At 43.5% G+C, this 127902-nt stretch overlaps 1 protein-coding gene across 1 annotated transcript; it reads left to right on the forward strand.

The window, feature by feature from the left end:
• The first annotated feature begins 38916 nt into the window (after window positions 1-38916).
• LOC141111750 (uncharacterized) lies at window positions 38917-120962 on the forward strand. Its single transcript, XM_073603887.1, has 5 exons — window positions 38917-39102; window positions 76375-77169; window positions 107291-107448; window positions 109445-109586; window positions 120711-120962. The coding sequence occupies exons 1-3, from the start codon at window positions 38917-38919 to the stop codon at window positions 107360-107362; spliced, it is 1053 nt and encodes a 350-aa protein (XP_073459988.1). The 3' UTR covers window positions 107363-107448; window positions 109445-109586; window positions 120711-120962.
• Window positions 120963-127902: the final 6940 nt, after the last annotated feature.

Genomic DNA, 127902 nt, shown 5'->3' on the forward strand with positions numbered 1-127902 from the left:
GCAGCAAAGCCAGCGCAAATAATTGCCGAAAATTGTACTTTGCCTTTTGCCTATACACTCCTTTCGAGCGCAGGGGCTACATCACTTTTTCTGCTTGATTATATTAGTCTGGTCTGTAGTCGAGAAAGAGAACAAAGGATCTGAGTATCGGCAACACCTACCATAACCTACCAAATCCTCACAACCTGTATAGCATTCTTTCTCAACTGTTTAAATAATAATTCTAGGTATGGATATTTTATACATATTTACATTAGTTGGACCAATGTAGCTATGTATAAACCATACCTGGCGAATGCCCTTGGAGACTGGAAATCACAGATGTAGACACTGCTACTCTAGTGATCTCCACTTGCTGCCAGGTCAAGGCTAAGCAACAGCCCTGCTACTTTATGATCAGAGGAGGTCAGCTGCTCGGCATAAGTGCCATTCAGAGTATGCTTTGCATTCTCTGAATTAATGCAAAGCGTTCTCTGATTGGATGGGTGTTCTCTGGAAAGCATTCCCTGGTTGGATGCCTCTCTCTACCTTATCCAATCAGATAGTTCTTTGCATTGATTCAGAACTTGCAAAGCATTCTCTGAATGGTGCCTGTGCCATGAGGCTGACCTCCTGTATTCAGAATGCATCAGGGCAGCTGCATGCTACAGGACCCTCCCCAAGATGTATGAATATGTGTCAACAAAAATGCCCCCCCCCCCAAAAAAATCGAGCACTAAACCAAGTGCTTACCCCCTAAGCATAAATTCTCCCTTCCTCCCAGTATAAATCCACCCCCCCCTGCTGAAATCCCCCCTCCTGGTGCAAATCTTTGCCCCCATCCCCACCCAAGCTCAAATCCTTTCTCTCTCAATATGCCCCCAGCACAACCCCCCCCTCCTGTATCAAAATGTATTGTAATTGTACTGTCTGACCTCATGTTGTTGGCACCGCCCACTTGGCACGGGCGCTATTCAGAGAATGCTATGCATTTTCTCAATGAATGCAAAATGTTCTCTGATTGGATGAGGCAGAGAGATGGGGAGGTAATGTCATACTCTCCACCTCATCCAATCAGGGGACACTGTGAATTCATTGAGATCGTGCAAAGCATTTTCAGAATGGTGTGCATGCTGATCGGCCAACCTCTTATCTGCAAAGCGTTTCCTGATTGGACGCCTCTCTACCTCGTCCAGTCACCACGATTTGCATTAATCCAGAATAATACGTTCTCTGAATGGTGCCCGTGCAATGTGGTCAACCTCCTATGTTCAGAATGCAAGAAGGGCAGCTGCTTGGTACAGGACCCGTAAGCTAGTGGAGATCACTGGAGTAGCGATGCCTATTCCACTGATTTCCAGCTTTCATAGGATCCCACAGTTACAGCATATATATAGTTACTATGGTCTAACTGGACCAATGTAACAATTTAACAAAATGCCATACCTGGAATTCTTTTTTAACCCCTTCATGCCAATGTAACACAAATATTTTTTCAGTTGGGACGCATATTTCTGCCTCTGTGCACTCCCAGCAGAGACCGGGGTCTCACCGTGACCCCGGGCCCCGTACTAACGATCGAGACCCGGAATTCCTATTTCCGGGTCACCTGATCACTGTGATAGCCTCTGATTGGCTATCACAGTGATCAGTCACTGTGAAGCCCGTCCTTGTGTTTTTTTTTTTTTTTGTAAATGGAGGAGAGAGATACATTGTATATTTATCTCTACTTGCAGAGAAAAAAAAAGTGTGTGTAAAAAAAATAAATAAAAATAAAATAATAATAAAAAAATAAATTAAACAAAAATACAAAAAAAAAAAAAACCTAGATCAATGTTTGATCTAGGTCAGTGCCAGGGTTAGTGTTTGGGTGAAGGTCAGGGTCAGTATTTTTTTTGGGACAGAATTTTTTTTTTTTAATTAGTATCAGTGTCAGTTAATATTAGTGTTGGTGTGTTTTAGGTAGGATAAAAAAAAGCAAAATGCGCACGATTGTTTCTGGGCTGTACTATAGGTACAAACAACAAATAACATACACATATGTGGTATTGCTGTGATTGCCAGGAGCAGGATCATTTATTTTGGGTTGTTCTTTGGTGGAAGATTATGACAGCAACAAGCAATAGTAACAAGAATGTACAGCTAAATTTAAAAAAAAAAATGTTTTTTTTATTATTTTGGGCCAGTTTTCCTTTCATAATAAAAAGAAAAATCAGGAGATTTCCATTACCATTTACTACCAGATGAAAGCCCAATTTGTCTTGAAAAATCATGGTATAATCCACCTGGATGCACAAAGTAGTTGTGATGATATGTACGGTTTTACTAACACATGTCAAAGTTGCAACATTTTACTATTTGCATTAACATTTGTTTTACCCTTAGGTGTGAAGGGGTTAACTTTCTCTATGTTTACTAAAACTAAAAAAAAAAAAAAAAAAAAAAAAAAAAGGTTTTAACCACTTGAGCCCCGGACCATTATGCTGCCTAAGGACCAGAGGTCTTTTTCCAATTTGGCACTGCGTCGCTTTAACTGCTAATTGCGCGGTCATGCAATGCTGTACCCAAACGAAATTTTCATCCTTTTCTTCCCACAAATAGAGCTTTCTTTTGATGGTATTTGATCACCTCTGCAGTTTTTATTTTTTGCGCTATAAACGGAAAAAGACCGAAAATTTTGAAAAAAAAAGATATTTTCTACTTTTTGTTATAAAAAAAATCCAATAAACTAAATTTTAGTCATACATTTAGGCCAAAATGTATTCGGCCACATGTCTTTGGTAAAAAAAATGTCAATAAGCATATATTTATTGGTTTGCGCAAAAGTTATAGCGTCTACAAACTAGGGTACATTTTCTGTAATTTACACAGCTTTTAGTTTATGACTGCCTATGTCATTTCTTGAGGTGCTAATATGGCAGGGCAGTACAAAACTCCCCCAAGTGACCCCATTTTGGAAAGTAGACACCCCAAGGAAATTGCTGAGAGGCATGTTGAACCCATTGAATATTTATTTTTTTTGTCCCAAGTGATTGAATAATGACAAAAAAAAAAAAAAATATTTACAAAAAGTTGTCACTAAATGATATATTGCTCACACAGGCCGTGGGCCTATGTGGAATTGCACCCCAAAATACATTCAGCTGCTTCTCCTGAGTATGGGGATACCACATGTGTGGGACTTTTTGGGAGCCTAGCCGCGTACGGGGCCCCGAAACCCAAGCACCGCCTTCAGGATTTCTAAGGGTGTAAATTTTTGATTTCACTCTTCACTGCCTATCACAGTTTCGGAGGCCATGGAATGCCCAGGTGGCACAAACCCCCCCCAAATGACCCCATTTTGGAAAGTAGACACCCCAAGCTATTTGCTGAGAGGCATGGTGAGTATTTTGCAGCTCTCATTTGTTTTTGAAAATGAAGAAAGCAAGAAAAAACTTTTTTTTTTTTCTTTTTTCAATTTTCAAAACTTTGTGACAAAAAGGAGGTCTGCAAAATACTCACTATACCTCTCAGCAAATAGCTTTGGGTGTCTACTTTCCAAAATGGGGTCATTTGGGGGGGTTTTGTGCCACCTGGGCTTTCCATGGCCTCCGAAACTGTGATAGGCAGTGAAGAGTGAAATCAAAAATTCACGCCCTTAGAAAGCCTGAAGGCGGTGCTTGGTTTTCGGGGTCCCGTACGCGGCTAGGCTCCCAAAAAGTCTCACACATGTGGTATCCCCGTACTCAGGAGAAGCAGCAGAATGTATTTTGGGGTGTAATTTCACATATTACCATGGCATGTTTGAGCAATATATCATTTAGTGACAACTTTGTGCAAAAAAAAAAAAATTTGTCTCTTTCCCTCAACTTGTGTCGCAATATAAAATATTCCATGGACTCGACATGCCTCTCAGCAAATAGCTTGGGGTGTCTCCAAAATGGGGTCATTTGGGGGGGTTTTGAACTGTCCTGGCATTTTATGCACAACATTTAGAAGCTTATGTCACACATCACCCACTCTTCTAACCACTTGAAGACAAAGCCCTTTCTGACACTTTTTGTTTACATGAAAAAGTTATTTTTTTTTTGCAAAAAAATTACTTTGAACCCCCAAACATTATATATTTTTTTAAAGAAAATGCCCTACAGATTAAAATGGTGGGTGTTTCATTTTTTTTTTTTAACACAGTATTTGCGCAGCGATTTTTCAAACGCATTTTTTGGGGAAAAAACACACTTTTTTAAATTTTAATGCACTAAAACACACTATATTGCCCAAATGTTTGATGAAATAAAAAAGATGATCTTAGGCCGAGTACATGGATACCAAACATGACATGCTTTAAAATTGCGCACAAACGTGCAGTGGCAACAAAATAAATACATTTTTAAAAGCCTTTAAAAGCCTTTACAGGTTACCACTTTAGATTTACAGAGGAGGTCTACTGCAAAAATTACTGCCCTCGATCTGACCTTTCGCGGCGATACCTCACATGCATGGTGCAATTGCTGTTTACGTTTGACGACAGACCGCCGCTTGCGTTCACCTTAGCGCGAGAGCAGGGGGCGACAGGGGTGCTTTTTTTTTTTTTTTTTTCTTTATTATTTTTTTGCTTTTTTATCTTATTTTTAAACTGTTCCTTTCATTTTTTTTTTTTTTTTAATCATTTTTATTGTTATCTCGGGGAATGTAAATATCCCCTATGATAGCAATAGGTAGTGACAGGTACTCTTTTTTGAAAAAATTGGGGTCTATTAGACCCTAGATCTCTCCTCTGCCCTCAAAGCATCTGATGACACCAAGATCGGTGTGATAAAATGCTTCCCCAATTTCCCAATGGCGCTATTTACATACGGCGAAATCTAAGTCATAAAATGCTCGTAGCTTCCGGTTTCTTAGGCCATAGAGATGTTTGGAGCCACTCTGGTCTCTGATCAGCTCTATGGTCAGCTGGCTGAATCACCGGCTGCATTCTCAGGTTCCCTGTTGAGACAGGAGAGCCAGAGAAAAACACGGAAGACGGTGGGGGGGGGGGGCATTCCCTCCCACGGCTTGTAAAAGCAGTCTAGAGGCTAATTAGCCACTAGGATTGCTTTTACATGAAAGCCGACCGCTGGCTGAAAAGAATGATACCAAGATGATACCTAAACCTGCAGGCATCATTCTGGTATAACCATTCAAAGTCGTGAATGGCGTACCTGAAGACAAAAAAATGGTTAACAATAAAGCACAGTAAACGGTAAAGTATAAAAAATTGCATACCTGAAAAGAAAACATGATAAAACATAATAACAATAAAACATTGCAGAATAGAATACAGTAAAAAAGAGCAGAACAATAGAGAGAGAATAGAGAGAGAGAGAACAATAAAACGACAACTATTTTTTTTTATTTTATATATTTTTTTTTTTTTTTACACTTTTTTTGTAACTAACTTTTATAACGGTAACCGGTTCCAGGTTCGGGTCTCTCAAAATGCGATGGCATCTTGGGAGACCCTGTGAAAGTGTGCCTAGTCTGTGCAATGCTGTACCCTACGCTAATACTCAACTAGTGAATGGTAGCGTTCAAAACATTCACCAATGCAAAGACCAGGATTGTCAGGACAGGAGGGACAATAATAGCGGGTGTCACGCCTATATTCGCGCTTGCTGCAGACACGACATCTTTTTTGGGGGGTTCGTTGGGTAGGGGTACTCGGGAGGACATAAAGAAAATGCCTCTCATGCAGCCGACTGCATTTGGTTGGGGATGTGAATGGGGGAAGTACGGGCGCTGCAGAAGCGGTGGGTTCCCAATTAGGATTGGCGAATGCAGCAGGAAGGGCACTATGGGCACGACGGGCCTGTGTTTGTCTTCTTGGTGGCAGCGGGACACTACTTGTGCTTGCCACCTCACCAGCTTGAACTGCACTTATGGGACTCGCCACGTCACCAAGTGTTACTGCAGTGCTGGTTTGACTACGACCGGGGTGTACTAGGCCGCTGGCGCTTGCCAGTTCAATAAAAAGCTACCAAAAAAACTGTTAGCGATCGCAGGGATCAGGCCTGACTCTGCGAATGCTGCAGTTAGGCGTTAAGTGTTTTGTAAGTGACAGTGATCGATCGATACTGCACTTGGGTGGGCTGGGCCGGGCGGAGGGGCAAAATGCAGGTGCTAGCAGGTATCTGGGCTGATCCCGCTAACACTGCGTTTTTGGGAACCCTAAACTGCTGGGGACGCCAGTATAGATCTGATCGGATCAGATATTGATCCGTTCAGATACTATACCACTAAGGGAGGTGTACGGTGCGTGCGTGGGTGTTAGCGGTACTGGCGCTAATCTGACGCTGCTTGGGGCTGGTGCTTGCCAGTTCACCAAAATACTACCAAAAAAACTGTTAGCAATCGCAGGGATCAGGCCTGACTCTGCGAATGCTGCAGTTATGCATTTAGTGTTTTGTAAGTGTCAGTGATCGATCGATACTGCACTTGGGTGGGCTGGGCTGGGCCGGGCGGAGGGGCAAAACGCAGGTGCTAGCAGGTATCTGGGCTGATCCCGCTAACACTGCGTTTTTGGGAACCCTAAACTGCTGGGGACGCTAGTATAGATCTGATCTAAACAAACTAACCAGCGTCACCCGTAACAGTTATACGGTGATCAGTGGTGAAAGGGTTAACTAGGGGGCCATCAAGGGGTTAAAACATTTATTCGGTAGTATATGGGGGTCCCTGTCGCTATAAAACGCTGACGGCGAACCTAAATATTTAGGTCTCTAACTAGCATCACCAGCGACACTAATACAGCGATCAGAAAAATGATCGCTTAGCGACACTGGTGACAGGGGGTGATCAAGGGGACCAATCGGACCCCCCACCCCCCACCCGCGGAAGGCAAATCACGTATATGTACGTGATTTTGCCTGTCCGTGCCACCTTGCCGACGTAAATCGGCGTGAGGCGGTCGTCAAGTGGTTAAATTAGATATTAAAAGCATTTTTGTGCATTGAAATTTCACTGCGCACTCCTTTTACTCTGATAAGGTCCCATACACACTATTAGATTTTCTGCAGATTTTTGTCTTCAGATTTACCAAAACCATGTAGTGCAAGGGCCTGCCTGATTGCATACAAATTGAAACTCTTTAAGGTTTGACCTCATATTATATGGTTTTGGTAAATCCGAAGACAAAAATCTGCAGAAAATCTAATACTGTGTATGGGTTCTTACGCACGGCGTCTTTCATTTACATAGAATAACAGAGTAATTCACTCACTGTTGAAATTTTGCAAGTACATGCAGGATATTCTGTAATTTAATTTCTGAAATTCAACTCTACCTCTGCAGACTTCGCTCTTACTAGTATTATAAAGGAAAGAAAAAGATCATATCTTTTAGGATCAAAATGACCTAATTTGTATATCTTAACTTTGATAATGCTTTGTTCTTGGAAATATCTATTGCCAAAGTCTACAGACTGAGCACAACAATAAAACGCATTAGATTAGAAAGCAGTTTGCACTAGTTACTACTGTACAAAGTTTTACACCTTGTAAAGTGAAAAGTTTCTTTAACCCCTTTTGATAGGCAGGAAGAAAAATACATCAGGCACCTGTTTTCTTTACTGCTTTAGGGACAGCAACAAAATGTAAGATGAGGAAAATGTACAAGGTAAATTTTTTTTTTCAAAAGAGAGTCAACATGTTCCCACCGTACAAGTGGAAATTATAATACACAAACACAGACCCTAGGAGGGGTAGTGTATGTAGCCTAGTGCAAAATAGAGTAAAAGCTAGTACAGTGCTCCTCTATCAGAGAATAGGGAAATGGGGGCAAAATGAGTCCTCGTGAAAATAAGCAGTCCCCCTCTCGTATAAGCTCTGGAGTCTTCTCGCCAGTACATGTAAGGCAAAGAAGGGCAGGAGAGAGCACCACTGTCTGAGCATAGTATACACTATATTGCCAAAAGTATTGGGAAGCCTGCCTTTACACGCACATGACGTTTAATGGCATCCTAGTCTTAGTCCGTAGGGATCAATATTGAGTTGGCCCACCCTTTGCAGCTATAACAGCTTCAACTCTTCTGGGAAGGCTGTCCACAAGGTTTAGGAGTGTGTCTATGGGAATGTTTGACCATTCTTCCAGAAGCGCATTTGTAAAGTCAGGTACTGCTGTGGATGAGAAGGCCTGGCTCGCAGTCTCCTCTCTAATTCATCCCAAAGGTGTTCTATCGGGTTGAAGTCAGGGCTCTGTGCAGGCCAGTCAAGTTCCTCCACCCCAAACTCGCTTATCCATGTCCTTATGGACCTTGCTTTGTGCACTGGTGCTCAGTCATGTTGGAACAAGAGGGGCCTATCCCCAAACTGTTCCCACAAAGTTGGGAGCATTAAATTGTGCAAAATGTCTTGGTATGCTGACGCTTTAAGAATTCCTTTCACTGAAACGAAGGGGCCAAGCCCAACCCCTAAAAAAACAACCCCACACCATAACCCCTCTCCAGTAAATGATTTGGAGGGGTGGCACAATACTTTTGGCAATATAGTGTGGATGAGTTAGTTTGGAGTGGAGGAACTTGACTAGCCTGTATAGAGTCCTGACCTCAACCCAATAGAACACCTTCGGGATTAATTAGAGCGGTGACTGCGATCCAGGCCTTCTTGTTCACATTAGTGACTCAGAAATGCACTTCTGGAAGAATAATCAAACATTTCCATAGACACACTCCTAAACCTTGTGGACAGCCTTTCCAGAAGACTTGAAGCTGTTATAGCTGCAAAGGGTGGGCCAACTCCCAAGTCTATGGACGAAGACTGGGATGCCAATAAAGTTCATGTGCGTGTAAATGCAGACGTCCCAATACTTTTGATAATATAGTGTATGTGAAGATACGGGGAAAAAAATGTCAGAAAGGTAAGTGTCACACTCACATGCACAAAGATGAACACAGCATGTGGGTATGCTTGATAAAAGGAACTCTGCCCCGAAACGCATAGCTCTGCCCCCATGTGTGACATCATCACAACCTCACTTCCGGTCGATATCACATTTCCTTGCTGTCCGCTGCTGCCTTCAATCTGACTGCACACTTTTCCTACCGTAACCAACCATCATTCACACATGGCAGTGTTTCCATTTGGAATACCAGCATTATTGTTGAGCAGCTGGCGAGTCATATGTAGATTTCAAGGAGAAAGGATATGAACTGAAGCATGCACAGTGATGTGCCTCTGTCCCTAAATGTCCTCCATGATCTGTCTCATCACCATTATGATTGTAACATTTATACTTTCTATGCCATAATTACTGTGCACCTAAGTATTTCCTATTTACTTTTGCGGGGTTCTCCCCTTTCCCACATCTCTTCATATATTTTTTATTAATAAACCCAGGGAGGGAGTGGGGGTTGTGCAAAAATAAAAAGTTTAGCCTTTCTCACTTGGTGGGGACACCGGGATCACCTTTTACAAACACCTCACATTATAGATGAGTTTGGTCTACGCGTGCTTTCACATATCACGGAACTGCACTTGATGTCCTGGTTTGTCCTCTGGCTGGCCCCCTTTCCCTCCCCTTTGAACTGTGTGGCCCATCCCCGCCACGGCCCCGGGTCAGACGGGTTTTTTTTGGCGCTTTCACTTCCCTCTTAGATACTGGTTGTATTTTTGATGCTGACATAAATCTTTTGCATCAAGCTCCTGATGAGTGGACAGGGATCCACGAAATGGATGAAACATTACTTAACCAATATAATATGAATTGTATTAGTATGAATCTCTTTGTGTCAGTTCTTTTTACATATGTCTGCATCAAATATGGAAATTGATTTGATATATTTGTGCCAATTATGGAATGTGCAATAAATTACCATTTTGATTTTCTCCAATGTGTATTTCAGTAAGTAACCTGCTTCATATAAAGTCCCATGACCACTGTTCTATGTTTGTACATAAGGATTTCAGCCATTGTTAATGTATCTAAAGTTAGCCATACATGGGACAATTTATTCTCTTTCATTTGCAGGCTGCTTAAGAGAAAATCAATCAGTTTCCCTATTCATGCTGCAGTAGCTGCCAGCTATTGTACTCATGCAGCTATGGCATCTGTAGCTGCTTAAATACAAGGGTGGCTCTAAACAGTGACTGCATCTATTAGGATGTGGACTCGGCTGGAATTTATTGCTATTTTGAGGACGCTTGACAGGTGGTGAGGCAGCATTGTGTCACCTCCTCATTGCTTGTTTTAACCCCTAAAAGTCCACACAACTGCATTACAACCGTATGCATTGCACTAGAGCTGGTCACATCCAGTGGGCAGCACTGTCCACCGAACTCGATAAGGGGGATAGTTTTTTCCATGCCATGATTCAAAGCATTGAAGCTGTGCCAGTATGGCTTTTGCAGCTTTAAGGTGGGTGGGGGAATTAAAATAAGGCTAAACCATCTGTTTTTACAACCCACCCCACCGCAATGTGTAAGCTAGGCCATAAACCTTTTGGTCCGATTATTACTTCAATCTGTGACCCTAGTAAGATTTCACCCTTACTTATGGGTGTAACATTGACATAACAAATATTATACAGCATTTAAACCCCTTTCACTGTGCTGAAAATGGTTTTATTTTTTTTCTATGTCCCCAACGGAAAGATTTTCTTTCATTTTCTGTCGCTTCTCCATTCTATCCACAACTAAACAAAGTAGGGTTCATTTACTTAAACTGGAGAGTGCAACATCTGGTGCAGCTGTGTATGGTAGCCAATCAGCTTCTAACTTAAGCTTGTTCAATTAAGCTTTGACAATAAAACCTGGAAACTGATTGGTTTCTATGCAGAGCTGCATCAGTTTCTGTACTTTCCAGTTTCGACCCCAGTGTGTTGGCTGGAGTTGGGGATTAAAGCATGCAATGTGTAATTACAAATTCTCCTTCTCCATAATAAACCTCCATTCTTTCCACAAACCAATATTTAAGATCATGCTGATAGTGAAGCTCCCTACACAGCAGAAAGTATATACAGTAGCTGCCTTAGGAAACCACAGCAAATGCAGGGACACAATGGAAGTAAATCTGCCCTGGTGAGATCTCTGAGCTGTAATGCAGCCTGCCTGATTTTAACTGCACTGCTGTTTGCTTTACAGGCCCATAGAAATGAATAGCACTGCACTAAAACCCATGTAGAGGGCATTTGCTGCATATGAATGCCATGCACCCAGCATACAGAGATTTTTGTTTTATTTTCTTTAGGCAGAAGCCTTAAAATATCCGAAGGGACAAGCACGAAATGTTTTTCTCGTACGATAACAGAACAAACAATTTTTGTGTAATTAGTATTGTATTTATATGAAAAATATGGAGTGACCAAGACCATGAATGCTCAATAATGAAAGAATACATACAATACAATACAATACAATACATTATATCTCTTTCGAAGTTGTATTCTGTCTTACGAGAATTTTCGTAACTTTAATAACCTAAGCGACTAGCATGCAGAAAAATAAAAGAACGAACGATCGTTCATCTGATATTCTCATCGTGTGTACTAGATTTAAGAAAAGTGAGTGGGAAACACCTTAATTAATTAGGTTTCAAACACTTTAAAAATGCATGCCTGTTAAAAGAAAAAATGCCATAAGACAAGTTATTAGCACACTAAATTAAAATGCAAAAAACTGAAAAATGCTTAGGAATTTCTTCACAGTACAGTTAGTCTCGGTTCACACTAGTGCAATTTCTGATGTGACTTGAGTGGCTTGGTCCTGCCTCTCTCTCTGCCTATTGGCTCACTGGCCAATGGCTCGCAATGCTTCCTCAGCCAATAAGGAGAGAGAGTCCCCAGAGAGTCCCCAGAGTGCTCAGATCATGCATACTAAGGTATTTGTGTATTCTCAATAAGAGTCAGCACAGGAAATAGTTGGTCAGAGGACATCCCAATGGCACCGCATCCCATATATATATACTACAAGACACGAAAGAACGCTGTCAAAAAAAGAGCTGGGGTTTTTAAGGTGCAGTAACTTGTGTCATAACATCAAATAAAATGTATATAGTTTATTGAATTCATATTAAAAATCTTTAAAGAAGATAGAGGATATAATCATTTCAGATTCAATGTCCACAATAACATTATTTACAAATGGCTGTCATGGTGTAACAATCCCAACATGTTTCGCCAATTTATAGGCTTCTTCAGAATCCTCTCACCACGCTTGAAGTAATGACGTCACGGCGTAGGACCAGCGGCGCGATGGTTGAGGGATGGCGTCACTTAGCGCCTGCGTAACACGGTGACATCATTACATCATTATTTCTAGCCAACTCCTGCCCTTAGTAGCCTTCCTGTGGCCAGTTAGATATTGCTCCCTTTCCGAGTTTGGGTTCCTCCCTGCTGAGTTGTGACTTAACTTTAATCTTTCTGTTGAGAAAATTTTGTGTCCTGATCTTTGGGGTTGATTTTCTTCTTATTTACAGTGAATTGGTGAGATGCCCTCCACCAAACTTTATGTATTATTATGTGTTGAAAATGTATGAAATATGTTTGTTTATTAGGTTTTAAATGTACAAATATTTATTAACCTGTTTGATTTATCTACCCAGGTGTGGTACCAAATATCTCACAAAGAAGCCTCAAAATTTGTAAAATTTGTTGGGATTGCTACACCATGACAACCATTTGTAAATAATGTTATTGTGGACATCGAATCCAAAATGATCAAATGTTTTTAATCATATCCTATATCTTCTTTAAAGAGGAGTTCCGCTCCCCCCACAAAAAATTAAAAGTCAGCAGCTACAAATACTGTAGCTGCTGACCTTTAATATTAGGACACTTATCTGTCCAGGGTTCCTGCAATGTCAGCACCCCTGACGATTTTTGGATCGGCTCTCGGGTGCTGCCGCCGCTACTCATGTTAAGGGAAACCAGCAGTGAAGCCTTTCGGATTCACAGCCGGTTCCCTTCTGCGCATACACAAAGTGCACTGCACTTTCTAACTGGCCCATCGGCTGAGGAAAGAGGATGGGGGACGAACTTCCAAAAGGACAGTGCCGCTGCGCAGTCTCCTGCAGTGGCGGCTGCTCCATTAGGGGCGCAAGGGCACCACCCCCCAAATCCATGAGTCTTAGGACTCTTGGCCAATCGGGTCTCAGGACCCACTTCCTGCCGTGAGGTGAAGCAACGGCCCCTGGGCAAGCTGGAACGAGGAGCAGCATAAGGATGATGGCACCGGAGGGGGGGAGGAAGCAGATAAGTAGAGGTTCCAATTTTGGGTGGAACTCTGCTCTAAAGATTTTTAATATGAATTCAATAAACTATATGAATTTTATTTGATGTTGTGGCACAAGTTACTAGCACAGAAAACATCCCAGCTTTTTTTTGGAGAGCGTTCCTTCCTGTCTATTCTTAACAAGATGTAAAATCACTTTAAACTAGCAAGCCCGCATTCTCCACTGTATCTATAACCATTGTGGAGAAATTAAAGCTGAAGTTTAGCTAATAATACATATGTTTTTCTCTACAGCTTTAGTTACATTACATCTTTCTAATGAAGTATGTGCCATAATGTGCCCATGTGCCACTGTGCCCATCATATACAGCCAACTGTGCCCATCATATGCAGCCAACTGTGCCCATCATATGCAGGCAACTGTGCCTCATCATATGCAGTCACTGTGACTATTCATTCGCTTTTCTAACACACCTGGGTGGACTGCGAGCGCAATGCTTTGCGCTCCGAGTTCACCTTTTTTGAAGCCTTTTAGAACCTATGGCTCTAATTAGGTGCTTCAAAAAAACAACCCCGGCGCTGGAATTCAGGTGTCCCCGGCGTCCGGATGCCTGAATAGGGGGGTGGCAGCAGCGGCCATGGATAGATTCATGCTATGCATGAATCTATCCATGAAACATAGAAGGGGGTGGCTGGAGAGAGGGGGCAGCGCCCATGCGCCCTTAATGGAGGCAACGCCACTGGTAATATTTATACAGTATATTATATTTAATCTGACTTTTTATGTTTTGTTGACTGGAAATTTTCTGTAACCTTATGTTTATTTTGCCCCCATTTTATGTTTTATCAGAATAGTTATTTGCCTTGAAGACACAGCTGGCGTATAAAGAGTTATCCGACTCCTAAAAGACATTTCTGATGGGCGGAAATGCGCTTCAACCTATATTTTATGTGTTTTTTCTCGCAAACACAGGACCACTTCCAGCACTTTAAACCTTTTTATTTGAAGCCATCTGACACTCCATAACAATTTATTACATTTCATATAAGTTAATAAATGGCCCTCACTATGATTTAATCTCATTTAAATTTTTATTTATTCTCCTCAAAGCTATTTCTGTTCATTGTGGATCCTGAAGATTACATTTATGGTAAAAAGAAAAAAAATAATTATGAACAAGGATTTGGCGATTTCCCTGCTGATGCCGCACTTACGAATTCCCCGGTAGAGAAGACATCTATTTCAATCAGTTGCGTTCTTTTATTTTTTCTTCCCTTTTAATTAAAAGCTCCTTTGGTGAGGGGAATAAATAGACAAGCCTTTTTAAATATTTATTGGTCACTGGCTTTCGAACCGTAAGCAAGAAACAATTGTCAATGCTCTTTGGGGTAGAACATGGTCTATCAAATAATACTATTTAATGGGATTGTCTGTGTGTTGTAAAAATCATTGTGCCATCTCCATCCCTAATATATCAGTAAATACTATTATTTTGACATCCTTCTTCAGGTTTCAACAAACCAGAATAAGGATCTTAAAGCGGGAGTCCGGCGATCAATCTTTTTTTTTTTTTTTTAGGTCATTGGGACACTTTGCTAATCCCAAAATAATACTCACAGTTTGGGTGTAATATTTCCGCCTCTGTCTGTTTTCGTACCGAAGAATGACTTAAAAAATGTGATGCTGGCTGTTTCCATCTTGCTTGTGGGCATGTGAAGCCCACAAGCATTGATTTCTTGGATGCGGTGAATGCTGTTCATTCACAGCTTGTTCACGCGCATGATCATTGTTTCCGCACTGAATCTTGGGAAGCCTGACACTAAGCTCCCAGGAGACAGTGCGGCGCCGGGGAAAGGCAATAAACACACCTACTCCCATGGGAGGAGAGACAGGAAGTTACACATTATAGTATGATATAAAGGTAATTACAGTGATAAAAAATGTTTTCGTGCAGCATTTCAACATCTATGCAATTAACTGAAGGGGGTAAGATTAAGTTAAAAATTTGAGTGGAACCCCGCTTTAAAGTTGAACTCCAGGTATAGATTTTATTGCATAATACTTCACCGCCACTACAGTGATCACTGTTGTCTTCCAGGTCCTGTTCAGCACCAGCGCCGTTCATGGAATGCCTTGCCCTTTTTTCAATGAATGTATCTGTAAAATGCTGGGTTGATGATGGCCGTACCATTAGTACAGTCCGTGAAGTTTACAGAATTTAGACAGAGAGCTAGCACTTTGAGCCAACCTTAACCCCTTGCCGTCTGTACACATATATGTGGCCTGACTAAAGTAGGTCTTTTTCGGGGATACATACATGTGTTTGTGCTGGGACCTGACTCTCACTGAGAGCCCCGAGTCTTGTATTAATGATCGGGAAGCGGGAGGCCGGGTTTCCAATCACCTGATTGCTGTGATAGCTGATTGGCTCTCACAGTGATCAGTCACTGTACAGTCTGCTCCATGGGTGAGTTCTCCTATGAATAGGGCAAAAGATACACTGTATCTTTTTCTCCTTGCCAGAGGAGAAAAATGTATACAAACAAAAGTGTGTGAAAAAATAAATAAATAATAATAATAAAAAATAAAGATAAAATAGCCAGATCAGGGTTTTATCTAGGTCAGTGTTGGGGATCAAGGTTAGGGTCAAAGGTCAGAGTCAGCGTATTTTAGGAAGGATTAAAAAACAAGATTTTTTTTTTTAAATTAGTAGCAGTGCTAGTTAGTATCAGTGTCAGGCCCTACTACAGGTACAAACAACAAATAACATACACATATGTGTTATCACTGCGATCGTCAGGACTCATGTCATGAAAATGTATTTTGGGTTGTTCTTGGTGGTAGGTTATGGTAATAGGAAGAAATATAAAGCTAAATTAAATATATATATAGATATATAGATATATATATCTATATATCTATATATAGATATATATATCTATATAGATATATAGATATATATATCTATATATATATATATATTGTTTTACTATTTTGAGCCAGGAGGTATTCATTACCATTTACCACCAAATGCCCAAAGCCCAATTTGTCCTAAAAAAAAACAAGGTATAATTCACCTGGATACACTAAGTACTTGTGATAAAATGTACAGTTTTACTAACACGTATCAAAGCTGCAAAACTGCTCAGGTGTTAGGATTTGTTTTACTTTCGTCATGAAGGTTGGAAGGTATGTCTTAGGTCCTTCTTGCACCTATCAGAAGGTTGGGAGGTATGGTCTTGGTCTGCCTTTCCCCTGCAAGCAGATTGGGAGGTATGCTTTTAGGGAGGGGGTTGCACCCCCATCAGAAGGTTAAAAGGTATGCTCTTGGTCTGTCTTTCCTTACCAGAAGGGTAGGAGGTATGTTTTTGGTGAGCAGGTAGCATACCCCCTATCAGAAGGTTGTTAGGTATGCTTTTGGTCTATCTTCCTCTACAAGAAGGTTGGGAGGCATGCTTTTTGGGAGGGGGTAGCATACTCCCTATCAGAAGGTTGGGAGGTATGCTCATGGTCTGTCTTTCCCTTATAAGAAGGTTGGGAGGCATGCTTTTGGTCCATCTTTCCCATACTAGAAGTTTGAGATATGCTTTTGGGGAGGGGATAGCATACTCCCCTATCAGAAGGTCGGGAGGTATGCTTTTAGTATGTCTTTCCCCTACTATAAGGTTGGGAGGTATGCTTGGGGTCTGTCTTTTCCATAGTAGAAGGTTGAAAGGTATGCTGGTGGTTTGTCTTTCCCATACTAGAAGATTGGGAGGTATGTTCTTGGGGAGGGGGTAGCATACCCCCTATCAGAAAGGTGGGAGGTATGCTCTTGGTCATCACATCAACCTAGGTTGAGTCTTATAATGGAATCCTATTCTATGATGGGCAGCTTTGTGTGGCTACCTTTGCTTCCTTGGGCTGCGGTCATACTTCAGTCTTATGGAATTCAGCCATGTGAAATGTGAATGAGTGGTGCAATGAAAGCCTCTTTTCCGCTTTGCTGAAGAGAAATGATATGTTTGAGGCAATATTGCAATATATATCTGCACTAGTTTATGTGACCGAAAGCTCTTGCACTGACTTTTTTTTATATCTGGCTCATTCCCAATTTTGCTTTGTAGTGTTCACTGAGCAGAATAATCTGTAACGAAGCTGTGATAAACTCTCTGCTGGACCTTTAATCTGTGTATGGCCTCAGTCTGCTGGAAATGTGGAGACAGGAGGAATCATGCTGTGAGTGACTACAACTAGTGAATGGAAAGTTGAAAAGATCATAGTGGTAATACCATAAAGGAACAGGATGATGTAATAGAATTGTCTCCTGCTTTTCACCTATTCATTTACAACCATATAAAGGTTCTCGCTGTGATGAGATAAAGCAAAGTCCAGCTTAGCCTGTAACAACATATAGGGAGATGTGTTCTGGGTACAAAGGTCATTGTGGTACGCTCCAGTAATAACATGTTCAACCGCATTTGGTTTACTGCATGCAATCCCTTCTAGAGCCATGTAGGACAGCTTGGCCCCAAACTGAACTGTTCTAGCTGTGTTATAATTGGAATTCTGCAATCTTTATTACACCTGTTATCATAAACCATTAACATAACTGACTACAGTTTAAAATAATTTAGATAAAGCTAAGCCACGTTCTCCATGTTCAATAATGGTAAGAGTGTCCAGCCTCCTTAGGTATTTTTTATAAATTGGCATCTGCATTCATGTTAGGTTAAAGTGACCCTGTCACTACAAGGTCAAAATAAAACTGAAGCTTTCCTATAGAAAGAAATGCTGAATACCTACCTTTCTGGTAGCTGTGGATCCCCCTGCTGGCTTGTACGTGCTGTATAAGGATGAGCTCCGGCGTGTTAGCACACTCCACATGCAGAGCCCACCAGGAAGTCGGCACTCCACTGCGCTAATCACAGGCAGTGAGACATTTCCTGATCTCTGCAGCCGCACATCGGGACAATGTCTCACTGCCTGTGATTAGCGCAGCGCAGTGCCGACTTCCTGGCGAGCTCTGCACGTGAGGTGTGTGAACACGCCGGAGCTCATCCTTAATGCTGTAGTAACCTAGAAGCCAGCGGGAGAAACCAGAGCATCGAGAAGGAAGTAATTATTTGACACACCTGGAAGTGTCAAATACCTTCATCGGCTAAAGATCAACAACAAAGAAGATTTTTAAAACACAAACCATCAAAACTATTCTTTTAACAGGGAGCATATGATTTATATTTGACCCTGTAATGATAAGGTCAGTATAAACACAAATTGTGAGTGTAGCCTCATGTAGTCAAGGGTAGTAGAATTTAAACCGTACCATCATCCAAATTAATATGTACAAGGAAAAGAGAGTGGGACATAGGGGACAGTGGCTGTGGCTATATCCCCCCCCCCTTCTTAAAGCGGATATACACATTAGCTATAACAAAGGGTTTACCCTCTAAGAGAACCAGACCAGTCAATACTTTGTAATTTACAGATATTCTTTGGTGAACCCTGAATTTCCGTTTTTGCATTTTAATAAGTATACCATGTATTTCCTTTTTGCAATAAATTCCTTTTATACATATTGTCTATCACTGTTTATCTGTACCGGTATAGTCCAGCCATTTTAGGGTGTGAACATTATGGGGCCAACATCAGCCACTGTCCCCTATGTCCCACTCTCTTTTCCTTGTACAAGGTCAGTATAAAGCTAATATACAAACCAAGAACAAAAATGTAACATATTGCAGCATATCAGTCCTTAGATGCAGTGGCTGCATTTGTTTTTATTTTTTTAGATAAATACATATACTCACCAGCCACTTTATTAAGTACACCTTGCTAGTACCGGGTTGGACTACCTTTTGACTTCAGAACTGTCTTAATTCTTCGTAGCATAGATTTACCAAGGTGTTGGAAACATTCCTCAGAATTTTTGGTCCATATTGACATGATAGCATCATGCAGTTGCTGCAGATTTGTTGGCTGCACATCCATGTTGCGAATTTTCCATTCCACCACATCCCAAAGGCGCTCTATTGGATTGCAATCTGGTGACTGTGGAGGCCATTGGAGTACAGGGACCTCATTGTCATGTTGAGAGGATTTGAGCTTTGTGACATGGTGCATTATCTTGCTGGAAATAGCCATCAGAAGATGGGTACACTCAGGGCTGGTGCTGCTAGGCAAACTAGGCAGCCACCCAGGGCGCACTGCTGCCTAGGGGGCACAGCCATGGCCGCGGACTTCCCTACTAGCTTGGGGAACATGAGGGGCTGAAGACTGCCACCCTACACAGGGCTGGGGTGCTGACTGATTCTCTGCTGGGCAATCCAGAGAAAGCAGCAGCCGTGAAGGACATCCGTCATGGCTGCTGTGGAGGAGGTCAGCAGCAGCTCAGTCTCTGAGGAGGGCGACACTGAGCCGGCTCCTGGGAGTCAGAGGACAGCTGGGAGGAGGAGGAGGCAGGCACCATGTCTCAGGATGGAGGAGAAGTTTTGCTGCCCCAGTGAGTCCGCTCTGACAATCAGCATCCTAGGAAAGACAACCACCCCTACTGAAAATCTCAGTAGATCAGCTGTTTTTGAAATAGTCAGACCAGCCCTTCTGGCACCAACAACCATGCCACGTTCAAAGTCAATTAAATCCCCTTTCTTCCTCATTCTGATGCTTGGTTTGAACTTCACAAGTCAGCTTCACCACGTCTAGATGCCTAAATGCATTGAGTTGCTGCCATGTGATTGGCTGATTAGCAATTTGTGTTACCAAGCAATTGAACATGTGTACAAATAAAGTGGCCGGTGACTGTATATACAAAGACACTGAATTTCAAAAGAGCAAACTTCTCTAAACTATGATTCTTACTAGAAGATAATAATTGAGATAAAATCTTAGGAACAAAGAACACAGAGGAAAATGGGTATGCTTTAGGAGCATATTAAATAAGGGCATTAGTCAATGCATCCCAATGGAAAATACATTTAAAAGAGCTAATAATAGTCCTGGGTGGCTTAACTCCAATGTAAAAATGCATAAAAAGGAAAAGGAGAAGGCCTTCAAAAAATACAAGGCTGAGGGATCATCATCAGCATTCCAACTTTACAAAGAATGCAACAAGAAATGTAAGGGTGCAATCAGGATGACTCAGGATGGCTAAGAACACGAAAGGCACATAAAAAAAAAAAAACAAGAAATTCTTTTTAGTACATAAATAATAAGAAAGGGAGGTCAGATCATATTGGTCCCATAAAAAATGATGAAAGGAATCTGGTTACTAAGGATGGAGAAATGGCAAAGGTATTGAATGTATTCTTCTCCTCAGTCTTTATGAGGGAATTGGGGGGCTTCAGTAACCAAAACTGCAATCTTTATCTTCATGACATGTCACAGGAAGCACCCTCATGGCTAACAGAGGACAGAATTAGAAATAGATTTGAAAAACTTAACATTAATAAGTCACCGGGACCATATGGCTTGCACCCGAGGGTCCTTAAGGAACTCAGTCAAGTAATTGCCAGGCCATTGTTCCTGATTCTTAAGAACAGTCTACTGACTAGAATGATACCAGCTGATTGGAGAAAAGCCAATGTAGCACCAATATTTAAAAAAGTGCCAAGATTCATCCCTGGGAATTACAGACCAGTTAGCCTAACATCAATTGTATGCAAGCTGTTGGAGGGGATGATAAGGGACTATATACAAGATTTTAGCAATGACAACTGTATCATTAGCAGTAATCAGCATAGATTCATGAAGAATCATTCTTGCCAAACCAATCTATTAACCGTCTATGCGGAGGTAAGCTATCATCTAGATAAAGGAAGGCCCGTAGACATGGTGTATCTGTGTTTTGCAAAAGCATTTGATACAGTTCCCCATAAACGTTTACTGTACAAAGTAAGGTCCATTGGCATGGACCATAGGGTGAGTACATGGATCAAAAACTGGGTACGGCGGCGAGTTCATATGGCAGTAATAAATGGGGAGTACTCGGAATAGTCCGGGTGGAAGGTGCGGTACCCCAGGGTTCTGTGCTGGGACCAATCCTATTTAATTTATTCATAAACAACCAGGAGGATGGGATAAACAGCTCAATCTCAGTATTTGCGGATGATGCTAAGCTAAGCAGGGCAATAACTTCTCCGCAGGATGTGGAAAACCTTGCAGGAAGATCTGAACAAATTAATGGGGTGGGCAACTACATGGCAAATGAGATAAATGTAATATAATGCATTTGGGTGGCAAAAATATGAATGCAATCCACTCACTAGGAGGAGAACCTCTGGGGGAATCTAGGAATGAAAAGGATCTGGGGGTCCTAGTAGATGACAGGCTCAGCAATTGCATGCAATTCCAAGCTGCTGCAAGCAAAGCAAACAGAATATTGGTATGCATTAAAAAGGGGATTAACTCCAGAGATAAAACAATAATTCTCCCACTCTACAAGACTCTGGTCATCTGGAGTATGCTGTCCAGTTCTGGGCACCAGTCCTCAGGAAGGATGTGCTGGAACTGGAGAGAGTCCAGAGAAGGGCAACAAAACTAAGGGACTGGAGGACCTTAATTATGAGGAAAGGTTACAAGCACTGAACTTGAGGCGCTTGAGAGGGGATATGATTTTAATGTACAAATACTGTACTGGTGACCAAACAATAGGGATAAAAAAGGGAATTTAATAAGACATGCGGCCTTTTTAATACAATTAGAAGAAAAGCGGTTTAACCTTAAACTGCGTAGAGGGTTCTTTACTGTAAGAACAGTTAGGATGTGGAATTCTCTTCCACAGGCAGTGGTCTCAGCAGGGAGCATCGATAACTTCAAAAAACTATTAGATAAGCACCTGAATGACCATAACATACAGGAATATACAATGTAATACTGGCATAAAATCACACACATAGGTTGGACTTGATGGACTTGTGTCTTTTTTCAATCTCGCCTACTATGTAACTACCCTGTTTCCCCGAAAATAAGACCTAGCATGATTGTCGGTGATGGCTGCAATATAAGCCCTACCCCCCAAATAAGCCCTAGCTAAAGTCCTTGTAGGTCTTATTTTCAGGGTAGGGCTTATTTTTGGGGAAACAGGGTAGGGCTTATTTGGGGAGTAGGGCTTATATTGCAGCCATCACTAACAATCACGCTAGGTCTTATTTTCGGGGAAACAGGGTATGTAACTATGACATCGTAGGCTTAAACACTGCTCAAAAAAATTAAAGGAACACTTTTTAATCAGAGTATCGCAATTAGTCAATTAAACTCCTGGGATATTGATCTGGTCATTTAAGTAGCAGAGGGAGTTGTTAATCAGTTTCAGCTGTTTTGGTGTTAATGAAATTAACAACAGGTGCACTAGATGGGCAAAAATGAGACGCCCTCCAAAACAGGAATGGTTTTACAGGTAGATACCACTGACTTTTTTTCCCTACTCATCTTTTCTGACTGTTTCTTTCACTAGTTTTACATTTGGCTAGGGTCAGTGTCACTACTGGTAGCATGAGGCGATACCTGGACCCCATAGAGGTTGCACAGGCAGTTCAACTCCTCCAGGATGGCACATCAATACATGCCATTGCCAAAAGGTTTGCTGTGTCTCCCAGCACAGTCACAAGAGCATGGAGGAGATTCCAGGAGACAGGCAGTTACTCTAGGAGAGCTGGACAGGGCCATAGAAGGTCCTTAAGCCATCAGCAGGACCGGTATCTGCTCCTTTGTGCAAGGAGGAACAGGATGAGCACTATCAGAGCCCTACAAAATGACCTCCAGCAGGCCACTGGTGTGACTGTCTCTGACCAAACAATCAGAAACCGACTTCATGAGGGTGGCCTGAGGGCTCAAAGTCCTCCAGTAGGCCCTGTGCTCACTGCCCAGCACTATGGAGCTCGATTGGCATTTGTCACTGAACACCAGAATTGGCAGGTCCAACACTGGCGCACTGTGCTTTTCACAGATAAGAGCATGTTCACCCTGAGCACATGTGACAGATGTAAAAGGGTCTGGAGAAGCCGCAGAGAATGTTATGCTGCCTGTAACATTGTTCAGCGTGACTGGTTTAATGGTGGGTCATGGGTCAGTGATGGTCTGGGGAGGCATATCCATGGAGGGTCGCACAGACCTCTACAGGCTAGTCAGTGGCGCCCTGACTGCCATTAGGTATCGGGATGAAATCCTTGGACCCATTGTCAGACCCTACGCTCAGTGGCGTTGCTATGGGGGTGCGGCCTGCACCAGGTGACACCCGCCAAAGGGGTGACACCGGGGCCGCTGCTAAACACTGTAATTTATTGCTTGTACCGGAGCGGCACTCAGCCATGAGGAGAAAGCTGCTTGTAACACTCCTCAGTCAGGCTAATATCCCCAAGTGAGCTGGAGTTGGTGGGTGGAGCTGGGGGTGTGTCTGCCTCCTCCACTCCTCCTACAGACTACTTCGCTATTGCTGATTCCGCAGCTGAAGAAGATGAAAGGCAAGGACACAACAGCCCCGACCCCCTGCAGGCATGAAGCATGCTGTAAGTAAATGCAGTGCAGTGTCACTACATAGAGTCCTAACTTGCCCTATACCACACCAACCCGCCCTATACCACCCCAACCTACCCTGTGCCACCCCAACCTGCCCTGTGCCACTGTAACTTGTCCATTACCACCCCAACCTGCCTTGTACCACTGTACACTGCCCTGTACCACTTCAACCTGCCCTGTACCACACTAACCTGCTCTGTACCACCCCATTCTGCCCTGTACCATCCCAACCTGCCCTGTACCACCCCAACCTGCCCTGTATCACCCTAACCTGCCCTGTACCACCTCAATCTGCCCTGTACCATCCCAACCTGCCCTGTACCACCCCAACCTGCCCTGTATCACCCTAACCTGCCCTGTACCACCCCAACCTGCTCTATATCACCCTAACCTGCCCTGTACCACCTCAACCTGCCCTGTACCACCTCAACCTGCCCTGTACCATCCCAACCTGCCCTGTACCATCTCAACATGCCCTATATCACCCTAACCTGCCCTGTACCACCCCAACCTGCCCTATATCACCCTAACCTACCCTGTACCACCTCAACCTGCCCTGTACCACCCCAACCTGCCCTGTATCACCCTAACCTGCCCTGTACCACCCTTACCTGCCATATACCACACCAACCTGCCCTATACCAACTCACCCTGCCCTGTACCACCCTAACCTGCCCTGTACCACCTCTACCTGCCCTATACCACCCCAACTTGTCCCATACCACCTCAACCTGCCCCATACCACCCCAACCTGCCTTATACCACCTCAACCTGCCACTATACCACCCTATACTATCATTTACAGGAGCCAGTTTGGGGTGCGCTCCATGACCGTGTGCTGCCTGCAGGGTGCTGGGCAGCCTAGACAGGAATGGGGGGTGACACCATGTTTTACCGCACCAGGTGACACCAACCCTAGTGACACCACTGCCTACGCTGCTGCAGTGGGTCCTGGGTTTCTCCTGGTGCACGACAATGCTCGGGATCATGTGGCGAGAGTATGCAGCCAGTTCCTGGAGGATGAAGGAATTGATACCATTGAATGGCCCCCACACTCGCCTAAGCTAAATCCAATAGAACATCTCTGGGACATTATGTTACAGTCCATCCAACGCCGCCAGGTTGCACCTCAGTCTGTTCAGGAGCTCAGTGATGCCCTGGTCCAGATCTGGGAGGAAATACCCCAGGACACTATCCGTCTTCTCATTAGGAGCATACCCCAATGTTGTCAGGCATGCATACAAGCACATGGGGGCCATACATACTACTGGGTATTTTGAGTTGCTGCAATGAAATTTCAGCAAAATGGACAAGCCTGCTGCATCATTTTTTCACTTTGATTTTCAGGGTTTCTTTGAATCCAGTCCTCTTGAGGTTGATATTTTTAATTTCCATTAAACGATGTGAGATCCTTTAGTTCCTAACACATTACCCAGTCCGTATCGGTATAGATATCCAGCATGATATTTTTCCCCGTTGAGATCTGATGTATTTTCAAAGTGTTCCTTTTTCTTTTTTGAGCAGTGTGTTTAAAACATTTATTAACAAAACGTTGTTAGTGTACTTTACATATTTATGACAGTCATCAAGCTAAACATTTACTGAGAGCATGTTTGACACACTGTACATGACTGCTGAGGAGCATAGGCTTAAATATCCAACACCACCATTCAGCAACCTTGCCCCCCACAAAAAAACACGTAGACCAATTAAGTTGGAAAGGGCAAGGCCTCATCTTTATTTAAATTTTCCAATACAAACAATTTCTATTGTAAATACTTAACCAGTGGCAGTCATAAAGGTCCTGTCTTTACATGAGTGCTGGACAGACTTTAGAGTGACCCAACTTCCAATCGAAGGCATTGCCCATTAAGGCAACTTTTAATGCTGGCAAGCCAGGTCACAAATTGCTGAGAAAGCTGTGACAAACACCATAGGCAGGGCGGGAGGGCGAGCAACTCTTCTTAGCTGTGGTACCTCAAGGCTCATATGATTACCTCACAGGGACGGGTCTAGCCTGTCTGATGTGGGGGTGCGTTAAAAAGTGTCAGGGGAGCAGAGGATGGAAGGTCAGCAGGGCAGTATACAGAAACAGGAATCGGCAGTGCAGTGTACAGGGGGTCAGCAGGGCAAAGGACAAGGGGCAGCAGAGCAGTGTGTAGTGGGTCAACAGGGCAGAGAATGGGAGGTTAGCAGGTGAGTGTACAGGAGTTATCAGGGCAGAGAACAGGGGTCAGCAGGGCAGTGTACAGGGGTCAGAAGGCAGGGAATAAGGGTCATAAGGATGGGTACAGGGGTCATACGAGAGGAGGACTGGGGTCAGCAGTGCAGAGGACAGGGGTCAGCAGTGCTGTATACAAGTGTGCAGGGGTCAGCAGAGCAAAAAACAGGGGGTGACCATGGCAGTGTATAGGGGTCAGCAGTGCTTTGTACAAATGTACAGGGGTTAGCAGGGCAGGGGACAGGGGTCAGTAGGATGGTGTGCAGGGGGTCAGCAGGGCAGAAGACGGGTGAGCAGAGCAAAGAACATGGGTCAATATGGCAGTGTTTTGTGGCTGTAGCAGAAATTATATCCTCTGTTGCTTTCTGCGGGCATAGTGCATGCTGAATGTAACCCCTTCAAGTGAATGGAGCTGCTCTGCAAGCAATTGTATGCAATGCACATGGTTGTGGTGTGCTAGTGTGTGGTTCTAGGGGTTAAAGTAGGCAGTGAGGAGGTGATACAATGCCTCCTCACTGTCTGTCAATTTCTGAAGAGTGAACTGAACAAAGATTGCTCTTCAGAGACCAAAGTACATGTGAATGAGCCCCTAACGGGATGCTGGGGCTGGGCAGGAAGGTGCTAAAATGGAAGCATCACAAATTTATGAGTATTACCCCATTAGTTTGTCCATTTAGCATATTGTCAGCCATCCCCCGGTGTACTTGCTGGGGTCTGTGAGACTGTCACAGATGCTCTGCTCTCACAGCTGCAGCCAGACACTATTTTATGGCCCAATGTCCATGGGGGGGGGCACAACTAAAATCTGGGGTTGCACTGCCCACCCCACCACCCCCCTAAATCCAGCTATGTTACCTCAGTGAGGAGTTTTATTAGAGTTCAGACGCCCCCTCACCTCACATCTAAGTAGCCAATCGTTTTTCGCTACTTTACATAACCATGACCAGTTCCTATCCATGCCTCCATCAGTCAAGGTTCCCTTTCCCTACAGGGTGATAGGGCCTTCATGCAGCTGAGTGTACAATAATGGACGATCTACCTCGGTAAAGGGGGGGGGGGGGGGGTGCCCTTTAAAAAAAATAAAGCATCCAATAAAAACACAGTATAGTGTCCTTTGCCCCCCTAGTGTCCCACTAGTGTCCTCCACTAGTCCACTAGTATCCTCCACCCCCCCTTCACATCATCCCCCTCACAGTAGTGTGCTCTGCCCACCCACAGTAATTTTCCTCCCCCCTTCTCCCACAGTAGGGACCTCTGCCCCCCCCCCCATAAAGTAGTGTCCTCTGCCTCCCTATTGCGGTGTCCTCTGCCCCACCCTTCACCCCACAGTAGGATCCTCTGCTCTTCCTACTATTGTAGTGTCCTGTGCCCCCCTCCAAAGCAGTGTCTTCTGTCTCCTTTCACATCACCCCCCAACTGTAGTGTGCTCTGCCCCCCCATAGCAGTGTCCTCTGTCCCCTCACATCACAACCCCCCCCTACTGTAATGTCATCTACACCCCCATAGCAGTATCCTGTGTCCCCTCAAAGCAGTGTCCTCTGTCCACTTCACACACACCCTCTGTAGTCTCCTCTGCCCCCCCAACATCAATATCCTCTGTCCCCTTCACACCCTCCCCCCACTGTAGTGTCCTCTACCCCCCCCCCAAGCAATGTCCCCTGTCCCCACCTCTAAGTGCCCACCAGTGCCGCCTATTAGTGCCCATCAGTGCCGCCTTATCAGTGCCCATCAGTGTCGCCTTATCAGTGCCCATCAATGCAGCCTATTGGTACCCATCAGTGCAGCCTATCAGCGCCCATCAGTGCAGCCTATCAGTGCCCATCAGTGCAGTCTATCAGTGCCCATCAGTGTAGCCTCATCAGCGTACATCAATGAAGGAAAAATGATCTGTTTGCAAAATGTATTAACAAAATATAAAACGGTTTTGTATTTTTAAAAAAAAAATTGGTCTTTTTTAAAATTCTTTTAACAAAAAAATAAAAAAAACTAGAGGTGATCAAATACCACCAAAAGAAAGCTCTATTTGTGGGGAAAAAAATGATAAAAATTTCATTTGGGTACAGTGGTGTATGACCGCGCAATTGTCATTCAAAGAGTGACAGCTCTAAAAGCTGAAAATTGGTCTGGGCAGGAGGGTGGTTTACCCAGTAAGCAAGTGGCTAAAGAAGATCTCTTTAGTTGCCTGCTCTTCCTACTATTGGGATATTAACCTCCCTTGCTCTACCCAAAATGAAAAAAAAAAATGCCTATAGTTTTACTTTAATACCACTTTAAGGCATTTTTTTTCTGAGTAGGTAGCACTCTTTGGTGGATAGAACTGCCATATGGGTAATGCCGTGTACACACGACCGGACTTCTCGACAGCAAAGGTCCGACGGAACGAATCCGCCGGACAATTCGATCGTGTGCGGGCTTCATCGGACCTTTGCTGTCAAAAAAATCAGACGGACTTTAGAAATTGAACATGTTTCAAATCTTTCCGACGGACTCGAGTCCGTTCGAAAAATCAGTTCGTCTGTATGCTAGTCCAACGGACAAAAACCGACGCTAGGGGAGCTATTGGCTACTGGCTATGAACTTCCTTATTTTAGTCCGGCCGTATGTCATCACGTTTGAAACAATCAGACTTTGGTGTGATCATGTGTAGGCAAGTCTGATTCGTTGGAACTCCGTCGGAACTCCATTGAAAAGTCCTTCGGAGTTGAGTCCGTCGAAACGTCCAGCCGTGTGTATGCGGCATTAGGTGTCCAGAACTCAGAGAAACCAAGCGCTGTATTTACCATTGGATATTCCTTGTCTAGATTTGCAGTTTAGACTTTCAAACCTCCATGCAGTAAATTGTGCATACAGCGATCTTACACATGGAACAGATCCATGGTCTGAGCAATCACATGTCGTTCAGTTATGAATCTGATATTGCACTTTGTTTAAACTGTATTGTATAATCTCAACACTGACATTTCCGTAGGCTGCCTGCTCTTCTGCTGATTTTCCAGACGCTTTGCAGAATTACATAGTGATATCCCCACCGTTGCACGGCAAGCAGATTCATGTCGATGCTAATTTCTGTCTGCGTTGTTCTTATCATTTATGATAATCTCAAATGTCAACTCATTTGTAACACATTTAGCAATGCATCGATCAGAAAATTCAATACAGTCTATATTCTGCATAGTATTTGTCATACAGGCAGTTCTATCCTGGAACAAGATGAAGAATTGCTCACCCACCTTAGAATAGTTCTCTTTGGGTGTTTGAAACTTAAAGTGGGGTTCCACCCAAAAAACAAAAATACCTGTAAAAATTCTAAAAAAAAAAACAAAAAAACATTTGGATATTTTTTTTTTTTTCACTTACCTCTAAATGCCTGTTGCTAGGTGGTCCCTCGTAGTCTGCCTGTTCCTTTGCCTGGGCTGGTGACATCACTTCCCCCCAGGCACAGGAAGGGCTCCGCTCTGCTCCCTCCCTCCTGTCAATCATCTGGGACCCAATACAGGTCCCAGGTGACTGAGCGACCAATCACAGCGCGCGGCGCCGCTCGCGCATGCGCAGTGGGTGCCAGGCTGTGAAGCCACAGCCCGGCGCCCACAGTTGAAATGCCAGCGCCGACGAGCGGAGGGGGGGGACGAGCGGGACTTCGATCCCCCGCATCGCTGGACCCTGGGACAGGTAAGTGTCCAATTAAAAGTCAGCAGCTGCAGTATTTGTAGCTGCTGACTTTTAATTTTTTTTTTTGACGGCCCCCCTGGGTGGAACTCCTCTTTAAAGCCCAAATGAAGTGTCAGGTCAAATCAGCTAAATACCTTTCATGTGTATCAAAAACAAAATGTGTGCAAAGTCTTAAAGAGGAACTGCAGTCTGCTCACATAATTTGTAATAAAAACATCTTTGCCATTCCGAAGCTTCCCTCCAACCACTTTGCATATTATTTTATATATACTGTGATTCTGTACTTGCCAAATATGTTGCAGAAATCTCCCTCCACTAAGTGTGGCTGCATCCATTTTAACTGTGGGCAGCTGAAGCTGCTGCCTGTTCATTTCCTGGATTTACACAGACACAGAGAGGCACATCTCCAGCTCTGCAGCTGTATAAGGGTGCTGTATAAGGTATTTACTGGCAGAAAAAAAAAATGTTTTACTATCCAAAGTTAAAACAACAAGGGCAGAAGATTTAATAGATGGAAAGTTTGGAAAAAAATGACTGAAGGTCTACTTTAAAGACAGTTGTCTTTAGAAAACAGCCACAGCTTGAGTAGAAAAGTCTGTCTCCTGTCAGCATTTTGTAGATTAACTGCTTGCTGACCGCCTTAAAGCACTTTAACTGCTACAGAGCGGCAGCTGTGCGCAGGATCACATATACAGTATCTCACAAAAGTGTGTACACCCCTCACATTTTCGTAAATATTTTATTATATCTTTTCATGTGACAACACTGAAGAAATGACACTTTGCTACAATGTAAAGTAGTGAGTGTACAGCTTGTATAACAGTGTACATTTGCTCAACAAAATAACTCAACACACGGCCATTAATGTCTAAACCATTGGCAACAAAAGTGAGTACACCCCTAAGTGAAAATGTCCAAATTGGGCCCAATTAGCCATCTTCCCTCCCTGGTGTCATGTGATTCGTTAGTGTTACAAGGTCTCAGGTGTAAATGGGGAGCAGGTGTGTTAAAATTGTTGTTAGCGCTCTCACTCTGGTCACTGGAAGTTCAACATGGCACCTCATGGCAAAGAACTCTCTGTGGATCTGAAAAAATAATTGTTGCTCTACATGAAGATGACCTAGGCTATAAGAAGATTGCCAAGATCCTGAAACTGAGCTGCAGCACGGTGGCCAAGACCATACAGCGGTTTAACAGGACAAGTTCCACTCAGAACAGGCCTTGCCATGGCCGACCAAAGAAGTTGAGTGCACGTGCTCAGCATCATATCCAGAGGTTGTCTTTGGGAAATAGACGTATGAGTGCTGCCAGCATTGCTGCAGAGGTTGAAGGGGTGGGGGCCTGGGGAGTCAGCCTGTCAGTGCTCAGACCATATGCCGCATACTGCATCAAATTGGTCTGCCTGGCTGTCGTCCCAGAAGGAAGCCTCTTATAAAGATGATGCACAAGAAAGCCCACAAACAGTTTGCTGAAGACATGCAGACTAAGGACATGGATTACTGGAACCTTGTCCTGCGGTCTGATGAGACCAAGATAAACTTATTTGGTTCAGATGGTGTCAAGCGTCTGTGGCGGCAACCAGGTGAGGAGTACAAAGACAAGTGTGTTTTGCCTACAGTCAAGCATGGTGGTGAGAGTGTCATGGTCTGGGGCTGCATGAGTACTGCCAGCACTGGGGAGCTACAGATCATTGAGGCAACCATGAATGCCAACATGTACTGTGACATACTGAAGCAGAGCATGATCCCCTCCCTTCGGAGACTGGGCCGCAGGACAATATTCCAACATGATAACAACCCCAAACACACCTCAAAGACGACCACTGCCTTGCTAAAGAAGCTGACGGTAAAGGTGATGGACTGATCAAGCATGTCTCCCTATTGAGCATCTGTGGGACATCCTCAAACAGAAGGTGGAGGAGCGCAAGATCTCTAACATCCACCAGCTCCATGATGTCATCATGGAGGAGTGGAAGAGGACTCCAGGGCAACCTGTGAAGCTCTGGTGAACTCCATGCCCAAGAGGGTTAAGGCAGTTCTAGAAAATAATGGTGGCCACACAAAATATTGACACTTTGGGCCCAATTTGGACATTTTCACTTAGGGGTGTACTCACTTTTGTTGCCAGCGGTTTAGACATTAATGGCTGTGTGTTGAGTTATTTTGAGGGGACAACAAATTTACACTGTTATACAAGCTGTACACTCACTACTTTACATTGTAGCAAAGTGTAATTTCTTCAGTGTTGTCACATAAAAAGATATAATAAAATATTTACAAAAAAGTGAGGGGTGTACTCACTTTTGTGAGATACTGTATATACGTAATCCTGCACTTCTGCCTTCAAGGGGGAGCATGCGGCACTGCCAGGCCACTTCTGCTGCGACAATTTACACCAGAAGCCGATCTTTGGCTGCCAGGCATTCAAAAGTCCTATGGCACCTGCCGATCAATGGTAAACTACACAGAACAAGGATCTGTAAACAAGGCAGATTGCTGTTCTGACATGGGGGAAAGGGATGGATTCTGTGTTCCTGCAAAGCAGGGACTAGAATCCATTACTTTACCTAGTAAAAGCAGCACACATAGTAAACACAAACACTGGCTAGGCACACAGTTAACTCTTTGATGGCCCTAGATGTTTAAACCCTTCCCAGCCAGTATCAATATTACAGTGACAGTGCATATTTTTAGCACTGATCACTGTATTCCTTTATTGGATCCCACAAAGTGTCAAAAGTGTCAGTTATTGTCTGATTGTCCCCTGCAATATTGCAACCCCACTATAAATCACTGATCACCGCCATTACTAGTATAAAAAAATAAATATAAATTCCATAAATAAATCCTATAGTGTATAGGGTTTGGTTAGTTTAAAGGGAATGTTTAGAAGTTTTTTTTGTTTTCTATGTTTAGTATAGTCAGAACCTGCTTTAACATTAAGAACAAGTTTTTAAAGTTTGCATCTTTAAGTTTTTAAGTTTGCATATTTTGTATCCCCTTCATGACCAGAACAACGTTTGCTTTTCAGCACTGTGCTACTTTAACTGACAATTGTGCAGTCATGCAATGCTGTATGCAAATTAAGTTTATATCATTTTTATTTCATATAAACTCTCTTTTGGTGGTATTTGTTCATTTGATGTTTTTTTTTTCTTTATTATATAAAAGAAAAAAGACCAAACATTTTGAAAAAAATAAGATCTACTTTATGTTAAAAAAAATATCCAAAAAAATCAAATTTCTTCATAAATTTAAGCCAAAATGTATTTTGCTACATGTCTTTAGTAAAAAAAAAAAAAAAAAATCTCAATAAGTGTTTATTAATTAGTTTGTGTGAAAATTATAGCGTCTGCAAACTATGGTACAGTATATATATATATATATTGAAATTTAATGCAGCTTATAGACATTTTACTAAGTAATGATCAGCTACTTATAGTGTGACTGTGATAGTGTGGCGCTAACTGACACTGACGTCACTAGTGACACTAATACAGTGATCAGTGATAATACTGTACACTGTACTAATGGCACTAAGAGCTGACAGGGGTGAGAAGGACAATCAAGGGGTAACGTTGTGCCTAACAAATATATGTGTGCTGCTTTTACTCACAGGATCTGGCTGTCTTTCTGTCTGAAGTCAGAGTTGATTTCAGGGAGAAGAAACAGCCAGATCACTGTTCCATGCTTTGTGTGTTTTTAAACACAGAACTCTGTGTTGTAATTGGCTACAGCCGATCAGCAGGTATACAGCCGAAATGCTTGGCTGTAACGTGCTGACAGACTTGTGCTGTGTCCAATCACAACACAGGTCAGTAAGGGGCGTCCGTATGTGTGACACTTAACCAGGAGGTTCACTGCAACATATGGTTATGTCGCGGTGGCTGGGAGAGCTGCCCGTCAGCAGTAAATGTACTGTTGGTGAGCAGCAAATGGTTAAAAAAGTGCAACCAAATACTGGGAATTCTTACAACTGCCATTCACAATGTCCCTTCCATTGTACAGTATTTTTTTCCGATGCTTTTTCTGGTGGTAGGTCCCTTTTAAACTACCAGTGCCTAATTCAGGCAAGCCTTTGCAACAGTTTCGGTAACAGAACAGACATGGGCGGCAAAGTCCGGTAGTTCTATTAAAGTCTGTAGGAATTAAAAACACTCTACTGTGCCCTAAAGAAGCTCATGTACTTTTCTGAGCTTCTAGCCACAAGCTTCAAGCGACTTTGCTCTCAGGTGTGAGTGGGCACCAAAAGATACAGTGAGAGTCATCATGTCGAGAGTTGAGGCTCTTCTAGAAAAAGCGTGAACTAAGTATGATAGGAAATGCCAGTTTCTCCTGAGCTGTAAGCCCTTTACCTTATACAAGAGCTCTGTCACTTGACCTCAAACTAGCAGGAGGAAAGTTTACTGAAATAGTCATTGTTACTTGGAATACACTTCCAGCAGAGGTAGTGAGTCAACCAACAGTAAGTGTATTCAAACATGTTTGGGAAAAACTTAGTTCTATAGTCAGACAAAAATAAAACAAAAAATAAGATGAGATAAAAAAAACGGGGCAGAATCAATGAACCATTTGGCCTTTTTTCTGCCATAGCTTTACTCTGTGTTCCACAGGGGTTGGACAAAATGAAGGAAACATCAGGTAAAAGAACAAAATCGTTACCTAATATGGTGTTGGACTGCCTTTCGCAGCCAAGATGGCCTGAATTCTCCTGGGAATTGACAAATATAAGTCTTGGGCGGTGGATAATGGAATCTGATACCACTCTTCATGCAAAAATCGTTCCAGACCTTGCAAACGTGCTGGAGGCGGAAAACAAGCCGGAACCTTGTTTTCCAAAATTAGTGGCTCTATAATATTGAGGTCTGGTGACTGCAGCGCCCAGGAAAGGTGTGGGAATTCGTTTGCATTCTCGTCAAACCACGATTTGACAACACCAGCTGTGTGAATCGGAGCATTATGGTCTTGGTAAATGGCAGTGACTCTACCTTTCAAGGTGATGATGGGGCCTGCAGAGTATCAAGATATGGCTGCACAAACCATGATTGAAGCCTCTACCATGCTTTACCGTTTGCACAAGACATGTCTGGTGGTTGGGAACAGTGTGATGCTCGATTCATCGGACCATATGACAGTCTTACATTGATCGATAGTCCATGATTTATGGGTGTTGCACCACTCTCTCTTCTTCTGAGCATTGATATTGGTCTTTAGTGGCTTGGCAATTGTAGCTTGCCCGTGAACTCCCTCTGCACAGTTTTTGTGGATGGGCTTTGGAAGATTGAGATTGAGCTCCGCAGTCACGTTTGCAGCAGCTGTTTTCTTATTTTTATTTCACAATTCTGCTCAACATCCTTTTGTCTCTTTCGATCAGTTGACCATGTAGACCGCGCTTGTGCTTATCAGACAACGTTTTCCCAGAAACTGTATATGCCGTCATAACCTTTGATACTGTACCTCAGGACACTGCAAATAATTTGGTAACTTCAGTCACAGAGGCTCCAGCTAAGCGAGCACCAACAATTTGCCCTCTTTGAAACTTGGTAACCTCTGACATGACTCTGTATTACTAGCAGTGAAGTGAGGCTTCCCACCTGTTAGGTAGGTGTCTCATCATGCAGTGGAAGCAAATGAATGTTACATCACTTCCACTTTCAAAGTAAAACATGTCATCACTTTCACACCTGCAAATTATGTAGTGTTTCCATATTTTTGTTCAACCCCTGTACATCTCTTCCTATGATTCTTAAATTTTCCCAGTACATTAACCTAATGTGAGGCATATTATCAGATGCTATTGCACTGCTGGTTGTGTGTCATGACTGCATTTATAACCTAAACATCCAAGGTCTAAGAATGCACCTAACATGAAGAAGAGCAAGGTAAGAATGGAGAGTCACAAGTCTCGAATTTGTAGGTAAATTGCACAGTGGAGTAATACGATAGAAAATCCATAGCATTCCCTTATACTTGGCACAGATTACAAAAGGAGACGTTTAAGGATAGTATGCCTTTAAGCAATCAAGCATTGTCAACACAGCTCACTTGTCCTTAGGAAGCCCCCCTCGGACATTGTGTCACCTCTAATCCATTTATCTCTTCCTTGGGTGTATTGTATTTATGCTTTTTAGATTTGTTTTGTATCTGGAGTGCTGATCCGGCACCTTTTTGCAGCATCTCTTCAGAAGCTTCCGTTATGATAGGTTAGCAATTCTGGGAGTGGATGGCGAGCAAAGGAAAGGACTGCACTACAGTTAGAATCACTGTGTCATTTGAGAGCTGCAGAGAGCTACAAGTTCACAAAAGGACAGTATCATCTCCCATTTGGGGTCTAACCACAAATAAAAGGCACTCTGGAGAGGAAACACATGTAATGAGTAGTGTTTTTTTTTTTATCGTGGTAGGCCATTTAAGATGGCTGACTGTGACATTTTTTTGAACATGTCTAAAATTGCATGTAATTACATCTAGCGAACAGGAAACCACTTAATTGAAATTGTAGAAAGGTGTAGAAGGTGGTCGTCACTCTGACACTCTAATTTCAATGTACAATCGCTTCTGTGTCCTCTGGAAGTTCTCTTGTCATTCAGACCATGAAGGTCTGAACTTTACATACAGAAGAGTTGCTTCCAAAATAACCTACCATTTTTGAGAGAGTTTGCATTCTGCATTAAAAGTCACTGTGTTTTTGACGTTTTACTTGCTTGTTTCAAAGTTTTATGCAAACTTGCACGATTCCTCTGTCTACCGATATGTTTATTTAGTGCAGTTAGCCCCTTTTAAAGACTGCTGAGATTGAAATAACAGGCACTTAAAGATAGTATTGTGTTTAGCGAACAACCCTATCCATAGATTCATGTTGCGATAAGAGCACATAATCACTGGGCATTGCTATAGCTGACATCAGTAATAATTGAATACATATGGATATACTGTACATATTAATGCAGGAGAAGACAGAAAGCACCACCATTGGCATATGGTGCATTAGAGAGTGAGGGAAAGATGAGTGTGCTAAATGTGTGCTGGAGAATTGGGGGAGGGGTTATAGTTCTCTTTACTGAGATGAATTAGGTACTAGTGTAATTTGCAACTGCAATACCAGTTGACCTCTGCAGCAGCCCTTGTGGCACACCAGTTTTCCTCTGGAACATCCATCATGCCACACTAGTTGACCTCTGGAACAGTCCTCATGCCACACTAGTTCAATTCTAGAACATCCATCATACCACACTAGTTGACCTCTGGAACAGCCCTCAATCCACATTGGTTGACCACTGGAAAAGCTCTCATGCCACACCAGTTGACCTCTGGAACATTTCTCATGCCAGATTGGTTGACATCTGGAACAGTCCTCATGCCACACTAGTTCAATTCTGGAACACCCATCATACCACACTAGTTGACCTCTGGAACAGCCCTCATTCCACATTGGTTGACCACTGGAACATCCCTCATGCCACACTGGTTGACCTCTGGAACATTCCTCATGCCAGATTTGTTGACATCTGGAACATCCCTCATGCCACTATGGGTGACCTCTGCAGCAAACCTCATGCCACACTGGTTGACCCCTGGAACAGCTCTCATGTCACATCACTTGATCTCTGCAACATCCCTCATGCCACACTGGATAATCTCTGTGACAGTCCTCATGCCACACCAGTTGACCTCTGGAATAACCCTCATGCCACACTGGTTGGCATCTGGCACATCTCTCATGCCACACTGGTAGACCTCTGGAACATTCCTCATGCCAAACTGGTTGACCTCTGCAACAGCTCTCTAGCTATATCAGTTGACCTCTGCAGCAGCCCTTATGTCACACTAGTTGACCTCTGGAACAGCCCTCATGTCACATCAGTTGACCTCTGGAACAGCCCTCATGCCACAATGGTTGACATCTGGAACATCCCTCTTGCCACGCTGGTTGACCTCTGTAACATCCCTCATGCCATACTAGTTGACCTCTGCAGCAGCACTCATGCCCACAATGGTTGACCTGTGCAACATCCCTCATGCCACACTGGTTGACCTCTGGAACTGCCCTCATGCCATACTAGTTGACCTCTGGAACAGTCTTCATGCCACACTAGTTGACTTCTGGAACATCCCTCATGCCACACTAGTTGACCTCTGCAGCAGCCTTCATGTCAAACAGGCTAATCACATACACCTACAGTATTTATCTAAGAAATAAACAAAACTTTTAGCTCCCCCTTGCAAAAGCTGAGTAAACAGTCTCTTCAGCAGCTAACTGGAGAACAGCTAATATGAAAGCTTTGCATGCCACATGCATTTTAAAATAAACCTTCCAGTGCGCATTTGCGGGACTTCCGGATCGCCACACTAGCCGGGAGCTCCATACCGCTCTAGTCCTCCAGCAGCCCTCACACCAGCTACATCCAGCGGGAACCCTCAGTATGACCCCCCCCCCATCTCTGGACAGCACGGGGCAAACGCCCGTATGTCAGGGGTCCACTCAAAGAAGGACGTTAATCGTCAGCTCAACTTCAGCCTGGCTAACCCTGAGCCTCCCAAGATGGCGGCCGCAGCTCCTCCATGCGGAGACACAGAAACCCAGGACAGTATAGCGGACCCTCCACCTCCTCCCTTGCCTGCATCCACCCCTGTGAGTAACAAACAGGACTTTCTTGTTTCCACAGCCTCCACTGAATCACTCCTGGGCAGATCAATGGCAGGCATCCCCCACTCTCCCCTGATTAACACTCCTAACAGCCTGGCAGATTCGCTACAGGCCTCTCCCATGCTACACAATCACCCCCCTGAAATGGCCCAGCTATTAAGCAGCTTCTCTGACATGCTGGCTGCTGGTCTGGCACAAAATGCAATGCAGATTACTTCCTCCATTAAAGCAGACCTACAGAGCCTGGGGGCCCAAATGGATACAATTGAACAGGCAGTAGATGACTCTGCAGCACGCACGAATCAGAATACCACATGCATCCAGACACTTCAAGAACAACTTGAAACTGCTCTCTCCAAGATAGATGATTTAGAGAATAGGAGCAGACGCTACAATTTTCGCATCAGAGGAGTACCCAAATCTATCAGTGACAGGCACCGTCAAATCATTTATAAAGGATATCATCCCAGATATCCAGGATCACGAATTGGATAGGGCCCACAGAGCATTGCAACCCCCCTGCCAAGATGGTCTCCCACGGGATATTGCGGTATAACCCCATTTCTACGGGGTGAAGGAGGAGATCATGAAGAAATCTCGCAATCGGGACAATCTCAACATACATGGCAATAAAATCCAAATTTTTGCGGATATATTCTCCACATCCAGAAGAGGAGATCCCTCAAACCTCTCCTTGACGTTCTCTCCCAGAAAATGATAAAGTACAGATGGGCCTTTACCTGCAGGACCGCTTGCAGTTCCAGTACAAAGAAAAATCTTACAGCTTCACAAACTTACAAAATGCTGAACGTCTACTCCTTCAACTCGGGTTCATCTTACAGGAACTACCTCCCCACCAGATGGACAACTCCTCCAAGAGGCCTCCACCGAACAGCCCCCTTACTCCGCTGTGGGTGAAACAGCAATCAAAGAGACACAGTGACTCTATCCCTCCAAGATGAGCACCTAAGCCGACTGACCCCTAGGGGTCCGATTCCAATCCTTCCGATTTACCCGGAACCCCCGATGGTGTAGTGGCTACTCCTACACCCACTTGGTCCTTTTTTGGACCTGTTGGGCTTGTCCTCCCATTCCAGCTATTCCCTTATCTCCACCTCTCCCCACCTTTTTTTTTTCATTATATCCCAAGGTCCACTAACCTCTACTACTCTCCTTTCCACGAAGGCTGCAGTTATTCATTTAAGCCATGGACTGGGACCAAAAGAACTGGTATAGTTTTCATCCCACAAATATATTTCCCCTCTCCCCCTAACCCTTATCCATTCCCTCCTTCCCTTACCTCCCAGGAAAGGGAGGGAATTACATCCTACCGCAGAGGATTATACATATTTCTCTGCACCTCATAGAACGTATGCACGCATAGATCATATTTTCCTACACACCTCAGATATTCACTTAGCATCTCAGGCCTCTATAAGTGAGGTCCCCTGGTCGGATCACTCCTTAGGCTCCCTTAAAATCACTGGTTTTATGAACCAGGCAAGTCCCTCCCAGTGGCGCCTTAATGAGACTCTCCTCACCAATCCAGTACACTGTACTATGCTTGAAAAAGAGCTACAGGAATACTTCGGCATTAACGATACCCCGGACATATCTCCAAGCTCCTTATGGGGAGCCCATAAAGCGGTCATGAGGGGTAAACTCATCCAGCTAGTATCACGCCTTAAGTGAGAAAAACAAATAGACATAATCAATCTAGAGAAAAACTTTCAGTCCATGAGTAAAACACACAAAAACAACCCCACACCCGCATCTCTAGCTCAACTTGATGCAGCTAGAATTGCCCTGAATACAGGCCTTACCTCAAGAGCTGAAAAACACCTAAGATGGGTGAGCGGCAGATTCTATCTCCATTCAGACAAATTCAGCCACCAAATTTGCAGCAAAGCTCTCACCTAAGCATAGGGTTCATGCCCTGCCCAAAACGAAATCACTATCCGGCACCCTGATCCAAAATCCCAAACAGATCCTAGAAGCATTCCACTCGTTCTATTTAAATCTATACTCAGGAACAAACCCCAGCAGTATACATACACTTAACACTTTCTTAGACAACATCCCACTCCCCAAAATCTCCGACCCACATTGCTCTATAATGGACATCTCCATTTCTGAAAAGGAAGTAAGAGAGGTCATAAAAGAGCTGAAAAGAGGCTCAGCCCCAGGCCCAGATGGCTTCTCGACACAGTATTATAAGACATTTATTGATGTCTTATCTCCTTATCTGGTCCATTTTTTTCAATTCCCTTAGCAAGGATTCACCTTTAGACTCAGCAGCTAATTTAGCATACATCTCTGTCATCCCCAAACCTGGCAAGGACCAGAGCCAAGTGAGCAACTACAGACCCATATCATTAATTAACTAAGACCTAAAAATAATGATGAAAATTTTATCCAACAGATTAGTATCCTTCATAGGGTCCTATGTACATAAAGACCAGGTTGGTTTCATCCCGGGGAGACAGGGCCCGGACCAGGGCAGTAGATATCATATCCCTTCTGAAGTCAGACTGGGATGGCAACTCACCACAAGAAGGCTTTCTCTTGTCCATTGACCTCCAAAAGGCCTTTGACACAGTCACCTGGCCTTACCTATTCGGCACTTTAGAAAGGTAGGGTTTCGGCTCAAATTTTCTCAACCTTCTTGAAGCCCTCTATTCCCTGCCCAAAGCACAGGTCAGACTCCAAGGACACCTCTCAGACCCTTTCCCCATCACCAAAGGAACTAGACAGGGTTACCCACTATCCCCCCTCCTTTTTGCCATTGCAATCGAAACTTTAGCTATTTCTATTAGAGGTCATCCAGACATCCACAGAGTCAAATGTGGACCTACAACACACAAATGCGCGCTCTTCGCAGATGATGTCCTCCTCTTCATCACCTCCCCTCTCATCTCAACCCCTAATGTCTTGCAACTCCTACACAAATTTGGACAGGTCTCTGGATTGCAAGTCAATATGTCCAAGTCTGTCGCCCTCAACGTTTCCACCACCTCGTCCCTAGTGGATAGATTACGGAACCATTTCCCCTTCTCTTGGAGTACCACCTCCATACCATACCTGGGCATCCACCTGACGACCACTATAGACCAACTGTATAAATACAACTACCCACCCATGTTCAAGAAGCTTAAGAATGATCTTGATAAATGGTCACTACACAAACTGTCCTGGCTAGCAAGGGTCAATGCCATTATAATGACCCTCCTACCAGGGTTACTATACCTCTTCCGCTCTCTTCCCATACCGGTCCCCAAACTCCATATCAATAACCTACAGTCATTGATAATCCGATTTACATGGGGCAAATCAAATCACAGAATCCCCAAAAAGACCCCCTTGAGACCCAAACGGAATGGGGGTTTAGGACTGCCCAATCTCTGGTGGTACTACCAGGCAGCACAACTGAGCCAAATCTCAGCCAGGGGCCCTAAACCTGACTGGATAGGAATGGAAAAACAAGCTATCCCTAATTTCACTATTTGTTTCCTTATATGGCGCCCGCCTAGACCTAGGCCCCAGATCCTATCCCCTACCCTATCTCACTCAATAGCATTATGCGACTCCCTACATAAATTAAACACCATAACATCTAAGTGGCAATCCTTGGCCTTCATTTTTCATAACCCCTTATTCCCTCCAGGGATGGATATCAAGGCATTTCAGTGGTGGTGTCAAGGAAGTAGTTTTAGGACTGGCGATCCTGCCAGTAACTGTCATGGTCACGCCAGGCGCATCCCTGTGCGCATGCGTGCAAGCAGATGCGCGCCAACGGTGACACACAGATGCGTTACGGCAGGTGCCCGCAGACGCGCGCACGGGCGCGCACAGTGACAGTGTTTGGCGCCCTCTGGCTTATTTAAACCTGCTGCAGTTGTATGCAAATTGCTGGATTATCAATAGTTCCCTGTGTTCCCAGTACGTGCTACCTATATCTGATTACCTGATTCCTGTTACTTCTTGGCTTGCCTGACTCACCCTGATCTCCGCTTGCATCGACCTCTGGCTTGGACTTGACTATGCTCCTGTCTGTACCCCTGTACCTTCGCTTGGCTACTGACCCTGTTCCTGATTAACCCTGTTGTGCCTCTCTCGGACTGCTCCTATGGTATATGACCCTTGGCCTGCCTTGACCTTGTTCCTGGTTTCTCCACTGGAATACTTCCATGCACGGTTGCCCAATGCACCCCAGCAACTCTCAGCTATCCAGCCATCAGCATCCGGCAATCCGTGCACCTTTGGGCATCGTATTCCCTGTCTCACTCCCAGGGTTATGCTGCACTTAGTTGCAAGGGGCGCCCTCTTAGCAATCCGGCCTCTCACCTAGAACATGACAGTATAATCCAGCCATGACTGAGGTGGTACCCTGGCACAGTCTGATCCCATATGGGGTTCCGGGGTCTCGGGGCAACTGGCAGCTAATTAAATCAGTTGTCACTGTTCCTCACGTTACTGTTACAAGTATAATTCCCTCCGCACTATCCTCCGCACACATGGCAGAACCGCCAAGATGGTGTATGTCTCTGGGAACCCTCTTTGTTAAAAACTGTTTCTCTGTATGTTATTCTATTTTTTTCGACTCCCCTGCGCGGGAGAACTTTTGTTACAATACTACTTATTATTCAATAAAAATATAAAAAAAAATAAAAAAATAAAAAATAAACCTCCCTCGGTAGAAACTTTTGAGCTTACATTGCATGAAAATGCTAGTTGCCTGGCTGTCTTTGGCGTGAGTAATTTTTATTACTTCAGGTGTGCATGCAGCAAGGGGAGCCTGAACTTCTGATCTGCTTACCTGTTCCACTTCACCAATACCTGCCTATACATGTCTCTTGCCAGATTTCCTTTAAGGCCTGGTTCACACCTATGCATTTTTTTGCAGTTTTGCAGAAAAACACTACAGTCCATATAACATGGTTTCCTATGGGTCAAGTTCACATCTATGCATTTTATGGAAAGGGCCAGGGACTTTTTTTCAAGTTTTTGGTTCTATAGACTTCAATGGATCAAAAACGTGTATTGTAAAATGCACCTGGAATATGCAAACTGCAATATGCATAGGTGTGAACCAGGTCTAACGTTCAAGGTCAGTGGTTCTCAACCTGGGGGTCGAATGACGATTTGCCAGGGGTCACCCAATCGTGGGCTGTTCCTGAAGCCTGCACCGCTCTCCCAGCCTTTTCCCAGCCACCCAGCAGGGCTGTCCCTGGAGCCTGTGGCCGCCCACTCAGCCTTGTCGCAGCCGCCCATTTAGTTCACGGCATGGCTGGGGGCAGAGACTAGAGGTCAGCTGACTGGTATGGAATATGAAGTGGGAGGGGCTGGAGGATAGAGAGAGATAAAAGAGAAAGAAAGGAAAACAAAGAGAAAGAGTGGAACATCCTAAAATGTACTATAAGGGATTTTAATATTGTATGAGTGGAAGGGACTCAGGGACCACTAAATGTCTGTGGGTTAGACCCCTTTCACACTGGGGCGGTTTGCAGGCGGTATTGCGCTAAAAATACCGCCTGCAAACCACCCCTGAACAGCCTCCGCTGTTTGTTCAGTGTGAAAGCCCGAGGGCTTTCACACTGAAGCGGTGCGCAGGCAGGGCGGTGAAAAAAGTCCTGCAAACCGCTTTTTTGGAGCGGTGAAGGAGCGGTGTATTCACCGCTCCTTCACCGCTCCTGCCCATTGAAATCAATGGGACAGCGCAGCTATACCGCGGCAATACAGCGGCTATAGCCGCGCTGTACGAGGGATTTTAACCCTTTTTCGGCCGCCAGCGGGGGTTAAAACCGCCCCGCTAGCGGCCGAATACCGCTGCAAGAACGACGGTACAGCAGCGCTAAAGATAGCGCTGTTGTACCGCCGACGCCCTCACCACCCCAGTGTGAAAGGGGCCTTAGGGGCGCAAATTACTTGTCTTGCCTTGGGTGCTGACAACCCACGCTACAAACATTTTACTGTTAGGGGTCCCCGCAGCTTGGGAAATTGTCTCAAGGGGTCACAGCACTAGAAAGGTTGAGAACCACTGTTCTAGGCAGATATAAAAACAGATAATGCATTTATGGGTTTATTAAAACATTATAAAGGGTATTTTTATATGCAACCTGTGCAAGTACCTGAATTTCAGCCTCTTGTAGAAACCTGTTGCACTCAGACTGGGGGAGAAAGTAGCAGTCCTTGAAGCCAATCAGGTGTGCTGCTGTCCAGTCCCAGGCTGGGAGCAGGGAGTTGACCACGTTATATTGCTTAACTTCTGTAGATAAAACCAGGTCATCAACTGGGCTCTGCTGTCTGGCTAGGGCTGTATACATCTCCATACCTCCCAACTTTTTGAGATGGAAATGAGGGACACCTATCAGAAAAAGTATGCAGATATAGGACACGCCTCTTACCACACCCCCTTAAAGGAGAATTGTACAAAAAAACAAGATTGGTTAAAACCAAAAGTGCTTTTTTACCACTACAATTCCTATATATTGGCTTTTGGAATTTTCAAATGCAGCAATTTAGAAATCAGATGAAAGTTTTAGTGCTGGAAAACACTTTTTGATAGATAAAAAGTGCATTTTATATATATCTATATAGATCAAACCAAAACGAGGGACAAATGAGGAGGAAAGAGGGACAGAGGGACATTGCTCCAAATCAGGGACAGTCCCTCGAAATCAGGGACAGTTGGGAGCTATGCATCTCAGGACTGGATGGATAGGAATACAAATCCTTTTGCAGATAAAACATCTCCTATATGTGTATTGCACCAATATATTTAGGTATTTGCGTACTTGCGTATTTGTGTACCTCGCATATTGAGTTCATCTTTAAGGGTTAAATAGTTTTGTGCAGCATAGCATGAGCCAAACTTTTTTTTTTTTTATTTATTCATAAACCAAGCTTTGATATCAAACTGCATTCTATCAATACTGGGAAACACAGGAAATGAAGATTTATTATTGAAAATATCCTTTTATTTTCAGTGAAAATAATCAAACCCAGTGCTTGGCCTAAGCTGAGGGAGCCTTGGAAACAAGGATAAGACATTCCCATCAAAGTGTTGCCATAACCCACACATGTCCTTGTGAGATAACAATTCTTCCTAGTGGCTGTGAACATTGTCTATCTCCCACGGGACCCCTCTGCACCTACTCGGGGCTTGTAAAAAAAAATGCAGACCAGCTTTTCCCTACAATCTTTAGCTGAGGTTAAGTGGCTTAGGCACAATTTCCACTTTCCATATTCTGATAGAATTTCTCCTGTTTAAGTAATACATGGAACTGAGATGAAATAAGCAGGATTTTTGCTCACATGATCAATGATGTTGTCTATTTAAATTACTAAAATAGTTGTCATCCATCTGCTTTGTGTTATTGCTCGAAGATGGAAAGCAGAATGCTTAAAAGGGAACCCCAGTCATAAAAACGCAGTTGTAAAGAATACTGGGAATATTAAGTGCAGAGCTAATCCATATCCTGTGTATATATTAGAAAATTGTGCAAGTATGCAAACAGTAAGTATAACACACTGACTGAGCAAAATAAAATAAAGTGCTAGGTGCAAACAAAAATAAATTAATATAAATACAATTCATGAACTGAAATCACTAAAAAGTCCATATATGTGACAACAATACATTAATATAAATACAATTCATGAACTGAAATCACTAAAAAGTCCATATATGTGACATAGCATTGTGAAAAAATAACGCATAAAGGGAAAAAAACAAAAAACAGTCCAAACAGGTGAAATTAAATCACAAGTTGAAATTGAAGATATATTCAAACTCTGAAGGATAGACCTCCATCCAGTAAGAAATCACCATAGATTGTGAATCCGCCACCGATGAAAAAGATTGGATTCTCTTTTGCCGCGTACACACGACCGTTTTTTCCGACGGAGTTCCGCTGAAACTGCCTTGCCTACACACGATCACACCAAAGTACGAACGTCTATAACGAGGTGACGTAGAACACGTACGACGGGACTAGAAAAAGGAAGTTCAATAGCCAGTAGCCAATAGCTTCCGTCTCGTACTTGCTTCAGAGCATGCGTCATTTATGGTCCGTCGGAACAGCATACAGACGAGCGGTTTTCCCGATAGGTGTTGATTCCGTCGGAAAGATTTAAAACATGTTCTATTTCTAGGTCCATCAGAATTTTCGAAAAAAAAAGTCTGATGAGGCCCACACACGATCGGAAAGATTCCGTTGGACTTTTCCTGCTGGAAGTCCGACCGCGTGTACGCGGCATTACCGGACTCAGTGGACCCAATGCCAGCGGCACGGAGAGAGTCAAACAGGCATGGAACTGGGAACGTGGTTGAACTTCCGTTCAACCTTGTCACGAACCCAATCATGGACTCCACCATTCATAAAAGAAAGAGGCCACCACATAGTGTAAAACCATCAACTATGGGTTTTATTTTAAAAGGTAGAACACTTCCATCAATGATGATATAAACAGGCAAGATAAGGTATGTGATCACAAATACATCCAAGAAGCACACTAACGTGGAGTTAGTTCAGTCTACTTGACCAGTTTCGTTCAATAGAACACCATCTGGGGCATGAGGCATTAGATATAAAGAATACTGCCTAGATATAAAAGCTTATAAAAATATGCATTTATTAACCCCTTCAGCCCCGGAAGGATTCACCCCCTTCCTGACCAGAGCACTTTTTGATACGGCACTGCGTCGCTTTAACTGACAATTGCGCGGTCGCGCGACATTGCATCCAAACAAATTGATGTCCTTTTTTTCCCCACAAATAGAGCTTTCTTTTGGTGGTATTTGATCACCTCTGCGGTTTTTATTTTTTGCGCTATAAACAAAAAAAGAGCGTCAATTTCGAAAAAAGAGCAATATTTTTTACTTTTTGCTATAATAAATATCCCCCAAAAATATATAAAAAAACACATTTCTTTCTGAGTTTAGGCCGATATGCATTCTAGGTGTAAAAATAGCAACAAGTGTATATAGATTGGTTTGCGCAAAAGTTATAATGTCTACAAAATAGGGGAAAGATTTATGGCATTTTTATTATTAATGTTTTTTTTATTAGTAATGGCGGCAATCTGCGATTTTTTTTTCCTGACTGCGACATTATGGAGGATAGATCGGACACTTTTGATACTATTTTGGGACCATTGTCATTTATACAGCGATCAGTGCTATAAAAATGCACTGTTTACTGTGTAAATGACACTGGCAGGGAAGGGGTTAAACACTAGGGGGCGATCAAGGGAGTAAGTGTGTCCTAGGGAGTGATTCTAACTGTGGGGGGATTGCCTCACTAGAACATGACAGAGATCACTGCTCCCGATGACAAGGAGCAGTAGATCTCTGTCATGTTGCTAGGCAGAACAGGGAAATGTCTTGTTTACAAAGGGATCTCCCCGTTCTGCCGCTCCGTGACACGATCGCGGGCCCCCAGGCGGACATGGAGTCCGAGTACGAGGTCCGAGTATGAGGCGGGCCCTTGCCCACAATGCTGCGATTTAAAAGGGACGTACCTGTACGCCCATTTGCTCAGCCATGCCATTGTGCCGAAGTCTATTGTTGTGCATTGGTCGACATGTGGTTAAATACATTAAATGTATTTTCTAATGGAACACCCGCACCCCTGTGTCTCATGTAAGTAGGTTGTATTAAATTAACAATTTGCAGCTGCTGTCTATTCCCTGCAAATAATGCAAAACTTTAAAAAGAAAATATTAAACATCACTTGCTATATACCTTCCATACATATCTAAATTTTCATACATGTGCTAATCAATTAAACATAGTCATAAATTAGTGAAATGGCAAAATTAAACACTATATTACCAAAAGTATTGGGACACCTGCCTTTACACGCACATTACACATTACACTTTAATGGCATCCCATCCTTAGTCCATAGGGTTCAGTATTGAGTTGGCTAACAGCTTCAACTCTTCTGGGAAGGCTGTCCACAAGGTTTAGGACTGTGTCTATGGAAATGTTTGACTATTCTTCCAGAAGCGCATTTGAGAGGTCAGATACTGATGTGGATGAGAAGGCCAAGCCCAACCCCTGAAAAACAACCCCACGCCATAATCCCCCCTGCACCAAATGATTTGGACCAGTGCACAGGGCAAGGTCCATAAAGACATTTATGAGTGAGTTTGGGGTGGAGGGACTTGACTGGCCTACACAGAGTCCTGACCTCAACCCGATAGAACACCTTTGGGATCAATTAAAGCAGAGACTATGAGCCAGGCCTTCTCGTCCAACATCAGGGCGCCCTACAGGCGCCCTTCCTAGAGGGGTGCCTGTCTGTACATGGCTGGATCTAGGGTGTGCTGGCATGGGCTGCGTCCCTCCAGATTTCATTTGTACTCCTCCAGCCCCCCCATGAACATTGTATCCACGCCCTGCTGGAAGTCCAGATCAGGAAGGAATTTTTTCCCCTGCTGGAGCAAATTGGATCATGCTTTATTGGGGTTTTTTGCTTTTCTCTGGATAAACTTTGGGTATAGGGTTGTATATACAGGATTGTATCATTTTTCCCCCCTTCCATTGGTTGAACTGGATGGACTTGTCTCTTTTTTCAACCAGACTAACAATGTAATTATGTGGAATTGGGGAAGATTCGTGCTAGGAGGGGAGAGTTACAGGAGAGAGGCAGGGTTTTTGCTGGGATGGGGTAATTTTAAGGGGGCTGTGCGAAGAGAATGGATTTGAGGGGATTTGTGCTAGGAGGGGGGATTTGGGGGGAAAGATTTGTGCTAGTAGGGGGTTTGGGGGGAGAAGATTTGTGCTGGGAGGGGGGATTTGGGGGGAAAGATTTGTACTAGTAGGGGGTTTGGGGGGAGAAGATTTGTGCTGGGAGGGGGGATTTGGGGGAGAGGATTTGTACTAGGAGGGGGGATTTGGGGGGAAAGATTTGTGCTAGTAGGGGGTTTGGGGGGAGAAGATTTGTGCTGGGAGGGGGGATTTGGGGGAGAGGATTTGTACTAGGAGGGGGGATTTGGGGGGAAAGATTTGTGCTAGTAGGGGGTTTGGGGGGAGAAGATTTGTGCTGGGAGGGGGGATTTGGGGGAGAGGATTTGTACTAAGAGGGGGGATTTGGGGGAAGAAATTACACTAAGATTGGGGATTTGGGGGGAGGATTTACACCAGGAGTGGGGATTTGGGGGGAGGGTTTAAGCTAGGAGAGGGTATTTAGGGGAGAAAATTTATGCTAGGAGGGGGGATTCGGAAGGAAGGAGGACGTGTGCTAGGAGGGGTAATTTATGGGGAATCGGAGGAATTTTGACCTGGAAGGTGGGATTGGGGGGAATGATATTTGCTGGGAGGGGAATTTGGACTGTGGGGATGGGGAATTTTTGCATTTTTGTTTGGGGAGAATTTTAACTTGCAGAAGAAATTTATGCTTTATGCCGTATACACACGACCGGACTTTTCGGCATCAAAGGTCCGACGGTCTTTCCGTGTAGACGTCGAATCGGACTTGTCTACACACGATCACAACAAAGTCCGACGGATTCGACCGTGATGAGGTACGACGGGACTAGAATAAGGAGCCCACACACGATCGAATTGTTGGGTGGATTTGTTCCGTCGGACCTTTGCTGTCAAAAAGTTCGGTCGTGTGTACACGGCATAAGGGTGTATGTGTTGATTAGTGCTATTTTTTTTTGGGGGGGGGGGGGGCTTCAGAATTCTCTGCCTATAGGTTCCTGGGATGTAAATCCGGGCCTGAATATGTGCTGTACATTTTATATCCCATACTGACCCATTCTGTATGATGTGTTGCACATTTTTTATCCGTCATCCCATTCTGTAATCTGCACTGTGCATTTTATATACCACACCATCCCATTCTGCATACTGTGCTGTACATGACTAGGGTATTAACCCTTTCATGACTAAGCCTATTTTTGAAATTTGGTGTTTACAAGTTAAAATCCGTATTTTTTGCTAGAAAATTACTTAGAACCCCCAAACATTATATATATTTTTTTAGAAGAGAATCTAGAGAATAAAATGGCGATTGTTGCAATATTTTTTATCACACGGTATTTGTGCAGCGGTGTTTTAAACGCAAATTTTTGGAAAAGTGACACTTTCATGAATTTTAAAAAATCCAAACAGTAAAGTTACCCCAATTTTTTTGTATAATGTGAAAGATGATGTTACGCCGAGTAAATAGATACCAAACATGTCACCCTTTATAATTGCACGCACTCGTGGAATGGCGACGAACTACGGTACCTATGAATTTCCATAGGTGACGCTTTTTTTTTTTACGGTTACCAGGTTTGAGCTACAGAGGAGGTCTAGGGCTAGAGTTATTGCTCTCGCTCTGACAATCGTGGCGATACCTCACATGTGTGGTTTGAACACCGTTTACATGTGCAGGCGCGACTTCCGTATGCGTTTTCTTCGCTGCGCGAGCTCGCGCGGACAGGGGCACTTTAAAAAAAATTTTTATTTATTTATTTATTTTATTTATTTTTGTACTTTTATAAATTGTGTTTAAAAATTTTTTTTTTTTTTTTTTACTTTTATTGCTGTCACAAGCAATGTAAACATCCCTTATGACAGTAATAGGTGGTGACAGGTACTCTTTATGGAGGGATGGGGGGTCTAAAAGACCCCCCATCCCTCCTTTACACTTCAAAGTATTCAGATCGCCGAAAACGGCGATTCTGAATACTGTGTACTTTTTTAAATTCGGCGCCATTGGCAGCCGAGTAAACGGGAAGTGACGTCATAACGTCGCTTCTGCGTTTACAATTAGAAGGCTGGAACGAAGCCGCTCACAGCTTCATTCCAGCCCGCCCCCAGCCGCCGAAGATTCCCGATTGGTCACCGGGCCTCCCGATCGCACGGGAGGCCCGGTAACAGCGGCGGGAGGCGGCGGGGGGGGATGTCCCCTCCCGCTCCTCCGGTATAACAGCCGAGCGGCTTTTAGCCGCATCGGTTGTTATACTCGGGTAGCCGATCGCCCGCTGAAAACAACGGTACCGGGATGATGCCTGCAGCTGCGGGCATCATCCCGGTATAACCCCGGAAAGCCGAGTACGCATATGTGCGTACGGTCGGCGGGAAGGGGTTTTTAAAGATGAATTTTGGCACTCATGCTGCCTGGCCACCCCTCCACCCTAACTAAATAAACCACACCAATTGGAGTTTTAATGGCCACAGCAGCCACTTTATTAACAATGATATACTGTATATAACCAATATAACGAACAAATATAAATAACAGATAATGAAAAACAGAATGACCTTCAATGATTAATGTATACTGAGGCCTCATGGTCCATGTAGGCAATTAACTTGCGCTAACACATGAAGTAGACCTCCAGCCACACCACACCAACTCGGAGAGAGTTGCCAGTAACCTTGGGTACTACCATAAATGTACAAAACTGAGGGGAGCTGTACCCAAGACGGGACCCTATCAATTCATCTTTAACCTGCTGCCCACCTTCTAGGACCTTGAACCCCACCAGCTGCCATGACTTACACCTTAATTGACAAAACTGCACAACCAACAATAAGAGTAAAAAAGAAAAGTCAGTGAATAAAGGGGGGGGGGGTGTTAAGATTCCACAATGTCTGCTGTCCTCCTGTCCTCCAGCTAAAACGTTCCTGAGACCCTCCTGCTTACATCCCCTGAAGCCCCCACCTGTTCCTGTCCGGCCTCACCAAACAGGTTAGTACACCCACCTCTTTGCATCCTTTAAAATTACTAAAACTTCTCACATGCCTATACTCCCCTTTTTACCAAGTCATGCCATGCTTCTGCATACCTTCCAACATTTTGAGATGGGAATGAGGGACACCTACCAGCCAAGGTATGTAGGTATGGGACACGCCCCCTGCCACACCCTCTTAAAGGAGAATTAACCCAAAAAAAGGTTAATAAAATCCACAAGGGCTTTATTTTTACCACTACTATTCCTTTATATTGGCTTTTAAAATGTATAAATGCAGCAATTTAGAATTTGGAAGAAAGGTTTAGCACTGGGAAACACTTTTTGAAAGATAAAAAGTGCATTTTATATACAGCTATATGGATCAGACCAAAATGAGAGACAAATGAGGGGGGAAGAGGGACAGAGGGACATTGCTCCAAATCAGGGACAGTCCCTCGAAATCAGGGACAGTTGGCTTTTCCTCTGGTCCTGACTTTCCCTATATTACAATAACTCATTCTGTATGCTGTGTATTTTATATTCTACAGCACTCTATTCTATTACCACCCTCCACAGCACCCTCTACTGTCCTTTATAACCTGCCTGGGTAATTAGAATGTTGTACAATGGTGTTTGTTTTTTTTCTGGGGTGAGGGGGCTAAACTTGAACTATGGGGTCTGGAGATTTCTAGTTACTTTCCTGTTCATCAGGCTCCTAGTCCAGGCTATTTAGAATATGGGGATACCTTTAATTATAGGGGCCTAGCTAACAATGAGCACAATCAGAATTCCAGAATACCAATAAAAATCCACATCACTGGAGGACTGTATTCTCTAGTCAGTGTAATTGCAAAAATGTTCACATTCGCTTGACTACACCATAAATAAAAACCATTTGGAGAAAAATCATCTTTTTCCTGTTTAGAGTCTGTGACTTCAGAAATGAAAGAAATAATTATATTGCAGCTTTCCTTTGCTATTTAAAACTGGTCCCCATACCCGAGTTGAACTGGCATGCCAGCAGGCCTGGCATTGCGCACATATTGTAGAACGTAATAACCAACGCATTCAGCAGAAGTGTCTCTTGTAATCACATGAATCCTTTGGATTGGTTTCTGGCTTCATTCATGCACAATTTGCAGAGCTGTTAATATTCATAAAGCAAAGTCGGACTCTACCGATACCCAAAGGCATTGTCACTGCAAATGCCACAATGTTACTGTGCAGAATGGTGAAAAGACGTCAGTAAATGTGCCTGCTCTTAAGGAAAGGAAATGTTCATTATATGTCTCTTACTGATCATCTCTTTACTGCAAGATTTGCAGAAATACTAGCCAGCTGACCCATTCCCGGGCAGTAAGTCTATCCTCTGCATACGCCGCCAGCATGATGCTGAGTTGTACAATAAAGTGTCTCCCAGCAGCAGCCAGTTGGATTTGAGTTGCCTAGTACAGCCAATCAGATTTCAATTGTCTTATATGGCCAATTGGATTTCACTTGTCTATTATGATTAATCAGATTTTAATTGTCTTGTACAGCCAATCAGATTTTAGTTGTCTAATATGGCCAGTCGAATTTCAGTTGTTTAGTATGGCCAATCACTTTTCAGTTGTTAAGTACGGCCAATCAGTTTTCAGTTGTTGTTAAGTATGGCCATTCAGATTTCAGTTGTCTTTTATGGCCAATCAGATTTCAGTTGTCTAGTACAACCAATCAGATTTTAGTTGTCTTGTTCAGCCAATCAGATTTGAGTTGTCTATTATGGCCAGTTTAATTTCACTTGTTTAGTATGCCCAATCAGATTTCAGCTCTTTAGTATGGCCAATCAGGTTTCAGTTGTCTCATGTGGCCAGTCGGATTAAAGTTGTCCAGTATGACCAATCAGATTTTAGTTGTCTTGTACAGCCAATCAGATTTCAGTTGTCTATTATGGCAAATCAAATTTCAGTTGTCTAGTACACCCAATCAGATTTCCATTGTCTAGTATGGCCAATCAGATTTCCGTTGTCTAGTATGGCCAGTCGGATCTCAGCTGTCTAGTACGACTAATCGGATTTTAGTTGTCTTGTACAGCCAATTTGATTTTAGGTGCCTAGTACGGCCAGTCGAATTTCATATGTCTAGTACAGCCAATCAGATTTAAGTCGTCTAGTACTGTCAAATTTGGGTTGTCTAGTACGGCCAATCAGATTTGAGTTGTCTAGTACTGTCAGATTTGAGTGGTCTAGTACGGCCAATCAGATTTCAGTTGTCTAGTATGACCAGTCAGATTTTAGTTGTCTTGTACAGCCAATCAGATTTCAGTTGTCTATTATGGCCAGTTGAATTTCAGTTGTCTAGTACGGCCAGTCATATTTCAGTTATCTAGTAAAGCCAATCAGATTTCAGGTGTCTTATATGGCCAATCGGATCTCAGCTGTCTAGTACGACAAATCGGATTTTAGTTGTCTTGTAAAGCCAATCAGATTTCAGTTTTCTATAATGGCCAGTTGAATTTCAGCTGTCTAGTACAGTCAATCAGACTTCAGTTGTCTTATATGGCCAGTCAGATTTCAGTTGTCTAGTACAGCCAATGATTTCAGTTGTCTTATATGGCCAATGAGAATTCAATTGTCTAGTACGGCCAATGAGATTTTAGTTGTCTAGTGTTGTCAGTCAAATTTCAGATGTCTAATACGGTTAATAAGATTTCAGTTGTTTAGAAAGACCAATCAGATTTCAGTTGTCTAATAATGAATAGGATATTGATGCTGCACCTTGTTACCTTGGTGTGATAGCTTTGAAGTAATACAGAATTGTTATGCTTTACCGCTCTTTCTGATAATGCATGCCTAAGGGGTTGATTTACTAAAGGAATAGAGACTGTTCACTGTAAAATGTGAATATTCACTAAGCTTAGTAAATAAGGTAAAGTTCTGCTTCCTTCAGTTGTCCAATCATATGCAAAGATTTTTTCCCCCTTTCATATGAATGCGTATTCAGATTAATTTAGGCTTTACTTTATTTATTAAGCTCATCGAACATTCACCTTACTATGTTAAAAGGCTCTATTTTTAAAAGGTAAGCTCAGATAATGCTCACAATGGCAAGCAGTCATCGGTCAGTGTGACCACCTAACCGTACTGACCAATAAGAAGTGCTTCTGGGACAGCTTACTGGAAAAATACGTTTTCGATGTACTTCTCAGTAGTCAGCACGATCACATGACTGCAATGACCAACGAGAGCTTGCCATTACGAGCATTATGATGACTACTCACTCTGGGGCTGTGTATTATGGTGTACGGTGTGTTACACCAGCAACACTACTATGTGCAGTGAGGTCCGGAGGGGTACCCAGGATATTTGAAGTTAGCTCACCTTTTCATTTTTCATGAAAATTTCAACTTTGCTCTTCTATAAAGCTGCTATCTTATTTCAACTGTTGTTACGAGAGTAATTGCACAGAGACACTGGGACCTCCCTCTAGGGGCTAATAAATATATTACAAAAAAATGGATGAGCAAACATTTTGATGTGAAAGTAAATATTGCAATTTTCACTTCCAGTTTGTATTTGCTGAAAATATGTTCCTTTTAAATGTTCTGCCTATTGTTCTTGCAATAGGAGAATTTGAAGCTAAATAGCTGACTTTATTGAAACTTACCAGCATTATTAAAAACAAAAAATGATAAAAGGTTTAAGGGTTTTCATTAAACCTGTAAAAGTTAGTAATCATCACTGTCCAGGGCCAGGCACACAGTGGGTTTGTTCTCTTTCCCTCGTTATAATGCTACAGCAGTTAGCACTTAGCAAGTATGCTTACTAACACTTGGCGTGTTTGTTTGTATGGGATTCAGTAATGACTTGCAAAGTAATTGCTAAAACCTTACACCTACAAATATAGTCTTCAGGTTTTTATTAAATTTTGTAGGCTTAATAATTATAGTTGCTCCGAATCAGCAAAATATATACAAATATATTTAAAGTATCCCTATGAGTATTCGGGGAGTTGCACTGTCACTGGCAATGTGAAATAAAAGTAAAGAGATCCTATTTTAAAGAATTTGACTTTTATGCTTAAAAGAGAAGTATGAGAATCATATTTTTTTTTTTTCAAAATCATACTTACCTAGGTAGATTTAGCATTGGTCCAATTCTGCATCCGTCCCCCGCCGGCTCTACGACTGAGAACCGAGCAATCAAACACCACTGATCGCTCAGTTCTCACGGCTTCCTGAGCAGTGTCTGTGAGTCACTGGCCCTCTGCTTGCCCCCCTCCCCCCGCCGCGCTGCGCCGCACTCAGCTGTGGAGGGGGTGGGAGCGGCTGGCTCAGCCTCTCACTCACTGAGAGGCTGAGCCGGGTGTTGGTCCAGGCATGTGGGCGGATCCCAACCATATGGTGGCAATCTTACCTGAGCCTGGACCGGCTCTGTGCTGTCACTTATCAGCTGAAAATGGGTCACAGGAGTGCGGAACAAACTGCACTCCTGTGATCCACAGGAGAAGTACAGCTAAATGTGCTTTGGCTTTACTTCTCCTTTAATGTCTGTTCATGGACCCAATCACCAGCCTCTTTTCTATAGCAGATTAGCATTGCACAGTACTGACAGATTAAAGATCGCAATACTAGACATAATTATAAGTGTGGTTTAAAAGTAAAACTCCATGGAGAAAGGTTTTTGAGAAAAACTTGTCCCTCATCCAGATCGCTGCTTTGTTGTGATAAAATCAAACTTTCTTTTTAATCTCTTTTTATTAATTTTCAATAAGAAAACAAAAAGTACAACAGTGGCATGCAGAGCACAACATACAAAATCGATATAACATAGTAATAAATGACATACCTGCATGTCTCTCTATCAGTTGGAGGGACCACGCATCCTATTTCACAATGTGGATGCCACGGTCCCCTGAAGAAGTTAAGTACAGGTGGGTTATATATTTTATCAGGAAGAAACAAAAATATATATATTGCTTGTCTCTTGTAGGCAAGCCACTATATTGTAAACAATAAAAACAAACATATAAAGTATAAGGAAACGAAAAACAAAAACAAATATAACTGTACCAGAGTTGGAGAAAATCTCATATCTGAATTGGTTGAAAGAAATCCATTGATAAGGTTAAGCGTCATCTGGGAATCTAGAGGTCCATGGTGACCACTGTTCATTAAAGACCCGTACCGTGTGAGACTGAATAGCAAAATGTCTTTCGTAGGAATGTTGTGTTTTAACCCTTTGAATAACTTAATCGGTGTTAGGAGCTGAGGTAGTTTTCCATTTAGCCATGATTGTCAGCCGGGCCGCAATAAGTATATGCAATAAGTATAGGTATAGTCCTGGACTCTGAACTTTCCTTCAAGCACCACGTCCAATCACTGTCCAAATCCTGCCGCCTAAACCACCGCAACATCTCCAAAATACGCCCCTTTCTAATCAATGACACAACAAAGCTCTTAATTCGCTCACTGGTCATCTCTTGCCTCGACTACTGCAACTCCCTTCTCATTGGCTTAACTCTACATAGTCTATCACCTCTTCAATCCATCATGAATGCTGCTGCCAGACTCATCCACCTTACCAATCGCTCTGTCTCTGCTACCCTTCCCTGTCAATCCCTCCACTGGCTTCCGGTCAGCCAAAGAATTAAATTCAAAATTAAACTCAAAATACTAACAACTACGTACAAAGCCATCAACAATTTAGCCCCCAGCTACATCGCTAGCCTAGTCTCGTTCTCTTCGTTCCTCTCAAGACTCAAGATCTTCTGCTCTCTAGCTCCCTCGTCACCTCCTCCCATGCTCGCCTCCAGGACTTTTCCAAAGCCTCTCCAATCCTATGGAATGCCTTACCCCAATCTGTCCACTTATCTCCTACTCTATTAGCTTTTAGACGATTCCCTGAAAACCCTTCTCTTCAGAGAAGCCTACCCTACCCACACTTAACAACTGTTTTTTAATTTTCTCCATCAGCTCACCCCCCACAGTTATTACCTTTTGTTGCCACTTGACCCTCTCATGTTGTAAAGTACTGCACAAACTGTTGGCGCTATATAAATCCTGTTTATTAATAATAATAATAATAATAATAATATATGGGTTACTATACTCCTAAGTTGGGTTGGTGATAAAATCAAACTTTCATTCTACTGGAGAGTGGAGCTACTGCTGTACTTCTGGCCACTGTGGCCATGATACAAGGAAGTGATAGTGTCCTTTATCCACCCCTTCCCTCCCCTTGTCCATTCATTGGTAATTTTTCATTATGTGTACAATTCAAATGTGCTGCTGCAAAAATTGGGCGTGGCTAAAAAGTGCTGCATACTGTATATGGCTTCTCATTAAATGGAATGTGAGCCTACTCACAGTACATATTTAAAACCGTATGATATCATCAGCCTTGTACCCACAAAATACTCCACAAGACATAGTTTTACAGAAACCTTACATCAGGGGGTCATCAAGCGTCAAGTGTCAACACTGAACAACCAGTGTGTCAATGAACCACAGCAAGCTATAGTCTTTGCTAGTTTTGAATTTTTGCACTCATAGTTGTACTGGTAATGTCAAATTAAAGGCATGTATTATTATATAATAACTGAGGTTAACTTGCTATCAGCAGCACAATGATGAGTGCAAAATATGCTTAAATGGGGCCCATAAAAAAACACATTCATATTTACATGTACTGAAGAATAAAGGTGACTTGGAGTTTCAGTGTGATCTCTGTGCTTCATGGCTTGCTGATGTCTCTGGTATGTCTGGGCTGTAGTGTAGTATGTTGATTTCAGCTGCATTCAGCTTTTGAACTATCTGTTGTAAATTGGCCCTGAAGCATTAGACCCCTTTTACACAGACGCCTCCATGAAGTAGAATCCACTTGTTCAGCAGGGGATCTCTGCGCTGATCCCCGCTGAGCAGGCAGATGAGAGGTCCGTGTCCGCTCTGCATAGCCACAGACACAGTCCCGCTCTCCTCTATGGGGAATGGATCTGATGGATGGGATCCAATCTGGGGGGAAGAGGACCACCATCTGTCTGTTTTTGGTGGACAGGATTGGATGAAATGGCGATGGGACATGTGTCCGCTGACATCTGCTGATCCATAGAAAAGACTGGAGGGTCCGATCAGGTCAGTTTTTCAGGTGGACCTGATCGGATCACCTGTGTGAAAGGGGACTTACATAAAAATATCAAATTAGCCACAATTCCTGCACCTTCAGGCCATGGATAAGCCTCAGTGCATGAATTAACTTCAAAACCTCAGATCAGCCCCAATTGCTGAAGCTTCAGACCTCAGATCAACCCAAACCCATATCTCAGATCAGGCCCAAACCAAACATTTCGGATCTCAAATTATCCCACATGCACTTCAGTCCTCAGATCAACTGCTGCACCGCATACTAGCACATTGTAGGTGGGGTGCAGCATGAAGCCGTGGCAATAATTCACACAGTTAGGTGCAATATAAAATTTGTATTGAAGAAATGCAGTAACAGTTCACAATAGACTAGGTGGGATGGCTACCCAGCAGGGCACACTCACGGTTTTCAATAACATGAAGAAGCAGCTTCCAGCCGAACCGACAGCATCTGTTGAGAGGGGACGGAATGCGGTCGTCTCGTGCCCAATCAGGAAGGCATCCAGAGAGATGCCCTACACATTTCCTCCTTGTCAGGAACCGTTCCCTATTGCTACTTTTCCCTACAGTGCCCACTCGCATAAAACGCGCCAAACCCAAGTGCCAGGGCCTTTAAAAGACTCTGTCACACCTAAGATGGCCACCAGAACCACATGGGTGGCCAGCATCTGATCGGATTGCTGCCCCAGTGACTCTTGGAAACCATAGAGGAACCCTGTTCCGCACGACTTCCTCTCCTTCTGCATTACCACAGCGGTTTAGCACCACCTGCAGTGGAGGCAGCAGATTGTACCTGCCTACAATATTATGACATACTTCACTTAAAACTAAGCCCTCCAGCAGGGCACTGTCACCGCTGTTTGGGCTTCCATTTTTGCCTGGTCTTCCTTCTGGGTTCGCAGGCTTCAGCCATTTGAATGGCTGAGCCTCGGTGACGTCACTGCGACGCATGATGTGGTATAGAGCTCTGAATGCTACTACGGTAAAGATCTTATAACTGGTGCATGTTTAGGAGATATTTACTGTACCTACAGGTAAGCCTTATTATAGGGTTACCTGTAGGTATAAATCAAAAAGCCGTCTTTACTACCACTTGAAATGGCTTGTCTTACCCTCTAACTGCCATTTGTGCTGGACAACTTGGTCTGGTAAAGGCAATTAAAAAATAATAGACTTACTGGCAAGATCACCAGGTGAAAATAAAAGTGAAAAAAAGGCTAGAAAAGGGAAACAAATGTAGCCACTACATTTAAGCATTGGTAAGCTGCATTATAAAATGCTTGCTTTTGGGTTTAAGGCCCTGTTCACACCGGTACGTCTTTAAAATCAAGCTACTTCAGTCGCAATAAAATCAGTAAAATACAGTGCAGGAACTATTTTCATAATCACTGCGACATGAGTTGTGGCGATATAAATGATTCTATTGCCGGAAATGGGGTGCAACTTGTAATGCGATTTGGAACTCATGTCACATGACAAGTCGCACGGGTGTGAACAGGGGCTAATACTGCTTTAAGCCCATTCAAATGTATTTATACTTAATAAAAAACTTTCTTACATTAAAAGTGTAAGTATGTTATTTTTTACAGATAAATATGGATCTATAGATCTTTAGATGCTTTTACAGATCACAGTAAAGAACACAGTGTAGAGTACAAATAATCTCTACATGCAATCTCTTCCCTGAAAATGGTGAGTGCTTTGATTCCATGCCGCGACTTCTGGTCTCATTGTATCACATAATGGTGTGTAACCTTATGAGACTCATTGATTTTAATAAAAAAAACACAGACCCAAAAAGCGAGCAGCTAATTGTTGGTGGTGGGCAGGCTGCCAGTTCCTGCAGGTGTAAGATGACTGGCATTTCTGTGTCTCTGGTATTTCTGGCTGCGGAGCGGTTAAACCTTTTATGCTGCTTAACCCATCACAAATTCCGAGTTAAAACCCTCTTGAATATCTCCGGTATTCTCTAATTATTTATTCATGCACAGACAGATAATGCGAGGGTTCCCCATAATCCTCACTTGGGGATCAGAAAGGAAATTTTGACTCTCGTTTTCCATTGTCTGCTACTGGATGTTTAGGAGTTTTGGGCTTTTGAACAAAATAATGAAATGCAAGTGCTATACAAACATTTGAAGAGGGTAATGCGTGTGTGTATATATGTGTGTATATATATATATATATATATATATATATATATATATATATATATATATATATATATACACAGTATATTCTCTTGATTTTATATTTACAATAACCCTCATTGATTCAATTTGCTTTTTCATTATTGATATATATAATGCAGACCACTGCTTTAAGCTATGTTTGTGGAAATAAAGCTTAGGTTGTATTCTTGTTAAACCATTTGACTCCTCTATCATATTCCAATTAATTAATTTCTTTACAAGTTATCACAAAACCCAACATCAGGCACCACAATTTGAATCATTTAAGTACAAGACTGTATAGGCTAGGCTGTATAGGGTTGCTGGAGCTGGAGCTGGGTTTCTGCATATGGGTTACTGGATTTGGAGTAGAGTGGGAGATGGAGTAGTGGTTGAGCTGGGTTGCTAGATCTTGGAGCTGGAACAGGTTGCTAGAGCTGGAGCAAAGCTGGAGCTGGTTGATAGAGCTAGAGAACATCTGGAGTAAAGCTGGACCAAGGTTGTTGTAAAAAAGCTATAACTGGTTGATGGAACTGGCGTAGACTTGGAGTTAGGTTGTTGGAGTTGTAGCAGAGTTAAAGTTAAATTCCAGGAAAAAATGTATGGCTGGTTTACTTGGAGCAGAGCTGGACTACTGGAGCTGGAAGAAGAGCTTGGGCTTGGTTATTTGAACTGGAGTAGAGCTGGAGCTTGAGTTACTAAAGCTAGAATAGAACTGCAGCTGGGTTTCTGGAGGTGGGGTTATTGAAGCTGGAGTAGAGCTGGAGCCATGGCTGCTGTTAGAAATCATGAGGCACTGTACAGCCTTCCTGACCGCCCCCCAACTTATGACCTCCAATCCCTAATTGACTATACCTGACCCAAGATGGCTGCTGCAGTCACATGGGGCACCAGCGCCCAATCGGACGCCTGTCTACTTGTGACTGCAGGAAGTCATAGTGGAGTCAAGTTCCTCACAACTTCTTTCACCTTCTGCATTGCCGCTTCGGTAGAGCGCCACCCCTTTAAAATGCACCTTAAATTTGCCAAATAGTCTGAATACAATATATACTTTTTCCAGAGAAGTGTTTATTAAAGACAAAGCATCTGCTTGTTAGCTGTGCAACTACCACTTCCAGGAGAAGAGACCACAATAGCTGCCTACATATTTCTTTCATGACAGGTTTTCTTTATTGAACAGACTCTGTAGTATATGTGATGCGAAGCGTTGCTTGTTCCTGCACACTTTAGGTTGTGTTTTGATAAGATATTGTAGAAATGACCCGTCTGCAGTTCATGTATTTCAAGTGAAATTCACCCAAACGTTTATTTTGGATGGCTGGATTTGTGATATTGTTGGAGCAGATTATCTGCCAGACATAATTACCATCTTCCCCACCTGACTCCTGAGTGTGAGTGTGTTTACTCACTATGCGTGGTACAATTGTCTACCTCTCGACAAGCAGGAAGACAGCTGCTTCCTACTCGACATATTTGATAATGAAAGGGAAACGAGAGGGTTCTCTTCCGTTCCAGGGCTGGTGTCCTCATTAGCTGAAGAGTGAAATATACCACAGCCACGTCTCCGCTGTCTGCACTGTTGCTAATGCCTGGCTCTCTGATGACAGATCGCTGTTGAAAATAGTTATATAACTCCAGTAAGCTGTTCAGAGTCCAAGAGCCTGATTTACTAGAAGCAAGTTGACACTGCCACTTTGCTTTCACATACACAAAATATAGCTTTCTGGTTCAATCCATTGCATGTGCAATTGTGTGGGCAAGTACAGCCATAAAAAATGAATGATCTTTGAGCGTATTAAATATAAAGCAGTATTAAACCCAGGGGCGTTGCTAGGTCTACATAAGATCTGGGGCTAGAGCCCATACCAGCGTAGTAAAGAAAGTCATACGCTTGGGCGGGCATACACATGTATATACAGTAATATACGCGTGTGTGTGTGTATATATCCCCAGAGAGCCCCCCCACTGGCATCAGGGTCCCCAGAGAGCCCCCCTTACATCAGGGTCCCCAGAGAGCCCCCCCCTCTTACATCAGGGTCTCCAGAGAGCCTCCTCCTTACATCAGAGTCCCCAGAGAGCCCCCCCCTCTTACATCAGAGTCCCCAGAGAGCCTCCTCCTTACATCAGAGTCCCCAGAGAGCCCCCCCACTGGCATCAGGGTCCCCAGAGAGCCCCCCTTACATCAGGGTCCCCAGAGAGTCCCCCACTTACATCAGGGTTCCCAGAGAGCCCCCCTTACATTAGGGTCCACAGAGAGCCCCCCCTTAAATCAGGGTCCCCAGATAGCCTCCCCCTTAAAATCAGGGTCCCCAGAGAGCCCCCCACTTACATCAGGATCCCCAGAGAGCCTCCCCTCCCCTTGAGGACCCCTGCAGAGACTCTGGGTTATGGGCCCCAGATTCGGGGCTATAGCCCCAAAAGCCACCCCCTAGCAATGCCACTGATTAAACCCAAGATCAAATAGTTATACATTATGTTGCAACTTACCAATCCTTAGATGTGATGGCTGCATTCGTTTACTCTTTTAGGCTTTTTTTCAATCATTTTTACTTGGTGATCTGGACAGTAACATACAGTACTTTCTGTGTTAGACCCCTTTCACAATGAGGCGTTTTTCAGGCGCTTTGGGGCTAAAAATAGCGCCTGTAAAGCGCCTGAAAAACCGTCCGAATGCTTTCACACTGAGGCGATGCGCTGGAAGGACGTTAAAAAAAGTCCTGCAAGCAGCATCTTTGGAGCGGTGAAGGAGCGGTGAAGGAGCGGCTCCTCCACCGCTTCTGCCCATTGAAATGAATAGGCACCGCCGCTGCTGAAGTGCCTGCAAAGCGCTTCGGCAGCGGCATTATACGGGGCATTTAACCCCTTCATCGGTCGCTAGCGGGGGTTAAAAGCGCCCGCTAGCGGTGGAATAGTGCCGCTAAAATGACGGTAAAGCGCAGCTAAAAGTAGCGGCATTTTGCCGTCAACGCCCACCCGCTCCAGTGTGGGAGCAGCCTTAGGCCACTTTCACACAGGTGATTTGGTCAGGTCCGCTTATCAGTTTTTCAGGTGGACTTGATGGGATGGTCCATGCACAGACATCCCAACCTGCAACAACTCATTTCAGGGAGGTGGCGCTCCGCACCCGTACAACCACCCCCTCGTGGCAACATTTTTTTTAAATACATTTTTTAAGGTGCTTTTGGGTATGCTGGGTATGTGGCAGTAGATGATGTCATGTTAGTTGTTGTGATGTTGTGATGTCATGTTAGTTTTTTGTTTTTACGTATTGATTTTTTTACAAGTTAATGATTTAAAAATTTTTTCACAATGCTTTTTGGGGGAGGGGGTTGGGACAGTGGACAGTGTTGGTAGGGCGGGGGTGGTGGTGTCAATATTTTTTTTTGTTTTTGTTTTTTTTTGAGAATTTAACAAGCGCTCTCTATGTCCCATTCAGAAAAGGAAGGGGCTGGTAAATTACATATTTACTGGTCCCTTCCTTCGCTCTCCATTCTGACAGATCTCCTCCAGCAGCCGGTGGGAGAGGAGAAGAGGGGAGCCGGCTGTGGGACATGGAGGGGGGCAGGAGGAGAACAGGGGGGGTGAGGAGGACACGGAGGGGACCAGAGGAGCGGCTGGAGGAGGAGCACACAGGGGGCAGCTGGGAATAATTGGTGCGGCGGGGAACTGCTGTGAACACCGATCTCCTTGTATTGCTTTTTAGCCAACAGCCATGGGAGGGAGAGAAGGAGAAGCGGCTGTTAGCTGAAAAGCTATACAGGGAGATCGGTGTTCACAGCTGTCCCCGCCACACCGATCATTCCCGAGATATCGGGAGGCGCTTGCAGGTGTCCGGGAGCCGCAGCAGAAATGTGGGAGACTTGCGATGTCTGTATGCATCCATATGGACAGTAGGATCGGAGGGCAGTCAGGTGGACAGGCGGTGACTATTTACTATAAAAAATAAGTGTAGCGCTAAATATTCCTATCAAAGTGACCAAAAAACAATGTGTATATGTATATATGTGAATCCAAAACACCTCAGGTGCATGGGCAAAGTGAATACATAAAAATATAAAGTAAATATGTGACAGAAATATAAAAAATTACGGAATAATAGCAGCAAAAAAACAAAACAAAAAGTCAACATGTGAGGTAAATATGTGACAGCAAAATAAACTTCAAAAATAGTGAAAGTCCACATGTGAGGTATCCAATAATTGGGGAACTTTCTCTTCAATCTTCAATCAAAGAAGAAGTACCAAAAGGCATGAAAGACATTGAATTAGAAAAGGTGGGTACCCTTACCAGATCAGTTGGACGCACATACCATACAGCAGTGCGTCAAAAAGGCTTTGAGACACTAGATCTCCAATGGTGAGGTGATGCCGGGACTCGACGGTATCCTGCAAGCCGCAGACTCCAATGGACACAAGATTAAAAGATGGTCCCAAACGAGAATTCCAAGGCTGTCAGTCACAACAACCGTTCCAAGAAGGAGATGGTCCAGGGATGGTCATCAACACTCGAGCATGGGAAAAAGGAAAAAAGGGGAACTCCACATGGTGCAGGTCAACCAAAATGGGATTTATTGGAATAAAATACCATATATAAAAATATATAAAAAGTGATCACAAAAATAGATAAAATGGCAATGTGGGAAGCTAGAGGTGCTGGCCCTACGTGTTTCAACTAAAAAGTCTTCAACAGGGGCAGGTCTGCATGCATCCATATGGACAGGAATATCGGAGGTCAGTCTGGTGTAAATGGATAGGCAGAGACTATTTACTCCCAACCGCCCATAAAGCAAAGCAGGCTCTATCCGTGTCTCCTTTGCAGAAACTGAGAGGACACGGATGTGTCATCTGCCTGCTCTGCTCCGATCAGCAGGGGATCTGTGAGCCTTCCCTTTGCTGATTACACACAGAATCTGCCCCTGTGAAAGGGGCCTAAAGCTGGGTACACACTAACAGTTTTTTTTTTCTGTACTAACGATCCAATATTAATACAGCGATCTCCCCTGCTGAGTTATTGTGTTCTAACAGGGGGACAGCCCCTTCACCAGAACACTCCGATCAGCGCTCTCTGCCATTGGCTGTATACAGGGGTTTATGGTGTTTCCATTATATATGAAAGAGTGACAGAGACACCTTTGGATGGCAACATTGTCAGTCTGGGGAGAGGGTAGTGTTACACAAGCAGATTTAGTTTTTTTTCCTTTGGGGATAAAGGTTTTACATAAATGAATAAAAGCTGACCATTGTAAGCACCCCTGTCAGTGTAAAATGGTTTGTTCCAGAATTATAACTGTCACTTTTGTTGGACAGCTTGATCTGTCAAAATGGAAACTGACATGATGCTGCACATGTGATCAGTTTTCCCGCCAGCCATTTGATGATTTGACAGTTTGGTTGAGAGCACAACCAAATGTGACACTTACATTCCCGATACGTGTCGGGAATGTAATTGTTTTTTGAAACTGTTAATCACCAGGTGAGAGAAAAAGAAAAGAAAGCCTAAAAAAAGAAAATGATCACAGCCACCACATGTAAGAATTGGTAAGTAGCAATATTAACCGCTTCGGCCCCGGAAGAATTTTACCCCCTTCCTGACCAGAGCACTTTTTGCAATTCAGCACTCCATTGCTTTAACTTACAATTGCGTGGTCGTGCGACGTTGTACCCAAACAAAATTGACATTTTTTTCCCCACAAATAGAGCTTTCTTTCGGTGGTATTTGATCATCTCTGCGGTTTTTATTTTTTGCGCTATAAACAAAAAAAGACTGACAATTTTGAAAAAAAACCACAATATTTTGTACTTTTTGCTATAATAAATATCCCCATTTTTTTTTTAAAAAAGCACATTTTTTCTCAGTTTAGGCCGATATGTATTCTTCTACATATTTTTGGTAATAAAAATCACAATAAGCGTATATTGATTGGTTTGCGCAAAAGTTATAGCGTCTACAAAATAGGGGATAGATTTATAGCATTTTTATTATTATTATTTTTTTTTTTTACTAGTAATGGCGGTGATCTGTGATTTTTATTGGGACTGCGACATTATGGCGGACACATCGGACAATTTTGACACATTTTTGGGACCACTGGCATTAATACAGTGATCAGTGCTATAAGAATGCATTGATTACTGTATAAATATCACTGGCAGTGAAGGGGTTAACACTAGGGGGCGATCAAGGGGTTTATTGTGTTCCCTAGTATGTGTTCTAACTGAAGGGAGGATGGGACTGACTAGGGGAGATGACAGATCGCTGTACATACTTTGTATGAACAGATGATCTGTCACTTCTCCCTTCAGAGAACCGGAATCTCTGTGTTTACAGAGATCCCGGTTCTCGCCATGTTACAAGCTTTCTCGGGAGCCCGGCGGTCATCAAGACCGCCGGGCACTCACCTTTGCTCCTGGGGCAAGCTGCCGGCCCCTAGTGGCCACCAGAGGGAGCGACGTAACATAATGGCGATTCGCGCAGCTGAGCCATGTTGCCGCAGTACAACTGCGGCGGCTGGTCGGCAAGCGGTTAGAGGAGAAGTACAACCAAAGCTCATCGTTCTGCACTCCTGTGACCCATTTTCAGCTGTCAGCTGATGTCACAGAGCCGGTCCAGGCTCCGGAAAGATCGCGACCATATAGAACTTTTGTGTTTGATGGACTCTTTTATTATACTTCTTATATGTCACTATTGTTTGCATTTTGTTTTTTTGGTGGTTTAATATGCATATCCCATATTCTTTTTAATGTTTGCACATATTAAAAAAAGAAATATTTTTATATAGTGTTTTTTATACATGTAGCCAAGACCCTGTAGGGGTTGCTGAATGTAGTGGTTCACCTGTCACCCTGCCCGGCCCGACATCCATCATTTCTCAGTCACTCAGAGACATAGAACAGTCCATAAGCTTTGTTTTTTATTGAGGGGATTAAACTTGGATGGGAAATAGAAGATTATGGGATGCCCAGGAAATTCAGTGCAACTTGCTTGGGACTTCTATAGATACTTCCAGTATACACTTCAGTCTTCTCTCCAGCACAAATCTTGCTTAAAGGGGTTGTAAAGGTAATTTTATTTTTTTTAAAAAATAACTAACATGTTATACTTACCTTCACTGTGCAGCTCGTTCTGCACAGAGTGGCCCCGAACCTGCTCTTCTGGGGTCCCTCGGCGGCTGTTTCAGCTCCTCCCCGCAAGAAATAACCACCTTAATGCGAGCTCCCTCGCATGGTGGTTAGTTGTTGCGGGCGCGCTCCCGTGATACAGCCGGCGGCTATAGCCGCTCACTGTATCACTCGGCCCCGCCCCCCGGCGCGCCGCGTCATCGGATGTGATTGACAGCAGCGCGAGCCAATGGCTGCGCTGCTTTCAATCCATCCACTGCAGCCAATCAGCGACCAGGCTGAGCTGCAATAGAGATGACGGGAACGAGCAGCGGAGATTCGAGGTGTCAGGTAAGTAAAACGGGGGGGCTGGGGGCGGCGGTATTGTCAAAAGTTTTTTCACCTTAATGCATATAATGCATTAAGGTGAAAAAATTTTTACCTTTTACAACCCCTTTAAGACCTTTTATCCTCCACTCCTCCAGCACTTCACTTGCTGCAGACTCACTCCTTCAGACTAGCTAGCACAGCATGGTTAGGCCTGACTCTACTTCAGCCAGGCCTCAGTGAAATGCCTTTTGTGGGCAAGGAACCCGGGCCCCTTGTGGTGTAGAATAGTTCAGGTGCTAGCTGTCCTCTATTCAGCTACTACTTCCAGATAGCTCTCTTCAGGCCCTGCCAGCCAGCCTGGCTGCAAAGACCTCTTTCCACTGCCGTTCTCCACAGTCCTCTCTCTACTGGTTCTGCACCCATCTCTCAAACTGCAATCTCCCAGTTCTCCTCCTGGCTGCTACCAGTTGTCCTCCCTGGAGACCCTTAGAAGTGTGTTCTCTCCCGCTGTACTCTTACTTGCTCTCTCATGTGCCTCTCCTTCCAGGATCTCTTTACTCCAGCTGGATGCACTCGAGCCTCAGCCCAGGGTCACCCCCTGCCCCCGCCCCCAGACTGGGGAGCTCCCTGTGGGCCGCAACAGGCTCTGCACTCTCTCATTCCAGTTCTTCCTCCTGACAACTCCTCCCCAGCTGGGCTGACCCCAGGTATTTAAGGAGACCTGCCCCCTGCCAATCTAAGTTGGAAATTGGTCAAGGCTCCTCAAGATACCCCAGGCAGCTCCACCTCTCTTCCCCTTCTCTCCTTCCAGCACTTTCTAGAAGGAAGAGGGAGGTGACAGTGATGCTACTTGTGAGTCACTTAGCCCTGCCCTGAGCCATTCCCAGCCCAGAATGAAAACAAACAGGCCTAGCCACCAGCTAAATTTTCCTACTCTCAGAAAAATCTTCACTTTAGCACCTACCTAGCTAGAGGGTGCTACATATACATTTTAATTTATACCTCTGCACTTTTTTTTATTATTTATTTTAGGGTTGGTATCATAACTCTTAGTGCTAGCTGCTGTGTTATATTACACTCTCACCTAGGTGCAGAGTTTCCCATATATACATATTCAATTTATATTTTGGGTTTTCATACTGCTATAAAAATATAAGACCCCTTTCACACTGAGCCACCCCGGGCGTCAGCGGTAAAGCGGCGCTATTTTTAGCGCTGCTTTCCCGTTGCTTTAGCGGCAATATTCGGCCACTAGCGGGCCAGTTTTAACCCCCCGCTAGCGGCCAAAAAGGGGTTAAATCCGCAAAATGCCGCTGCAGCTGCACTTTGCCAGCGATATGGCAGCGCTGACCCATTGATTTCAATGGGGAGGAGCGGTGTATTCAGTGCTCCTACACCGCTGCAAAGAAGCTGCTGGCAGGACTTTTTATGACGTGCTGCCAGCGCAGCGCCCTAGTGTGAAAGCACTCAGGCTTTCACACTGGGTTTGCAGCTGAGGCTTTTTTCAGGCGCTATGTAGGCGCTATTTTTAGCGCTGTAGTGCCTGAAAAATGCCTCTAGTGTGAAAGGTGTCTAAGTAGGTAAAAAAGCACCCCTTTTTAAAAAATTGCAATATGGTAAATACAATTGTAGAATAAAAAAAAATTTAGGCCTGGCTAGCAGTGTCATATTGGAACAGGAAGGGGCCATCCCCAAAAGTTGGGAGCATCAAATTGTCCAAAATGTCTTGGTATACTGACGCCTTAAGAGTTCTCTTCACTGGAACTAAGGGGCCAAGCCCAACCCCTGAAAAACAACCCCACACCATAATCCCCCCTCCGCCAAATGATTTGGACCAGTGCAAAGCAAGGTCCATAAAGACATGGATCAGCATGTTTGGGGTGGAGGAACATGACTGGCCTGCACAGAGTTCTGACCTCAACCTGACAGAACACCTTTGGGATAAATTAGAGCGGAGACTGCGAGCCAGGCCTTCTCATCCAACATCAGTGCCTGACTTCACAAATGTGCTTCAGGAAGAATGGTCCAACATTCCTATAGACACACCTAAACCTTGTGGACAGCCTTCCCAGAAGAGTTGAAGCTGTTATAGCTCCAAAGAGTGGCCCAACTCAATATTGAACCCTACGGACTAAGCCTGGGATGCCATTAAAGTTCATGTGTGTAAAGGCAGGCGTCCCAATACTTTTGACAATATACTGTATGTATAACATGCTGATGCCTGCAATTATTCTTTAATAAGCCCAATACTCTGCAGTGAACTTAACATAAATAAAGCAAGGAATCCAATGACAATTATAATACAAACTAGAAAACTGGGGATATTTCCCAGTTAAAAAATACTTTCCGGGACATATCTTCAAAACCAGAAAATCTCTCTGAAAACGAAGGACTGTTGACATCTATGCTGTAAAATGCTGTCAGTGTATCTCCTCTTCTTTCTTTTTAGTTGAGGTTCTAATAGTCTGCTGTATGTAGGTGACAGGGCCACTTTAAAGGCCATTAGAAGCCAGTTTTAGGTACTGGATCTGAAGCCGCCGTTTGATTGATACATAGGTGTCATGCTTAGCATGTCAACAATGTGTTTCTACAAACACGCACATAGATGGACGCATGAAAGATTTGTCAGCCAGTTATCCAGATTTTTTCTGGCTCCCAGCTGCGGACATCAAAATCGTGCCAATCATTTTACCTTTCAACAGATTTCCCTTCCTCATGTAACTTTAATGAATTCAAAGATGTAAACAGCATGGACACCCATCAATGATAACGAGCCCAAAACATAGTTTTTCTTTGTGTCTGTCTGTGCAGCAGCAGCTTCTTCTTCGAGCATCTCCTTAGAAAATGGATAATCAGCAGCTAAAGTCCTACAACTTTCTCGTATATATCCAAACACCTTCTGAAATCTGATCCCATTCTTCTTAGGACCCCTTCATTGGATGCCTGTGGACCTATTTTTGCATATGTTCTTGTAAGGACCCTGCCTTAAAGTGGTAGCAAAGTCCAAATTTAAAAAAAAAAAAAACCCTGACAGGCAGGTCGCCCCTGCCTGTCAGCAAGTAGGCAGGTGCTGTCTTCTTTCTCCACGTGGGCAAGTGGCGCTCAACTGCCACGGCATAGCAGAGGGAGAGGAAGTCAACAGGAACATGGTTCCTCTATGGTTTCAAGGGTCACTGGGGAAGCTATCCAAATGGATGCTGCTGCCCCATGTCATTCTGGCAGCCATCTTGGGTCAGGCAGAGCATATTTTGGGCCCTGGCTCCCAGGTTTGGCAAGCATTCGTTTGTGGGTAGTGTAGGGACAGGATACCTTTCTGTCAGGGACAGTGTTAACAACAGGGAAATGTTCCAGACGAGAAGGCAAAGATTAGGGCTTACCATCTCTTGGGCATCTTCCCATTTGGGTACAGGATTGCCAGGCTGCATTCTGCCCCTCCGGACAGACGCCTTTACTACAATACAGTGGAACCTCGGATTACGAGCATAATCCGTTCCAGGAGTATGCTTGTAATCCAAAGTACTCACATATCAAAGTGAGTTTTCCCATTGAAGTCAATGGAAATAAAAATAATTTGTCCAGCATTGCATTGGGATGCAATACCGCATGCGGGCAGAGGTGGGGGGGGGGCGCCGGAGAGCCTCGGAAACGGTCGAAAAGGCCCGAGGACACTTCGGCTGACCTCGGCAAACCTCGGAAAGACTTCCTACCCAAGATTTGCCGAGGTCAGCTGTGCTGTACTCGGGCCTTTCCGTGCATTTCGGAACATGACGTTCGAATCTGCTCAGCTCTGGCGCCCCCCCCACCTCAGGCTAAAAGCGGTACTGCACACCGCTTTGGCCTGTATCGTGCTCGTTTTGCGAGACAACACTCGCAAACCGAGTTACGATTTTTAAAAATACAGTGCTCGTATTGCGAAACGCTCATTAACCGTTTTACTCGCAATCTGAGGTTCCACTGTACAAGTTCTTCAAATTGCACTTGGACTGTGTGTGAATTTTTGGCGCAGCACCAAACTGCACCCACCCACAAGTGGTAATGTAATCTGGTGTGGGGAGGTTACTCCGGTGTGGAACCTTGGAGAAGACCGGGCAAAGATGGAAGCTCCAGGGACCAGAGGGAGCTATGAGAGTGCAGTGCTGGGGGGGGCACTGTTTGCAGGTTAGTCTGTCTTAATGTACTAGTATGCAGTGCATACTAGAATTTAGTTCTGCTTTTTGAACTGGATCTTATGGAACAGGGTACACTTTGTTTACTTGTTTCTGGCACACAATGGGGTTGATTTACTAAAGGCAAATCGGCTCATTTCCCCCAGAGCTTAGTAGGGCTAGGTTCACACTAGTGCAGGGTTACTTTGATCATATTTTAAATGCGATTTTGTGGAGCAGCTGCAGTGCGACTCATTTTTGATACTTTTTTAATGTTACTACTGCAACTCATCCCTGCTGTAAGTGGGGGATTCTCCACTGACAGCAGAATATAAACAAAAGAGCCGCCATAAAAAAGTTTAAAGAAAAAGAAACGGTGTGGGGGTTCCCTCCCCAATCCATACCAGGCCCTTCTGGTATGGTTTTTGAAGGGGACCCCACACCAAAAAAAAGCAAAAAAAAAAAAAGAATGTGTTGGGTCCCCCCCTAAAACCCATACCAGGCCCTTTGTTCAGGTGTGAATTTTATGGGAAACCTCACATCAAAAAGAAAAAAAAATGGTGTGGAGCCCCCCCCAAAATCCATACCAGGCCCTTATCCCAACATGCAGCCCGGTAGGCCAGGAAAGATGGGATCAACCATACCAGGTCACATGCCCCCAACACGGGGGGTGGGCGAGGGCTTTGCCTTAACCATAACCATTGACAAATGCAATGTACACGTGGCTACATGGACATCATTTAAAGTCAAACTTCAGATGGCTTATCAAAGATGTGCATGCAGTAAATGCATTACATAAAGAAAATAACCCCTAAAAGGCACTGCAGTGGTAAATTATTGAAAAGTATAGTTTATTTAAACATATTACATCAGAATAAAAACACAATGCAAATGGAATGGTTACATATCTGTGTACAGAAACACCACGTTCATGAAATCCTCTTATTTCACCCGACACGTTTCAGAGTTTCAATATCTCCTTCTTCAGGGGTGTTATGAGGAGGTCAATCATATATTTGGTGGTGTCACAATTGAAACATTCCATAGAACTATTAAAAACAAAAAAACATAGAAAGGACTGTGTCTCCAGGCTTCACTGCATTGATTGTACAAAAAGGCTGATCTCATCACTGTATATTATCATTGTACAAAGAACCAGAGTCAAATTTGAAATGTGCCGGCTTTCCAAAAGGGCATCAGACAGCCAGAGACACTGAGGCCAAAGGTGGGCATCATCCTGATGAGGAGGTAGTTGCAAGTATACAGATGGTATATACTAAGAGCCCTTTCACAGCGGGGCGGTGCGGGCGCCGGCGGTAAAACTTAGCTATTACCGTCCTTTTAGCGGCAATATTCGGCCGCTAGCGGGGCGGTTTTACCATCCTGCTAGCGCCCGAGAAAGGGTTAAAACCACCGCAAAGCGCTGCTGCAGCAGCGTTATGCCGGCGTTATAGTCGCGCTGCCCTATTGATTTCAATGAGCAGGAGTGGTGAAGGAGCGGTGCATACACCGCTCCAAAGATGCTGCTAGCAGGACTTTTTACCGTCCTGCCAGTGCACCGCTCCAGTGTGAAAGCCCTCGGGGCTTTCACATTGGAGACACAGCAGTGGCTCTTTCAGGGCGCTTTGCAGGCTCTATTTTTAGCGCTGTAGCACCTGCAAAGCGCCCCAGTGTGAAAAGGGTCTTAATGTGCATTTAGAGACATGTCCTGGCATCCAAATCCCGAAGGCGGATGTTATCCCAACATGCAGACTGGTAGGCCAGGAAAGATGGGAGATAATAGAGCAGCTCCTGCCCCTACTGAACCATACCAGGTCACATACCCCCAACATGGGGGGGGGGGGGGGGGGGGTGGGAAGGGGCTTTGCCTTAACCATAACCATTGAAAAATGCAATGTACACGTGGTCACTGGTTACATGGACATCATTTAAAGTCAAACTTCAGACGGCTTATCAAAGATGTGCAGGGCCGGATTTCCCACAAGGCCACCGAGGCCAGGCCTCGGGGCGGCAGTGGTACAGGGGCGGCGCCGCGGCCGCCCACAGGCTTTTTTTTTTTTTTTTTTCGGAGTATGGAGCACGGCCGCAGCGGGGTGTGTTATCAGAAAGCCACTACGCTGTGGCATTCTGGGAGCTGTAGTCCAGACGAGCACCCTGTGATTGGCCGAACAGGGTCATGTGCGGGCGGCCGTCATGGGCACCTTTGAGTGGCCCAGGGGAGCTGGTCACTGTGGAGGCGGGGCTGCTCTGTGGGTGATCTGCTGCGGGAATCCCGCCTCTCTGCCTGGCGTGCTGACTGTATGTCTTCTACAGTCAGTGTACCCTCTCTCTATCAGCCCGTACCTCTCTCTATGCCCCGCCCCTCTCGGTCAGCCCATCCCTCTCTCTATGCCCCGCCCCTCTCGGTCAGCCCGTCCCTCTCTGTCAACCCCCCTCTATCAGCCCACCCTTCTGTCAGCCCCTCCTCTCTGTCAGTGCCCCCCCTCTCAGTGCCCACCCCCTCTCTGTCAGTGCCCCCCCTCTCAGTGCTCACCCCCTCTCTATCAGTGCCCCCCCTCTCAGTGCCCACCCCCTCTCTGTCAGTGCCCACCCCCTCTCTGTCAGTGCCCCCCCTCTCAGTGCCCACCCCCTCTCTATCAGTGCCCCCCCTCTCAGTGCCCACCCCCTCTCTGTCGGTGCCCACCCCCTCTCTGTCAGTGCCCCCCCTCTCAGTGCCCACCCCCTCTCTGTCAGTGCCCTTCCCTGTCAGTGCCCTCCCCTCTCTGTCAGTGCCCTCCCCTCTCTGTCAGTGCCCCCCCTCTCTGTCAGTGCCCCCCCCTCTGTCAATGCCCCCCTCTCTCTGTCAGTGCCCCCCCCTCTGTCAATGCCCCCCTCTCTCTGTCAGTGCCCCCCCTCTCTGTCAGTGCCCCCCCCTCTGTCAATGCCCCCCTCTCTCTGTCAGTGCCCCCCCTCTCTGTCAGTGCCCCCCCTCTGTCAGTGCCCCCCCCTCTGTCAGTGCCCCCCCCTGTCAATTCCCCCCCTCTCTGTCAGTGCCCCCCCCTCTGTCAGTGCCCCCCCCTCTGACAATGCCCCCCTCTCTGTCAGTGCCCCCCCCTCTGTCAGTGCCCTCCCCTCTCTGTCAGTGCCCATCCCCCCTCGGTCAGTGTCCACCCCCTCTCGGTCAGTGCCCCCCCTCTCTGTCAGTGCCCCCCCTCTCTGTCAGTGCCCCCCTCTCTGTCAGTGCCCTCTCCTCTGTCAGTGCCCCCCTCTGTCAATGCCCCCCTCTCTCTGTCAGTGCCCCCCCTCTGTCAGTGCCCTCCCCTCTCTGTCAGTGCCCACCCCCTCTCTGTCAGTGCCCACCCCCTCTCTGTCAGTGCCCCCCCTCTCTGTCAGTGCCCCCCTCTCTGTCAGTGCCCCCCCTCTCTGTCAGTGCCCACCCCCTCTCTGTCAGTGCCCACCCCCTCTCTGTCAGTGCCCCCCCCTCTCTGTCAGTGCCCCCCCTCTTTGTCAATGCCCCCCTCTCTGTCAGTGCCCTCCACTCTCTGTCAGTGCCCCCCCCTCTTTGTCAGTGCCCCCCCTCTCTGTCAGAGCTCACCCCTCTGTCAGTGCCCCCCCTCTCTGTCAGAGCTCACCCCTCTGTCAGTGCCCCCCCCCCCTCTGTCAGCCGCAGCAGTGTGCACCTTGCCAGCCAGCCAGCCACCCACTGACCTACAGCAGGGATCCAGGCCAGCCTACCGCAGCAGTGTGCACCGTGCCAGCCACCCACCCACCCACTGACCCACAGCAGAAAACCAGCCAGCCACAACAGGAGCCACCCACGGTGACCCACCCACACCAGGGAGCCAGCCAGGCACAGCAGGGTGCTGACCAGCCACCCACTGGAACCAGCCACAGAGGACGTGGGAGTCAGCCACCAACAGGAGCCAGCCACCAACAGCAGCCAGCCACAGAGGACACGGGAGCCAGCCAGCCACAAAGGACACAGGAGCCAGCCAGCCACCAACAGGAGCCAGCCACAGAGGACGCGGGAGCCAGCCAGCCACAGAGGACACGGGAGCCAGCCAGCCACAGAGGACGCGGGAGCCAACCAGCCACAGAGGATGCGGGAGCCAGCCAGCCACAGAGGACACGGGAGCCAGCCAGCCACAGAGGACGCGGGAGCCAACCAGCCACAGAGAACGCGGGAGCCAGCCAGCCACAGAGGACGCGGGAGCCAGCCAGCCACAGAGGACGCGGGAGCCAGCCAGCCACAGAGGACACGGGAGCCAGCCAGCCACAGAGGACGCGGGAGCCAGCCAGCCACAGAGGACACGGGAGCCAACCAGCCACCAACAGGAGTCAGCCACAGAGGACGCGGGAGCCAGCCAGCCACAGAGGACACGGGAGCCAACCAGCCACCAACAGGAGTCAGCCACAGAGGACGCGGGAGTCAGCAACATCTGCAATACCCATAGTTAAGGTAAGAGGAGCGCTACACAGTGCCAATTTTATTTTTACTTTGTGAGAGGTTGGGGCAGGGGTGAGAGTCATGGCACATGGAGGGGGTCCCATGAGGAACAGAGTGAATGAAGGTGTTCACTGTACACTCTGTTAGATAGAGGCCCTCCTCCAGGTCCCATTATACTCCTTTTCAGTCTCTAATGGGACCTGGTGGGGACTCTTTCTAACAGATTCTATAATGGACACTGAATGGGCCTCTGTTAGAGAGACCCCCCTCTAGGTCCCATTAGACTCCTTTTGAAGTCTGTAATGAGGGTCTGTGACGGGGGTTTGTGATGAGGCAGGGGGGATGTGACGTAAGGGGGGGGCTAAGGACACTGATGTAAAAGGGGGTATGTGATGTAAGGGGGGTACTGAGGACATTGATGCAAAAGGGGGACTGTGATGTGATGTGAAGGGGGGGGACTGAAGACACTGATGTAAAAGGGGGTCTGTGATTTCTGCACTAGCAAAACACAGGTCTCTCCAAGGGCAATAGAAAACAATTGTTTTCTATGTGTCCTGTTCACACTGCAACAGCGCCACTGCATGCTGAGCAGTGTGGTGCAAAATGCATACTGTTTCTATGCACTGCAACTGAGCTGTGGTGCATAAAAATGAATGAAATGTATTTGCATAAAGAACTAGTTACGATCATCTTTGGGTCAAGAAGGACTGAACAGTTTAGCTTTACTTGCCATTGAGTCAGAACTTTTAAATACTTTGTCCTACGAAGATATTATCGATGAGTTTGCCAAAAAAAGTTAGAACTAAAAAATTGTAGGGAGTTTCTTACTACTATAATCTTTAAAAGGCATTTTCTGCATTACAGAGTATTTTCAGTCTGTACAATTAAAGCCAGTTATTTTCAGTGTTCTCGTGTGTGGAGATATGTTTTTAATTGATCTATTGTAGCAGTCATCGATAAAGGACCAGAATAGTGGTGTGTGTGTGTGTGTGTGTGTGTGTGTGTGGGGGGGGGGGGGGGGGGGGGCATTGAAGGACCCGGCCTTGGGGCGGCAAAGGGAGTAAATCCGGGCCTGAAGATGTGCATGCAGTAAATGCATTGTACAATACAGGAAATATAAATACTTTCATTTGTGTTTATATTAACCTCATTAACCCGCACAGCAGGAATTAAACTGGAATCTGAAGGAGCAGCACTATCAAGCAATCAGACTTTACTGAATTGCACAGTGCTGTCAGTCTAACAACGAGAGCTTGCTACCAGGAGATAACCGTGTGATGACCTCATCAGGGTGAGAGTGCTCTTTCATTATCCAATGAGCACACTCAGTTATCAGAAGCAGAGGAAAGGATGCTGACTGTGCTGTTCAGCAGAGCTCTGTGAATCGCTAAACTGGATGGACACAATTACAAATCCTTTTGATAAAACATCTTCTGTATATGTATATTACCTGTGTTTGTAGCTGTTTCCATTTTTAAGCAGTTCAGAAACCAAACCTTGCAGCAGAAGAGCGTAAACGTGCAGGGTCCATGGTAGATGCAATAAAACAATTTTTACGTACAGGAAACAAAAATAATATTTAATCTTTGTGTATTTATTCCTGCACTCGGAAATAGATTTGCGCAGGGCATTAGGAGTAGATATAACATCCATGTAATTATATGACTGCCAGCTGGGCTGAGTGAACACCATCCACAGTCCTCTGCGTAGCAATGTAAATATTCAGCAGGACTTTGATACAATCTAATGTACTCTGTGACTTATTATCCTCCCGGCTCAATCAGGATTTGCTAAACACGTGAAACAAGCGTGAGCTTTATAGGCAAAGTCATAAATTTTGGAGTGTGAAGCCGTCCAAATGAGGAAGGAAGCAGAGGTGTTAGAAAGAGAATAAAAAGGAAATAACTAGGTACAAAAAATTATTACTGGAAATATTCAGTCTGTTAACTAATACAGCACGGGCTTCTTGGACAATGAAACAGCAAGAGAAGCAAATCATTTTATCTATGTTCTTATAAGCATAGCCATACCTTTTATAGCCTTTTTTTTTTTGTTTTTTTTGTTTTTTTTCATCCTTATTCTGCTTATTGTTTCTATTATTCAGAGTATATTTTAGTGAATTGTAATAATAACAAAAATAGCTAATATTATTATCACATCTCTTTTTTTTTTTGAATGCCGACATAATTTAAAACTCTCTATGATCTGGAAGAATCACACAAAATCCCACTGTTAACTCCAGCCAGAAAGTAGCAGTATTTTTTTCTAGTATTTTTTTTTTTAAGAAAAAGAAGGTAACAAATATATAAGATAAGCCAAATAAAAAATAAAAAAAATACAAAACTGTGTTTTCTTTTATAGATAGTTGCACTGATTTTCTTTTTTAGGCTTTCTTCCTTTTCTTTTCCTGGTGATCCTGCTAGTAATCTTGCTGTTTTTCAACAGAACAAGCTGTCCTGCAGATGTAGCAATTAAAGGGTTGAGGCAAACTATTTCACACTGACAGGGATACTTACGATGATCACCTTTCCAAAATGAAAAAAAAAAAAAAAAAAATGTTGCTGTAAAGTGGTTGTAAAACCGTGGATGGGCTGACATCTTTTCCTTGTCATTCTTCCAGGTTTGCACGCTTTGGCTATGTGATTGGCCGGAGCCGCAATGGCGTCACTCGGTTCCAGCAGGGAACTATGAAGTTCTGGCAAGGTATGCTTGACCTTCAGAGCGCATGTTCCGGTGACGTAACTGGCTGCATCCAGAGTGCAAAAAAAGTACTATCTTGTATTGCGTAAATGTTCGTAATAGTGGGGAGAATAAAAGTTCCCTCTGGGGTAGTAGGTGAAGGTTATGTAGAATAGGGATTAGGTAGGGAAAGTGGTAAAAGTAGGGAGTAGGGTTGGAGATAAAGGAAAAAAATGGAGAGGAATGAAGAAGGGAGGAAGAATTTGGGTAGGGTCGGGTTATGTGTAAGAGGCAGAGTTATTGCTAACTATAATGCCGTGTACACACGACCGGTTTTGCCGTCGGAATAAACTCCGAAGGTTTCTCCGACGGAACTCCGACAGAATTCCATTCAAGCGGTCTTGCCTACACACGGTCAAACCAAAGTCCGACCAAAGTCCGACCATGCAGAATGCGGTGACGTACAGCACGTACGATGGGACTAGATCAATAGCCAGTAGCCAATAGCTTCCGTCTCGTACTTGCTTCAGAGCATGCGTCGTTTTTGGTCCGTCGGAACAGCATAAAACAACCGATTTTCCTGTTCGGAATTGGTTCCGTCGGAAATATTTAGAACATGTTCTATTTCTAGGTCCGTCAGAATTTTCGAAAAAAAAAAGTCAGATAAGGCACACACACGATCAGAATAGATGATGAAAAGCTTCCGTCTGACTTTTTTCTGTCGGACATTCCGCTCGTGTGTTCGCGGCTTTAGTTCTGCAAGTGAGCTCCAAAAGGGTTTAATAAGGTCACATTTCCACCAGATATGCAAAGTCGCTACACTCTCTTTGGAGCATCTCCAGTAGAGTGCCATGGCCGAAGAATAAGTAAGTTTGTATGATGTTTCTTGCTAATGGAACATCCGTGAGTTTGTTTGCAAGAAGAGTTGTATTGTTGGCCGGTGAATGTGCATCCTGGGCTCTCCTTCCAGAGTCGGAGAAAGCAGGGTTTGCAATTTCCCAAGGGGCGAGCAATTGTTTGTATAAAATGAAGATGTATGCCTTACTGGTTTGCCTTCCATGCAGATTTATTCAAAGGGTGTCATGGTCTTTAGCAATTGGGGTTTCCTTTTGTACAAATAGTTGAGTATATCATTTATGATTTGTAAGTAAGGCCACATTTGGATTTCTGGTATGTGTAATTGATGTGGTGGGAGTAGTGAGCCATTAGAGGAGAAATGTCTCCCCTGAGGTGACCTAATATCCCAGAAGGGTAGTTATTCATATATTTTTGGTATGCTGAATAAATAGGAAGATGTAACAGATATAACAAAGGTGTTATCTCAATTTGGCTGCCTGCAAACATGGAAATACACTTTAAGGCCCCCTGGCTAAGAATTTACCTAATTTATCACCATGCTTTTAGTGGAATTCTGTTTGTATGAAGATGTTGCATTTTATGTCAGAGTGCGTATGAAGCCATACCCCTCCACAAAGTAGTAGCACTTGTGTTTTGCCAAGACTAGGGTATTTCAGATAACTTACTGCCCCAACTCAAAATTGCACCTGAACCCCCCCCCTCCTTATTCCCTAAATAAGGACACTGACACTGTATTGTATTGGATATTAACTCAAAACCATATTTAAACATAAACCTTCTTAAATGCTCCAGCTCTAATACGAATAAATGATTGCAGATCCTTGACGACACCATCTTCCAAACTTTGGAATCTGTGGTACATCTAGGTTCAATTCTGTCCCCAGCCGCAAAACACCACCTCAAGGACTCACAAACTGACCACAAACCCCTACCACCTTACTACCCGGTAGTCTAGACTGAACTAGACAAACCGGGTGGACTCCACACCTGAGATGGGTCCCACCATTTTATCAAATACCTCATTTTGTATCCCTCGTCAAGGACCCGAACCGCCACAGCGGCATGTGTGACACCTTACACTTGTGCCCGCCACCACACCAGAACAGCCCTCTGGATACCATCCTGCAAGCCCAAAGCCCATAGGTCTATCCCAACTGCATTGAGATGTACGCCATCCCCTTTAAGGTACCTCCATGTGTCAATCTCCAACTCCAAACTCAGGACCACCACCCCACCATTACGAGCAATAAACCTGCCCACCTCTTTATTGATCTTTATACGGACCCTGTTAAGTTTCTCAATTGACCGAGCCCCTCTCCAGGACGTGCGGGCAACAATGTCTGATCACACCACAATCAAGTCAGGAAAAGAGGACCGTAATCGAAGGAAATCCCACTGTATATCCTTGATGACCTGTCTCATGGGACGATGAGACATGCCCCCCCTCTCTGGCAACACCCAACTGCCTGCTCCGAGTCTAACCTCAGCCCTCTTTGCCCCCCAGAATGTAAACACAAAAACAGAAAGACCAGAAAAGACACAACACACATATTTTTTACGAGAACATTTTTTACAGCATGTGGGGCCTAACATAAATACGATATTCCCAGGACTCCCATCTGCCAATACGCTTTATGACTTCCTTAGGAAGGCCACACCGAGCCGCCTCGGTGGCTGCTTCTATGCGAAAAGAATGCACAGCGTAATCCCCAGGAACCAATCCCCCTGCCTATAAACATTTTCGGAAAACCGCCGTGAATTGGAACTTGGAAAGAAATGGGCCTTCCATGTGGATGAATAACGAACGACGAACGATCGTGGATGGCGTTGCCCTTGAACAGTTCTGCTTGTACCCCTCTCCCCAACTTTCCGTCTTGGATCGCCTGATCCAAATCTTGACTGATGAATCAGAACACTGCACGTCCCCCAACATGAGGCCCCCTAGCACTTTCTTGGAAGGACTGAGCAGTTCACTGATCTGAAAAGCCCCAAAGAAGGCCAACAGAAAGGCTGCTCTAAACAGAACCGTCTCAAAGCATGAGGAACAGACCCCTTCTATGTTCACCAGTACCGAACCCAGCACTGAAAAGGAAACCGGGTGCTTGTAATTCCTGCTGTGACTACCCCTACGGTAACTCTTAAGCGCCTGACGAATCACAAAGGACTTGGGGAAATCCGCATACCCTGACAGCTTAAAGAGAAATGCCAGAGCTGCCAATTTTTCTGCCTATCCCGGACCCCGAGACATCCTTCGTAAGGTTGCTGCAGACAAAGAATAACACCAAGGATGACATATCCGCCCCATCAGATACCCCACCTACCTCTTTCAGTAAGAGAACCATTCCTGCCAAACCTTGGAATAGGCCGCCCATGTTCCAGCGCTAAGTGAATCAGTCCAGCAGCGATTCCATAGCAACGTTCCACAACTGCAAAGGACAAGGCACCCCCACCTGTTCTGTCTCTGGCCCTAGAGCACGGAAAACGTCCCACTGGAAACGAGACAGAGCATCCGCTCATTTGTTGGTAGACCCTGGGATATGCACAGCATAAATAAAAATATTAATCCGCAAACAACTTAACACTAAATAACGCAACAGCCTAATTACTAGAGGCGAAGAGGCCGATATGCTGTTAATCGCTGACACCACCCCCAGGTTATCACAATTGAAACACACTTTCTTGTTCCTAAAGGCCTCACCCCAAAGCTCCACTGACAGAACTATGGGAAAAAGCTCCAGCATAACCAAGTTCTACAGAAACCCAGCCTCCTGGCAAGCCGCAGGTTACTACTTCGCACTCCATCGTCCCTGAAAATATGCACCATAACCTACCAACCCCGCTGCGTCCGTGAAAAGGACCAGGTCTGTATTGCTAACCGGTCCCGACTGCCACAGCAAATGGCCATTAAAAGATTCCAGAAACATGTTCTAAATCAGCAGATCAGCCTGTACTGTCCTGGACAGCCGCACATAGTGACTAGGTACCCTGATGCCTGATGTGATAGTTAGCATATAAAGAGAACCCAGTATTGCTACCGGGATTCTGACAGATGGCTACTTTTGCAGCAGAAAGTCTAAACTGCTTGGTTCCAAAAAGAGTACAAAGTTTATTAATAATACTAATATCGATACAATTCGTTACATGATATTGATAGTAAAAGTGCAAGACAACTCCATATATTATACTCCCCGGGTCCCATCCATAGGAGGGATGACCCGGGAAGAGCTAAGTGTATACAGACACAGAAAAACAAAAAACAACACGTACACAGCACTAAAAAGACATTTGGACAGAAATCCACCTCCCACACACACAGACAGTCCGGACGTCAGCCTAAAGCCTTTATTCACAGGAAAAATGCCAGCTATATTGCATAAAAATAGGGTTGATATTATGGCCTGGCCATATAAATTCACCAAACTGTACAGGTTTCCTGTGAATAGCCATCTGTCAGAATCCCGGTAGCAATACTGGGTTCTTTTTATATGCTAGCCTAGTTTCTTTAGCTACAGCAGCAGCACCTGAGCAGGTGTTAATTACCGAGGATTTCTTGAGATAACCACAATTGGTGTTTGGTTCTGCAGGAAAGGCTTTTTCTTTTTCTCTGTTTCTCTGATGTGATAGTTGCCTACAGAAGATCCATCCCATGGGAATAATTCAGCAGGCAAAATTCAGCTTGCCTAATAAAGATTGCAATTCCTTCAATCTAATCTTCTGCCATCTAACAGGCTTGACTCACTTCTTGGCGGAGTGCTACCAATTTGTCAGTCTACATTCCATGGCCACAGAATCAATGGTAATTCCAAGATACACCAGTTCTGTAGCCGGGCCTTCAGTCTTGGCAGCCGCCAATGCCAAACACCTCGGCCAGATGTTGTAACATCGCTAGCAATATCCCGCAACACCGGTACTCCGGCGGCCCAGTGCACAGGAAATCATCCAGATAATGGATGACTGAGTTCACCCCCGCTACCTCCCTAACTGCCCATTCCAGAAACGAAGTAAAGGCCTCAAATAAGGCACACGAGATGGAACAACCCATTGGTAGGCAGCGATCTACAAAATAAGACCCTTGCCAACAGCACCCTAAATAACGTAAACTTTGAGGATGCACCGGCAGCAGCTGGAACACCGATTCAATATCGGATTTGGCCATGAATGATTCCTTTCCATACTTCCAAACCCAAGAGACGGCGTCATTGAACGATGTTTAGGTAACCGTACAGACCTGTTGCTCAATATCATCATTCACAGAGCCATCCTTGGGGTAAGAAAGTTGGTGAATCTTCCTAAACTGCCCTGGTTCCTTCCTGGAACCACACCCAATGGGGATACCACCAGCCCCGGTAAAGGCGGGACAGGAAACTGGCCCGCAATGCGACCTAAAGCAACTTCTTTAAACAGCTTGGCCGACACCACCTCCTGATATAAAAGTGCAGAGCGTAAATTCCCGGAGATGGGAGGGGCCTCTCGCACTGCACTCTGGATGAGAAACCCTTCCTTAAACTCTGCCTCCAAAAGCCCAGCCACAGCTCTATCAGGATATCTACTTAGGAAAGGGAGCATTTTTTCCAGCCTCACTGGCGTCGTCCCTTTTTCCACCGGCATCACCGGCACAACCCTTTCCCTGTTTAAAACAGTGGAGTAGAGGATGGGCACTCCTGAGCACTCGTGTTTGTAGCGACACAAGCTTCCAAACCGACATGTCCCCTCATTAAACTGCCAGCAAAACCCCTTCCTTCTAGGGGCCGGCGATCCAGAGGAGGAAGCACCGCTGACCCTTCCTGGAAAAAACTGACCCGTAGCCCTGGAAGAAGTCATCCACTTCATCCAGAGGCTGATATCCTTGTGGGCCCACCGAATGGAGGGGCAAATGGCCTTTCGCTGACTAAATTGTTGGTCATATCAGAGCCACACCAGGCCACCATACACCCTGTGAGCCCACTAATAGCCTCTAAGTAGCAAAACAAGGCCGAACAGTTCTCCGGGGCTTTTCCCCCTATCACACTGGCAAATATTGCGAAAAGCTTCTCAGAGGCTTTTCTCCGGGGCTTTTTCCCCTATCACACTGGCAAATATCGCGAAAGCTTGCAACCAATTAGCAAACGTACCTGGAATAAGCCGATACCTCCTCTTTTCATCTTCTTTTTTGCTCTCCTCTGGTTTGACCCGGTCTAAGTTGAATTTTTCAAGCGGGAGCAGGGAAAATATTTCCACAAACTCATCCTTTCAAATCTTTTCTCTGCACCTCCAGCTTGGGGTGCACCCCCAGCAGTCCCTCGAAGCACACATATACCTCGCTGCATCCGCCAAGCGCACCAGTTTAGCATCCTTATCCTTGCGTTCCGCCCCGATGACTACTCCTGCGGCTTCCTTCTCCATCTGCCTGCCTGTGACCACCGATGATAGCTCCTTCTGAGGGACAGGACTAACCGTAGCAGGAGACTCCCTAACCTGAGGGGGAGGGCCCATGGCCTAACCGGGGCAGAGTCCCTCCCTACTCCATCTTCTAAGCGGCGCAACAACTCCTGAAAAAAGTCCCAAAGACCCCCATCTCCCCCCCGGACCAGGGCACCCCCACCTTGTCCGTGGAACCTTGATCACTCCCCCCAAACCCACAATTGGCACCAAAGATGAAGAGGCAGTTTGAAAAGACACAGAGGGAACAGACAGTGACTTACTAGGCTGCACTGGGTGGGACACCCCTTCAGCCGCCAATCCCGACACCCCTGCTGCCTCCAGGGAATCCACTGCTCACTCCCCTTTCTCTGAACTGCTGTTAGCGCCCTCAGAAAGGACTGCAGCTTGCCCGTGGGACCTCCGCCACTGACCTGCTGATGACCTCCTCCTGGGCACAGCTGGTGACGTTTGCTGTGGTGCGCTGGACTCTCCTTGAGGGCTCAGGCCTCCACTGCTCCGGCTTCTCTCTCTGACGTCATTGGCCAGTGCCGCTGTCCCCAGTCGCTGCACAAGCACCGCTCTGGCCAGCCCTCCCAGGCCCTGGCCTGGACCTGGAGGCAGGGCCTCCCAAAGACCACAGAGCCTGCTCCATGAGGCGCGCTGTCCACCCTCTGATGGTGGCCGCCGGCTGCACCTGGGGGCATGCCAGCACCCGCTAGAGAGGCTCTCCCTCGCTGGGCTGGCACTCCGACCGGAGCATCACCAGCAGTGCCAGCCGCATGTACCTGAGCCTGGACGACCAGGGAGGGGACCGTAGCAAGCGTGAGGTGAGTGTCATCGTTCCTGCGGTCTCCTCCGTGGACGGGGATTCCTCCCAGGCACCCCCTTGGCGGAAGCTGAGGAATGCTTAGCCGGGGGCCCTGAAGGGTCCCAACTGGGGCTCCCAAGCCGGCGCTGAGACCTCGGGGCTGAGACGCTCCGGAGGCCTAGACCTCCAAGCATGAGTAGAGGCAGGCCTCGGCTGAGGGGGGTCCTGTCTCACCCCTTGCAGCGATGAGGAGACTTGTTGCTGGACCCAGTCAGGGCCATGGATATCTGCTGCAGCCCTGAGCTGGCATAAAAGCTCTTCCAGCTCAGTCATTTTTCTCTCTCCACAGGCAGAAACGCAGCACCTGGCTAGACTGATATTCCACCACCGATTTTCCACCTGCAACTGATGCCTCCTCGTTCCTCCCCTCAACTATTATCCAGCTCCTCCCAATCCTGCATGAAACATTTCCACTGCATTTGTGAAGAAGGCTTCAGGGCGCGCAAGAAAGTCCAGCAAGCGCCAGGACAGTCTCCTACGGTTGATTCAGCTGTGTGATCGGGGCATCACCAGTGCAGATCTTGCTCAGGAATGGCAGCAGGCAGGTGTGAGTGCAGCTGCACGCACAGTGAGTTGAAGAATTTTGGAGGATGGCCTGGGGTCCAGAAGGGTAGAAAATAAGTAACTTCTCCCCAGGAAAAACATCAGGGGCAGAAAGATATTCTGCAAAAGGTAAAAAAAATGTTCTGCAAAATTGGACTGCTGAGGCCCGGGGTAAAGTAATTTTATCTGATAAATCCTCTTTCTGATTGTTTGGGACATCCGGAAAAAACCTTGTGCGGAGAAGAAAAGTTGAGCGTTACCATCAGACCTGTGTCATGCCAACAATAAAGTATCCTGAGACCATTCAGGTGTGAGAGTTACTTCTTAGCCAAGGGAGTAGGCTCACTCACAGATTTGCCTAAGAAAGCTACAAAAATGGTGAATAAAGAATGGTACAAAAAAATCCTGGGAGTGCAACTTCTCCCAACCATCCAAGAACAGTTTGGTGACGAACAATACCTTTTCCAGCATGATGGAGCACCTTGCCATAGAGCAAAAGTGATAACTAAATGGCTTGGGGAACAAAATATCGAAATTTTGGGTCCATGGCCAGTAAACTCCCCAGACCTTAATCCCATTCAGAACTTGTAGTAAATCCTCAAGAGGTGGGTGAACAAAAAAAAAAAACCCACAAATTCTGAAAAATTCCAAGCATTGATTATGGAAGAATGGGCTGCCATGATGTGGCCCAGAAGTTAATTGACAGCTTGCCGAGGTAAATTGCCGAGGTCTTGAAAAAGAAGGGTCAATGCTGCAAATATTGACTCTTTGCAAAAACTTAATGTAATTATTAATGAAAACCTTTGGTACTTCAGTATACCATATACCATGAGAAAAAGATCTAAAAACACTGCAGCAGCAGACTTTGTGAAAATTAATATTTATGTCATTCTCCAAACTTTTGGCCACGGCTGTAAAGAAGAATGCAGATAAACAGGTACAACTTATGTACGAGGATTCATTTCATCTCTGTGTATCACCTGAGGCCAGTCACTTCACTGGGTACATGCAGTGCTGTTTCTAAGCCTAGGGCGACACCTTGCGGGGGGTGGCAAAAGCCACCCCCCCGCACGAAACAAAGCCCCCCAGACCTGTCTTGCCAAGTCCCAGTGCCCATGGCCGCCTTCCACACAAATTCAGCCACCAGCGTCGGTGGCTGGTTTGCTATTGCACGGCACTTGTAAATATTATGCCAGTGTGCTTGGCCGAGGGGGGGCTGAGCGGTTGGCCAGACCAGCTGCACGCAATTTGACTGGCTCTGCCTAAGGCCCTGCCTACCCTCCTCTGCTGGTGGCCCCTGATGAGGCCGCACTGATGGGCACTGACAGGCTGCACTGGTGACCCCTGATGAGGCTGCACTGGTGGCCCCTGCAAAAGCTGCACTGGTGGCCCCTGATGAGGCTGCACTGGTGGCCCCTGAGGAGCCTGCACTGGTGGCCCCTGAGGAGGCTGCACTGGTGGCCCCTGATGAGGCTGCACTAGTGGCCCCTGAGGAGGCTGCACTGGTGGCCCCTGATGAGGCTGTACTGATGGGCACTGATGAGGCTGCACCGATGGCCACTGATGAGGCTGCACTGATGGCCACTGATGAGGCTGCACTGATAAGCTGCACTGTTGAGCTGGGCACTGATAAGGTGGCGGTGCACTGATGGGACTGTACTGATGGGCACTGATAGGCTGCACTGATGGACACTGATGAGGCAGAACTACCGAGCATCGATAAGGCTGCACTGATACCCACTAATGAGGTGGCACTCTTCAGCTGCGCTGATAGGGCTGCACTGATGGCCACTGATGAAGCAACACCGATGGCCACTGATAAGCTGCACTGATGGCCACTGATGAGGCTACACTAATAAGACTGCAATAATGAGGCAGCACTGATATGAGGCACCGAAGAAGTGTGGTTTACAGATGACAGTGTGGGTCTTAAACAGGAAGGGGTGTGGCCTTGACAGAAAGGGGTGGGTCACATTTAAATTAGGGGGTGCACACATTTAGTCGGGCCTAGGGCAGCACAAAACCTAAATACACCACTGGGTATATGTGAGGGTTTACAACCACTTTAAGTTGACAGTCTGACTGTTTTATTATCTAAAAATATGTATGTATGTAGTATGAGTATGAGGATCTGTCTGATTGGAAACTGATTGATGGTAAATCTAATGAAGGTTGCACAGGGACTGTACAATTAGATAGTAAAGTATATGACCAGCTTCAGGCTATATGGAACCATGTGGACATTTTTAAAACAAAAATGGGAAAAGTGACTCTTTCTCAAACTCACAACTGTAGACCATTTTTTTGCAGCATTATAAAGTTGTGTTATGTCACAAAGTATCATCCACTGACAAGTGGTACACTCATACTACCTGCTCTTGCTTGGAGGTCACTGTGAAATTGTTTCCCCATGAGATTTTCCCAGAGCACACGGCTTTATGAAGACATAAGCAGGTGTGACAAATGGTAGCCACAGACTGTGACAGCCCTGGGAATTTAGACTAACAGTTGTTACTAACACCGCTGTTAAAATGATTGCCTTTCCCTATACTTCGTGTTCATCACTTTCCATTTTAATAATTTAATATGGCACTTCCATGATACATGGGGTGTGCTTCATTAATGAAGGTCAGCTTTCGTCTCTGGTGACAGGCTCCGTTCAGAAGAAAAGAGGAAATGCGACTGGTATTTTTGGAGAGGGGGATCACCATGTGGATTTCCTGAGAGCATGTTAGGGACTCACGCATCTTGTTCACCTTTTGCTTCTTCATTAATAAAATGACATTGAAGAAACTGAGATGTGTAATGTTTAGGGAAATGAGACAGATACTGCATACAGCAATCACAATTCAAGGAAATACACAATGATAAGCTATGAAAGTTTTTCTTCATTTTTTTATTGTTCTTTTTGTATGTTTACCTCAAAGGCCATGTCCTCCCCAAACTGATACTGTATTTATGGTTAGTATGGTTGCTGCTGTAAAGAACTGGAGTGAGATCCCACCACTGGAGTTCCTTATTCTAAATTAAGCATATCCATTGCTAAGCAGACCCATGGTATCTTTTTGGAATTACCTAAAAAAAGCCACTGTTTTGAAGAAAGCCCTTTTTCAAATGGTTAAATTTGGCTGTTTTGGATGGAAAATACTACTAACCATGGAATTTAGTCTACTGTGCCAATTAATCAACGTTTTGTACGTAAGTCCCACCCTTTTTGTATATGGCAGATGTAAGGAGGTTAGATTGTGTAAAGGTTATGTTTTACAATGATGTTCTGAGATCCTGAAACATGGATGAGCCTGTCACACCTAGCTCTCCCTCACTCTAGTTTCTAGCATTGTAGTGGTAATAGACAATAAGCAATGTGGTACAGGAGAGCCTCTCCCTGTACTGTTATGTGCTTGCTCTTATTTTCCATTGGTCCATCACAGCTCCACCACAGCTCCTGTGGGCTCCATGCCCCGAAAAACTTGGTACCTCTTGTATGTGGGGCCCAGAGACATATCTGCCTCCTTCAATTCAGGGCTTAACAAGGGTCCTGTTTAGTCTTCTGTGAGTATCAACATTCATGGTACCTGCCCAAGCAACTTTGGTGTCTAATGTGGGCAGAGGGGTACATTAAAGCTGGGCAACTTATAGAGTGAATTTGAAATGTGCCAGTTACTTTGCCAAGTCTGAGCAAAGTATAGATTCACATTAAGGTACCCTCATACTGTATGTGAGATAGTCATTGCCTGATCTGGCCAATTCAAGGTGGATCAGATGTCCACCTGACAAATTCTCTGTGGCATCAACAGACTGCAGAAAACATTATAGGTGACTATTCATCTGTTGTAAACAAGTTGAAGTCATCAATGGGATTGGACATTTTTTACAAACCACTACTATCAGCCTACTTTCACTCCTCTCTACTATATATAGTAAAAAAACTTGTATCGACGCCATCTAAATTCATGATGCAAAATACACAAATGTTCTTCATGGAAAGAACCAAGTATAGTCTACCCTACATACCTTCTTTCTTCACTACATTGAGCTTGTTATAAATATGAAGATATGATTTAGATCAGGCAGAGTCCAACCTTTTGACTTTCCTGGGCCACATTGGAAGAATAGGAGTTCTCTTGGGCCACACATAAAATAAAATAACAATAAGGACAGAAAAAGTTGGGCAGATCACAAGTTAATGTTCATTGATTTAGATAATGTACCCATACTAAATAATAATAATACCCATAATAAAACTTAATATTTTTGTAATATTTTATATTATAAAAGTAAAAGAGGGCATAAAACAAGTGCAATATTTTGGATGAACTAACATATCCATATCTGGTTGAATAATTCTCAAGGTGCTCATCCAATGTTTTGGTTGCAATTTTGCCCTTCGTGTGCTTAATCCTTGAAAATAGTTGCTCACAAATACACTGTAGGTGCTGCCTATGCAACTGATGACATAAATAAGGTGTGATTGTGAAGAGTGCGATATTTTTCTTTGAGAAGATAATACTTATACAAGTCCAGAAAAGAGACACTGTAAATTTTTTGTTCGGCCGCATGTGTTTACTAAGTGTAGAGGCATTTTTACGAGAAAAAAAAAAGTCTACATTTTTAAGTACGTTTCTGATTTTGTTTTGGGCTGCATTCATCACCGTCCTGGGCCACAGGTTGGATACCCCTGCTTTAGATAGAGGGTAAGGGTTCATTCAATAAAACTATGCTAACCAAACCTTTCTATCCCTCCTGAATTATTCTATCCTATACCTTCTCAGCTGCTTACTTACCTCAGAAGGAGCTACGCACCTTGGTTTTATGTCCCCTGGCTGCAATCCTCTTCAGTGCTTGCCAAGACTTTTATAGGGTCATCTTCTCAAACTAGAGAGAATCGGGATATACGTAGAACCTCACCTATTAAAATTTAGGATATAGTTTCAGCTGCAGTAACTCTGTCTGTAAATAATATCCTACACAGTGGCAATACTGTTTTAGTATCAACAACTGCAAGCACATATGTGGTCAGGTCATCTACAAACAGAGTTTAGGGCGAAGCACCAAGTGCGAAGTCCAGTGAATTCAGAGCAACCAATCTGAGTCCATCTGGTTCTTGTTTGCCTGCCTCAAAATATATTCAGGCCAGTTGCTATGGGTTATGGGGCTTTTTTTCGTAGGGGAGTTGGTAGCTATGATTTATTGATCCAATAATTGCTTAAAAAAATTCTGTTTCAATTTTTTTGAGATCTTGAGGGCCATAGGAGCAAATCTTACCAAAATTAGAAATGGCTTATTGTTTTATGATCAAATTGGAGGATTACACCACTTCTAAATGTGCTCCTTTGTTGTTTTATCTTCTCATTTGAGAAGTTCAGGAACCAAAGTGTATGTATCTATGTCACTGGGATAACCCCCCTTTATGAACGGAGGGAAAAGCCATGAGTCAATTTCAAGCAAGGAGAGGTTTTTTTTGCTCCTGTATGATTTATGCTTCCAGTGACAGAATGATGTGACATAGTATCTATTGTTATGTAAGAACAATGACTCCCAACCTAGTATTGTCTGTGCAAAATGGCTGCTGCATCTTTTGTCAGTGACAACTGCCAGTTATCATAAAGCCATAACGCTTATATTGATAGTCACAGGTTTTTATTAGCTGGGTTCGTATTGATTGCATAAGTACTGTATGGTAGCGATTAGGTAGTGGTGACCTGTCATACGGCCGAGATACAGCACCATAATTCATTACTGGCTGGAACTAGAACATCACACACCTAAGCCAAACAATGACTTTCTTTCTAATGATTAATTACCAGCAGCTGCATTATTTTCTCTAACGTACATACGGTTTGCCTGGATGGTGTCTGCATGGTGCTTAACCTACAAGCTGCCAAAGGCAAAACCTAAAGTATACTCCTGCAAAATTCAGTATTTTAGCAGGGAAATAAATACAACGGACAGAGCCCAAGGCTTTCACTTTTTACTTTGGCAATCCCTAAGTTTAAGAAGCAGCTTGGCCTTAAAAAATAGCGGTTGGTTGGTAACCTAGTGTTCTAAGAAAACAAATTCTTTATCGTATGATTCTGCAGGCCTGAAATTCTCAACTCTGCCCACTGTGGTTTCTTTGCAGTAGTTCAACCTATAGGCAATAAAACAAACTCCTAGGGTTGTTTTTTTTTTAAAGCTAAATTCCAGGAACTAGACAAAATCTACCAATTCAGTGGGGCCCGCCGCACCGAAAGGATTCGATGAATATTTAGTCTAGCGATGCAGGAATAAGGTGTCTTACATATCCTATTGCTCAGCCCGGCAGGTTCCAGCGCTGTTCTGCCCAAAGTTCTAGGATGTAGGGGGTCCTACTGTAGCGCGAAACACGTTAACTTTGACTTGACCCCACACTGTCCGTGATCATTTTATAAGAAGGTGCTAATAAAGGTTGAAGAGATGCAACAAATTTAATTTGTCTTTCTTCACTGTGTATGGGCTGTGCTAGCACCTTAGCCAGGAAGTGCAGTGGAAGAACTGTTGATTACTCACCTGGAGTGGCTTTCTTTGTGTTTACTGTAGGGGGTCCCTTTACATCAACACCTACAATGCTATTGGCCCTACATTGTAAATGGAGAAGGCGAGCATGCGCATTAGAGAGGCGGCAGTGCTGGACCAGTTGCCCGAATGACTGGAGCCAGAAATAAGGTAAATATTACACTTTACCCCTGCTGCACCCCTAGAATAAATAAGCATGTAACCCTTGCAGTCCAGGGATCCCCACTACAAGGGTCATTTTTTTTTATAATTGCCAGAGCTCAGCTTTAAACCATTGCGTTGGCACTATCCCTTCCACAGTTTTACAAACACACACAATACATACAATCAGTGCTGGGAAAAGGTCATCTACAGCTCAGGGCAAATATGCCAAACCGTGCCCCCCACCTCCAAGATGTATGAGCTTTATGTGTCAGCAAAAATCCCCCACCCCCCCAAAAAAAGCACATATTTGCATTAACCCCTAAAATATCCCCTCCTCTCAGTACAAATCTGTCCCCCTGCTTAAATGCCCCCCCCCCCCCCACCTCCCCAAAAAAAATCTCCTGGCACAAATTTTCTTCCTCTTCTACCATATCAGCTTTTCTAGAGCAAACCCCAAAAATCGCCACTCCTAGCATAAATCCTAATCCCCCCACCCCCCCATTCACACACAACCCCACCAAATCACCACCCCTGGCACTCCACTCCTAAATTTCCTCTCCTAGAACCATTCTTATCCTCTCGAAATTTCCCCTCCCAGCACAAATCTCCTCCCTCCAATCTCCTTATGACACCCCTCACCTGAAATGATACCACAGTGCCCGGGGCAGCCGTCCCTCCTGCCCACCCCTTGTCCTGGCCCTGCATACAATTTGCCAAGTCAAATACCAGTATGTTTTGTACCACTGAAATAGTTCTGTAAACATACAAGGAAGATTTACAAATTCCATGAAGACTGGGTTACTGGTGAGAACTGAATCCAGGACTGCAGCGCTGCCATTAGGCTAACTGCTATTCTGATGAGGCAAAGTATGAAATAAATCAGTGCTGGTATTGCTCCATAGGCATGTCTAAAGAAGTAAGAATTGCTAAGAGCCCGATTTTGTATTTGGTCAGCTTGATCAGTATTACAAAATTCTGGCATTCCCCATGCAGGGGATTTATAATAGAGGAATCTCTTACTTGGGAGGTGTCAGAATGCTGATAGGGATGTGAATCAATGCCATTACATGCAGCACAGTCTACCTTCAGTGCTCACTGGAGTCAATGTGAATCACAGTCAACCAAGGAATACGGAAGATGAGGCATTCTCAGCTGAAATTACACTTGAGAAATAGATTGCAGTTAAAGTGAACCTTTCACAGCCCTGGGCAAACTAAACTAAACACATTATAAAACAATGCATAGAGCCAAGATAAACGAGAACTGCCTTTCAGAACAATTCAGGTAGGCAGCTGAAGTTATATGCAATTCTCACTTTTTGCCTGAACTTGACCCTTCTCCCTCCCACCTTTTGAGCCTCACTATTGGTTAGCAATTCACTTGTCACATTACAGAACCAACCAGAAGGCTTGGGAGGCATTCAGTGTTAAGGATAAGATCAGCATGTAACTTTAGCAACTTATTTTCTATGGATCTATTTGTTTGAATTGCCCAGGTTTGTTACAGTTTTACTTACTCTATGTATAGCTATCCCTACAGCTGCATCACATAAATCAAATCACAGATGTCATTTCATAGAAGAGTGACAGCAGAAAAAATACCACGTGGTCCATCAAATCTGTCAATTTAAAAAAATATATATACTTTATATTGTCAAAAGTATTGGGACACCTGCCTTTACATGAACATGAACCTTAATGGCATCCCAGTCTTATGCCCCATACACACGGTCGGATTTTCCGATGGAAAATGTCCGATCGGAGCGTGTTGTCGGAAATTCCGACCGTGTGTGGGCTCCATCGGACATTTTCCATTGGATTTTCCGACACACAAAGTTTGAGAGCAGGATATAAAATTTTCCGACAACAAAATCTGTTGTCGGAAATTCAGATCGTGTGTACACAAATCCGACGGACAAAGTGCCACGCATGCTCAGAATAAATAAAGAGATGAAAGCTATTGGCCACTGCCCCGTTTATAGTCTCAACGTACGTGTTTTATGTCACCGCGTTTAGAACGATTGGATTTTCCAACAACTTTGTGTGACCGTGTGTATGCAAGACAAGTTTGAGCCAACATCCTTCTGAAAAAATCCTAGGATTTTGTTGTCGGAATGTCCGATCAATGTCCGACCGTGTGTACGGGGCATTAGTCTGTAGGGTTCAATATTGAGTTGGCCCACCCTTTGCAGCTATAACAGCTTGAACTGTTCTGGGAAGACTGTCCACAAGGTTTAGGAGTATGTCTATGGGAATGTTTGACCATTCTTCCAAAAGCACATTTGTGAGGTCAGGCACTGATGTCGGACAAGAAGGCCTGACTCGCAGTCTCCTCTCTAGTTCCTCCCAAAAGGTGTTCTATCAGGTTGTGCAGTCCAGTCAAGTTCTTCCACCCCAAACTTGCTCATCCATGTCTCTATGGACCTGGCATTGTACACTGGCCCAAAAAATTTGGTGGAGGTGGGATTATATTGTGGGGTTGTTTTTCAGGGGTTGGGCTTTGGCTTACCTCCACGCCAACCTTATTTCAATGGAAAGCGCACTAAGTACCCATAAATTGTTACATTCTAGTTACTTTTAAACATTCATAATTGGAATAGTAACAACATTAACACATATTACTATGATACACCAAAATAACAGAAATAGAAAATTTAAGAATCAGCAATTAAACTTACAAAGGATCTGAGGGTCTAACCCCTGCACTCTTATACCTAAATGTCTATATATCACAACAGTACACCACTCCATAGGAGCTGCAACATCTTTCTTCTTCCTTATCTGCAAAAGATTATACAATATCATTATATATGTTATAAAATAATAATCAACAAATTAAGTGCAATACATACTAAAAATTGCATACTACCACATTTCTTTTTTTATCATAGAAATAAATATATATATAGTTCTTATTCAAACCATGTAGATGTAAAAAAATTAACTGATATATCCACCAAACTGTGATCTTTAATTTTCTGTGCAGTCTCTCCAACATATATTAACCACTGCATGCCCAAGCCTTTTTCTGACACTTATTGCTTACAAGTTAAAATCAGTATTTTTTGACAGAAAATTACTTAGAACCCCCAAACATTATATATATATATATATATATATATATATACACATATATATATATATATATATATATATATATATATATACATATATATATATATATACACACATACATATATATATATATATATATATATATATATATATATATATATATATATATATATATATATATATATATATATATATATATATATATACACATACATATACATATATATATACATACATATACATATACATATATATATATATATATATATATATATATATATATATATATATATATATATATATATATATATATATTTAGCAGAGACCCTAGAGAATAAAATGGCGATTGTTGCAATATTTTAGGTCACACTGTATTTGTGCAGCGGTCTTTCAAATACAATTTTTTTTCAAGGAAATACACTTACATGAATTAAAAAGAAAAGAAAAAGTAATTTTAGACCAAATTTTTTGTATAATGTGAAAGATGATGTTATGCCAAGTAAATAGATACCTAACATGTCATGCTTTAAAATTGGAATGGCAACAAACGACAGTACTTAAAAATCTCCATAGGCAATGCTTTAAATTTTTTTAACGGTTACCATTTTAGAGTTACAGAGGTTACAAACTATTGCTCTTACTCTAACGATCGTGATGATAACTCACATGTGTGGTTTGAACACTGTTTACATTTACAGGCATGACGTATGTATGCGTTCGCATCTGCGCATGAGCATGGAGGGATGGGGCACTTTATATAAAAAAAAAATTAAAAACAAAAAAAATTTATTTATTTGATCATTTATTTTTATTTGTACACAGTGCCTTTAAATTTTCATTTTTGATCACTTTTAATGCTTTCACAAGGAATGTTAACATCCCCTGCGACAGTAATAGTCAGTGACAGGTACTTTTTAAGCAGGGATCTGGGGTCTATAAGACCCCAAATCCCTCCTTTGCACTTAAAAGCATTCAAAACACCAAGTTTGGCTGTTTTAAATACTGTAATTCTTTAAAATCTGGTGCCTTTAATTCTTCAGTAAACCGGAAGTGAAGTCATGACACTAGATCTGAGACCCGATCAAAGCCGATTGCGGCATTGTTCGGGCCTCCGGCCAGCCGGAGGATGTGTCGGTTGGCCGCATCAATTGTTATCATAAGAAAGCCAACCATCGGCTCTAAAAAACGGTACTGGGGTGATGCGTGCATCACCCGGTACAACCCCTTAAAGCAGAAGGCCGCATATTGCGTTACGTCGGTAGGAAGGGTTTAAGTTACAGGGACAGATTAATACATAAATTGCATATGATGTCTTCCATCTATGGAAACCCCAAATCATGTATTTCTTCCCTCTTTTGGGATGCACAAAACCAGGGCTTTTTTTCTCAAACAATGGGTGCAGGAACTCCCCCCTTTTTGAGTCAGCCCTTGTCTCTGCCCCCCTACCCACCTCTGAGCAACGTCCCTTGGTTTCACCACTACCCACCTTCCAGTACTGCCCTTTTTAGAGAATACAGAACCAAGTTTTAATTGTGGTAGTGGTAATTTGTATGAAATTTGTTAAAGATACCAAGAAAAGCAGGAAAATAGATCCCATGCAGAAAGCACCAATGGACCACCCGCAACAAAATACCCCTCCTGAAGCAACAAAAGATCCCCAGCAGCAATAACAGATCTCCCTGCAGCCAACATCAATAGACTCTGCAGCAGCCAACAACAATAGAACCCCCAGTAACAATGGATCACTCACAACAAAATACCCCCTCCCCCAAAAACAACAGACCCCCAGCAGCAACAACAGAATTCCCTGCAGCCAGCATCACTAGATCCCTCCCAGCAACAACTGTCCTCCAGCAACAGAAGACCCACCCCCAGCAACAGTAGATCCCACACCAGCAACAATAGACCTTCTTAGCAAAAATAGACACCCCCTGCCCCGCAAAAAAAATCCCCTCCAGCAACAATAGACCCCCCCAGCAACAATGGATCACGCACAACAAAATACCCCCTCCCCCAGAAACAATAGACCCCCAGCAGCAACAACAGATTTCCCTTCAGCCTGCATCACTAGATCCCTCACAACAACAACTGACCCCCCAGCAACATAAGTCCCACCCCAAGCAACAGTAGATCCCACACCAGCAACAATAGACCTCCTTAGCAAAAATAGACACCCCTGTCCCACAGACATAGATCCCTCTCCAGCAGCAATGGATCACTCACAACAAAATACCCCCTCCCAAAAAAGGTCCTCCTCTCTGCACCCTTGGTAGTTCTATGTTCGGAATGTATTAACATATTCCTCAATGTTCTATTTCTTCTGTATGCTTTCAATGGTATCTGATGCAAATATTCTATCTTGGGGGAAGGCCCATTGCAAAAGTGGCCAATGTTTTCTAATTATTTTAAAAACATCTTCACTATAGCTATGATATTGCAGGGAAAAAGGTAAGCATTTACTACCAAATTTCTTCTCTCTCTTAAAGCGGAAGAAAACCAATCCATTCAACCTTTTCAAATAAGTTACATTTCTGGCACGTGCCAGGAATGTAACCCTCCCATTGGTTGTGCGCTCAACCAGACAGTCAAACCATCCAATCGCTGGTGTCATAACTGATCACATGAGCAGCATCATGGCAGTTGTAGATTAAACAGAGGCCAAGATGGCAGCTTCCTTGGCTGAAAATGATAGGAGGGTTTACTTCCACTTTAAGGATTCTCTGTGTGTGATCTAATATTCCAAGTTCCTGCTTTATCATGTTCTCTGGGTATCCTCATTTTTTACATTTTTGGCAAATTTCATCTACTCTTTCAATCTTCATCTCTTCATTACTAACAATTCTTTTCACTCTATATAGCTCACTCTATATAGCTGGCTTCATATGATAGACCTAAATACACGAGGGGGGTGAAAACTGTCAAAAAGCAGCAATTGATTTCTGTCAGTGGGTTTAACATAAATGTCAGATTCTATTCTACCTTTTTCAATATAAATATTGGTGTCTAAAAATGTCACTGACTTTCCTCGGTTTGGTGGATACATTTGGTGCATAAATCAGTTAAATTCTTTACATCCACATGGTTTGAATAAGGACTACGATCTATATTTATTTCTATGATAGAAAAAAAGAAATATGGTAGTATGCAATGTTTGGTATGTATTGCACTTTATTTGTTGATTATTGTAAAGGAAATTTGTAAGTTCTGTATATAATTGTGTTCTATTTTGAATGTATTGCAAACTGCCCTCACTGTGCACACGGCACTAATAATGTTTTCATTACATGTTTACATTCAATCGAGTCCTGATTAGAATTAGTCTGCCTATGTTACGCCCCTTGTTACCATAAACGTACAATTGTAATATTAATAGTATTAATGTGATACCTACATAATCATATGTATAAAAACCTTCAATTGCATCATAATGAAGCTAAAAGATGCGGAGTGTATCTTTTGTGTCTGTTCCCTACTGCAATAGTTATTATTAATTTGGAACCACTAATCAATATAAGGATAGGAGTTGCCTATCTGTAAATTCCCATGTCAATTATTTTTATAATCATTTGTAGATTAAGAAGAAGAAAGAAGTTGCACTTAATTTGTTGATTATTATTTTATAACATATATAATGATATTGTATAATCTTTTGCAGATAAGGAAGAAGAAAGATGTTGCAGCTCCTATGGAGTGGTGTACTGTTGTGATATATAGACATTTAGGTATAAGGCTCCATTCACACCTATGCATGTTGCTGTTGAGCATTTTAGCAGTGCTTTCTGCTGTGCTTTCTGCGTTTTTGGACACCCGTTTTTGATGTGTTTTACATTTTTGATTCTTTTTTCATTTTTATTTGGCCAATTTGTTGTTGGGCAGATTAAGTAATGCAAAACGCATCAAAAATGTGTCAAAAACGCATCAAAAACGTGCTACATGCTTTTCTGCTGCTTCTCCATTGAAGTCTATTGAAACGATACAAGCAAAAAAGCAGCATTTTGCATTTAGAAAAGTCCCTGACCCTTTCCAAAAGTGCAGAGGCACAAAAATGCATTGATGTGAATATGTTCCACAGGAACCCATGTTAAAAATAATGTCCTGCAGTATGAAAAAAATGCATTAGTGTGAACTGAGCCTAATTGTTGATTCTTTTTTTTTCTATTTCTGATATTTTGGTTTATCATAGTAATATCTGTTAATGTTGTTACATATCCAATTATGAATGTTTAAAAGTGAATGCAGGGGCGTCGGGAGGGGGTGGCTAGCCGTGGCTGAAGCCCCGAATGTGCCCCCGAAAAGCCCCGAGCCTCAGGCATGCAGCTCTTCATTACAAGCCCCGAGTGGCGAGCGCCAGGACCGATCTGATCCCGAGCGCCGGCGAATTTGGCCGAGTTTGGCCGAGTGCCGTAGCAGGTCCCGCCTTCTGGAGCCTGCAACGCCTATGATGGACGTCCCCCTGGTCCAATGCTCGGACCGTGGGACGTGTGACGTCCATCATAGGTGCTGCAGGCTCCAGAAGGCGGGAATTTCAATGCGGCCGCCGCGCCACTGTAAGATCCCCGCTCAGCGCTCAGGCGGCCCGCTCTCCTCTCCTCCTCGGCTCCTCCTCGTCCTCTGACTGCCTGGCTGCTGTGACACCGCACACCACGGCTGAGCTGAGGTAGGTCAGACAGTGTATGTGGGTCAGGCTGGTCAGTGTAGGTAAATGTCAGTGAAGGTAGGTCAGTGTAGGTAGGTCAGTGTAGGTAGGTCACTACGGTCAGTGTAGGTAGGTCAGTGTATGTAAGTGTCAGTGTAGGTAGGTCAGTGTATGTAAATGTCAGTGTAGGTAGGTCAGTGCAGGTAGGTCACTATGGTCAGTGTAGGTAGGTCAGTGTATGTAAATGTCAGTGTAGGTAAATGTCAGTGTAGGTAAATGTCAGTGTAGGTAGGTCAGTGTATGTAAATGTCAGTGTATGTAAATGTCAGTGTATGTAAATGTCAGTGTAGGTAAATGTCAGTGTAGGTCAGTGTATGTAAATGTCAGTGTATGTAAATGTCAGTGTATGTAAATGTCAGTGTAGGTAAATGTCAGTGTATGTAAATGTCAGTGTAGGTAGGTCACTACGGTCAGTGTAGGTAAATGTCAGTGTAGGTAGGTCACTACGGTCAGTGTAGGTAAATGTCAGTGTAGGTAAGTGTCAGTGTAGGTAAATGTCAGTGTAGGTAGGTCAGTGTATGTAAATGTCAGTGTAGGTAGGTCAGTGTATGTAAATGTCAGTGTAGGTAGGTCAGTGTATGTAAATGTCAGTGTAGGTAAATGTCAGTGTAGGTAAATGTCAGTGTATGTAAATGTCAGTGTAGGTAGGTCACTACGGTCAGTGTAGGTAAATGTCAGTGTAGGTAGGTCAGTGTAGGTAGGTCACTACGGTCAGTGTAGGTAGGTCAGTGAATGTAAATTTCAGTGAATGTAAATGTCAGTGTAGGTAAATGTCAGTGTAGGTAGGTCAGTGCAGGTAGGTCACTACGGTCAGTGTAGGTAGGTCAGTGAATGTAAATGTCAGTGTAGGTAGGTCAGTGTAGGTAGGTCAGTGTAGGTAAATGTCAGTGTAGGTAGGTCAGTGTAGGTAGGTCAGTGTATGTAAATGTCAGTGTATGTAAATGTCAGTGTAGGTAAATGTCAGTGTAGGTAAATGTCAGTGTAGGTAGGTCACTACGGTCAGTGTAGGTAGGTCAGTGAATGTAAAGGTCAGTGTTCACTACCGTCAGTGTATGTAGGTCAGGTAAGTCACGGCCCAGCCAAAAAAAAAAGCCTGCATCACGTGTACAACTTCCCCCCCCCCCCCCCCCGGGTCCGGCCTTGGACTTCGGGCTGAAGCCCCTGGTCTTTTTGCCACCTAGCAACGCCCCTGAGTGAATGTAACAATTTTTGGGTAGGCACTGTGCTAATGTGAGAAAAATAGAGGCGAGCTAAATAAAAAAAAGATTACAATGAATACAGATGTAGCACCCTAGAGTTTAGGCAGGGATGCTCCTCACAAATTTACTTGCCAGGAGTAGTTATCCTGGTTGATTGTTAGAGATCTATTAATTTCTCCCTAAGTTAGGCCTTATTGCACTTTTCTCTTCTACCACTAGGTGGCCAAGTACTTGGTGGTACTAGATATGAGAAGGGCAACTCAAGGTCAGGTTATGGGTATATGGGGTATCTGAGCCAATGGACAGGGGTTTTCTTAAATCCCTTGGCCTGCTGGGAGAGCCTATATATTCGGGTGGAGTCAGGTGATCTGTGTTCTGTGCCACCTGGACGGCTGTCTGGGTGGACGTGTGTTGTGTTGCCCCGGGCTGCTAGGCCAGGGATTGGGCCTATCCCGGGGGCATCTGGCTGCTAGGCTGTCGGAGGGCCTATCCAGAAGCACATCGAGTGAACACATTTTTTCTATATATATATATATATATATATATATATATATATATATATATATATATAGAAAAAATGTGTTCACTCGATGTGTTCTTCAAATAAAATCACAGCCGCTTACCAGACCAGTTGGATCTCAGTTTATAGAGATCAGATGTGCTCAAGCAAATGGATTCAGCACGAAAAATACTCTCCTCATAGTCCTGAGGACTATGGTAACACAGCTACGTGGTAACATCTAAGGAATGCTGCTCTACACATTGTGTTTCCCTGTAAGAGGCATCAGCTGGCACCTGTAGGCAAAATTCCCTGTTGTTTTTACAGGCTGACATTCATTCTTATTGCCACCCCCACGCATCTGAAGCTGCAGCACATTTCCAGATGGGGGAAATCGCATGGTGCAAAAGCACCATGCAATTTCCCTTTGGCTGCATTTTTCATGAAGGTGCAGGGACCTATTTTCCTGTGTTTCCTGCAGGTACAGCAGCCCATTTAAATGAATGGGCTGTTGTGCCCACAAAAACACGAAACATAGCAAACGTATTGGTGTAAACCTGACATAATAGTCAGCTAAAAGGAAATACAGTATCTCACAAAAGTGAGTACACTCCTCACATTTTTGTAAATATTTTACTATATCTTTTCATGTGACAACACTGAAGAAATGACACTTTGCTACAATGTAAAGTAGTGAGTGTACAGCTTGTATAACAGTGTAAATTTGCTGTCCCCTCAAAATAACTCAACACACAGCCAATATTGTCTAAACCGCTGGCAACAAAAGTGAGTACACCCCTAAGCGAAAATGTCCAAATTGGGCCCAAAGTGTCAATATTTTGTGTGGCCACCATTTATTTTCCAGCACTGCCTTAACCCTCTTGGGCATGGAGTTCACCAGAGCTTCACAGGTTGCCACTGGAGTCCTCCTCCACGCCTCCATGATGACATCACAGAGTTGGTGGACGTTAGAGACCTTATGCTCCTCCACCTTCCATTTGAGGATGCCCCACAGATGCTCAATAGGGTTTAGGTCTGGAGACATGCTTGGCCAGTCCATCACCTTTATCCTCAGCTTCCTTAGCAAAGCAGTGGTTGTCTTGGAGGTGTATTTGGGGTCGTTATCATGTTGGAATTCTGCCCTGCGGCCCAGTCTTCCGAAGGGAGGGGATCATGCTCTGCTTCAGTATGTCACAGTACATGTTGGCATTCATGGTTCCCTCAATGAACTGTAGCTCCCCAGTGCCGGCAGCACTCATGCAGCCCCAGACCATGACACTCCAACCGCCAGTAATCCATGTCTTTAGTCAGCTTGTCTTCAGCAAATTGTTTGCGGGTTTTCTTGTGCATAATCTTTAGAAGAGGCTTACTTCTGGGATGACAGCCATGCAGACCAATTTGATGCAGTGTGCGGCGTATGGTCTGAGCACTGACAGGCTGACCCCCCACTCCTTCAACCTCTGCAGCAATGCTGGAAGCATTCATACGTCTATTTCCCCAAGAAAACCCCTTGCATATGATGCTGAGCAGGTGCACTCAACTTCTTTGGTCGACCATGGCGAGGCCTCTTCTGAGTGGAACCTATCCTGGTAAACCGCTGTATGCTCTTGGACACCATGCTGCAGTTCAGTTTCAGGGTCTTGGCAATCTTCTTATAGCCTGGGCCATCTTTATGTAGAGCAACAATTCTTTTTTTCAGATCCTCAGAGAGTTCTTTGCCATGAGGTGCCATGTTGAACTTCCAGTGATCAGTGTGAGAGAGTGAGAGCGATAACACCAAATTTAACACGCCTGCTCCCCATTCACACCTGAGACCTAACGAGTCACATGACATCGGGGAGCAAAAATGGCTTGGCTGCAGAAAAACGGACTGGGGAATCTCTGTCCTCAGTCCCTTTCTCTATCCCAAAAGTGAGACATCAGAGCTCTGTTTAGACCCCTGATATTTTACCAAAGCTCCCCAATGGGGCTCCTAAAAAATTGTAAAAAAAAAATAAAGAAATAATACATTATTGTAAAAAAATATTGTAAAAATAAACTACTAACACCAATCGCCGCCCTACTGACATTGTCCACTACTCTACTGACACCATCCTCTGCCCTACTGCTATATATATATATATATATATATAGTGCACACTTATATCTGGATGAAATTTTAAGGGCATTCAAGAAAAATTATAGGATTCAATGATGGCAAGATCAAACACTCTGACAACTGATTTTTCAGAAATCTGAGCAAAAGTTTGAACAAAATTCTACTGGTGTATGGCCAGTATAAGAGGACAGAATGGGTTTCCTTTACCAAACTGTCTTTCAAAGCAACTGTCTCTATAGCTTCACATTAACAAATTAGCAGCAACGAAAATTGAAGCTTGTCAATGAATGTCTAAATCTAATTGGTTACAATAGGAAAGTATGAACAGTTCTTATGAACGACTATTTAACCCCTTTGCGCCTAAGGGTAAAACAAATCTTAATGCTTAAGCACAATTTTTCACAATGTGTTAGTAAAACCGTACATATCATCGCAACTACTTTGTCCATCCAGGTGGATTATACCTTGTTTTTTCAGGACAAATTGAGCTTTCATTTGGTGGTAAATGGTAATGGATATCTCCTGATTTTGATTTTTTTTTTTTATTATCAAAGTAAAACTGATCCTAAATAGTAAAAAAAAAACATTTTTTTATTTTAAATTTAGCTCTATATGTCTTCTTACAACCATAGTCTACCACCAAAGAACAACCCCAAATAAATGATCCTGCTCCTGATGATTGCAGCGATACCACATATGGGTATGTAAATTATTGTTTGAACCCATAGTACAGCCCAGAAACAATCGTGTGCATTTTGCTTTTTTTTTTTTCATCCTACCTAAAACACATTGACACTGACACTAACTGACACTGGTGCTAATTAAAAATAAAACAAATCCTCTCCAAAAAAATACTGACCCTGACCTTGTCCTTTGACCCTGACCTTGGCCCAAACACTAACCCTGGTACTGACCTAGATCAAAACTTGCACTGGGTATTTTTTGGTATTTTTCTTTTATTTTATTCTTTTATATTATTATTATTATTACACCCACTTTTTTTTCTCTCTCTACAAGGGAAGAGAGCGATACATCCTCCATTCCCAAAGAGATAAAACATGGGGCGGGCTTCACAGTGACTGATCACTGTGGTAGCCAATTAGAGGCCTTCACAGCGATCAGGTGACCCGAAATCAGGAGTTCTGGGTCCCAATCGTTAGTACGGGGCCTGGGGCTCTCGGGGAGACCCCGACCTCTGTGCTGGGAGTATGCAGCACAAAAAAAGGTACGTAAATATGCACCCCCTACAGAAATAAGCCCAGTCCAGTGGGGCCGCATATTTGTGTGAGGTCGGCATCAAGGGGTTAATATAGGAGGCCAGTGAAAGCAAAAAGTTGGACCGAGTTGGAATCCTTCCATGACATGAAGCAATGCTCTGTATACCATGATGCACATAAAAGCAATGATCGTAAATGAGATGTTAAGGTACAGGCTCACATACAGGAAATACTGTGTGTCATTCATACAACAACTGAATATATTATTAGGTGCAATGATGAAGGATTTATCTGGTCAAAGCTCTCCCTTTTATTTTATGGCAGAACTCATTGACATTAACACCTGGACCGATAGAGTGTAAAGCTGACAGCTGGAAGTATGTGGACATTGTGTGAAGAATGCAGCTAATTCCCGCGTCATTGTACTGTGTGGATGGATATAATCTTGCCGTATGCTTCCTGTGCGCTTTCTTTACAAGCAGGTGAGGCTTATTGTGTTTTTTTGTAGCCCATTGTCATAAACTTCTCAAACATGCCTCTCGACTTCTCAGTGTGCTGCTTCTCCCTTCTACACACTGTAAATAAAGGGCCTATTTACTCACCATGCTGAGATGCAGGCGCCCAGGCCCCTTTAACCCCTTTCCCCACAACTCCCTGGATCCCTGGACACATCAGTAGGTGATATGTTCCTCAGCTTTTCTCACTCAGCAACTCAGAGAGGCAACAGCTGATGAGACAGAGGTAGTTGGGCAGGTGATGTGCAGCCAGGTGAGAGGCTCCCTACGAGAACCAGTAAGAACCAGCGTGCAGGCAACTCGGTCAGAGCCTAATAGAATGCAACTTCTCTGGAAGCTACTGTGGAAACCACTACCCAACTGCTACCAGACAGTTTCACTGGGGTAGCTCTTTGTCCTTGGTCCTTGGTTTTCTCCAGCTGTTTGCCTATTTTACCCAAGCTGCCATGGACTTCTCTGTGGGGGCGCTGTTTATGAGGATAAGCACTGTCAAGCCAGTGAGGAGGGAGTGGGGGCAGGACTGAGACAAGCTCTGTGTGTCCCGTAGACAGCTTGCTCTGGGGGCCAGGAGTGCCAATAGGGGACCCGAGGAGAGGAGGACCGGGGCTGCTCTGTGAAAAACCAATACACAGAGCAGGTAAGTATGATGTGTTTATTATTTTAAAGAGAAAAAACAAGGATTTAGAACCACTTTAAAGTGATTGTAAAGTCTTTTTTTTTTTAATAATAAACATGTTATACTTATCTGCTCTGTGTAATAGTTTTGCACAGAGCAGGCCCGATCCTACTTTTCTCAGGTAGCATTCAGGTGGCACCCCTGGCTCCTCCCTCCTGCCTCCACAGCAAGCAGGTGCTCCCGATCAGCGGCTCTGTGTGTCCATTCACACACAGAGCCATGGTGTGGCGCCGCCCCCTCTGTCTCCTGATTGGTTCACTGACTGTGATTGACCATTGGCTCCCGCTGCTGCCAAAAGCAATTTAGGAGTGTGAGCCGGGAAAGGCAAGACTCTAATGGACATCGCTGGATCGAGAGGGGGCTCAAGTAAGCATTGGGGGGGCTGCTGCACACAGAAGGTTTTTTACCTTCTTGCATAGAATGCAGGAAGGTAAAAAACATTGTGCTTTTACAACCACTTTAATTTACACTAATTTCCTTAATCATCATAACCTGGGGTATAAAGTTACTTTTCACCTAAGAGTGCCTCACTTTCTTTCTAATTGTGTTGTCTCATCTGTGATTCAGCAGGACTTTGGGGTAGGTTTGTTAGGGGGGTTAGTTTATATCAGGTTTACACTAACACTCTCTATATACCCATGGTAATAATAGCTATTCACCATACATACCACTCTACTGTACAAAAAAAAAAAAAAAAAAAAGAAGTCACATCACATTTCTATTTTTTGGATCCAAGTCTGACAAAGCTAGGGACTGGTGCTCTATGCCCAATTTCTCTAAATATTGTATGCAGACTTCACGCCCAATCAGAAAGCCACATTTCAAGTCTTAAGGAGATGTAAAAATTACATGTGATTCTTCTGCTGAGAATGTTATTCTTTGGCTTCAGCCTTTGGCAAGATAATTCAGGCTGACATAGAAGGGCCTACCTCACCCTCCTCGTGTATGATGCATACTAATTGCTGTCGAAGATATAATAGGCCTTGCATTACCTTTAACTCTTCCTGGTCTTCTGAGAGTGAATGATACTGATCTGCGAGGAGACGTTGTCTGATGAAACATATGCAATACATCTAGAGGATATCAGTGCAATATCACGCTGTAATGTTCAAATGCACTGCACCTCACCATATTTAATTTTATCCTGTGCTATTAGTAGACATGTTTCTAATAATATATATAGAAGAATCACTAGTATGCCTTTAATATCCATGAAGGTGCAATGCAATGACATCATAGTTCTGCTATAATGACATCATGTCACACCAGTTCTTAATACCTCCCCAGGACAGAAATCAATAGAAAATCTATCCCGTGGGACAAGAGTGACAATGTGACCACACAAGAGAAAGTTTGGAAGACAGGGCAGAGAAGTGCTACCATATAACAGGAAATGCCTGAACAAGGACCTTCGTTGTATGATTACCAGGTATTATTTTAATTAAAGCTAAAAATACTAAATATTGTAAATTACTTTTTAAATTAATTTAAAACATATGCAAGATTTTATTGATTAGCACAGGCAGTTCAATGATTGTGAAAGACCTGGGGCTTCCTTGGCCACTTAAAGGAGAGGGCGTTGATGGAAGGAGGAGTGATGTGCTAAACTTAGGGGGTAGCTAAACTGTGCTAATAGTGGGAGGCGCTTAAAGGGGCATGGTTGAATTAAACCTGAGGCTACTCACTGTATACACGGCACATATTTACCATATTCCCTCTAACCACAAGATATGCGTTAATTGCTGTGCCACAAGCAAAAGTCTAATGCCCCGTACACACGGTCGGATTTTCCGACGGAAAATGTGTGATAGGACCTTGTTGTCGGAAATTCCGACCGTGTGTAGGCTCCATCACACATTTTCCATCGGATTTTCCGACACACAAAGTTTGAAAGCAGGCTATAAAATTTTCCGACAACAAAATCCGTTGTCGGAAATTCCGATCGTGTGTACACAAATCCGACGGACAAAGTGCCACGCATGCTCAGAATAAATAAAGAGATGAAAGCTATTGGCTACTGCCCCATTTATAGTCCCGACGTACGTGTTTTATGTCACCGCGTTTAGAACGATCGGATTTTCCGACAACTTCGTGTGACCGTGTGTATGCAAAACAAGTTTGAGCCAACATGCGTCGGAAAAAATCCTAGGATTTTGTTGTCGGAATGTCCAAACAAAGTCCGACCGTGTGTACGGGGCATTACAGACACAAATTAACATCAACACAATCTATTTAAAAAAATGAAACTCTTCAATTACAGATATTTTCTGCACACAGAATATAGACAGGGAGTTAACACTATACCGGAGCCTATTTTAAAACAAAAACTTAATTAAGATAGTCAGTGACTACTTAGTAACCATTAATTATCGAGAGAATAAACCCTTTGGTCAAGAGTGAGCAATGTATATTATAGCATAAAGAGTGCAGGGTCAGAAGTTTGTAATCTACAGAGTGCAGAGTCAGGAGTATGTAATGCACAGACTGTAGGGGTCAGGAGTATGTAATGTATAGAATGTAGGGATAAGGAGGATGTAATGTACAGAGTGTAGGGATTAGGAGTATGTAATACAAAGTTTGCTAAGGTCAAGAGTGCTTAACATAGTTCAGCGGTCAGGAGTACATAACGCACAGAGTGCAGGGCTTGTGGTGCATAATGCACCAGTCAGCAAACATTACAAAGAGTGCAGGAGTCAATTCTCCCACCTTCCCTTATTACACATCTGTCCCCCCCTCCATCCCGTACACATATTCCACCCAATACACATCTCTCCCACCCAGTACACATCCTCCCCAGTACACCCCCCCCTCCCCCAGGACACATCTCTCTCCAACATCCCACCCCCCAATACACATTTCACCTCGCCCCTCAGTAGTACACATCTCTCTCTCCCTTCCCTCATGTCCACTCAACCTCTCACTTCCCTGAGGTTTAAAGACATCAGAGATGCTGTTGCATTATGAATGCTGCAACCAAAATAGAGAAGATGCACCATCTGATTTACAAGCATTTGTTTGTCCTTTTTCTTGAATAGCCTTCCTTCAGTAACCACCTGGCAGCATGTTTTTTGCGTTGTCTTTTTTAAGGTTCTTTGCAGTAAACCAAGGAAGCATAAAAAAAACTCTATTGTGTATTTAGGCTTTATTTAATCGCTTCAGCCCCGGAAGATTTTACCCCCTTCCTGACCAGAGCGTTTTTTGCGATTAGGCACTGCGTCGCTTTAACTGACAATTGTGCAGTCGTGCGATGAGGCTCCCAAACAAAATTGACGTCCTTTTTTTCCCACAAATAGAGCTTTCTTTTGGTGGTATTTGATCTCCTCTGCGGTTTTTATTTTTTGCGCTATAAACAAAATAAGAGCGACAATTTTGAAAAAAAAAACGCATTATTTTTTACATTTTGCTATAATAAATATCCCCCAAAAATATATAAAAAAACATTTTTTTTCCTCAGTTTAGGCCGATCGTATTCTTCTACATATTTTTGTTAAAAAAAAATCGCGATAAGCGTTTATTGATTGGTTTGCGCAAAAGTTATAGCGTTTACTAAATAGGGGATAGTTTTATGACATTTTTATTGATAATTTTTTTTTTTACTAGTAATGGCGGCATCCAGCGATTTTTATTGTGGCTGCGACGTTATGGCGGACATGTTGGACATTTTTGACACATTTTTGGGACCATTGTCATTTATACAGCGATCAGTGCGATTAAAAATGCACTGATTACTGTGTAAATGACACTGGCAGTGAAGGGGTTAACCACTAGGGGATTATGTTCTAGGGGAGTGATTACTAACTGTAGGGGGATGGGCTGTGTGTGTGACGTCACTGATCTCTGCTCCGATGACAGGGAGCAGAGATCGAGTGACACTGTCACTAGGCAGAACGGGGAGATGCTGTTTACATCAGCATCTCCCCATTCGTCCTTTCCGTGAGGCGATCGCGGGTATCCCCGCGGCGATCAAGTCCACGGGACCCGTAACCCGACTCACGGAGCTCCCGGCCGGCGCGTGCGCGCGCTGCCGGCAGTGCACACGCAGTGGCATGAACATATGAACATATGCTGAACATATGAACTACTTACAATTAATTTCACGACGTATAGAGTATTACAAAATATGCCTACAACATGCACAAGCTATCTATCCTTCCTAGCAAATAAGCATGTACAATGTATGTGATAGGCATACACAAAACAGTTACTTAACTTGATTCTTTCTGGTGATGGAATCTACTTTCAGGATCTTTCAGATTGCCTCTTGCTTCTCAGAGTCCTGCAAAGCTTCTTTGTCTCTAGCACATGGCTGTGTTTACTTTGTTCGGCATATGGCTTGTTCAAGTCCTCCTCACCTCCCCCTACTTCCTGTAGCATTATTTCCTGTCCTGAGCTTATGAACCAGTCCAACTAGTTCATTAGCATATGAATAGGGAAAGTCCAGCCTCCAAAAACAACACTTGCAAACAAAGTGCATTACTCCTATATCTATGCTATAAAAATCACTAAAATAGCCATAGTAACAAACCATGACTAGTAGGGATTATGAGGAGGGAGCAAGAAATATACAACTCACATTTGAGAAATTGGCAAACATGAAGCTGCATGCTTGCTTGTTCACACATTAATGAACATATAGAATTTGATTCATATTAAATAGAGTGGATTCTTCTGTTAAAAAAAAAACAAAACAGAGGGGATATTACAGCATTCTCCCTTTTAGACTTTTTTTAAAACCAAAATAATTTTTGAAGGCTTTTGAAAGTGAAACATTATCAATGCATGCTGAGGCACCTAGCTTGTGGCAACTTTTACCAAGCAGATGGCTTTGAATTCTGCTCCTGATGGGGAGATATTTCCTCGCTCTCTTTTCACTGCATTATTGGAAACCCAGTGCTAGCACATACAAAAGCAGCAACATCAGTAACACTGGCAATAACTTACAGTACATGATGGAAAGCTATTTTCATTCCACAAAAAAATACTATAGAAAAGTATGAATTAAGCATACCTGCACTACCCATGGTCTCATTCTTCCAGACCTCAGATACTACAATAGCTCCTGGTAAGGGGAAGTCCTTCCCTTGGTTGTGTCATGTGACACAGCAGAGAGAAGACTGCTGTGGTACCCGAGATCTACCAGAACTTTGAATTAAAAAAAAAGAAAGAATTGCTGGTGGTCACAACGCTGGGACCTTGGGCACCCCAACATAAATGTGGGGCACTTGCCTGAGGTGTCCAGCATTAGCGATGCCCTTGGTAATTGGGTATGTATATACTCACGCTTAACCCCTAAAGGGGCCTTTACTCCCCAACAGCTAACCTCTAAAGCCAGTCACAACCAGGTATCCTCCAGAGGTTGCTAGAGGTTCCTTAAGCTGTGGCTGCATCTGATGGTGTCTGCATAGTTACGGGACCAACACCACTTGGCGAGCCTGTGTCAGGCCAATGATCCTTTTATCTATCTGTAAGAGTGGAATTCTGACCATCAATGTAAGTGGCATTTTCCCAACAACCCCAGTGGATTTCTTTTAGCAGGAATTCCCCGAAATCTGAGATTTGTTTCAAGGGTTCCTCTGCAGCAAAACTGTTAAGAAAGGCCACTCTAAAGTGAGCTCTTCCTTGACCTAAAGTGCAAAACAGAACCACAACTGATATGTGCGGCACACTTTGAAAAACATTGACCTGAAAGAATTATATTGGTTGATTTGAACAGTACCAAGGAAACGTATAAACTGAAATATCACGTATCCATTAAGAACAGGGAGCCCATTTAGAACAGGATGAGCTTTATGCAGTACATGAGCACCCAACCGTATAAAATCAAGTCTATTCTCAAACAGTTTTCAGTAAACACCTTGGGGCCTACTAAGTTTCTGAGTCTAATTCAGGCTGGATTTATATCTTTAGTGCCTGGGGGTATATTTGACATTAATAATTTTGCAGCTAGAGGACAGAAATGATATCCAGTTCTATGCGTAAGGAGAAAAATCTGAAACATATCCAACTGGTTCTTTTTTAAATAAATCGTTGTTTTGGTAGCATTAAATTGCACCAGATAAAGAGAGGCACTAATTCTCTCTGGAGGCTGCTGTGGGTTGCACTATGCATGTTTTTCTTTTCTAATTTTTTTCTGGCCTACTTATGAGCACTTGCATTTGTAGAAATATATATATGTAGGCATATAGTTTATAATTAGGTAATATTTGTAGTATATGGAGGCTCTGCTGCCTGCTTAGTGCAGGTTCAAATTCTGCTCTGCTTTCTGCATAGTACATATACAGGCTGTGCTTGATGCAGGCTATACTGCCTGCTTATTACATAAGTAGGCTCTGCTCCTTACTTAGTACATATCTGAGCTTGGCTCCCTGCTTAGTACATTTGCAGGCTATGCTTTCTATTTAGTACACATACAGGCTCTGAAACCTCCTTAGAACATACAGTATATGGGCTCTGTTATTTGCTCATATGCAGGTTCTGCTTCCTGCTCAGTGCCTATGCAGAGTCCTGCTTACTACATGTGTAGACTTTACTTCCAGCTTAGTTCATGAGCTCCACTTGGCTCCCTGCTTAGTACATTTGCAGGCTATGCTTTCTATTTAGTACACATACAGGCTCTGAAACCTCCTTAGAACATACAGTATATGGGCTCTGTTATTTGCTCATATGCAGGTTCTGCTTCCTGCTCAGTGCCTATGCAGAGTCCTGCTTACTACATGTGTAGACTTTACTTCCAGCTTAGTTCATGAGCTCCACTTCCATTTACGTGCATATGCTTGGCTTTACTTCCAGCTTAGCACAAATGTAAGTTCTGCTTCTGGATAGTAAATGTGCAGGTTCTGCTTCCACCTTAGTATATATACAGGTTCTACTTCTAGCTGCAGTCCTCCAGCTGTTTGGCTACTACAAGTCCCATCATGCTTTTGCCTCTGGGAGTCATGTAACTATCAGTCTTGCAATGCCTCATGGAACATGTAGTTTCACAACAGCTGGTGGGCCACAATTACCCTCCAATGTAAATTTTACAGGCTGTGCTTCCAACGTAGTACATATGAAGGTTCTACTTCTACTTTCAGCTTGCTTAGTATATGTGCATGCTCTCCTTCCTACTTAGTTGTGTTACAAAAGGGTGTGCCTTAAGCCGTGTATACACGACTGGACTTTTCGACCGTGTGTGGGCTTCATCGGACCTTCAGCGGACTTTTTCTGTCGAAAATCAGACAGACTTTAGATTTGGAACAGGTTTCAAATCTTTCCGACGGACTTGAGTCTGGTCGAAAAATCCGTTCGTCTCTATGCTAGCCCGACAGACAAAAAAGGACGCAAGGGCAGCTATTGGCTACTGGCTATAAACTTCCTTATTCTAGTCCCTTCGTACGTCATCAACCAACGGACTTTCGAACGTACTTTAGTCCGTTCGTGTGTGGGCAAGTCCGGGCGTTTCGAAAGTCTGTCGTAGCTCTGTCGAAAGTCCGTCGGAAAGACCGTCGGACCTTTGATGCTGAAAAGTCCGCTCGTATGTATGCACCTTTACTGAGGCTTTCACAGTGCTACTTTTCCATATTAGAAAAGCAGTTTGTCAGTTTATGTCTACACTATATTACCAAAAGTATTGGGACGCCTGCCTTTACACGCACATGAACTTTAATGGCATCCCAATCTTAGCCTGTAGGGTTTAATATTGAGTTGGTCCACCCTTTGCAGCTTTAGCAGCTTCAACTCTTCTGGGAAGGCTGTCCACAAGGTTTAGGAGTGCGTCTTTGGGAATGTTTGACCATTCTTCCAGAAGCAAATTTGTGAGGTATTTTTGAAAGCCGTTCAAAAATACTGGAATGAGAGGACCTTCTCAAACAAAAACCACATACACTGCTAAAAATGTGTTAATTTAGCAACCAGCCATTTAAAGCTGGGTTCCACCCAAATTTTGAACAATATCTGTATGTATTCTCTTCCTTGCCTAGATGCTGACATGCCGTTTAAAAAAATTTAAATCGCCGTAATTACCTTTTATTTGTCTATTCTTCTTTGCACTTCCTGGTTCTCCTCCCGTGGGAGTAGGCGTGTTTCTAGCCTCTCCCAGACTCCTGGGAGCTAGTCTCAGGCTTCCCAGGATGCCACTGAGCATGTGCGGGAACGAGCGGTGAATGCTGGGAGCACAGCATTCACCACATCCAGGAAATAAATGCTTGTGGGCTTCAAATGGCCACAATGAAGATGGAAACCGCCTGCAATGAATAATATAAGTTATTCTTTCCGACGAAATCTGACACAGGCGGACATATTACACACAATATGTGAGTATGTAATGCTGAGAAGAAAAGTTTGTGAATGAACTAAAAAAAAAAAAAAACGATAGATAGGTGGACCCCCACTTTAAGCAGCTGGGACTGTCATTTACTAACAATTTAAAAAGGACTTTCTTTTCTGGTAAATATCAGTTTACAGTTTGTAGCAGGTTGTCTATATTGTACAGATGTGCCATTTCAAAGGCATCTCCCAGGCATGTTATTTAAAGGAATTTTGCATTTTTAATGTTCCACTTTAAGCATTGGTAAAACTGCTGTTCCCCACCAAATGGAATTTCTTTTTTTCTTTAGCAAATGTTTGCCACAAAAGTGTCCAGCCCCCTTTATGCCATTTGTTTGACAATCCCAAGCCTATCAGCCTAGAAAATGGCCATTACTGTTTTTTAAACTTTTGGCTCCCACTGACTTCAGTTGGGTTTGGATTCATAACCTGAACTTCAGTAAAGTTTCCTGAACCCTCCTCCTCGAATCAAACGCAGGTACGTTCAGACCATTCCTACTCTTTATCACACTGGCATTTGACAATATGAATAGCAGAAGAATATTAACTGCCCTCCTTCTGGGTCATCCAATGCCAATTCTATTCCAGGTTTAAAGCTCAATCGAAATTTTGTTTAAATCACCTAAATACATTCCATGTACATCAAATCAAAATGTATGCAAAGTCCTACAGTCTATTTCCTTTAAAAAGCCTGAGTAGAAAAGTCTGTGTCCTGCCAACACACTGCAGAATGGCACCCTGCTGTCTGTTGGGAAGCACTGATATCTTTGCAGAGATTCCACACACCCCTTACTGAGTCAGAGACGGAGTTCTCCAATCAGGTGGGAGCATGAGCTTTAATGATTCCAGAGCTATAGGTCTGACTCAGTAAGAGGTGTGTCAGACTTCTGCAGTGAGACCGCTGCTTCCACACCATAGCTGTTGGCAGGGAACGGTTTTTCTTTAGGGCTGTGGCTGCTTTAGAGAGAAAACAAAATGTAAGACATTAAACACATTTCAATGAACACATTGGCCAAATGCTTGAATGCACCTGGAATGTATTCATCTGATTTAAGTTGGCCATAGCTGGATCGAATCTTGGCCATTTCAGCAGGGACCAGCTGAGATTTGATCCATTTATGGGCAGGCTGATTGTACTTAAAGCGGAGTTCCACCCATTTTTTAGTTTATTAAAAGTCAGCAGCTACAAAAAGCATAGCTGCTGACTTTTAATAAACCGACACTTACCTGTCCCACGGTCCAGCGGTGCGGCTGCCCAGAGCCTCGCTCCTCTCCCCTTCCTCTCCTCGGCGCCGTCATAGCAATTGTGGGCACCCGGCCATTACAGCTTGTGGCTTAACGGCTGGGCATGCACTGCGCATGCGCGAGCCGCGCTGTGCTCTGCTATTGGCCAGCCAACCTTCTGGGATCTGTGTTGTGTCCCAGAAGATCGCTGGCAGGGAGGGGTGCCTAGGGCGAGAGGAGGAGTCACCTAGGCGGCCGAGAACAGGAAGGAGGAAGTGGGACAGGAAGTCCCAATAAAAAGAGGGTACACCCCCCCCCCAAAAAATGACATGCCAAACGCGGCATGTCAGGGGGCAAGGAATGCTTAAAGCAGAAGTTCCACTTTTGGGTGGAACTCCGCTTTAAGTTGATACATCGATTGACTTCAGTACAACCACATTGTCTGATCATTTGTATGTGATCACTACTGATGGCTATAGTCACCAGCAGTGGCCATTGTGTTCTCCTGGCTCCCAGCTGGCAGAAAACAATAGCGCTGCAGGAGGGATTCCCCCATCAACGCTGACTGTGTTGATAAGGGAATCAAGAAATTTTCTTTCCTTCCACCCATGATGGAAGAAAAGAAATTTGCACAATCTATCTGTCTCTAAAACTAAAGGTTCAACTGGTCTTTAATGATTCCCAGCATCATTCCATTGTCTCTCTGTGAGCACTGTCTGTCAATGACACACCCTTTGGTGGTGCATCATCACAAAGCCCTATCCCCCAATGGAAAGCTGCATAGACCAACATGTACATGACATAATGTTAGCATCAGCCTATGCAGAAGACACACATCCAGGCCACTGTAGGGGATCAATAGGGACTTCACCTGGTCACATGACTACAAAGTAAACACCGGGGCTGAAGTTATGTTTCCTGGGAATTTTTATAAATAAGTTGTAAGGAAGGGGTTCAGGGGAGGGGGTGGAAGACCAGAGTTCTGCTTTAAATTAAGGCGGAATTCCACCCAAAAATGGAACTTCTGCTTTAAGGGAAGGTGACCCCCTGATATGCCACATTTGGCATGTCATTTTTTTTTGGGGGGGAGCGGAAACCCTCTTTTTAGAGGGTTCCAGCTCCCACTTCCTCCCGGGGCTCCACGGTTCCGGAAGTCAGTTCACCTCTCCCCCCTCCCTCTCGGCAATCATCTGGGACACGTCGCAGGTCCCAGATGATTGCCCGGCCAGTCACAGCGCACCGCACGGCTCACGCATGCGCAGTACGTGCCTGGCTGTGAAGCCACAGCCGGGCGCCCACAGTGAAAATGCCGGTGCCGCCGAACGGAGGGGGGGACGAGCGGGGCTTCATTTCCCCGCATCGCTGGACCCTGGGACAGGTAAGTGTCCGATTATTAAAAGTCAGCAGCTGCAGTATTTGTAGCTGCTGACTTTTATTTTTTTTAAGCGGAACTCCGCTTTAAGCTTTGCAATGGAACCTCTACAGGCATATTTACTGATAAAATAGCTGATAAATGATAAATACTTAGCTTTTAGCGTAGAAAAAGTTGTTTTTGGTTTACCCAAACTGTATTTATGAAAAATAAGTTGAAATAGCTGATTGGGCAGGCTGCAAAAACACCCTAGAATTAAAGGGTTACCTGTGAAGGATGCATGCTCGCTCGGGTATCTCAAGTATACAGCTCAGTGACTCCTAGAGGTAGATAAGTCTATGAAAAATAAACGATCTAATGCGCCTTTCGTTACCCCACTAATGTCTTTCCATAGAATCATTGCCTCAATGTCAGAAGCATTGTATTTCTCAGAATGCATTATTTTGATGTCACATTCTCATGTCAAATCTACAGGGCTTTAAAAAGGCACTTAAGACACCGGGAGCTGGATCACTCGTCAGAGCTGTGCAAGGCTTGATATTACCTACTTGAAATTAAGCTATGTGTCTTGCTTCATTAAAATGATTCATCTTCACATTCAGATGCACAGGTTAATTGCAATTTATTACACTGACAAACAGCATACAGCTCTGAAGAGTATCACCATCTCTTCTCACTTACCACTAACAGACATGCTGGCAGGGGTTTTTTTTTTATTATTACTTAAAGCTTCCTATCAAATCATCTTGTTGATGGGAACAAGCCTTGATATCTTGTAGATAAAAAAAAAAATAATAATAACTGAAAAAAAAAATCACAATGTCTTTGATATTAAAAGATTGAATTACCTGCATCAAAGCCGTTGTAATTGTGTCAAACAAGCACTGTACATATCTGGCTGACAAGTCAAACACATCGCAGTGTTTTTACACGGTAGCTGCTGCTGACGATGACGGAAATTGCTGTTTTTTTTAAAACAATATGCAATACAACTGTATTATGGCGAAAAGGCCAATACACTTTTCGTCTTGAAATAATTAGTCACTTGTGAGTTATTCTGGGGGAGAAGTTACAAGTGTTTTATGTACTGATGAATTTACAGCCTTTTTAACCTTGAAGTCCCCCACTAATACCAATACAAAACAGAATATAAAATAAAAAATCTGTCTATATAGATTTTATATACCCACACACACTCACTTGCATGTAAATACTGACTGCAAAATAAAATATTTTAGATATGTGACATATTACCTATTTAAAAAAAATAAAAATATAAAATATGAAAAAATTTATGTTCTCTATGGTATTTTATCAAATCACTAAGACATTAGGTTATTATTGATTGCTTGATTTATATATAGATATATATATCTATAGATATAGATAGATAGATAGATAGATAGATAGATAGATAGATAGATAGATAGATAGATAGATAGATAGATAGATCTATATATAGATCTATATATATATCTATATAGATATATATCTATATAGATATATATAGATATATATAGATATAGATACATATATAATGTAACATGGTTTTATGTTGGAAAACATTGTAAGAGGCATAAATCGTGTGTTTTATTCTCTCTCTCTCTTTTTTTTTTTTTGCAATGTCACTTTTCATGGCAATTCATTTTACAGGAGAAAAAAGCTTTTACCACAAGAGCACAGAACATATTTACTGTGACCAATCAAAAGTCATCTTTTGGTCTAATTCTCTGGCAATAAATACAGGAGAATTTTTTTTTTTACCACAAAAGCACAGAACATGTTTACTGTGACCAATCAGAAAGTCATCATCTCACAGACCTGTAATTACCAATGGAGGCAACCCGTGTGACTTCAGAATATTCACCACTGTTTGGCAGAGGAAGGATCCAGGGATTGTTCAGAAACTGCAAATAACCCAAATAAATTTCTGAAATATAGTTACATTTTTTTTTACTATTTTCTTACACCTTAATTTACTTAATAAAATATATATTATATCTTGTATGTTTGTATTCTTTCAAAATAGCATAGCATAACCTGGAATTGCCATGCAAGAGTGCATTTCCACTTTATATTATTTCATTGAGTAAGGCTGTATTGTTTTATCTGTGATTTTGTGTCAAGAACTGGAAAACATGAACTTTTAGTGGTTTTTGTTCTAGCTAGTAGTTTATGGATCGTTATGCTGAGAAATGCACCGTGTCCCCATACACTGATGCTGTGCTTAGTGATCATATCTCAGCCTCCTTTCAGCTAACTGGTGTCAGATCCCGCGAATGTGACATCTCTGTTCTCTAGCAGAGTGATTGTGTATGCACTTGCTTGTATCGCTACGAATGTCGCCAGGACTGCATTGCTGATTTAGGATGACAGACTGAGCCCCTACAGAGTTCTGTAGGATTCCTGCTCACATTAGATTTGACAGTTTGAATAACACAGGTACCCTGCCTCATCCAAGAGGGACATAGCGAATGAGCTGGTAATACATGTTCCATGTCTGTGTAATTAACTGCTTCCAATTACTGAGATCCCTGTGATGGTAGTTACGGTACTAGATAATTTTTTATGTGTTTTTTACAATATAAATAAATGCATAATAAATTCAAATACATGAACTATTTTGGCAACATTGAAGAAAATCTTACAACCCCCCCCCCCCACCCCCAAACGCCTATACAAACATTTGTTTAATTTACTTAATTTACTTTTTTTTTCCTTCTTTAGTCATGTGATGTCATGGTCCTCCTATTGATCTTCATCCTATGGCGTTTGGTGGGAATCTGAGTGCTGTAGACTGGTGGCAAATTCCCTGAAGAATTCTCTTGTAAGCCCAGGGCAACTTGATAATTTACCTCCAGCCGGAAGGTCCTTGATGCCGTTGACTTACAGGAAGGTCCTTGATGCCCTAGGCTTACAGGAAGGTCCTTGATGCCTTGGCTTGCAGGAAATGGGTTGAATGCAATGAGAGCTCTTTTTTTAAGCCTTGGATATATTTTTTTTAATAATTAAAGCTGGAATTGGGTTTTGACTTATAAGGTAACCCAACAGATGTAGGAGAAAGAAAAAGAAATACAGGGCAAAGAGCTAGCATAGTGGATATATGTACCGACTTATTGATTAAAACAAAGATAAAATGCACTCACAAACAAGGTGGAAGGTCTGCTCCAGTGCACAGGAATATTGAGGGAAGCTTGGCCAGGCTGGGTGTTGATCACGCTGCAGCTCAATGAAGCCACTGAGACCTGCTTGATTGCTTTTGGTGCCCCTCAAAGTAGAGGTGAAAGCATATCCCTGTGTCCCAGAACATGGGGTGCAGACTTGTCTTAATACCATGGTATCAGCAATCTTCCACGCGCTAAAGGACTCCACTTCATTTGAACCATCAAGGGTGGACCACTACATACAGTGGTCAAATTCGCTTATCGCAGAATCCAACCAGTATGAACGCCGGATATCAGCAATCTTCCATGCGCTAAAGGACTCCACTTCATATGGACCTCTGCTTGGATGCACTTCAGCCTCACATGTGTTGCAGTTGAGCTTGTTTAAGGCTGGAATGCATCCAAGCAGAGGTCCATATAAAGTGGAGTCCTTTAGCGCATGGAAGATTGCTGATATGCAGCGTTCATACTGGTTAGATTCTGTGATAAGCGAATTTGACCGCTGTATGTAGTGGTCCACTCCTGATGGTAAGAATCAGTGTGTGCATTTATGTTGGTGGAGGATCTTTCACAAGATTTTTTTGTCTGTACTATGCACCTATTGGACTCGTTATCTTAAACTTCTAAATGAGCCACTGATAAGGACTCTTTTTCATGTTTTTTTAGCACTGCACCTTTATGTTTTATATGTAGCTATTTGCCACCAGTGAATTGTGCTAGCTGCTCATATAGATACCATCATTGTTCGCGCAGGTATAGTGTGTCATATTTATTTGTCCTAATACCAGTCCAGGGGGTTAGTAAATGTAAAGTGGAAAGAGGAATAGATCGCCTGGGCTGGTTGGGATTAGCGGCGATCCTTTCCTCTTCACATCTACTAACTCATTGAAGACAATGCTTACTCCATGCACAAGGAAAAGAAACCAAAGTGTCATCCAGGAGCCTGCAGACACAGCTCCTGGATGACATCACACATGGGATACAGAGAGACACGTTTCTGGGGGAGTTCCCCTTTCATCAGTCTCCAAAAGGAGATGTAGGAAATCAGGGTTGTGAGCAAAACCCTTGATGAAGGGGTTGTAGATTCCTGAAACCCATTAGCTCTTCTGAAACCTTCAATGCACAAATATATAAAGATTGTGGTATAGTACATTCCTTTGGAAATGGGCACTACTCTTCCTGACAGAGTGGAGTGCTCCTTTTGTTTTAACCTCCAGAATTTGTATTGCTGCCTGTGTCTTTGTTTCAGATTTCCCTTCACTTCTTGGCCAATAAAACTTGTCATTGTGATGGTAAGTGAGGGAACATTTCTTTACAGAGCCCAGGATAGCAGTTAAAAGCTAACAGGACTTTAATCTTTGTCGCTATGTCCAAAACAAAAAACAAATTAGGCTTGACTTATATTTTATGATTTTTAAATTATTATTTTGGGTTTTAATTAGGATATACACAAATAATATTTTCACAACCTATATTTGTTCACAAGTAAAGGTCTTTGGTAATTTCTTACAATTTCAAAGGTTTAGTAACATTTACAGCCCACTTTTTGTATCCTTTTTGTTGCTCTTTACGTCATTTGCGTTGGCTCGTGTACAGATATACAGGGTAGTGAACATACTTGTCCACTGTTGCTTGATTAATTGGTTATATAGGAAGAGAAAATAAGCAATTCATATTTCAAGGATTGGAGCTGATGATAGAATAATTGTTTTCCATCAAGGAAACAAAAAAAGGACTCCTAATAAAATTTTACAAGTTAGCTGCCAACGAGCATAAAGTACAGAGCACTATATGAAATGAATTGGGTGCCATAACTGAATCTTCTCTCAGGACAATAAGTCTAATGTAGTGCCAAGGTCTGAAGAGGTCACATGGGGCCTTCTCGGAGGAGAAAGGCAATCTTCCATCCCCTGTCAAGATCACTTCCATTTATAATACATCTGAGATGTGTCCTTAAAACGTATTATAGAGCCGATATTACAAATGGAACCAGAATCATTAGTAAATCACTAATGATCGTCATGTTAACCATTTGTAATCGTAGATCTGAATTTATGAGAAGGACACATAAGTCTTGGCCTAAGGCGGCAAAATATCAGGAGCTAGCAAGGATGCCCTCTTGTTTTACTACTTTTTCAGATCTCTTTCCTATAGAAGCCTGCAATTATAAAATAAAATCAGTTATTAGTTACAGCTGAACTCCAGGCAGAAAAAAAAGCAAAAATTAATGCAGCTCTGTATTTAATATTACATTATTAGGTGTATTTTTACATGTAAGCAGTGTAAGTATCTGAAATTGAGCTGATATCAGCTTCTTGCAAAAACCCTATGCAGCAAAGCTAAGAATGCGAGTGGGAGAAGCAGCATAAAATGCCAGTCAGTTGTACTGCAGTGTTCATGTGCTAATAAGGTACATGCTGATGGGGGAGAGAGCAAAGTTACAAAGAGAAAATTATTTGACAGGTAAAACATCTCCCATATGCATTTCATATGTGTATTTAGCTGTTTTGCCTGAAGTTCAGCTTTAAAAGAGAAGCTCAGGATAAAAAAAAAACAAAAAAAACATTTATACTCACCTAGGTGGATGCAGCATGGATCCAATGCTGCATTTGTCCTCGGTGCCCCAAAGACCGCTGATTGCTCAGTTCTCAGTTTTTAGTGAGCAGCAGAGCAAGTCAAGTACTGTTGTTCCCTACAGGAGCTAGGTAACAAGAAGAAATAAATGGAGGATTCTCTAGAGGGTGGACATTTTGGAGGTCAAAAACTTGTCCAAATATGGCTTTAGTTACATTGAGTTTACCTATCTGCATTTTAGATGGTGAACATGAAGAGGTGGAGATAATTGGTTCTCCCTCTCTACAGCAGCACCTACACCAGGTTCCTTTTGCTCTCCCACCACGTCATTTGGTGTCTGGGAGAAAAAGGAGGAAGCCCTTTAAAAGTTCCAAGCTACAACTTTCTTTTGCTTTCTTGAAAGTGCTAGGACTTTTTTCTGCCAAGTGAAATAGCAGTGAAGCAGAGGACAAGTCAGTATAAGCTGCTGGTGGATTAGCAGTTGCTAGTGGTAGTTGTGTCCAGAACATATATAAAGGGAATTTCGTGCCATAGGAACACTTGTTCTTTGTGACAACTGTTTAAGAGGGTATTCTCCTCACCCTGGAAAGATTTCCTCTCCTACCTTTTGTGTCTCTGGGGCAGAAAGCAGAGAGAAATCTCAGTATTGCAATATAGATGGGAAAAATTCAGTTTTTTTTAAATATTTCCAACTTCATCCAAAGAAAAAATAATGGGTTTGGCTTTAGACATATGCATGTGAAGGTTCTCACATATCCAGGTCATGCTTAGCCTTTTTCAACTTAATTACCCCAGAGGAACCCTTGAAATAATTTATAGATGCCAGGGAAACCCTGCCAAAACCAATTAATTGGGGATCAGTTTAACAAATGCACCTTACACTGGTGGTGGGGGGACGCAACTTACAGTGGTGGTCAGGAGCCCACCCTTACAGCTAGCTAAAAAAGATCATTGGTGTCATGCTGCAGGGTCTGCCAAGTGGTATTGGCCTAGAACTATGCAGGCACCATCAGATGGGAGGGCAATCAACCACAGTTCAAGGAACCCCTAGAAATATCTGGAGGAACCCTAGGATTCCATGAAACCTGGTTGAGAATGGTTGGTATAACTAATAGTAGTAAGTCACATTCAACTTGTTCAACAAAACAAGTCCAGCTGAATGTGACTAATTTGTAGACATGCGCAGGATGAAAAAATTTGTTTAGTTTCGTTTCGATTCGTTATTTAACTTAATTCGTTTAGTTAAATTCGTTGCATTCATTACATTCGTTTTCGGAATTCGTTTAGTTTCGTATTCGAATTCGAAAAAATTCGACCGCATTCGAAAAAATTCGACCGTATTCGAAAAAAACTATCAAATTCGAAAAAATTCTAACACATTCGAAAAAAACTGTCAAATTCGAAAAAATTCTACCACATTCGAAAAAAACTATCAAATTCGAAAAAATTCTACCACATTCGAAAAAAACTATCAAATTCGAAAAAATTCTACCACATTCGAAAAAAACTGTCAAATTTGAAAAAATTCTACCACATTCGAAAAAAACTGTCAAATTCGAAAAAATTCTACCACATTCGAAAAAAACTATCAAATTAAAAAAAAATTTTACTACATTTGAAAAAAATATTAAATTCGAAAAAATTCTACCACATTCGAAAAAAACTGTCAAATTCGAAAAATTTCTACCACATTCGAAAAAACTATAAAATTCGTAAAAAACAATAACTGAATTTGAAAAAGTAAACTATATATAACCATTTTGCGAAATTTGAAATTCGTATAGAATGAAATCGAATTCCAATAGAAAAGATTAGGATAGAATAGAAAGTATAAAAGAATAGCATAGAAAAACAATAGATCAGAATAGAAAAAAATATAATATATTGTATTCTAAGCTTTTCTATTTGAATTCGAATTCATTCTATACCAAATTCCAATTTTGGAAGATGGTTAAATATATATATTATATTTTTTTTCTATTCTGTTCCATTGTTTTTCTATGCTATTCTTTTCTATTCTATTCTAAACTTTTCTATTCGAATTTGAATTAATTCTATGCAAAATTCGAATTTCGGAAGATGGCTTCTAAAATTAGAATTTCGTATAGAATGAATTCGAATTTGAATAGAAAAGATTAGAATAGAAATAGAATAGACTAGAAAAACAATAGAACAGAAGAGAATAAAATATAATATATATATTTTTTTCTATTCTGTTTCATTGTTTTTCTATGCTATTCTTTTTTATTCTATTCTAAACATTTCTATTCGAATTTGAATTCATTCTATACGAAATTCGAATTTCAGAAGATGGCTTCTGAAATTCGAATTTCGTATAGAATGAATTTGAATTTGAATAGAAAAGAATAGACTAGAAAAACAATAGAACAGAACAGAATAAAATATAATATATATATTATATCTTATTCTATTCTGTTCTATTGTTTTTCTAGTCTATTCTTTCTACTCTATTTTAATCTTTTCTATTCAAATTAATTTTATACGAAATTCGAATTTTGGAAGATGGTTTTTATATATATATAAAAATATTTTTTCTATTCTGTTCTATTGTTTTTCTATTATTTTCTATTATATTCTGATCTTTTCTATTTGAATTCAAATTCATTCTATACAAAATTCGAATTTCAGAAAATAGTTATATAGAAATAGAATGAAATCAAATTCTAATAGAAAAGAATAGAATAGAAAAACAATAGAACAGAATAGAAAGAAATATTTTATATATATATAAAAATAAATAAAACCATCTTCCGAAATTGGAATTTGGTACAGAATGAATTCGAATAGAAAAGATTAGAATAGAATATTTTATATTTTTTTCTATTCTGTTCTATTGTTTTTTTATGCTATTCTTTTATATTATTTTCTGTTCTATTCTAATCTTTTCTATTTGAATTCATTCTGTACCAAATTCCAATTTCGGAAGATGTGTGTGTATATATATATATATATATATATATATATATTTTTTTTTATTTTTTTTTTTCTATTCTGTTCTATTGTTTTTCTGTTCTAGTCTTTTCTATTAGAATTCGATTTCATTCTATTTCATTCTGTTTCTGTATAACCATTTTCGGAAATTCAAA

The sequence above is a fragment of the Aquarana catesbeiana genome, linkage group LG11 (genome assembly GCF_042186555.1).
Source record: "Aquarana catesbeiana isolate 2022-GZ linkage group LG11, ASM4218655v1, whole genome shotgun sequence".
Taxonomy (NCBI): Eukaryota; Metazoa; Chordata; class Amphibia; order Anura; family Ranidae; genus Aquarana; species Aquarana catesbeiana.

Bases quoted from the DNA above. Each gene is read 5' to 3' on its own strand.
- LOC141111750 (XM_073603887.1), top strand. From the start codon at position 38,917: ATGGGCCTTTACCTGCAGGACCGCTTGCAGTTCCAGTACAAAGAAAAA. The intron at 39,103-76,374 runs GTGAAACAGCAA...CCCCTCTGTCAG, and splicing joins GCCCCCTTACTCCGCTGTGG to CCGCAGCAGTGTGCACCTTG. The intron at 77,170-107,290 runs GTAAGAGGAGCG...ATTTTATGGCAG, and splicing joins CTGCAATACCCATAGTTAAG to AACTCATTGACATTAACACC.